General features: G+C 50.9%; 3 protein-coding genes and 1 long non-coding RNA gene across 8 annotated transcripts in view; 2 read left to right on the top strand and 2 right to left on the bottom strand.

Moving 5' to 3' along the window:
- Positions 1-19,801: 19,801 nt before the first annotated feature.
- Positions 19,802-46,978, bottom strand: RBPMS2 (RNA binding protein, mRNA processing factor 2). Of its 2 annotated transcripts, XM_070469135.1 has the most exons (9): positions 46,888-46,978; positions 46,594-46,786; positions 30,374-30,451; positions 29,774-29,812; positions 28,950-29,012; positions 28,490-28,640; positions 27,865-28,013; positions 21,220-21,289; positions 19,802-20,951 (listed from the first exon to the last, which is right to left on the bottom strand). In XM_070469135.1, the coding sequence occupies exons 2-8, from the start codon at positions 46,693-46,695 to the stop codon at positions 21,227-21,229; spliced, it is 645 nt and encodes a 214-aa protein (XP_070325236.1). In that variant the 5' UTR covers positions 46,696-46,786; positions 46,888-46,978; the 3' UTR covers positions 19,802-20,951; positions 21,220-21,226. The 2 variants fall into 2 exon arrangements, with proteins under 2 accessions (XP_070325236.1, XP_020738054.1); XM_020882395.2 differs by lacking the exons at positions 46,594-46,786; positions 46,888-46,978 and adding an exon at positions 45,906-46,285.
- LOC139035617 (uncharacterized) lies at positions 45,789-89,591 on the top strand. The gene is made up of 4 exons (XR_011488246.1): positions 45,789-45,977; positions 87,794-87,963; positions 88,061-88,149; positions 88,255-89,591. It is a non-coding gene; the product is annotated as an uncharacterized lncRNA (long non-coding RNA).
- On the bottom strand, positions 80,430-93,272 carry PIF1 (PIF1 5'-to-3' DNA helicase). 4 transcript variants are annotated; one of them, XM_020882396.2, is made up of 13 exons: positions 92,918-93,270; positions 87,012-87,588; positions 86,013-86,145; positions 85,802-85,927; positions 85,549-85,702; positions 85,343-85,457; positions 85,160-85,266; positions 83,879-84,018; positions 83,400-83,506; positions 82,399-82,486; positions 82,097-82,242; positions 81,293-81,484; positions 80,430-81,076 (listed from the first exon to the last, which is right to left on the bottom strand). In XM_020882396.2, exons 2-13 carry the CDS (start codon positions 87,567-87,569, stop codon positions 81,017-81,019), a joined length of 1,926 nt encoding a protein of 641 aa, XP_020738055.2. In that variant the 5' UTR covers positions 87,570-87,588; positions 92,918-93,270; the 3' UTR covers positions 80,430-81,016. The 4 variants fall into 4 exon arrangements, with proteins under 4 accessions (XP_020738055.2, XP_070325235.1, XP_070325233.1 ...); XM_070469134.1 differs by lacking the exon at positions 92,918-93,270 and adding an exon at positions 88,312-88,401; XM_070469132.1 differs by having other exon boundaries at positions 80,430-81,484; positions 92,918-93,272.
- Positions 93,273-101,314: 8,042 nt separating this feature from the next.
- PLEKHO2 (pleckstrin homology domain containing O2) overlaps positions 101,315-121,896 on the top strand; it is a 22,417-nt gene continuing 1,835 nt past the window's right edge. Inside the window, exons 1-6 of the mRNA XM_020882393.2 lie at positions 101,315-101,449; positions 107,601-107,750; positions 112,380-112,496; positions 116,971-117,075; positions 118,582-118,680; positions 120,721-121,896. The exon at positions 120,721-121,896 is cut by the window's right edge and continues 1,835 nt beyond it. Coding sequence (XP_020738052.2) covers positions 101,438-101,449; positions 107,601-107,750; positions 112,380-112,496; positions 116,971-117,075; positions 118,582-118,680; positions 120,721-121,737 — 1,500 coding nt within the window. The 5' untranslated portion in view covers positions 101,315-101,437 and the 3' untranslated portion in view covers positions 121,738-121,896. The remainder of the gene's footprint in view (positions 101,450-107,600; positions 107,751-112,379; positions 112,497-116,970; positions 117,076-118,581; positions 118,681-120,720) is intronic.

Here is a 121,896-nt window from a genome sequence, read left to right as displayed (position 1 = left end):
TGCATTCTTGTGATAAGGTTATATACATGATAAATACAAGTGATAAGGTAATTACATATATATAAATATAACAAAAAATGTATTTAACAACAACAACAAAAGCTATGAATTAGGTTACAGGGAGGCTAGAGGGGTAATCAGTGGACCTTAGTGTCTGTAGGATCTCATTCAAGAAGGCTATCTGGTTGATATCACTTATATGTGGAATTTAAAATATGACACAAATAAACATATCTGCAAAATAGACTCACAAACATAGAGAACAGACTCGTGGTACCAAGGGAGAGGGAATGATTAGGAGTTGGGGATTAGCAGATGCAAGCTATTTCATATAGGATGGATGAACAACAAGGTCCTATTGTGTAGCACAGGGAACTATATTCAGTATACTGTGAAAAATCACAATAGAAAAGAATATGAAAAAGAAACACTTTGCTGAAGAAATTAACACAAGATTGTAAATCAATTATACTTCAATAAAATTTTAAAAAATAAAAGAGAAAAAGCTATGTGCCATGTGGCTCAGACAAATCTGAGCTGGTCACTGCCTGGCCGTATGATTTTGGACAAGACAGGTGGCTACTGAGGGCCTGTCTCCTCCTCATTGAAAAAGAGGGGCCATGGCACTTCCCCTCCAAGACTGCCATGGGATTAAATAAAATAGCGTGTGGGAGGACTTATCTGGTGGTCCACTGGTTAAAACTCTGCACTTGCAATGCAGGGGACATGGGTTTAATCCCTAATTGGAGAACTTAGATCCCATATGCCAGGTGGCACAGCTGATAGATTAAAAATATAGTGTATGTGGAAACACCTAGCCCAGGGTCTAGAAGATGTTCCATAAATGTAAATTCAGTCCCACTTCTCTCCGTATAAAAATCTCTCCAGAAAAGATCTGATTAAAAACTAATTTATAATGATGAAATTCATGAATGCTCACTGATGCTCAAAAGGAAAGAGAGAAAGGAGAAAAAGGAAGTAAACCCATCACTGGACCACCTTTAGAGAGTGCAAAGGAACCAACCCATTTTCTGAAAACTGGTAAATAAAGGGAGAGAATAAAGTCAAGCATTGAACTTGCCTTTCTTATCAGAACTGTATTTCAGGTTAACAAATGATTGATGGGAGATGATTCTGAAAACTGGTAAGAAAGCATTCAACCTGATTTTCTTTACAAACATGCTTCAAGACAAACAATTAGGTGATAAAATGAAGAAGGAATAATAGAGTATCACCATTTTGTAAACCCTTAATGAGATCATGTGGAGAAGGAAATGGCAAACCACTCCAGTATTCTTGCCTGGAGAGTCCCATGGACAGAGAATCCTGGCAGGCTGCAGTCCTTGGGGTCGCAGTGTTGGAAACGACTGAGCGAAACGAGGAGGAGGAATGAGATCATGATCACCAATTGCTCTTAATATGACAAAGGAAGCATATGAATGAAGGTTATATGCCTCCTGATGAAAGGATACATCACCACCTATGAAGTATTAAAAAAAAAAAAAAAAACAACCTTGAACCTGAATCAGAGCAAGCTTTTATATCTAACTATGTGTGTGTGCTGAATCGCCTAGTCATGTCCAACTCTTTGCGACCCCATGGACTATACCCCACCAGGCTCCTCTGTCCAGGAGCCTGGGATTCTGCAGGCAAGAATACTGGATTATATCTAACTACAGTTTACAGTTCTGTAAAAGGAGACAAAGGAACTTGTCAAATGGCATCATGGGACTGTTAAATGCAATCAGCAAAATCCCAAATGTTGGAAATTTCTAAAGGACAGAAATCTCTATTTTTTCACCAGAAAATGAGAAATCTGTAGATTCAAATAGATTATCCACCAAACATAATCAATGACCCTTTTTAGATGGTGATTCAAATAATCCAACTGTTTAAAATACACACACACACACACACACACACACACACACACACACACACACCCCTGACAGTGCACCCTGCAGGGAATTCAGAAATAAGAAAAACAGGATACTGGCCCTAGACAGTTGAGATGCATATCTAAAAAATTATTTCAATGAGCCCAGACTCTTGCATCGTCTCATACATAGAAAAAGCACTAAAGTAATGAATTTGAGATACCTGATTTCTTTTATGATTAGCAGTAATCTTTTGACATTCAACTATATGGTTTGGTTTTGTTTTCCAGCAAAACTCCTATATATCCTAGCTCCTCTCTTATCCCTTTGGGAACGGTTGCTCAGAGCTGTCTCAAACATTGGCTCTGAGGCTATAGTCCTTAGTAAGGTTCCCAAATAAAACACAAATAGAAACTTTTTTTTTTTACTTAGAAACTTTTAGGTTGCACTTTTTCTTTAGTTAACAGCAATAGTGACTGTAATTAACAATACTGTGGTACATATATTTGAAAGTTGCTAAGAAAGAGTTTTCATCACAAGAAAATAAAATCTTAACTATGTGTGGTAATGGATGTTAATGTATTCTGGTAATCATTTCCCAGTATATGCATGTATCAAATCATTATGTTGTACTAAAACTAATACATGAAGTAAAATTGAAAGTGTTAGTCACTCAGTCATGTCCGATTCTCTGAGACCCCTGGACTGTAGCCTGCCAGGCTTCTCTGTCCATGGAATTCTCCAGGCAAGAATACTGGAGTGGGTAGCCATTCCCTTCTCCAGGGGATCTTCCTGATCCAGAAATTGAACCCGGGTCTCCTGCATTGCAAGTAGATTCTTTACCATCTGAGTCATATGTCAATTATGTCTCAATTTTAAAAAATTAGATTTTTTAGGTTTGATAATTTTTTTTTTAAAGAACCATGTATTTTTGTGAAGCACACTGAACTATATGGATAAAATGATATGCCTGAGATTAGCTTAAAAGAATAAAAGAGAGAAGAGGATATGGATGAAACCAGAAACTATGAGTTGATAATTGCTAAATCATGCTTTTAACGTGAAAGTGTGACAGTTTCTGTAATAAAAATTTTTTAATTTAAAAAACAAAACGAGGTGAGGGGGACTTCTCTGGCAGTCCAGTGTTTAGGTCTCCAAGCTTTCACTGCTTGGGCCCAGATTCGATCATTGGTTGGGGAACTAAGATAGCCATATGGTATGGCCCCCAAAATTTTTTTTTAGTTGAGAAAAACACAAAAATAAAAAACAAATCGTAATAATAGCAACAACAACAAATCTCAACCCCACCACTGATATCCACCCTACCACTCCACAAAGACTGCTCCTGTGTAGGGCTCCTCTAATCTCTAAGTCGCCAAATCCAGAGCTGACTTTCTGTCCTGTTGACTTCAGGAATGCTTTTCTCTTCTTTTTTTAAAAATTTGTTATTTTTGGCTGCACTGGGTCTTTGTTGCTGCGTTGTGGCACGTGGGTCATTATGGTGGTTTCTCTTGTTGTGGAGCATGGGCTTTAGCGTGTTCAGGCTCCAGTCGTTGCTGCACGTGGGCTCCAGAGCACAGCCTCTGGAGTTGTGGTGCACAGGCTTAGTTGTTCTGCAGCATGTGGGATCTTCCTGGATCAGGGATCAAACCTGTGTCCTTCGGCAGGTGGGTTCTTAACCACTGGACCATCAGGGAAGTCCTGACTTCAGGAATGCTTAAGAGTTGACCACTGCTTCCCTCTTGGGACACTCTCTTTTATTCCATGACACTCTCCCAAGTGGCTCTCTGGCCGATTCTTCTAAATGTCCTTTTCAGTTTCACCAACTCTACCTGCCCTTTAAAGGTTTAATCTCCCCAAGATCCAGTCCTGGGCCCTCTTCCTTATATCCCTAGGTAATCTCTTTCACTGCCATGGAGTTCAATATCATCCTAGTCTACTGGTTCTCAAGTCGATATCTCTAGCCTAGAATCCTCTTTTAAGTTACAGACATATAGGTCATCTGACATGACATCTGACGAGGCTAGCCTGACATGTCTATTAAACGGTTTTAACCTGACAAGCCCATATCCTTAATTCTACCTGCCATGTCAAACCTGATCCTTCCCAGGGCTTCCCCATCTTTTCCATCTCCTTAAATGACCCACTAACATTCTGATTGCTCAGGCAGGTACCAAGATGCTATTGCAATTCCTCTCTTTCCCTCATTTCCCCACCTCTTGTCATCCAACTCATCATAGCAAGTCCTGTCTGTCTCCAAAAAGAGTATGTGTATCCTCCATTTCTCCCACCCTGAATCCAATCCACCGCCATCTTTTGCTCAGATTATTTCAGCCTCCTAATGAGCTCTCTATCTCCTTTCTTGTCATCTTCCAAGTCCATTCCCCTCAAAACAGCCAGAGTAATATTTTAAGTATTAAAAATATAGATTGTGTTATTCTTGTACTCTAAACCCTCCAGTGGCTTCCTATCTCACTTGTTGTTGTTTTCAGTCACTAAGTCATGTCTGACTCTTTGTGATCACATGGACTGCAGCACACCAGACTTCCCTGTCCTTCACTGCCTCCCAGAGTTTGCTCAAACTCACATTCATTGAGTTGATGATGCCGTCCAACCATCCCATCCTATATCACCCCCTTCTCCACCTGCCTTCAATCTTTCCCAGCACCAAAGTCTTTTCCAATGAGTTGGTTCTTTGCATCAGGTGGCCAAAATTTTGGAGCTTCAGCATCAAAATCCAAATTCCTCACCTCACCTGCACATGAGACCATGCAGGATCTGAGCCCTCCCATCCTCCAACTGCATCCCAAGTCCTCTCCTTCCTGCAGTGCCTCTGGCTCTTTTTCAAGGTCTTAAACATGGCACACTGCTCTTTGGCTCAGCCATTTATTCCTACTACTCCCTTGGTCTGGCCCACACTTCCCCCAGATCTCTACCAGCCTGGCTCCCCATCCTTAAGACCGCTCCTAAAATGCCATCTCCTCAGTGAGCCCTGGGGAGCATTACTGTACCCTGGGCATTTCCTTCACAGCAACTATCACATCAGTAATCATTTAGTCAGTTGTCTCCTTATGTAAAGTGTCTTGTGCCCTTTCAACTGAAAACTCTACAAGGATGAGAAACAAAGAGCTTGGGCCATAAGAAGCAGTCAGTGAATTTTCTTTTATCATGGTAGAATTCCATGAAGCTTTTGTGAAGCACAAAAGCTTACAGTCTGGTTGGAGACATGGTTTATATGTATGAAACAATTAGGAAGCAAATGCAGATGGCATAATTAGTGCAGAAGTGGGTTGCTCAGCTTGTGAATGCAGGAGTGTAGAAGAATTCACATCAGTTTCTTTATTAAGAACAAAGACAATTCACATGCCACTTTTTCAAGGTGGAAATAGAGACTGGGGCACTGAAAAGTGCAATAAAAAAGAAAGGTTTGGAAAGGTCCAAGCAAGAAAATCAGGATACCAAGAGACTGGCATTTTTCTCCTGTTCCCTCCCAATGCATGCATGCATGTTCAGTCACTCGGTCATGTCTGACTTTTTATGACCCCATGGACTATAGCCTGCAAGGCTCCTCTGACCATGGGATTCTCCAGGCAAGAATACTGGAGTGGGTTGCCATGCCCTCCTCCAGGGGATCTTCCCGACCCAGGGATCAAACCAGCATCTCCCTACATCGGCAGTTGGATTCTTTACCACTGAGCCAACTAGGAAGCCTCCCCCATGTCCCCATTCCCTCCCAGGGTTATGCCAAAATCACCTTTGAAAGTCGCAGAAGGCTATAGACAGACATTGCTCTTTGTGGCTCCGTTTCTCACCTATCACACAAGGGAGCAGACTCTTGAAGGCTTTTGCCTGCACTCCAGACTTTTTAGGTTTCCAAGTGACCACGTGTAGCTGGGTGAGCAACAAAGGGGCAAGAGATCACTTACAGGATGAAACCAAAGGTCAAGGGAAAGCCGCTGGGACTCAGGGCTCATCTCAGCACGTTCTGGAACCACACTGGGTATGCTGGGAGATCAGCCTATTGTCACCTATTCAGTAACTGCTTCTATCCACTCCCAGAGTCAGGACCCAGGGAAGAGAGGGGAGACTGGCTTTCAGACACAGCCAGAGATTTGTGAGGAACCCTGCCCCTTGGCTCCCAGGCCAGGAAATGCCTGGCGGAAGGCAACGCAGTTGAAAGCTCTCGGACGAGAGCCAGCCAGCAAGGGGCAGGGCTGCCCAGGGTGTGGGGTTCCGGGCCCAGGCAGAACATTATTTTAGACCCACAGGAAAAATAAAAGTCGTGGTTCCCACCAACTGCCGAGCCCCTGGAATTGGGAATCACTAGCCACCCCCAGGCCTGTGAACACTTCCACCTCTCCCACCCCACAGAGATGGCTCTATCCAGAGAGGAAGATGAGCCCTCAGCATGCACTGTTCCAACACAGCCTCCATTCACAGGGCTTGCTTTTGTCTCTGGAGAAAAACTTTAGGGGGGAAAAAAATGTCTTTTCAGTAAGTTTCCTGGTGACCCAGTGGTTAAGAATCTGCCTTGCAATGCAGAGGACACAGGTTTGATCCCTGATAAAGGAACTAAGCCTGTGTGCCATATGCCAAAATGAAGATCCTGCGTGCCACAACTAAGACCCACTGCAGCCAAACAAATAAACATATTCCTTCAAACGACCTTTTCTTCCCACCCACCCCCACGGGCCACAATCTGTCTTCAAGCTCAGCTTCTAGGAATTATACCCCAGTGGGAGCATGGACACCAGCGGCCACCACGCAGTAGGAGAGAGGAAGGGGGGGAGAGTTGTCAGCTATCTGGAGTACCACAGGGATGGGGAGAAGGTGGGGAGAGATGTCTGTGGAAGGCCAGCCTTCAGGGAAACCAGCTGAGGGGTGGGGTGAGAAGTGGAGAAGTGCAGCCAGGGTGGGAGCCCGGGCCCGCCAAGGACCGGCCCTGGGTCCTGGGCCCGGTGCCCATTCTCTGATCCTCCACATTGTTCAGCTACTTCCTCCCTGGAAGTAGTAAGCAAGCAGAGGGGGCCCCAGGGGTTGTATGGTGGGGAGTGAATGAAGCAGGATGGAGCGTCCACTGGGGGAGGGGAACTCTGGTCCATTCCCACGACCAGCTGCCCTTCCGGCTGCCCTGGGGCTGTGTGGGAAAAGGTCTTGGAAGTATTGGGGACAGTGTGTGTGTGTGTTTTCATTTTTGTCTGACTGCCTTGCTTGGCTTCAGTCACAGGACAAAGCCCTTTGAGAAGCAGTCACCAGTCTACATTCCCACTGGGCTGTGTCCAGGGAGAGGTGTAGGAGCCTGCCTCAGCGCCTGAGAGAAGAACCCTGGACGCCTGAGGTCCAACTCCCTGGGGGAGTCTTGGCTTCTCATGAGTCTACATTGGCTGACTTCCTGGGTTTATGAGGCTGCTTCTGGAACCTTCTACTAAGCTCCCAGCATCCTGGTAGAGCTCTGTTACTAGCTGGATATTGGAAAGGGAGTGGGAGCTGGACATGGAGAGTGAAGTCAACCATTCCCACAGCATCTCCATAAGAAGGCCAGAATCCTTCACAACCATTTAGATCTTAGTGCCAAGTGGCTTGCCAAGAGATTATGTGACAGGCCAGTACTCTGCCTTCAGGCAAGACTCCTCAAAGCACAGACTAGCAGTCCACAGGCCAAGTCCAGCCTCCAGACACATGCCTTGTTTGGTAAACACAGCACTTAAAAAGATTTCAAGACAATGTTAGAAGATTTCACGCCAAAACCTCCATTTTTGAAAAGCCAGTAGGTGTGACTAACATTGTTAGTCACAATCCTCCCAAGATGGCCGTTCCTCCTGATCCCGTGACAAAACAGAAACCCCTTAGCCTAGGTGCTGTATCAGGAAGAGACCTGCAGCACGGGTGCACGAATCCATGGAAACACATCTGAGAGAGCCAGCCCCAAACCGAAAACCAAGGTTACCTCTGGAGAGGTAGGGAGGGGACCAGGAATGGAGGAGACGGAACCAAGTTTATCCGTAAAGTTTTACTCCTGTACAAGGAGATTAAAACTTTACAAGACTTGAGTGTAATTAAAATTAACAAGAAACCAAAATGCCTCAGCTATGAACTGTTAGTCTGACCTCAATTTACCTTCCCAGTTCATCTCGGATTACTCTCCTCCACTCAGCCTCCTGAACACACCCCCTTTCTGCTCGTATATCATTTCTCTCTTCTTCGTACCCACAATGCCTTTCTCCTCCCCTCCCCCTCCTCCACAAAGCCACCTCTAGTCCATCCTTCAAGGCGGTAGTCTTTCAATAATTTAACTCATGCACACTCTAAACAAAATTTTAAATTATATACTCCACAATAAAGCTGGTTTGGGGGACTTTCCTGGTAGTCCACTGGCTAAGATTCCACCCTCTCAATGCAGTGGGCCTGGGTTTGATCCCTGGTCACAGAACTAGATCCCACATGCTGCAACTAAAGATTCTGCATGCCGCAACCAAGACCTGGTGCCAAATAAATAACTAAATATTAAAATAAACAAAAATAAAGCTGGTTGGGACTTCCCTGGTGGCACAATGGATGAGAATCTGCCTGTCAATGCAGGGGACACGGGTTCGATTTCTGGTCCAGGAAGATCCCACATGCTGCAGAGCAACTAAGCCCATACGCCACAACTACTGAGGCCACGTGCTCAACAGTTCGTGTACCATAACTATTGAACCTGTGTTTTAAAGACTGGGAGCAGCAACTACTGAAGCCTGAGCGCCCTAGAACCCATGCTTCTCAACAAGAGACGCCCCAGCAATGAGAAGCCCGCACACTGCAACTAGAGAGTAATCCCCTGGCTTGCTGCAATTAGAGAAAGCCCAAGTGCAGCAACAAAGACCCAGCGCAGCCAAAAAGAAATAAAGACATACCCTCCTAAAAATAAATAAAGTTGTTTTTTAAAAATCATGTATTCTCTTAAAATTCTTAAATAAGAAAAAAAAATGTTTTCCAACCAGCTTTAAATAGTTGCAAAGGATGTATTTTCTGGTATGTTGGAAATATTGGCATTTAAAAATAAAATTTAAATGTATCCAGTAGAATCACAGTGATTTTCTATCTATCATCAATCATTTGCAAAATACATAAGCAAACTTTTCTTTAACAGAGGAAAATTTATATCACTGCTTTTTCTCTTTGAACCCATATTTTCTTTCCTCTTCCCCTTATATAATGCTGTTCTAATAGACTATATAGTTTATGCTTGAAAATCTCTTGTCATCAAACCATACTTCTCTACATAAATATATACATATATATATTAAAACAATAATGAATAAACAAATTGTAGTATATACATCCAATGGTATATTTTTTAGTCATAAAAAGAGTTCACTCCTTTTTTCACTCATGTACTGATACATGCTACAAACATTATGCTAACTGGATGAATCTCAAAAACATTAAGTGTAAGAAGCCAAGCACAAAGGGCCACATTATTATACAGTTCAATCCATAGGAAATGTTCAGGAGAGAAAGATGCATAGAGACAGAGCACAGATTATTGCCAGCAGCTGAGCAGAAGGAATGGGGTGACTGTTTAATGGCTATGAAGTTTTTCTTTGGAGTGAGGGAAACCTTTGGAACAAGACAGAGGTAGTGAATGCATAATATTGTGGATATACTAAATGCCATTGAATTGTTCTTTTTTTTTTTTTTTTTGAATTGTTCATTTAAAATGGTTACTTTCAAGGACTTCCCTGGCAGTCCAGTGGCGAAGATTTCACCTTCCAATGCAGGGGGCCTGGGCTCCATCCCTGCTCAAACTAGGGTCCTGCCTGTTGTGGGGTGCAGCCAAAAATTAAAAATAAATAAAATAAAATGGTTACTTTTAGTTATGTGAATTTTACCTCAAGAAAATTATGTTTTAGAAGCTTGAAAAATTAAATTTGTATCCTTTTCCTATTTTTGGTGTCCGTAAGTCTCTAGAGTCTAAAGTCTTCTTCTGGACTGACTTATCATTCACTGTCAAAACAAAAAATATATATGCAAATGCTGATGGGGAATTATTAAACATTAGAAGTAAAATTTTATAGGAAATACATCTCATATTGAGATAGATGTATACAAGAAGGAACTGGCAACCCACTCCAGTATTCTTGCCTGGAGAATCCCAGGGACGGAGGAGCCTGGTAGGCTGCCATCTATGGGGTCGTACAGAGTTGGACACGACTGAAGCGACTTAGCAGCAGCAGCAGCATACAAGCTGGAATGAGACAATGATCCACACCAATTTTATTTCCACATTTCATTTTTATAGATGCTAATGCCGAGAATCATATTCACAAAGATAAGGTCGCAAGAGTGGGAAGTTCTGCCAGAGCCCCTCAACACCACCTTATCATCCAGCAGGTGACAACTGAATTTGTTTCACTTCCTTCAACTGTTGAAAGCAAAATATTGCAAAATCTTTGATTTGCAACAGGATTTATTGCCCAGTCATTTGAATCATTCACTTTCTCAATACTGAAATTACTCTTTTGTTTGTTTTTATATTTTTACCCACACTGCGGCACATGAAACTTCCCTGATCAGGGATCAAACTTGCGCCCTTCTGCAGTAGAGGCACAGAGTCTTAACCACTGGACCACCAGGGAAGTCCTGAAATCATTCTTTTAAATTGTTTCTTTGTTCGGAACTTCAGAGAAATTTACACACCAAGGCAAAATAACAAAATAAGATTTAGGATGAGCGGAAGATAAGTCCTTTATATAGCCCAGGCTGAGTTATCCTGTAGGAACAAATAACCTCAAAATCTCAGTTCCTTAAACCAACAAAGGTTCTCTTCTCCTCCACCTCAACCCCCAACTCACGATACATGTCCATCGCAGGCCAGTTGGAGGTTCTGATCCATGCCATCCTCACCCAGGCATCCAGACTCCACCATCTGAAATGTCATCAGTCACCATGGCAGAGAGAAGGTAAGAAGAAGAATCACACACTGACTCTTAAATGCGTCCACCCAGAAAAGACGCACTTTTGCTCCTGTTTCACTGGCCGGAGCAAGTCACATGGCAATACCTAACTTCTAAAAGGTGGGGAAGGACCTGGAAGGAGAACAGGGAAAGCAGGTAAATGGCACCAGTGAACACCAGACCTTTCTTCTGTGAAGTGGGAGTCAAGCCATCATGAAAAGGAAGTGAGGAGAGGCATTCTCAGGTGTGGAACAGTTCTTCTTCACAGTGTTTTCTGGATATGGGTCCCCTTCAACACAACCCTGCCACCTACCCTTAGAAAAGGCTTTCTGTATCTCTAGGGGTACAGATGCCCAAGCGTGAAGACCACTGCTGCCCTGGCAAAGCTCCCCTAACTTTTAGGTGCAGGGACCTCTCCCTGAGCTCCTTCTGTTCTGGATTAGCCATTTGGAAGCTTCTAGGAATGAGCTACCTTTGATCCATGTGTATCATGTTTTCCTAACAAGCTGTAGTCTCTCAGGATGGTAACGATAAAGTCAAGTTTTTATATCCCTTAGGTTACCTAGCAAGGTTGCTCAGAAAACATGAGTTCTGCTTGTTGACTGAACTGGTCACTTTCTCTTTATGCTTCAGTCTCCTCATCTGTGAAACTGGAATTGCAAGGCTTGCCCTTATGATTACAATTAAGATGACAGGAAATATCTGTCCACTCTCCTTTATTTAACAAGGATCAGCATCTGCACATCTGAAAAGCTGTATGTGATGATGAGCGGCTGAGGGCTCTTGAGAAGCTCTGGGGAAAATGGGTTTGGGCAGATCAATTTGACATCAGTGATTGATGGGTGGTTGGGGTACATGGGAAACAGTTTGGGTCGGGGGCTAAGGACGGGAGGTCCAGGTAGAACGTTTCCCCAGTGATACAGAGGTGAGAAGATAGCACCCACTGGCAGGTGAGGCAGGGAATGGCGAGCTACACTGCATCCTCAGTAACGACCCCAGATGCCTTTCTGAACACCCACATCTGGATTCAAGACAGATCCGCAACCTTGGCAGAAATCCTCCCTGTGGCCAAAACCAGTTGTTTCCTGCACCCTGCCTCTGCCCCCTGGTGGCCTCGGGAGGCATTGCAGATACAGTGTCACAACAAGATGAAAGCTTCTAGTTACCCACAGGGAGATTCCAGATTGACGTGGTACAGGGAAACATGACCAAAGTTGCTTCTGTAGTAAAACAAAACAAAACAAATGGAACAAGGGATGGATAGGAAGGGGCCTCAGATACCTGGGTTACTGAGAACTTGGGGGGCAGTTCACAAAGTGAAAACCAGAAGCAACCTTCGACTTCCAAATGACAGCATATGGACCTTGGTTTAGCCTGCACAACAGTTTTAAATTTGGGGTAGTTGCCAACATCCAGAATCATGAATTTTCACATTAAAATCTTAATGTCCAGTTTCTCTTGAAAAATCAAAACATCAAGCCACATGGGGCTGACCAGCTGACCGGAGCTGAGGAGAAGCCCAGACCCCTTTCAATGCAGCATGAGTTCTCCTTCCACCCAGTCACCCAGGCTGCCTCCCCGAGTCCCATCACCCCTGGCTGAGAGCTTCCGACTCCTAAGGCGGGCACATCATGATGGAGAACAAGGTCAAAAACTATCAGGACAGAAACCAACCTGTCGTCCAGTGCTAGATTCGCCTCCTGAATATCCCCACTAAGCATCATCCAGCAAGCACATGTTTGAAGACCTTCGGGGACAAAAAAAGCCATTGCCCTCATGGCAGCTCACAGAACCTTCAGATGGCTCCGACTGCTTTCACGGCGTGGGGGCCTCTGTTGAGTGTGCATTCCCATGAGGACATGTCCAGAGAGAAGAGACTTGCCTGCTATGTGGCTCAGAAGTGAAGCAACCAGTTAGCAGGCTTGCAGGCTTGTGTTATGTACCACCAGGTGCCCTGGACTATGCTGGTGAGTGAGGATGGCACAACCTATGCCTTAAAGAAACAACCCGTCTGGGCAGGGATCAGCAAAGTCCACATAGATGAGATCAATGCTTGGTAATGCTGATAAGAGTGACATCTGGGTCAAGTGCACTGAAAGTGCTCAGTTGCAACTGACTCTTTGTGACTCCATGGATTGTAGCCTGTCAGGCTCTTCTGTCCATGGAAATTTCCAGGCAACAATACTGGAATGGGTTGGCATTTATTTCTCCAAATTTTGCTTATATGGCTAGTTGCTTATATGGGTCTTGCCAATGACAAAATAACAAAGCTTGATAAGTTCATCCATGCCCTGTGAACTTTGCGCCCTGAAGGGGAACCATCCAAATCAGAGCTCCCAAGGAGGTCTAGCCCGGCCACTCTAGAGGGTGAAAAGTCAAATATGTAAGCTCTGAAGATATCAACTGTACTTTTTAAACTCTATGCCATTCCTGGCTTATTACTATAGACATCCTGGGACTTCAATCAGTGAGATGGAAAAGGATGCAGGTAACTGACTGGATTGTCTATGAAACCGTGAGTCAGGACACCTGAGTTTTATGTCAGTTCTCCATAACTGAATGCACTTGGGCACATCTCTTTGCCTCTGGGGGCTGAGGCTTCTCCATTTGTGAACTAAATCAGGGTGAATCCAGTTTCTCAGGACCTCATATTCACTTTCTACCTCCAGTGCCAGAGCAGGGACTGGCTACCTATAACATAAACTAGGCACAAATAGAGTTAGGGGCTCCATACATGTCTGCAACTGACTACCAACTCTGCCTCTGAGAGCACTGGTCAGAAAAGCAGCTCCCAGGCAGCCCAGAGCAAATGGACCCTGAATTTTTTTCCCAGGCAGAGTTCCTCCTGGAAGACCAAAAGTAAAAAGTATCTGTGAGGCATGTGAGCATTTTTGACCACAAGAGGGCACCCCAGCCTCACTCCATGTACCCAGCACCTGGAAAGAGACAGGCCAACAGCGAGCATAAGTCTTACCTTGGGTACGGCCGGGGCCAAGACAAGATGCCTGATGTGTAGACACAGGTGGACACAGGACAAAGGAGCAATGAAGAGTGCAGGGGTGGCGGGACCCGCAAGGGGCCAAAGAGAGAGAAAGGGACTTGCTAGGGTCATAGAGTGCCTAGACCTGGAGTGAGGTCTCACCAAGGCCCCCCACCCCCTTGAGGATGAATGCAGTACTCAGTTTCATAGGGAAAAACCTCTCCCTGTGAGCATCTCAGAGTCTGCACATGTCTTGACTTGAGTGCACAGTGAGGAAGGGGCCAGAAGTCAGACTGGGATGAGTCTTGAATGCCTGACTCCAGCCATCTACCCATAGGCTCTAGAGGACCAGGAAAGAAAGCTCTTTGAAATCATGAAAGTGTATTTTGGCATGAATCATCTGGCGGCTTTAAAGAGAAAGAGCTTTATACCATGGAATGTATAAGCAAGACATATTTGGGAGTATGGTCTTTGGGGGAAATCCTAGTGATGACCATTGCTCTTTGTTCCCCTTTTATGGTGGTTCTGCCTCCATCTCTTCTGAGCTGGTTGCCAGGAGATATACTCTGTTGGTTCCAGGAAGAAGAACCCAGATCTAGAGAAGCAGGCACATTTGAGACACCTCTATGGTGAGAGCCCACCTTCACCAGAGGATAGAGTCTGAGTGTCTTGCTCTGGAAGCCAAGAGGGTCAACCTTGGGGTGAAAAATGGGGCATCTCCCTCCATGCCCACCTCATAAGCCTCCCATGTAGCTGTTCTGAGAAGCCAAGCACAGAACCACACCATTACAGGCTCACAGGAGGGTCTGTGCTCAGGCAGGGAGGAAGCAATGGGGCAGCTTCCCAGCAGAAGGGGGCAAGAGAGGGCACCAGCCACTTGGAACTGCTGACTCCTAAATCTTCCCCTTCCTGGCTACCACCCATTTCAGTCAGTCCACAGTCCAGGCCCTCAGACCCCAGGCTGGACCCTGAGAACAGTGACTGTACCTTATCTTCCACCTCAGCCCCAAACACAGGCTCCAGAGAGCAGATGCTCAGTATTCGCCCAAGGGAAGGATGAAGGGGTGGAGGCCTGATGCTTCCCCAGGGGTGATAAGAACCCAAGAGCTCAGTACCTCGCCGGGGCACTCACTGCCAAATGTGACTCTAACACCTCTGCAAACTTGAACTTCCTGTTCATGAAATGGAGACAGCTGTTCCCTAGATTACGTCCCAAAGACAGGAGGATGCGTGGCTGTGGGGATCAAAGACAGGAGGATTTGTGGCTAAGCCTGTGAACTTTGGTCCCCTTATCCCCATGTGGTTACATTATTGAAAACAACAAACTCAAAGCACTTCATCATTAGTAAGAACTCCTTCAGGCAGCACGGAGGATACAGTCAATCACAGACCCTAATGAGATACTCAGACTCAGATACAGGTGGTTGATATTGACACATGAATAATCCTGCTCTGGCCAAACTAAGAAACAAGTCCACCTTAAAAGCTTTCTGAGGATGAACTGGGAGGTTGGGATTGACATATACACACTAGCGTGGATAAAACAGATGAGGAGTGAGAAGTGACTGTGTAGCACAGGGAACTCAATGCTCTGCGGTGACCTAGATGGGAAGGAAATCCAAAAAAAAGGGGTACATATAAATACGTATATATATATACAGCTGATTCACTTTGCTGCATAGCAGAAACTAAAGCAACACAACATTGGAAAGCAACCACACTCCCATAAAAATTAATTTAAAAAGAGCTTTGCTCACCCGTATCCAGTCAACCTCTCTTCCCTCCCACACACCCTAATGGTTGTAGCCTTTTGTTTTTCTCTTGTTGGTTGATTTCTACGCCAGGTTACTAGAGAGGCTTGGGGAACGGCTGGCCCTTCTAACTGCTCAAGTAGGGCTTCTCTGGTCCCCATGACGCCCCTCCAGAGTCCCCCAGGAGTGCTGGCCTTCCTGGGATCCCTATGGCCCAGAAACCCCCAGAATCATTTAACTGTGAATGGTAATACCAGAAAACCAGGGTCTTGAGCCTTCTCCCTGCTGTTGGACCTTCTTAACTTTGGTTTCCCTAAGTGCAAAAAATAGATAATAGTGCCTTTCTTGCTTATCTCGTAGGGCTTCTGAGAATCACCAGAGATAGCGTATGTGAACGTTTTGTAAACTAAAAAGTTGTATATGTATGTATTACTATTACTTTCTGCTACTGCTGCTGCTGCTACTGTGGTCAGAGCTCTGAAATCCTACATGATTTGATCAAAAGGCTAAAGTCAGATCCAAAGGTGTCCAAGTGCCAACAGCTAGCTCTGGGCGCTTGTAGACGGCTTCCATGGCTCCTGGGTCCCTGCCCTCTCCTCCCAGCGGGGCAAGGGTTAAACACCTTTCAAGGATTTAATACACCATTAGAAAAATAACCAATGAGAGTATAAATTAGCATCAACTCACTTTCATTTCTGGTTAAGGATGAAAGAAAGAGGAACCTGTGTTCTTTAAAGATGACTGCAGTGAATATTTATGGACTACCTCCCCTGTATGAGGACCTTTCCTGCACTTTCATTAACTTCCACAGTAGCCCTGTGAGAAAAGGGCACTGATTTGCAAAGAAATAAGACATTCAGAGAGGAAAGATGGGCTCTCATGGAACTATACAGCCATTCTTTAGTTCTTAGACTCTTATTGGGTTGAGTTGCATTTTCTCTACCATGCACAGTGGTGCAGAGACAGTCTTGGTTCTTGCATGCCCAGATGGGTCTTGCAGACCCAATGACTCTGTCCTCCAGGTTAAAAAGCCAGAGAGACTGCACAGGGCTAGACTGAAGCTAGAGTGGTCACTGGGGCCCCCTCTTTGTCCCCTGATGGGGAGCAGCACACAGGAATCCAGGGAGAGGTCAGGCTGGAGTGTGGCAAGTAGGAGACACCAGCTCTAATCCTCACTAAAACTGCAGAGGAGGCTGCCAAGCCCACGGCCATCCTGCACCTGCTGCCTCTCTGCCCGGGTGTTAGACAGCATGTGTGTGGTTCTGGGACAGCCATGTGGGGCAATGGACTGGGAATCAGGAGACACAGGCGGAGCACACCTTGGCCACTCTCTTCCCAACCTTAGAGCAAATTTCGTCACCTCTCTGCTTCAACTTCCTCATCTGTAAAACGGGAGAGGGGACTGGATCAGAGTCTCCATGCTGAATTCTGATTCTGACGGGGCAGAGCCCTTCTGATGATCTGTTCTAAGGTCAAGAAGACAAAATGGTCCAAGGGCACCTGACCTCACTCACAGACCTCCTTCAGACCCCTGCTGGGGCTCCCACCCACTCACCCAGCCCAACCAGAAGCCAGAGGGTGAGGGGGCCCATGGATGTTGTCCACGCTGCCCAGAGGGTGTGGGTGGGCTGCATGACAAGCCAGGAGGTCCAGGACAAACAGGAGCTCAGGCCCCTTTCTGGTCAGCTCTGGGAACGCTGCCGGGGCAGCGCCCAGCCTCTCTCCTCACCAGGGCGCACTCTCAGCTCTATGGCCCCTCTTCTTTCCTGAGGGAGCACTTCAGGGAGGAGGGCCCGCTGTCCCAGAGGCAGCCCGCCCCAGTGGCGGCCCTGTGGATGGACAGAGGCGGGAGAGGATGCAGCCAGGTAGAGAGCTTTTTGCTCTCCTCCTGACACTATGAGGTAAAGTCTTTGCTCCCTTCCAGGGTCCCCTTCTGGCCACGCTCCCTAAATCCCGCCCTGAACGCTTTGCCCTGTTTCTCAGGGATATCTGTGTTCTGTCAGGGAGCTCCTGGAGATCAGAAAGCCTGGATTTCGGGCCTCTGCAAATGAGGCAACGCAGGTGTGATGGGTGGAGCAGAGGGAAGGGGTGAGGGTGAGAGCCTGAGCCCGCCCACATTCACCTGCATGGACGCCCCTGGAAACTCAGGGCTTGGGAACCTGCTCACCTGTGAAGGCCCCAAAAGAAGCCACATCCCTAAAAACACTGGCCCGGTAGCAGCACCCAATGACCCAGGTGGGGAGACGGGCCTTGCCCCCAGCCCAGGAAGTACAGAGCTGGCTTCAGGCCAGGGCCTCAACAAGCTTTCACTTGTCACCAGCCTCGTCCGTGAGAAGCAGTATGGGAGGCATGTGCACTTATGAAGCGGCCTCTTCCGCCATGTGGGAGATTTCAGTGCTGATGGGAAGGCGCCTCTGATTAAAAGAGGCCTGGTTATTCCAAGGCCTAAAATCCTTCCAGAAAGGAAAGAAGTATTTCAAGTAATCAGATCAGCTGGAAAGGAAGAAGGTGCTTTCTAAATGGGGAGTTAGGACCTGGCCGCTGCTGACCTCAGCTTACTGTGTCCTTGTCTGTAAGACCTGACACCGCCATGCTAGGTCCAAACGTGACTGTCCACTGAGGCCTGTCTGCAAAGGCCTCACCCTCAAAAAGGCCCCCGTCCAGCTGGAGAGCCCCTCCTGGGATGGCCTCAGGGCCTCCCTCCCCCTCCTGTCAGACGCGGGCCCTGCTCAGCAAAGCGTGAAGGAGGCCCCCCAGGGAAGCCGCAGGAACAGGGGCCTTTAAATTATGAAGCAGCTTTCTTAGCCCCTCTCAGAAAGGCCCAGGTGCCCCAGCTAAATAATTCACTACCTCAGGCAGACCCGGTGGCTCCTGCCACAGCTGAAGTGGGTCAGGCATCGGTCTGGCCCCGGGTGGGGGCTGTGGGCCTCTGCGCCGCTTCCCCAGCCAGCACTAGGAGGGGCACCAGGCTGGGAAGGCCTTGCTTGCTTGGCCAGTGCGGAGCCGGTCCAAACACTGCAGGAGGGGTCCAGGCAAGAGAAGCGTCAAGCCCCTTCCTCTTGCTGGCGTGAACACAGCCACCAACCTCCTCTCCTCCCAAAGCCTCCCTCTGGAGCCCAGATGACCCATCCACCCGCCACCCAGTTACCTAGAGGGCCAGGGCCTGGCCAGGCTCCTCCTCCCTCACAGCACCTGGGGGGCAGCCTCCCTTCACATGCAGGTACCAGCTGGGCCTGCACGTCACCCGAGAGCCTTTCCCAGCAGACAGACTCATCAGGACAGCTTAGATACGGGCTGCTCAGTGCAGGCCTTGGATTCGAGAGAGCGGGTGAGGCAGGAGTGGAGATGGGCACCTTGGTGACCAGGTGAGGAGGCGACCAGGGCCAGCTACAGCCACTGTGGCTTCGCTTGAGCAAGGCTGGAAGGAAGCCCAGCAGGCAGCGGGCTCTGGGGCCTCCTCTCCTGCCCTCCCCTTCTAGGCTCAGCTTTGAGTCAGGCTGGGAAGGGAGCGGGGGTGGACGGAAGAGGCAGGGGAAGGGGGCAGGGGGCGGAGACGTTAAAGACAAACAACCAGCAGGTCAATGCTCCCACCCTCCGGAAGGAAGGAATTTCAAACCACCACTTCACAGATGAGGAAACTGAGGCCCCAAACTGCAAAAGAGAAGAATCAGGGTCGGCTGCTGGCATCTTGACAGGATCCAGTGCAGCCCGGGCTCTAAGCACCTCATTTCCCTGACCTCTGTACCCACACCCAGCAAGAACCCAGCTCAGGAGTGGGAGCTGCAGCTGGGAGCCTGCAGGCTGAGAGGGCTTAACCCCTTCCAGGCCCAACTCCCGGGCTCTCTGCTTCTCTAGCACAGGGACATGACACACGCCGAGGACACTCCCGCAGGAGCCCAAGCTCTGAAACCACAGTCCTCCTCTATGCAAGGACTGAAAAGACACCATCGCAAACAACGAAGGTCCCATCTGGGTGCTTAACCTGGGTGCAGGGAGTCTCCGCCCCCATCCTCAGACCAGAAAGCAAAGAATGAATTAATCAAACACAGGCTGGGCTGACACATAGGCCCCTGCTGCATGACCCCTGGCCGGTCACTTCCTCTGCAGACTCACACACAAGAGGGCAGGAGGGAGTGGCCACGTGAACCGGGGCCCAGGCCTGCCTTGCCTCCTCCCCCTTGAGCCCCCAGCACCTGTCCTCTGGCTGCGCCCAGCGATGGCCATCTACAACCCAAGGAAGCACAGGTCAGAGAGCAGTTACTTTGGATGATTTCTTTTATTTTGCGTTTCATATATTATCCAGTTTCACATTCTCACAGGCTCAGCAATTACAACAGCCACCTCGTCTCCCAAGTCTGAAAACGGCAAGACGGCCACGGCTGCGGCCAAAGGCGAAGCACTGATGTGCTCATGAAACAAAAAATTGCACAATTTTTCCTTCATTTTTCTTAAACTAATGGCTGACGCTAAGGCTCACTGCTGGAGAATGGAAACCCTTTTCTTCTTCATGCCTCAAACGAAAACGTTAAACTTATCTGACAAGGCGGACAAGGTCTCTTCAATAATTAATTGCACACACACACGAAAAAATCCTTTATGTTGCATAAATATTTTGTTATACAGGGTACAAAAATACTTTCACTTTTTTGGTTGGTTTCAAAGTTTGGAAAGAATGAGGAGCCATGGCAGGGGTGGGGTGTGCCGGGGAGAGGTAAGCAAAACGGGTAGAGAAAGGATTTTCTTAATGGTTGTTGGCCCATCTGAGGAGGAGAAAACAGAGGACCCTGATTTGAAATGACCAGGAAAATGTTCTGTCTTGGCTGGGTGGTCCTTCCTGTTCAGCCTGGAAGTGAGTGGGGTGGTGGGGGGGCGCGGTGCCAGCCGCCGGGCGGAACTGGCTGCGGGGCTTGGTCCTCACTGAAGCCGTGGGGGTGCAGAGCAGGGGTGTCGGGAGAGGGACCAGGAATGATGAGCTGTTAGTGGCCAGGCCTTGTTACCATGGTGACCCAATGTGAGAACAAACTGTACACTCACATATACACAAGTTTAAGTGTCTTAATTCATGCCAGAAAACATGCAAAATTAAATGCCTCGTGCCTTTGAGGTGGGGCTACGGAAGCAGATTTGCACTGGAGACCGGGCCTTGCTTAGTCCCCAGGGAGGCCTCCCCGCTGGGCCTGGGGGTCCCAGCGAGAAGGCCCCTGAATCCAGCCGTGAGGCCTTGGAGTGGGGCTGGGGGACAGGACAGGGCTGAAGAGGAAGAGAGGAAGGAAAAGAGTCCACTGAGTCAGGCTTAGAATTCACAGTCTTTGGAGGGCAGCAGCAGCAACTCTGCAGGGCCACCTGGGGACAGGGGGCGCTAAGGGCGGCTTCCTCCCCCCGGGGCCTCGAGCTGTGGTGACAAGACCTGGAGGGAGGGGGGAGAGAGGGGAACGTGAGCAGAGGTGGGAGACTGGAGCAGGACCCAGGCCCACCCCCTTGCAAGGAGGCTGCCAGGTGGAGGGTAGGGGGTGGCAGGGTTGGGGGAATGGGGAGAACCAGCCAGAGTGCCCCCGGTGCAAGCTCAGGTCGGGTGAGCACCAGCAAGCCCCCAGGACTTGGGCAGAGGAGCCGTGGCCCTGCAGGAGGCCGGGCTCTGGGAGGCTCTCTGTCCTGGTCTCAGAGCCAGCACTTACTGAAGAACTAACAGAACTGCCGATATTTCCATCCTGGCTGGGTGGTATCAGAGGAAGGGTACCAGCGCACCTGTAAGAGAAGCCAAGGTTAGGAGCTGGCCGAGCAGTCCCTTCGCTCAACGGGGGAGCCCGAGAAACATGGCCTTCCGTGCCCCGGTCCGAGTCCTGGCGCTGTCTCTGATGGTGGAGTCAGGCCAGTTACTCACCGCTGGGTGTCAGTTTCCTCATCCCCAGAATGGGAGAGCGCCTTCTGACCTGCCTCTTCTACAGGATGGAGGTTCAAATGAGAGGACGGTTACAAAGGTGTTCACTCCTCCACTGAGTCTGGCAGCAGTGGGAGGAGTCCTGGCAGCCGGCAGGGGGTGGGGGGCGCGCCCATCCCCCTTAACCAGGAGAGTGTGCGACTCCTGACATCAAGGAAGGGACCGAACACGTTTTCTCTCAACTTCTTGAGTCTCAGTGTCCTCACAGCTCCAGAACAGACATGATTAAGCCCCAGGGTGTGACAACTTGAGTAAACTCCGGGAGACAGTGGAGGACAGGGAAGCCTGGTGTGTTGCAGTCCGTGCGGTTGCAACGAGTCGGATGCCACCAAGCGACTCAACAGCAACAAAGTCACAGGGTGTCCACAAGGATCAGATAGGACAGAACATAAAAACTCGTTAGAAACCAAAGTCTGTGTGGTCTCCAAGGGGTAGGACTCCCAGATGTGACTGCTGTCCTTGTAGGAGTCAAGGGAGGCAGCTGTGACCCAGCTGACGCTTCCACACCCATCCGCCACCCCTCCTGTCCCCTCCATCATTACTGTTGTTTAGCCCCTCTGTTGTGTCCAACTCCTGTGACCCAATGGACTACAGCCCACCAGGCCCCTCTGTCTATGGGATTTCCCAGGCAAGAATGCTGGAGTGGGTTGCCATTTCCTTCTCTAGCGGATCTTCCGCACCTGGGATTGAACCCACATCTGCTGCACCAGCAGGCGAGTTCTTTACCACTGCGCCACCAGGGAAGCCCATTCCGCTCCATTACAAGACTCCTAATTCTAGTGATCTGTAACCTACCAGCTGAGCCTGCCAGCAACCTCAACCCTGGACTTGCCAGAAGGCCCCACAGAGCAGTGGCCCCAAAGCGGGATTCCCAGAGACAGGCCAGGAAACGACACATACGCCCTTCTCCGAGGGCCAGGAGTCTGGATCGTGAGCTGTGCTGGGGGCCAAGCCAAGATCGCGAGGAGGCAGCCTGCCCCTCGCGACACAGACAGCCCCTGGCTGCCTAGGAGGGTGGGGGCAGGGCATCACAGGGCCCCGAGTCAGGGGTTGGGGGAGGAGAGCTCAGAGAAGGGAGCCAGGCTTCTCTTAGGAAAAAGAGGGATGGCTCAGGAGAGCCCTTGGGGAGGAAACCAAGTAGCAGCTGGGCACAGAGACGATCTTCATGAAACTGGACAGTCGGACCCAGCACCCACTTGGCTGCCGAAGTCCCTGCTGCCGTAAGCAGAGAAGACATCAAGCAACGCTAGGCTACCTGGCGGCTGAGAACTTGCTCCTGTGCCCCCTCAGAATCCCAGGTGCGGTGCTGTACAGCTCAGGACCACCCCGTGCTCTGTAGGAAGTTGGCGCTGGTTCCTCTGAGGTGCCAGGACACTCGGCACATGGCACAACTGGGTCCCAGGCCACCTGCCCAAGGCCAGAAGGACACTCTGGGCTCCAAGGATGGGGCACCGCTGCTACCAGCACACAGCTGACCCCGACCTGCCAGGACCACCTGGATTAGGACCCACATCACATGGACAGGGTCAAGAGCCTCGTGGAGGCATCCAGTCTCAGAGGCCACCTTATTTTCTCTCCTGTCTTTTAAACATCTGGAAGCACTTCCCTCCCTTCCTGGCTGACAGCTGAGTGGGAGGAAGCCTCTCCTCCCCTTGGCTAAGCTGTGGGCTGCCCTCCCAGCCGGAAGCCCAGCTGGCCGCCAGAGCTCATTCCCCAAGAGAGGGGCGACGAGGAAACCAGTACCGCTGCCACGGGAGGAGCCTGCAGCCAGTTCAGCTCGGGGAAGCCTGAGTGGGCCCAGACCACCACCCTTCACCCAGCCTGCTGCTGGAGCAGCCCCTCATCAAGGAAGCGCATGGCGGGCGAGTGCCCTGCAGGGCTGGAGCTGGGAGAGTATCAGATGAGAGTGGGAGGGACCCTGGAGGCCTCCAACCCAGCCTCCTCCCACAGCAGCTGCTGAGGGGCCCCAGAAGCAAGCCTGCCTCATCTGGCCCATCCCTCTTCACTAGGTGCTGCGCCCTGCACTCCAGAGCCTGAGATAGCCGCTGCCTCCTTGGGGAGGAAGTAGAGGAAAGCCCTCATTTCTGAGCTCAGGATGGCCGTGCCACTGAAGTGGACAGAATGTCCTTGAAGCACTGTGCTTCCACTTTTCTCAGATGCCTGGGAGAGGCTGGTGGTCCAGGTCCCTCAAGAAGCATGGTCCATTCCAGCCCCAGCTCAGGCTCAGGGGTCACGGCCAGCTCAGCAGGGAGCGAGCGGCCGGTCCCCTCTCATGGCCTCCAGTCATTCAGAGGGGGCTTGGGAGTCCTAAGTGGCCATCCCACAGGGACAGGCCATGGGCATCCAGAATGCCTAGAGCTCCAAGAGGAGCAGCAACCAAACAAAGGAATTGGGGGCGCACACTCAGTCCCCCCCCAAACCTGGGACTGACGGAGAAGATACACCAAAAGGTGGGCGAATGGATGAATCCACATGAGAAGAAACAGGAACAGCCAACAGATACAGGAGCCTCGCTCATCACAAAGTCAATTTTGGGACTTCCCTGGTGGTCCAGTGGTTAAGACTCCAAGCTCCCTCTGCAGGGGGCATGGGTTCGATCCCTGGTTGGGGAGCTAAGATCCCGCATGCCATGTGATGCAGTCAAATTCAACAGTACTCAGTCTTACTTAACCCAGACTGGCAGGTCTACACTTTGACCTTGTGATAGTTCTAGAAAATTTATGATAAGGAAAACAAGCAGGACAGGTGCCCAGAGAGGTGTGAACAAGGGCGTCCATGGCAGCACAGCCTATCAGCGCAAAGAGAAAAAGTGTAAACAGCCTCAGCCTCAGTTGCCTGCCATCTACAGTGAGCTAGACACACTTACATGATGGCAGGACAGCCAGAATGTAGATCTACTGACATGGAAGCATGTCCCGATATTTTAGTTCTAAAACGATTAAACACGTAATTTGTGTGAAAGGCTCATACCCATGGATTTACTTACACTATGTCCAACCACCTACCAAGTCTAAGGACTAAAAGTGCTGATATTTTGGGGAGCAGCAAACGGAAAAGAGAAAAAGCCCTATCTATTTCTCCTCATGAATGCAGACCTCTAACAGCTTAATGCTTAGGCACCTGGCACATGCCAGATGCTGTTCTTAGAGCTTTTCACACACTAAGTGCATTTAATCCTCAGAAAAGCCCTCTGAAGTTGATGCTATTATCATCTCCATTATACAGATAAGAAAAGAGAGGCAGGGGGGTTTGTGTAACTCATCAGTAAGTGGCTGAGCCAGTATAAGGGGGTTGGGGAGAAGGGCCACAGTGAAAGATCCATATCCTCAGGTTGAAATGGAAAAAGAAGTCCAGGTTGGGAGGGCCCTGGTATGCATGGGGACATGCAGAACCCTGCTTCTAGGCCAACATCTTCATGTGCCCGACGCTAGCATGCGCCTGCCACCCAAACCCTCTGAAAGGAGATGTTTCTATCAAGATGATCAGAAGGTCCAACAAGACAGCCTCACTCATGCCAATACAGATTCAGGCCTGAACCATCTAGCTCGTCCTCTTTCTTCCTGCAGGTCTTGTCCTCACAACTACACGAGGACCCCATTCAGTTTTGCTCAGGCTGAGCTGCTGGCAGAGGGCAGGAGGTCAGAATGTACATATTGGGGTAAGAATGGAGCGACCAGTGTTCATCCCCTTTTGTCTACTGGCTGCTGCCACCTCTCCAAATCACCTCCTTACCCTCAGGAAAGAAAAATGCAGGCTACTGATCCTCTGAGTTCAGAATAACCTCCTTAGTGTCCACTTCCTTCATGTAGGCATTTGCAACCTCCACCTCTGGGGCAGCACCATCGGGGGAGCGGGGGCAGGGATGGGGCTCTTGGAAGTTAAAGAGAAAGTGCTACTACTTAGAAAATGCTTTTAGGGACTTCCCTGGTGGTCCAGTGGTTAAGAATCCGCCTCCCAATGCACGGGACATGGGTTCGATCCCTGACTGGGGAACTAAGATCTGACATGCTGTGGGGCAACTAAGCCCACAAGCCACAAACCACGGGGCCAGCCCAAGGGCTCTAGAGACCCCGTGTCCTGCAATGCAGACCCAATGCAGCCAGGAAGGGAGCGGGGAAGGAAGGAAGAAAATGCTTTCAGGTCTTTTACTGCATTTGGTCCTGACAGTGTGTGTTACTGTCAAGGACACGGCTGTGCAGAGAACTCAGGTAGCGGGACCTGGGCTAGTCACCACCTGATCCAATCACTTCAGGCTGCCTCCTGAAAAAAGTCACCATCCTGCGAGGTGGCCTTCACCCCACTCCCAGGGAGGCCAAGGTGACAGGAACTCAGGCACAACGAGTCCTCTAGCCTCAGAGGTGACTGGGGGGAATCAGACATCAAATGTGTGCTGAGTTGCTCAGTCATGTCCAGCTCTTTGTCACCCCATGGACTGTGGCCCACCAGGTTCCTCTGTTCATGGAATTCTCTAGGCAAGAATACTGGAGTGGGTAGCCATTCCCTTCTCCAGGGAATCTTCCTGGCCCAGGGATGGAACCAAGGTCTCCTGCATTGCAGGCAGATTCTCTACCACCTGAGCCACCAGGAATGTTAAATAACCATCAGCACTCCCTCTATGCTTACAGGCTACCAACCATCCTATAAAGCAGCTAAGACTATCATTTCACAAAGAAATGAAGACACAGAGAGGTCAAGAAAATTGCACAAGGTCACAGAGGTGTTGAAAGAGAGACAGGGCTTAGATGGAGGCAGCCACGGGGTATGGGGAGGGAGGGAGCAGGCTGGAAAGGCAGACAGGAGGCGGGCACACAGTCCTGCTGCACAGAAGCTTAGGAACAGGGAATGGCACACCACTCCCAGCCAGCTGGGGGCACCACCCTGAAAAGCGTAGCAGTGTCGCTCCTGAATAATCCGACATTCTGACTGTCCTGGCTCCCAGACTCTGCCTCATGTGGTCATGGCCTAGCATCTCAGAGCGGATAGGGGTAGAAGCTCTCCACCCAATCTGGTCCTGCCCTCTCGTTTTACAGATTGAGGACCACATGGAAGCCCAGAGGTGAAGTCACCTGCCAAAGATCAGGTGGCCAACTAGTGGCAAAGCTGGGATCAGAGGTTTCCTGGGGCCCCTGCAGTTAACACCCCCCGACCCCACTGCTTGGTGGGGAGCACCATCCACCTTCTGCACTCCGCCAGGTCACAGAGGACTGTCTTCACTCACGGCTCTGTGCCCACCACAGTGCTGGTCTGTGGTCAATCCCCAAACAGTGCTCAGGAGAAGAGCCTTGCCACCTCCCTGCCTAGATCAATTTTCCAATGTCTGTGGTACACAGCTGGGGAGACTGCCAAGGGCAACCACATGTTTGCCCTCGTTCAACCCAAGCAGCCGTGGCCCAGGGACTCTTTGTGAGGGTAGCAGCCAGGGAATCTGAGCCCTCCACCTTGGGGCTTGGTGAGTCCTTCAAAGGCCTGGGATGGGACACACACTTGGCACTCCTGCAAGCAGACCCCCCAAATCCTCCCATCTCAGCTTCCAGTTTCTGCAAACCCTCCGTCCTGTATTCTCATATCCTTGAACTGCTCGTCTCCTTCCACTGCCCCGGTCAAGTGACCTGTGTTCCCCACCTCTCAACAGCCAAGCTGCTCTTCCCGAGCCTCAGCTCGCTCACCTTGCTGATAAGCAGCCCAAGTGCGCTCACCACACCCCAGCTCTCCTGTCTCTGCAGCACCGAGGCACGGCTGAGGGCTGACCACCTGGCGTGGTACCCCGGCGTGGCACTGGGCAAGCATAGAGCCCTCCCAGCCCAGCTGTACCCTCCACCCCCAGAAGTGCTGGCTGCATCTTCCGCCCAGCCTGGAGAGTGTCCAGGCTCTGTGAACACAAGAGCAAACGACCAACGGGCACCTTGGAGGTTCCAGGTGCAATTCTAGCCCCTCACATGTCTTAACATTTAATTTTCACAACAACCTGAGGCAGATAATACTAATCTTAATTTCCAGATGAGTAAGAAGAAACAAAAACATCCAGACAAATCTTTCAGAGCTTTTCAGAGTTCATGAAAACAGGAGGAGGCAGAGGCGAGTGTTCCAGGCCCAGGGACCACACTCCATCACCACAGGCACAATGGGCATAGCCTGCCCGCAGGTGTCTAGTGGACCCATGGCAGCTCTCTCACACTCCGTGTTAGCAGCATAGCTTGAACGTGGCCTCACAGCTTATCCCCTCCTCCCCCTGTCACATCTCAAACCCCAAAGGTACTGTCAAGCAAGCAGCAGTGCTGTGACAGCTCTGGGGAGCTGGGCGGTCCATGGCAAGGTAGGAATGGAGCCTGGCCAGCTCAGAGCCTTCCTTCTCCCCCATCCTGCTTGTCCCGTCCAGGCTTACCTGAGCATGCAGGGCGGCAGCAGCAGCGGTGGCGGCTGGGTAGGTGAACGCAGTATGTGAGATGGCTGGGGTCAGCTCCGTAGTGTACAGAGGGTAGGGGGCCCAGGCCTCTGGGGATGCGGGGATCAGAGCAGCCCCCATCAGGTCATCTGCAGTGGAGACAAGAGCCACCATCATCAGAATGCTGGCTCCCCCTTGCACCACCCCATTCCGAGCAGAGAATGGTACCCAACGCTATTGTTGAACATGAGGTCCCTTCTCAGCTCCCCCGAAGGACCCCTAGATTCTAGGAAAGAAACCATAGTAACTTGGCCAGGCTTCAAGAAGCCTGTCTGCTTCAAGAAGCCCTCAGATGGGCTCGTCTCACCCAAGAGGATCAGAGCGGGCTGCGAGGAAGCTGGGCAGAACCAACAGCTCAGGAGCTCAGGGTAACGTGCAGCAAAGGCTGTGGGGGTGGAAGGAAGCCTGGGACCCGCGGGCATGGGTAACGGTGGGTGCAAGAAGCTCCTGGAAAAGGGGGCGAGCATCCACTCCCTCAGGGGTGCCTTCTGCATGCAACTTCATCCACAAGGGCCCCCAGCTCTGCCAGGTAGAAGGCAGCAGACGGCCGCTGAGTGCCACTCACAGGGGTCCCGTGCGATGAAGTGTGCTCCAAGGGCGGGGTGAGCATTGGTGGGATTTGGTGTAGCCATTAGCTTGTTCTTGGCCATCTTGGTGTTGGCTTTGGCAAACTCTAGCCTCAGGGTCTGAGGGTTCTCAGGATCAAAGCGAATACCCTGTGAGAAGAGGAGGAAGGGAGAGGCTTTACTCTGTGGGACCCAGACTGTCCACTGCAGCCCCCATAATCTATCCTGAAAGACTCAGCCACACAGGCCAAGACAAAGGACACGCTGGTTGGGCCTTGTGAGGAGTGGCGTTTGGCACAGATGGTAAAGCCATTTTCTGCCCCAGGAAAGCTGGGGAAGATACATCTGCGGGCTCTTTCCTTAGGTGTGGAGTGAAAGAAGGTTTGCGAGAGACACAACAGAAATCCCGCTGTCTAGAAGTCTGTGGGTTGGAGAAAGGCCTGTTCTCCATCTACTCACGTTCAATGCGTTCTTGGCTGCTTCTGCTCCTGCCCGGCTGTCAAAGATCACAAAACCAACAGGCTAGTAGGAAAAAGAGAGAATACCCTTGCATCTCTCCCAACACTCCATCTCCCCCTCAAGCATACAAAACAAATATATATATATAAATCTTGTCCATATCCTCCTGATGTTGAATAGGAAGAACAGTGAAAGGTTCTTGGGCACCAAAACTCTCCCACCCAGGTACCACTTTCTGGGAAATGATGCCAATAGAGCGTTACCCCACTGCATGAAACGTCACCTGCTCTTTTGCTGTTGTTGTTTAACGCAGGCAGGTAATTAAGTGCTAGTGTTTCACCCAGCAAGGAAGGGAACACTGATGTATCAAGGGCATGGGAAGGATCCAGGTTCAATCAAGGGGCAACAGGTTCAAAACTTTCCCAACTTCATTCTGCCAAGGTTCAGTCCAGACCACAAATGGCCCCTAAAGACTCTGGGCCCCAGAACTCCTGGCACTAGAAGTCAGGGCACAGCCACCACCTCCATGGTCCTCAGCCTCCAGCCCCACTATAGTTTCTCAAGGGCCAGAGAGTGGGGACCAGGAGCTGACCGGTAAGGAGAGGGAACCTGTCTACTTTTTCATCCTTTTACAAAGGAGGCTACTTTTTTTTTTTTTTTTAAGGAGGCTACTTTTTTTTCATCAGCCCAGGACAGGACCAGGATGACAGGGAGTAGGTATCAGTTGCTAGATGCTTCAAGACTGAGGACAAGAGAACTGGCTTAGGTCCAAGCTCAGCAGCCGGTCGGGGCTGGGACGAAGAAAAATCTTGGAGAGAAATTACCTGTCTTGATGTGAGCTTGATCAGGGACCCTTCATACCCCTGCAGAGAGAGGTGATCATTAAAAGGGAAGGTCAGACACCTCAGTTGTGCTACCCCAGCCACCCTGCAGCCCCACCTTTCCCCAGCTCACTCTCTTCTCCCGCCCAAAGGTGACCCACCCAGACCTCCACCCCCTGCTGAGCGCCCTCAGCCCTCATCACACAGCCTAGCACAAGGGTGGGCATCATGTGGCTGCATTCATCCTTTCGTGCAGGAATTCCCCTTTGCTCCATTAGCCTGTCATCTGGAAGCTCAGACCTCCCCTCTTTAAGTTTTCTTATCCGCATATGGAAAATGCCACACTGAATCTCAAAGATTCCTTATATGGCAAAGTCTACTGAGGTTCTACTGTCTCCACTTTACAGATGAGAAAACAGAGGCTCAGAGGGGCTCAGCAAATGACAACAAGCCACATGTGAGTCAGCCGAACCAGGGCAGAGAGCCAGGTCTGCGATCACAGTTTCTAATGGTTCTCCTGCTGCCCAGCTCAGGTCTGGACTCATTCCTGATGCTTCTCCTCCATCCAAAGCTCTGCCCATGGGTGGCTGGGTCCAGACTCACTTTGAACGGCCTGAAGAGCAGGTAGAGTTCTCTGGGCTTAATATCCACAGGGAGCCCACTGACGAACAGTGTCCGGACCTGGGGAAGAGACCACGGTGGTGAGGACCAGGCTTACAGGAGAATAAGGATGACGCCTCCTCCTTCAGGAAACGAACTGGAATCCTTCCAGGGCTGAAGGAAGAATTCAGGATTTCCCGAGCCTCCTTTAGAGGCTGAGGCAAACGAGCACCCAGAGTTTGACAGCATTTAATCTTTCAGAATCCTTTCTGGACCGCCCCCTCTCTCTGGATTCATCCTGCAGGTATCACAACAAGCACGAGCCAAGCACGTCTGTGCAGACTGTCCACTGCCAAACAGCCCCAAGGAGAGCCCTGTTTAACAAGAGCACAGACCAAGGACCCCTCTGAGCCTTGAAGAAAGCTATGGTCTCTGACCTCCAAGAAAAGCACAGGTAGAAACATACATATTTTTCAGAAGATGCCACGGACCCCTGGGGGAGAGAGCCTCTGTCTGGTTTGATGGGGAGGCAAAGAAGTAAACTCCACCCTGGAGTTTACTCCAGCCCTGGAATGATTTCATCAGAGGGCCCAGCATTTTCACATCCATCTCTTCCTGCTTTCTAAGCCAGATGTAGGCTCTTCAGTGGCCGGGTATGTGTTGTGTTCTTGCTTCTCTGCCCAGCTCTCTGTAGGGTGCTGGTACTAAATGTTTACTGGATAAGGAACTTAGGGAAGGAGTCAGAGATGGAACAATGATGCTGGGCTTTGAAGAATGAGTAGGATCTTGCCAGCTTCTAGTGAGGCAGAGGATGGTATAAGTTTCAAGCCTTGACCTCAACAAAGTTACAAGCTGTAGGTGAAGCTGGGTCTCAACACCAGGTGCCCATCTCGTGACTCAGGTTTGGCAAACCTGATCTCCTGGACAGTGGGTGAAGTCCAGGAGAGGACTGGCGGGAAAACCTTCTTAATTCACGTCTGCTGGCTAAATGCAGCCAGCAAGATCAGATCAGCCAATAATTATTACAAGGGAAGGAGATTTTTCAGAGTGTAGATCCATTAAAAACATCTTAAAACTGTGCTTTCCTGAGTAATGAAAAATCCAAAAGAGGAGAGCTTCCCAATACTCTTGACTCCTGTTTTGTTTTTGGTTGCATAGCTTTCAGGACCTTAGTTTCCTGACCAGGGATCGAACCCTTGCCCTCAGTAGTAAAATCTCAGGAGTTCTAACTGTTGGACTGCCAGAGAATTCCCTCAACTCCTGTTGCAAGCCGCATCTCATACCATGAAGCCAAAAGTAAGTCTTCAACTCATCACTGACAACTAAAAACAAGTTCACATGCCTGATGGCTCAGATGGTAAAGAATCTGCCTGCAATGCAGGTCTGAGACCTGAGTTTGATCCCTGGGTCAGGAAGATCCTCTGGAGAAGGAAATGGCAACCTGCTCCAGTATTCTTGCCTGGGAAATCCCATGGACAGAGAAGCCTGTCAGGCTACAGTCCATGGGGTTGCAAAGAGTAGGACACAGCTGAGCGACTAACACTTTCACATGCCTCAGCCTACCCGTCACGTGGTTTATTCTTCAAAGCCTTTAATGTGCCACAGCCCCCTCCAAAGGCACCAAAGAACTTCCTTGCTCTGATGAAGGCCTGTGTAGCCTTTCTGGAGACAATGGCGTAAACCAGGAGCCCAGAGCAGTCAGGCAAAGTTACACCCAACACACACATTCTCTCTCTCCAATGACGCACATGTCAACAACAGACAGGAATGGCAAAGGAAACCAGCCCCACCGCTGCTCGTAACCAGTGACCCCACCCCACCCCACAGGAATGGCTCCAAGCCCGCAGCTCATAGAACGGGTTAAGGACAGCTTCTTCTCTCACATGAGTTTCCGCCAAGAAGCAGAACTCCACCAGAATCCCCTGCCAGTTTGGACACCCCCATCCCCTTCAGTGATGCCTTCCCTCGCCACACACACTTCTGCTCCTGGGCTGGGGAGTGAGGCTTCCCTATGCCTCACAGCCCTTGGCCTCTGTGTCCCTGCGCACACAGCTCCTGAGCACCGCCCTGTTCCAGAAACATCTGGGAGAGACCAGACAGCCCAGGCTCCAGGAGGGTTCGATCGAGCTCCTGGACTCCAGAGGGCAGCTGTCCTCGACACCCCTCTGCCCTGTGATGAAAGACCTCTCATTTACATGTAAACCCCCAAACAGAAATGTCTCTCTCAGGTCACACAGCTTGTTTTTTTAAAGGCAGAAGGACTCAAAACCCAGGTCTCCATCCCAGCTGCTCAGCCAGACTGGTAGAGACGATGCTTGCTCTGGGGTGCCAGACTGGAAGCCCAGCCTACCCCAGAGAATGGACTCAAAGTGCACAAGCCAGTCGGGGCCCCGGCCCCTCCTCCCGGGATGACGGGACGTACTTCGGGTCAAAGACACAGAACCAGAGCTGCCTCGCAGAGGAAGCCTCTGCCTCAGTCCTCCCCAGGGGCCACCCATCTCACCCCAGCTAATTTTAAATCCTTCCTCCAATGGCTCCTTTCTGGCCAGACTTCCCCAGAGGCCCCCTAAAATAGAAAGTTCTCAGCACAAAGTTTCCTGCTTGAGGAAGCAGGCGGGAGTGAGTAAGGGGGATCTTTCCCTCATTCCCCGCTCAGACCCTGGTCTCCAGCCGTCTCTGGGCTACATGACTCTCCTCTTCTGCTTCTCATCTTTTAGGTTCTAGAGGCTACAGTACAGGTCCCATCCTGTCCTGGGCCATCATCCCTTAGAAAGCAAGCCAAGGTCAAAGCCGTGATGGGTTAGGTGGTGGGCCCCCCCGTCTGCCAGATCACAGACCCTTTGCTGGGAGGCTAACCTGCACGCTCTCCTTGGTTCTTACTTGACCCTGGACACCCCAGCAAATAATGTGCCCTCTGTCTGTCCCCTTTTGCAGACATGGAAACTGAGGCCCCAGAAAGGGCTCATGAAAGTTTGGAGCAGAGCTGGGTAAGACCCAGGAAACCCTGATTCAGCCATCCGTGCCATTCATCTGGCTGTGGGGAAGGAGCCGCGGCTGGGCAGCCTCGTTAGCCCCAAGGATCAGTCAGGAGCTGCCATGCATCTTCCAGTAGCCAGACCCTTCCCTCAGTGCCTGTTTAGGATGACGGCAAAGTTTCAGTGACAGAAAGCATGAGCTTAGCAGACTGGCCAGTCACATGTCAAGACGACAGAGTTTCCAGCGCCCACCTACCCGCTGTGTGCTCCAATTGCATCAGGTCCTGCCCCAGCCCACTGACCCTAGGTCCCCAACAAAGACCCACAGAGACACGCTGCTTGGCAGCCGCTCGTGCTGCCCCACAGCCCGCCCCTTCCTCATTCCTTAACTAAAGGGCATCCATCCTTCAGATCCCTCTATTTCCTCACTCCACTTTCCTTCAAGTCTTACGAAGGCCCTTAAAGACCCCCTGGTCTTTTACTGGTCCTACCAGTCTGCACTCACCTGGACTCCAAAATCCATAGGCAGGAGACAAGTCTCAAAACTTTCCTATCCTCCAAGGTGTTTAGAGCCAGGCTCAACACCTCAGACCTCCCCCATCTCTACACCCTCGGTCCCTCCAAAGGGACTCAGAGCCACAGACGAATGTGGTCGAGCATAGCAGAGTGATGCCATAAATGGGAAAGGCTTTAGTTAGCGAGACCAGGTTTGCTTCCCAACTTTATGCTTGGCTTGGGGAAGCTGCTGAATCGCTCCGAATCTCAGTTCCTGTGCAACATGGATATCATCCACCTTCCAGGATGATGAGCACACTTTATTTACTCTATGCCCAGCATACAGGAGAGGCTCAACAACATGCTTGTTCACTTAGGGCTCAGATAATCTCGACATTTACCTGCATGAAAACCTCACCTGTCAGGTACCGCAGGCCATTTAGTTATAAGCCTAAGGAGGCTGGGGGGCTTCCCTGGTGGCTCAGTGATAAAGAATCCATTTATCAATGCAGGAGACGCGGATACGATCCCTAGGTCCGGAAAATCCCCTGCAGAAGGAAATGGCAACCCACTCCAGTCTTGCCTGGAGAATCCCATGGACAGAGAGGAGCCTGGCAAGCTACAGTCCACAGGGTCACAAAAGAGAAGGAAAAGACTGAGAAACCCAACAACAGTGAGGCTGGATCAGGTCCAGATCAGACTGGAGCTAGGAATGTACGGGAGATGACCTTAGGCAGTCGCTGGATTCTTTAGTGCTCCTCTTCCCCAGGGAGCTCATATCCAAGGTGGGAGACACTGGAGATCAGCTAGTTCAACAACTTCATTTTATAGATGACAAAACTGAGGCTCAGAATAGGAAGCTGACAAGGCAATCTAATGGCACCGTCAGGATCCTAAGGTTTGGCAGGGACAGACACATGCAGTTACTTCTGTAAGGTCAGGTCAACAGTCCTGGGTCTCAGGCCAGCATTGGTGACGACTGCTCCATGCAAATCACTAGTGCCAGCCTCACAACAATCAGACACAACATTCAGCAAAGAGTCAAGCACGGACAAGGAGTCAGGGACCAACTGCCATTGATACAAGATGGAAAGATTAACCAAAGAACCCATGGCCCATTCCACAAAGCTTGCCAGGTGGCTCAGATGGTACAAGAATCCGCCTGCAATGCAGGAGACCTGGGTTCAACTGGGAAGATCCCCTGGAGGAGGGTGAGGGAATCCACTCCAGTATTCCTGCCTGGAGAATCCCATGGACAGAGGAGTCTGGAGGGCTTACAGTCCATGGGGTCACAAAGAGTCCGACACGACTGAGTGACCAACACTTTCAACACAAAAATGTTTTAGGGTAATTGGAGGAAGTATAAGGGGTTGCTCACACAATCCCAGGCTGCTGGAAGGCACCAGCCTTGTTTAACCTGGGCCCTTCTCCTTCCATACACTCACTCTCTCCAAAAGCATTCACACAAGCCAAGAGAACACCTCTCGCCACGAAACATGGAAAGCAACCACGGTCCTGTTGAAATGGTCACTTTCATGGCATGTACCAGCAGATCATGCTGGACCACAGCCTCATTCTTGGCACAGTTAGAAGGTAAGTTTGGAACAGGGTGGAGAAGGTAGTGATTGGGGAGGGGTAGAGAAGAGATAGGGAATCCTTTGCAATCCCCTGGTGGCCTAGTGGTGAGGACTTGGCGCCTTTACTGCTGTGGGCCAGGATTTAGTTCTCTGTAGGGAACTAAAGATCCCACAACCTTCGTGGCTCAGCCAAAAAAAGAAACGATGAGCAATCTTTCGAGGCCAGTGAAAGAAGACACATGTTGAGGAACCTGCTGGAAGCATCAAATTCAACACAGACAAGGAATGTGGCCAGAGAGGTGTCCCCACACAGGACCATCACAGACACAGTGTACGGCCTTCATGATGGTCAGAAGCAGACTCACTGGAGGCCCCGGCCAGCACCAGGCCTGCCTAAGGCAACAGGCTGACCTTCAGCACAACGGTGTCCCCAGGCAGCATGGCATGGGGCTCCCGAGGCTGCTGATTCAAGCAAGCCCTGCTGCCCATCTTTCCCTCAGGCTGCCAGGAGCCGGGGCGTCCAGCCCACAGGCTATCGCTGGTGGGCAGACTTCCTGGGGCCGGCTCAGTCTTCCCTGTGTGGTCCTGGGCCCTTTTCCTCCAGCTAGAGTCAGACCTCGGGTGCACGGAGCTCCCAACGACCTCTGGCCTGCTCCTCCCTCCTCCCTTGCTCTGGGGAGGGGCGGAGGAAGGCACAGGAAGTGGGGGCCTCCACCCTCAGCCTTACTTCTTTTTTTTAGTATTTATTTCTTGTTATCTTGGCTGCACTGGGTCTTAGCTGGCGACGTGCAGGATCTTCGTTTCCTCACGCAGGATTTTCTTTGTGGGGGGCACAGACTCTCCAGTTGTGGTGCATGGCCTCCACAGTGCCCAGGCTCGGTAGCGGTGACACGCAGGCTTAGATCCTCTGAAGCCTGTGGGATCTTAGTCCCCCAGTCAGGGACTGAACCCACGTCCCCTACATTCCAAGGTGGATTCTTAACCACTGACCACCAGGGAATTCCCCCTCAGCCTTTTTCTTTTTAGACTGTGCTGGGTCACTGTTACATGCATGGGCTTTCTCTAGTTGCAGCAAGTGGGTCTATGCTCTAGTCGCAGTGCACAGGCTTCCCACTGAGGTGGCTTCTCCTGCTGTGGAGCGCCGGCTCTAGGGTGCACAGGCTTCAGTGGTTGTGGTACGTGACTTAGTTGCTCTGTGGCATGTGCAATCTTCCCGGACCAGGGATCGAACCTGTGTCCCCTGCCTAGGCAGGAGGATTCTTATCCCCTGGACTACCAGGGAGCCCTATCAGACTTATTTTGAGGCACACACAGGGCCCAGACCACATGGGTGGGGGGGGTGGACTTGCAGGAGGAAAGCCAGAGGAAAGCCCCCATGTGGGATAGGATGGGGGCGTGGGGTCCACAAGGCTACTCCCCAAAGTCATCCTGCCCTAGTTGGGGGGACCCCACACTCAGTCAGCCCAGGCTGGGGCCTGGCTGCTCCACCTTCATTCGCAGCATAAACACTCAGCTTCCTAGGTAAGCGCAGCAGACGGATGCTGTGGCTGACAGGATAGGCTCTATATGTACCAGTTTCTTTTGTTGAATCTCAGCTGTAGATGTGGGTTCCTCTCTAGTTTCAGTCTGCGGGCTTAGCTGCCTCACAGCATGTGGGATTTTAGTTCCCTGACTAGGGATTGAACTCGAATCCCCTGCTTTGGAAGGCAGATTCTTAACCACTGGACCACCAGGGAGGTCCCCACCAGCTTTTACAAGAGATGAAAGGGGTAAACACTGCTGTCAAAACAGTGGTTCATCCTTAGATATTAAACCCCCTTATCCTTTAACTCCAAAAGACAACACAGCCTCCTTTCAAACCCCAGCCCTGTACTGTCTGAGACAGCACCCTGAACTCTGGGGACCCCGTTTGGGGCCCAGATCTTTGTCCACAAAGGATGCCGAGGTAGAAAATACCAGGGCCACCCCCATCATTCCCCCACTCCCAAATAAACCCCAGTAGTCCACCAGGAACACTACTCACTGGAAGAGAACTCGTGAACCCAAGCCTTCCAGGCAAATCTCTGCCTCACAAGGCTAGGAAACTTGACCCTGGGCAATAGAAACATCACACCAAAGAGATAAAAAACACTTTGAAAACTGATTCCTTGTAGCAATCCTTTACCAACTCTGATAGTTAGAATCCAGTCCGGAAAAGGAACTGTTTCAACTGTCCACTCCATCAAAACATCTTGCTAGCTTTGAACCCTGCCTGCTTGCTGCTTAGCACAGGGAGCCCTCCTGGTGTCATCTGGATGGAAAACACCACATACAGAAGCGGGTGGGGGAGGAGGGAAATCCAAACAGGGGAAAAACAAGCCTCTCGTAAGCCCCTCCCACATCCTTCCCCAACTCCCAGCCCTCTCCAGCAACCAAAATGCAGAATATCTGAGCTGGAAGGAACCTTATTTTTAGCTGAGGTCCAGGGAGTTGCTCCAAGTCACCGAGCACGTCAGAAGTACCCCAGTGTCCCTGCGTGCCCAGCTCACAAGTCAAGGCTCTTTGGCAGACCTTGATCTCACACCACCAACCCACTCAGAGCCCAGTGGGGGTCAGCCTTAGGTGTCCAGAACAAGTGACCTTCAGCATCTGAGCTAGGAGGGCAGAGGGATGACTGGGGGAGCACAGAGGTTCCTCTGGAGGATCCATGGTTAGTCTTAAACAGCGAGTTATATAGGGAGATCAAAGGAAAGACTGCCAACTCTCAGAGGCTGAGTGGGAGCAGCCTTGTGCAGTGGGGAAGGAGCTTGGAGTAAAGCAGGGTCCCCCCACAGCCTCAGGAAGACCCGAGTCCAAACAGAAGCCCAGGACACCTCATTCCAGCATCTCACTACTGCCCCTACCAGCCAGATTATAGGAGTTTATGCGCTTCAGACTGCATTATATAAAGCTTGCAGTTTTCCTGCTGCAAACGTCCACTGCCCATCATCACGCCCAGGTCAGCTCTGGCTTCTCCAAGGGGAAAAGAACCATTGAGAACCAAGACACAGGACTCAGGCTCAGCTTCCTGCTCGGCCAACAGAGCTGACATGGAAACAAAAGAAAAAGTGCCTCCAGCCAACTATCAAAGAGCCTGATTGAAGTCCCAACCCTGCAGCCAGGCAAGTGGCTTCAAGGCCTTCACCACTGCCTCAGCAATAGAGAGGAAGGGTGGGCTAGACTCAGGGCCCTTCATACTCTGACCTTCTAAGAAACCAGGGAAGGGGGAGAATGTGATGGAGTCTCCGAGTGATTCTCGGGCACTGTCCTCCATGGGCTCAGGGCTCCTACGCCTTCCTTTTTGTCCACAAGATGGCAAGGAAAGCAGGAAAGAAGGGGACAGAGGTTGAGAGGGTGAGAAAGCAGGATGCCGGAAGCCAGGCCCCGGGGGCTTCAGAGGGGTCTCTCTGCTGGGGCAATGCTGCAGCTGCCAAATGGAAACCTCAGAGCAGGCACCGTACCCCCGCAGAGATCTCAGGGGCCTGGGCCTTCTCTGCTGTGTACGTGTGCAGGGGGTGGGGTGGGGCTTGGTTCTGCCTGCGTCCTGCGCTTAGCCTTGGCACTCGTAGGTCGCTCTTACCCCTCCCAGGGGAAATAAGTCCCTCTCAGTGGGGCCACTTGACGAGAGGTGGATGGAATGTGGTGACATGGCCCGCAGACCCAGGACTTATAAGGGCTGAACAAGGACATGGGGAAAAGAGCAAGCAGATACAGCCAGACAGAAGAACAAACAGATACAAACACACACGCTCCCAGAACCCTGGGGCCTCCTGTGTCCTGCAAGGAGCTCAGGGCTGCTCAGCTCCCAGCTAGGACGCTGCCCGGCTTCCCTCCAGCCGGCCCGACCGAGGACACCTCCAAGTCACCACAGTCCGACCCGGTGGGGAGAAGTCCAAGCTTGGGAGGCCTTCCACAGCACTGTGCCTTCCTCTGACAATTCCGGCCCCAAATCACACGAATCAGGGCCTGGCTCTAAGGCCCTACTTTGGGCAGCACTTTGTAATTTCCACTTCTTTCGCACCTACCATGGGAGTGAGAGCCTGAAGGGCCTCTGATGTAACAGGCAGAGTGATAGAGGCCCATTTTACAGATGAGGGAACCAGTTCAGGGATTAGGTGCCTTGCCAGCCACTGGCCGAACTGGGGGTCAACTCCAAGTTGCCTGGGAAGTTAGGGCGGGAGGAACTAAGACGGCCTAAATAAAGCTTTGGACCTTATAGTCCAAGCTATTTCTAGCCCCAAGAATGAAAGGCTCCTCATCGTGGGAGCACACCTGGTCACAGCTGCTGCGAGCCCTGCTCTGCACCTCATTAGGGAACCCAACCAAGCAGCATGAACTGTGCTATGCAGACTCTGTGCTCCCAGGCTGGCTGGAGGCAGGGGCCGGGCCTGCTTTCCATCTGGTTCCAGACAGAGCCAGAGGACCATGCTTTCAGAGGCAACTCAGAAAGACAGGCTCACAGGGCCTCCAGCACCAAGCTTTCAAGCATGGCTTCCTTCACCCCCTGTACCATCCACCCACCCTGTCCCTCTTACTGCTGCGTGCTCAGCCAATACCCGTCTACTACTGCCTGACCCTGGAGCTGGCAAAGGTTGCAGGTATCACCACCGCTACACACCACCCCACAGATTCAAGGAGTTGTCCTAGGGAAATCCCATGCCCTTCCCCTAGGTCCAAAATCAGTACCTCCAACCCTTAAACCATGTAACATTAATCCAGTGAACGCAGGGCACCATGCATCTGAACACAGAGCGCTGAGCCCTTCACATCGGTACCCCACCTGACTGAGGCAGACGAAGTCTGATGAGTTTCCTAAAGGGATGCTCCTGTCAGGAGAGGGTCTCTGTTCAGGGATGGAAACGCTTCTAGAACCTGTATTCTAGTTTGGAGCTGCCCTTTCTCCAACACAGTAGGACCCCTCTATCCTAAGTTGTGCCCATATATAGCTGCAGCTACACATCAGAACAGGGACCAGTCTGGGTGGAAGTTCTTCACAGCTGTGATAGAAACAAAAGTTCCCCAAAGTTCAGGTCCTATTCCAAAAACTTCTCCAGATCTTTCCCAATTAAAACGCCAAACTCCAAACACACAAACAAACAAACCACTCACTTGGGAAGAGGGAAGGTGGCCAACCACATAGAGGAGGTAGAGACGCCAGGACACTCAGCACGGCATGGTTCAGGTCAGGCCCTGTCCTTTTTCCTTGGTCAGAACTATACAGGTAGCCGTGATGACTTAACAGTCCACGGCCTGTCCTCAGTCAGCTCTAAATGGCTGTAAATGACCGATGGGCCAAGGCAGACCCTCCGACTACACCCAGCCCCTGCTGTACTCTGGAGGCACCCAACATGGATGGATCCACCAGCAGACTCCTCAGGAATGGAAGACTCAACGATCCTGCGACCCATCTAGCCTTGACACACCTCACGGGTAAACTTATTCTTCCCATCCAAGGATGGAATAGGGAAAGAAGCTGAAAGCATGGAGGCCATACTGGTCCCTGGGCAGGCAGTAGACAGGGTTCGGCACAGGAAGCTCTGTGGGTTGTCTGCAGTTCCCATCTCACAGAAGCGTGGTTTCTGAAGTATAGGAGATGGGCTCTGCCTCAGGTCTTCACACTGCCTGGGGTGTGAGGTCCCCTCTCAGGCAGCCAGGGTCAGGGGATGGCAGAGAACTGACATGTTACCGCTGCCCAAAATCAATGGCTGAGCAGAGGCTGGGGGCCACCAGATGCGGCCAGAACCCAACACTCTAGTTGAACTCTTGGTAACCCGAGATGGATGGCCTTGGACCAGGAGCTCAGACCTCAGGGCAGGTGGGAGGACTCCTCTTCTCTACCTCCAGGGCTCTCTGGAGAACCAGTGTGATAAATGGGTGGAGATAAAGCAAGCTGAGTGCTGAAAGTTGATACTTTCAAACTGTGGTGCTGGGAAGACTACCGAGAGTCCCTTGGACAGCAAGGAGATCAAACCAGTCAATCCTAAAGGAAATCAACCCTGAATATTCATTGGAAGGACTGATGCTGAAGCTGAAGTGCCAATACTTTGACCACCTGATGCAAAGAGCCAACTCACTGGAAAAAGACCCTGATGTCAGGAAAGATTGATGGCAGGAGGAGAAGGAGACGACAGAGGATGAGATGGTTGGATGGCATCACCAACTCAACAAACATGAGTTTGAGCAAAGTCCGGGAGATAGTGAAGGACAGGAAAGCCTGGTGTGCTGCAGTCCATGGGGTCGCAGAGTTGGACACAGCTTAGTGACTAAACAACAACAACAAACGGGTAGAGAGCATAAGAGCAGAACAAAATATTGCACGGTTCATATCCTGTCTCCAGTTACAGCACTGGCCAGCCTCCTCTGCCCTGCTCCACCCGAGAAATGGAGATGAGAAATCAGAATGTCCAAACATTGAATGATACTTAGAAGCTAGTTCTTACTGGGGCGAACCAGTCAGGCTGGCCACTTACAGGGAAAGAGGAGATAAGGAGACCCAAGAGAAAGGTAAGAGAAAGGCCTCCCAAATGAAAAGCAGTCACTTTAGAGTTAACTGAAGTAGCCCCCTCTTTTTTTTTAAGTTAAGATGCCCAAAGCAACAGGGAATCAAGGGGTTGGGAGGTGAAGGCGGTCAGCCCCAGCACAGGCTACAAGGGGGATGTACTGTCTGTAAAGAATTCACCTGATCTGGTTTTTATCACCACACAACAACAATTCTAAACATCATCTGTGATAAACTGCTGCTCCCGCAGGGACTGACAGCTCCCACCACCCAGTCTCAGGATGCGACCAACTCAAAGAGAACTAGTCTGGAGCCAGCCCTGGGCTTCTATTTGGGACCCTGTAATCACCTAAAGCTCAGCCCTAAAGAGCCTGAGATGCAGATCCTCTCCCCTCTCCACCCTCAAGCCTCATCCAAACCCCCGACATAAAACAGAAGAGCCAGCAGAGTGTGTTAAGAGCAAACTCTGGGTTCAAACCCCAACTCAACCATTTACGAGCTACATGAAAGCTATTTAACCTGTGTCTCAGCTTCCTCATTTATAACATGGTAATAAAATAAGTACGTCACAGTGCTGTTATGAGAGTGAAATGAGTTAAAATGGTCAAATGTTCAAAACAACACCTGTTATGAAGACTAAGATATGGGTTCACAGTACTGCAAATAGTTCAGTCTCTCCATTAGGTTATCTGAACAAAGGAGACACATCCCAGCAATCCCCAGGGCAGAGGGGAGTCTGATCTACCAGAACCTGTCTGGATTGACCTGCTTGGGTCCTGTTTCCAGGTAAAAGCCCAGAAGCATAGATGTTTCCCTCCCCTTATCCCCTAGAAAGTCTTCAGACAGAGCACCAAGATGTCCCAGATCCTGGCAAATACTTTTGATGGCAGAAAAAAGAAAGGGGGCAGTACCCAAACCACACACTGGACCCTAAAATTCCTTCACTCATTTGAGAGCTAACATTGACCTATCCTGCCAGAGGCTAGGGACCAAGCTGGTTCTTAAGAGACCATTAGAGGACACACGATGGACCCTGGGGTACCAGACCTGCAGGAAGCAATTTTGACCCAACTTTAGTGGATGCAAAGGACAAAAATGGGGATGGAGAACACGGAGGGGTCAAGCTGTAGCTCCCTTAGCCACCTTTAACCCTGCTTTTCTATAACCGTTAAGCTGGCTTAAAACTTTTTTAACTTTTAGAAAATTGAACCTCACCCCCATCCCAAGATTCCAAATACCCCCCTCCTCATAGGGGGCCCTCAATGAATAATTACTGTAACTTAATACTACCTTGTATTATGAAAGTGAAGTCTCTGTTTTCAAAATAGAATATACTTTCAAACCAAATATATCTTTCCCCCAAAACACTGTAACTATCCAGCCATCCCTCAAGAATCAGTAAGCCAAGACAATGCTTGGGTCTGGGTCTGGGCAGCATCAGAGGCAAGCCCAACCTGAGCTGGGTTCTTGTGTGGTGGTATATCCTCACCTGAAGCTCAGGCACCAGCCAAGACACACCCGGGGGAGAGTATAGCCTTGCAATTGAAAGGTACACTTGATTTTCTAACACTCCTTCCCAAGTGACAGAAAAAAATGCCGATTTCCTCCCAAGCCTGCATGATCTCAGGCTGTTCATATTGTGGCCCCCAGCATTTCCTCGTAGTCACCCAAACAAGTCATGTGGTTCCACAGTCCACTCCTATTTTTATATGCGCTATTCCCTCTTCTCGGAATGCCTCTACCATCCCTCCAGGTCTAACAACCACCTGCTCAGCCACATCGTCTTTGCTTTCCTAGGTTTGCTTTAGCTAATCTCCAATAGCCAACTGGGGAGAGCCAGCCTAGGTCAGCCATGAGAGGAACCACCTCTGCTAAGGTGGATTTCCCCAGTGGTGGCTCTTGGGGGTTGCAAAACTGCCTACCTACGGGGCATCTAAGCTGAAGAGAATGTGTCCAGTTCCTGCTCAAACCACCGATCTAAGATGGAACCCTGGCTGAACAGTTTTTGGCCGGAGAAAAGGGGCCGACTCTCATGCTTACATGACCAGAGCAGATGTGGGGCTCCAAGAGACCACTGTGGCCCTTGGTTTTAGACCTCTGTAGTAACAAGAATTCATGCTCCCTACCCTCCCCAGCACCAACTGCACTGATTCCCTGAAGCACTACAGGGCTGTAGCCCACCTCTGCCCACAAGGAGAGAAATTTTACTTCTTGAGGGTTCTGCCCTCTCTCTCAGAAAAGCTAGTTAGAAAAAAGTGACCGGTACCTCAAATGATTTCTCCAAGATTTTAGACTGGCCACATGGTTCACCCTTCTCACTTCAAAGGGGTGGGTCTGAGGGTCTCAGGCAGGGTAAAATCCTTGCTGAAGTCAACTCTCCAGCAGAAGTGGTTCTGGGTCCATGTCCAGCTTCACTGGAGATAGACAATTTCAGTAGAGACCACACACACACACAGCAACCCTGTCACCCTCCCCCAACTCTCAGGGAGACTCTGAACAACCAGGTAAGGTCAGGATGGGGTCCTCAAAGCCAAGAGACTGTCAGCATCAAAGTCCAAGACAGACAAGGCCTTCAGAAGCCAAAAGAACACCAGCTCACACCACACTCCTGGACAGATGTCAGACCCTCTGGTGTAGTGAAGGGTTGTATATTCCGCCTTTCCTTCCCCACAGAAAGCGAGATCTAGACCTAGATTCTCAAGATGTCATGCCATTGGTGGACTGGGGCTGGCACCAGGCCTCTGAATTGCTAAGAGTGGGAGCTAGCCCTGTGACCCTCCTCCACCCCTCCCACAGCGAGGAGCCCAGCCCAGCCCGGCCACCGCCGCCATTCTGCACCAAACCTATAGCACGGAGGCCGGCACCACTGGAGGGGAGGCAGGCAGCCTCGCCAACCCCCACCACAGGCTCTGCGGTTTCTCCCCCAGACCAAAGGGAAGGGAGCTCAGGGTGGATAACTGGCCCTTGGTTTCCTGGGCAAGAGCATGCCGGACATGGCAGGAAAGGTCTCCTGGCCCTAGAGTGACACAGCAGAGGCCCCTCTAGAGAGAGAAAAAGCAACGAAGCCTGCCTCCTATCCACACCAGTTTTGTCTCCGCCGGCCAAGCTTCTGGTCTCCATTCAATGATAGCCTTAAGGCTATATTCACACACCCACCCCTCCACCCCGTATAGACACACCCTCCCGAGTTTTGCCACATCCAATTAACCACCCTGCTGCTGGTGATTCCATGAAGTCTTCAGACACCCTCCTCCTAGCACATGGCCGGTGAGCATTCCTTGTAGAATCCCAAGGGGGCCAGCTTTAGGGTCCTGGCTTGGCTGCCAGGGCAAAATCCGACAGAGGAGAACCGGGGGCTGAGAGTCTTTAGGCATCTCCTTCTCAAATCGGTCAGTTGACATCTTTGCCAAAGCCCAGGCTCTGGGGCCGTGAAGAAAGCCCGTCTATCCCGCCGTGAGTACAACTCTAGTGAACCAAGGTGCCACGCAGCCGGCCCAGGCCTCCAAGGTCACGAGGAGGGGTCAGGGGGGAAAGTGCAAGCGAGTGAGCGTGCCGCCCGCCCGCCGTGCTAATCCCGCCGTTTCTCTCAGCCGAGGCGGGAGTCCCGGCCACGCGGGAGCAGCGCCTCGGAAGAGGACTGCGAGCCGGGCGGAGTGTGGAGAACGAGGGACGCTCCGGCAGCGGGCGCGGGGCGGACGCGGCGCAGCTCGCCCACCGCGGGACGCACGGACGGCGGCCGGCGCGCTACCCGCCCCTAGCCCGGGAGGGCGGGGAGACAATGCCCGCCCGGCGGGGTAGTCCAGGCCGCACGCCCCCGCCCGCCGGACACGGGCTGCTCCTCCCCGGCCGAAGGGCAGCGGCGGGAAGGCGCCGGGAGCCGCTGCCAGACCGCGCGGGGGGCCGCGCGCGCCCCGTCCCCCGCCCCCCTCCGCGTGCGCTTCACAGGACCGGTCCCGGGGGCGCAGACCCACCTCCTCCTCCAGGGCGCCGCCGGAGCCCGCGCCGGTGCCCGCGCCGGTGCTGTGCTCGCCGTCCGGCTTCAGGTTGCTCATGGTGCGGGGGGTGGGGTGGGGCGGGGGTGGCGAGGGGAAGGGAGCGCTGAGGGCTAGCGCGGCGCCCGGCCCCGGCGAGGAGGTGGGGAGGGGCGCGGTGAGCAGTGCGCTCCGGGGGTGCGGGGCGGGGTGGCGGTGAGGGGCAGCCGCCGCGTCGGGTTGGGGGGTCACATCAAGTTTGGCGGGTGCGGGAGGCGGGGAGGGGGTGCGGCGTGGGGAGGCACTGGGAACCGGAGCGGAGCCGGAGCGGCCGCCGCCTCCGCCTTTTCAATGCGACCGGCGAGTGCGCCCGCGGCGGCGGCGGCGGCGGCGGGGCGGGGGGCGGGCGCCGGGGGAGGGGGCGGGCGCCGGGAGGCGGCGGGGGGCGGGGGCCGGGGGCCGGAACCGGCCTCAGCTGGGGCCCGGCCAGCCCCCTCCCCCGCCCTCGCCGCGGTCTCCGAGGGAACGCACAGCCAATCCCCGCCGCGCGCTGCGGGCTCGCCCCGGCCGGGGCTGCGGCGCGCCAGTCTCCGGCAGGGCTTTTCCCCTCTCTCCCGCGTCCTTTCTCTCCCTCTCCCTTTCCCCTTTCCAGTCTCTACCACGAGTTTTTAAACTTGGATGAACTCACCCAGCGAACTTTCTTAAAGGGACCGCGCGCACCGCGCCGTCCCAGCCCGCCGGAGGTGGGACTGGGTGCCAAGCGCCCCGCGCTCCCTTGTTCCCTCGTCATCTTCACCCCGGCGGCCCCACGCGAGGGGGCGCCCGAGGCGGGACTCCAGGGTCGTCGGCTTCAGGAAGGAGTCTCCGCATTGAACTCTGACCTGGGGTTATGGGTGTCCGGCGCGCTTTCACCCCCTCCCGACCCCCCATCTATCCATCCAGCCCCCGTCCGCCCTCTCCTTCCTCCCTCCCAGCGTCGGACCTGTGGAGGGCCAGGTTCTGGGGCTCAGCGCCAAGGCGGGGCTGATACCTGGGCTTCGGCCCGGGCTAGGCGCAGTCTGCTGCGTGACCTTGAGGAAATCACTTCCCCTCTCTGCCCTCAGGCTTCCAGCCCAGAGGGTGGGACTTAGATCTCAAACTCCCCTCCCGCCGGCAGTCACAGACTAAGACTGGACTGGGAGACAAGTCTCGGGGATCCAAACGGTTATTAGCCGCTGGAGACGGCGGGGGGTCGGTACCTCGAACGACCGAAAAGGTTTCATTCATGCACCCCACCCCCATCTTTAGGGTCCTCGCCTCCCTCGGCTTAAATACCACTCAACACACACACACAAACACACGCGCGCACATCTTTTCCCCCTCCTCCTCTTCAGAGCCCGAGGCTTGGGCACGGCTGCGGTGACTCCCCCCTCCGCGAGTCTCAAGGGCGCAGCCCCGAGTTGGGTTTTCCTTCAGACTCTTGGAAACCCGCGCCGACCGCTGCCGGCCCCCGAAGCCACCTTGTGAAAACCCGACCCCAAGTCGGGTCGCGCTTGAAGCGCAGCAGCCTGGAGCCCCTCGGAGCTGCTCCAGGACTGGGCTTCTCCCCAGCGCCCCCGCCCCCACCTCGAGCTCCGGGGCATCCCGGCCAGAGGCTCGGTCGAGACTGGCAAAGGCTCTGCCAGGAGAGGAGGGAAGTCCTGCGGGACCCCGCCCAGAATCAGGTGTCTTCGGGAGTGATCTGTCACCTTGCGCCTGGTGCCTGTTCAGACTTTCCTTGCCAAACCTTGTAGTGGCACCTGTATTTTAAGGCTGGAAGCGACACACCGCGTCGGTGGAGTGGGAAAAGCTACTTTTGCAGTCATGAACCAGTTAGGATCCCAGACCTGGGACAAGTGACTCAGCCCTTCAGAACCTCAATGTGTCTACTTTTAAACAGAGGCGGCGGTATTCTATGGGAAGATGGAGTGTGGAAGTATGCAGTATCTCCCCAACAAATTATAATCTTTCCTAACCTGCCATTTCCCAGATGAGTACTATAAATTGAGGTCTATAGATAAGCAATATCTTTCCCAATGATATTCATTTAGTAGATAATTGTTGAGCAACCACTGCCTGCTGTGGCAAGGCCAGGGGTACCCACCCTAGTTTCCCACCACCTCCACTGCCAACACATTGTTAAGGTCCTAGTGTGAGGGAAACTGGGGCTTCCCAGGTGACACTAGGGGCAAAGAGTCCAGCCACCAATGCAGACTTTCTTCGATCCCTGGGTTGGAAATGACAACCCACTCCAGTATTATTGCCTGGAAATTTTCATAGGCAGAGAAGTCTGGCTGGCTACAGTCCATGGGGCTGCAAAGAGTTGGACACAACCAAAGGGAATTAGCACATAGGCATGAGGGAAGCTGCTTCCTATAGGAATCAGGCATTGCCAAGAGTGATGGAGCTCCACTTTACCCAGAGTTTTTTAGGTACATCCAGCCTCTGGCACCTCCAGACAGAACCAACCCGTGAACCCCCAGATATTCTGACCATCCTTCATAGGCCTGTCTCCAGTTTGGCTCCTTTCCCTAGTGTAGATCTTCCCAGTAGGTATCTCTTCAACTTTGGCCCAGCAATGTTCTTCCTCCTTTACCGTCCCCTCCCGGCCCTCTCTCCACATCAATCCAAGTCCTCCCTCCCCTTAAAATGTGGGGTCAGCCCTCCTTGTTCCAGGAGAGGGAGGCTGGCCCATTTTCAAAACTCTGGCATCCTCTAGAAGTTAGTTTGAATTTTTCAAAGAGGAAAGATTTCTCAACTTGTCCTTCAGGTCTGCCTTTTATAGGCAAGGAAGCTGAAACCCAAAGAGGTGACAAATAATGCAGGATCCACAGATGACCCCCATCACCGTATTTTTCCTAACATGAAGCTGATATTTATTGCTATTCTGATGATATAGCAATCCATGCTTATTGTTGAATAGCTGGAAGATTATAAAATAGTTTAGAGAATACCGTGTAGAGAGCAAGATTATTAATATTTCCTCTTAGTCTTTTTGTCTGTGCATATTTTAAAAAACAAAATTGCCAAATGATTTAAATACTCCTTTTTTCTTAAATCTGTCATGAGCATTTCTTTTTAAGTTCTTGAGTCATAAATTTTAATGATTGCTTAACCCCCATTATATGTGCTGTAATTCAGCTTATCTCTTGTTGTTAGGCATTTGCATTATTTTTTCTTTTTTGCCTTCATAAGAAACATCTTACATAAGGATGCTAAATGCCTCAGAAAGCTTCCTATATGTGACCAGCCCTAAGCACTTTGAAGGCATCAATTGTCTTATCCCTCCCTGTCCTCCCTGCACCTCCCCCCCCCCCCCCCCCCCCCCCAGCCCCTGCCACCCCACTGCCACTTGTGGAATTTTAGTTCCTCAGCCAGGGATGGAACCCACACCCTCAGCAGTGAAACTGCAGAGTCCTAACCACTGAACTGCCAAGGAATTTCCCTCTCTCTACCCTTCACTACCCCAGGAATGGGAGAATCTCTGACCCCAAAGGGAACTGGATATCAGATAAACGCAAAGGTCCCACCCAGGACAGCACAGCTACCCATCCATGCTGACCTGGGTTTGATACAAGTAGGGCTGGAGAGAGAAGAGTTCAGGGCGTAGAAATGGCAGATTGCCTGCCTGCCTGTCTTCCCAGACTGTAACCTAGTAACCCAACCTCTAGCTGCCTCTACAGGTTCTTCCCACCACCCCCAGTGCCAGGCTCCATGTCACCTCTGAGCTTCTCACATTTCTGTTCCCTTTGCCTGGAACTACCTCCTTCCCAGACACCAACTCCCCTTCTAGAATGCTCTCAGAGTGCCTTCTCTATGTTCTCTTGAGCTGGGGAATGCCTTGTCTTGCAGTTCACCTACCAGATGGGAAAATCTGACTCTGAACTGTGTCCACAAACCCTGCTGGTGAATACAGCCTTAGCCCTCTATCTCTGCAGCCCCCTAGCCTCCAGTAAAGAGCTTGGTGAGTGGTGGGCATTTGCAGGTGTTCAGTGAGCCAATCCTGGGGCTTCTGGGTTATCTGGTGCCTGTTTCCTTTTCTCTTTGATTTCCTGCACGTACATTATCCTTTGATGCTTTGTTCTTAGGGTAAGGAAAAGAGTCAAATGGTTTCACTCCTAAGAAATCCTGCCCTGGGACCCAGCATCCTAAGGGTGTGCCTGAGTACCTCAGGGCAGGTCCACTTTCTAACCCCAGTTCCCCTACCGTCAAGAAAGTCTGAGCAACAAGAAGGCAGGTAGAGAGAGTGACATTGAGGCCCAAAGGCTGGTGTGTATCTGAGGTGTATTTTCTTGCCACATGAAAGTTAAGCTGCACTTAAGCGCAAGAGGTTTCAGGAAGGGAAGGGGGGCAGGCTGCTGGCATTTATAAAGTACCTACTCCTTCCTGCCCCAAGCAGGTAAATGTGTTCTCTTGAATAATTCTTGGTATCCTGGTAATAAATTAGAAAACAGGCTCAGGAAAACTAGGGGAACTTGCCGAGCTCCCAGTGGATGGCATGGATGGTGGGGAAAGCATGAAACAGCCCTGTTGTGAGCTTACCAGTTCATCTCTAAAATGGGGATACTAGTGCACAACTTCAGAGATGTGTTATATAAGAGTTCATGATAAGCTCTTGATGGTTGTGATTATTGCCTGTGGCCCTACTTCTCACTCAAAGGTCAAGGTCAGAGGGGGTAACAGGTCAAGATTAGAGATTGGGTCATTTTAGCCCAAAGTTCCTGAGCTGTCTCCTCTCCTCGTCCTCCTTACTCCAGGCCACATAGTTACCAAATTCCCAGGTTCAAGTCCAAAGCAAACAGTATTTCCAAAACAGCTGTGCCAGACTCAAATCTGGGTTTGAGTCTAGGTGATTCTGGCAACCTGTGTGACCACGGGCAGGTAGTTTAATCTCTCTCAAGGTTTGTTTTCTCATAAAACTAGAGATGCCCTTCAGGTTCTCATAAGTTACCCAGGTTTTTGTAAGTATTTACTGAGATCCTGGCTCTCAGAGTTCTTAGATGTCCTCAAAGCTCTAGGGCAGTGACTTCCCTGATGGTCCAGTGGCTAAGACTCCATGCTCCCAAAGCAGGGGGCCTGGGTTCAATGCCTGCTCCGGGAACTAGATCCCATATGTGGCAACCAAGAGTTTGCATGCCACAGCTAGAGATCCTGCATGCCACAAATAAGACCTGGCACAGCCAAATAAATATAAATACATAAGTATTTTTAAAAAGAAGATCTAGGGCAACAGAAGGGTTGATTATAAAATCAGCAAAGGAATAGAACCGTGAACTTCACTTCAATCTTCCCAAAAGGCAGTGTCTCCCCATCAATGCCCCTTCCCCAAAGATATTATTTCTTCTATCTCCACATGGCTGAACATTAGGGGAAGACCCTCTGGTCAGAGATGGTGTCTTTCTGCATGTTTGAAGCCTCTGTGCCTGGCTCAGGTGCAGTAAATAATACTGAATGAATGAAAGGCTTGGGTTTCCTTGGGAAGAGCTCTGAGAGAAGTATTTTTATACTCACACATCAATGACTGCGTTTCCCCTCTCCCAATGTGGGAGAAAGAATGGGATATAAGGAACCTGAAACAGAAGCAGAAGATTTAAAACCAATGATCAGAAACCCAGAAAAGGGTGTCTGGCAGGCCAGAGGTTTCTGGCCTGGACTCTGGGGGCTCCCAACTCATACCACCCTCTCAGCATTCAAAACACCTGCCCCACTGCCATTTCCTACCCCAACACTGGGCCAGTGGCCTTTGCAGATGGGGAAATTGAAGTTCAGCAGCTGAAATCAACTCACTTGAGGTCACAGACAAAGTCCTGAGTTCATTTCACATTTTCTATTGAATTTTACAAACAGGTGGCTTGGAAATTTTCTAAGAAAAAATAAAACTAATCAAAGATCTTTTTGAACCGAGTCCTCAAATGATCTTTTATTCCCCCAAAAGTCTATGTGTTGTTTTTTTTCTTTAATGAATTTTAAGTTCTGGCAACGATTAAATGGCACTTGCTAAACTTTTACTGGTTTTGAGTCCTTCCCAGGGAGCCAAAGGTCATCAAGAATGGCTCTCTGGCCTGTTTCCCTGCCTGAGTTGTTGGCCTCCCAGAGCCTGGGAGAGGAGATGGCCCCCCAGACCAGAGAGACTGCACAATTGCCAGGCATGCCCGGTAAGCTAGCCCCACTGGGCAGAGTTTCCAAGAAAGATCCAGGGCCTGAAAGTAGGAATGGTTGCACTTAACCCGGGTCCAGTGGGGCAAATGGCAATGTTTTGGTGATCAGGGCTCTGCATGGAGTGGGGTAGAGCACGACAACGAGAGAAAATGGACTGATGGTACCCTCACCACTGAAGGTAGCAGACAGGCTCCTGTGGTCTCCGTCTTGGCAGTCTCCTTTGCCTTCCAAAAAGCTTATTGCTCTAAAGAAGGCAGGGTGCAGGTGCAGTCACTCTGTTTAAGGCCTTAGGGGTTTAAGGAGGCAGCTTGGGGTGAGGGCAAGGCCTAACCCACAAGAGTGCTTCCTCCGAGGTGGGCATTAGAGCACGTAGATCACAGACTTGGTGTTAGAAGGGGCCCTAGAGGTCAATCCAAGCCAGTGGACCTCACACTTGGCTGCAGACCAGAATCACCTTTTGAAAAAGACAGATTCCTAGGGCCCATCTGGAAACAACTACACCCACATCTCTGGAGGCATACCTTGGGAATCTCCTTGGGCCTCAACAGCTAGAACCCCAGCACCAGAATCCAACCCCCTGCATCAGACACAGAAGCTAATCCAGCCTCTGCTTGAATTTAGGGAGAGGCAACGCCACCCCTACCTCCAGCTGCTCATTCCACTGCTGCAACTCCAGCTCTACTTGTAGCTGTATTTGTATCAGATAATGATTAGTGATAATTAACATTTGTTTAATACTTGGCCAATGACATCTTAGCACAGAGGCTAAGTTTCTACATTCTAGGCTGAGACAGGCCTGGATTTAAACTTGTTTCATCTTGTTTTTGTAAATTTGGGTAAAGTGACTAAGGACTCTGAGCCTCAATTTCCTCATCTGTGAAATGCGGATAGCTTGTGTGGAATCACACAACAGTGCTTAACACAGTGCTTGGCATATGTCCTGTCAGTTAAACGTTTAAGTTGTTGGGGGCTTCTCTGGTGGCTCAGTGGTGAAGAATCCGCCCGCCAGTGCAGGAGACAGAGGTTCGGTCCCTGGTCTGGGCAGATCCCACATGCTGCAACTCCTGAAGCCTGCTCACTCTGGAACCTGTGCTCCACAACAAGAGAAGCCACTGCAGTGAGAAGCCCGAGCCCCACAACTAGAATGTATCCCCTGCTTGTCGCAACTAGAGATAAAGTCCTGGGAGCAACAAAGACCCAGCACAGCCATAAATAAATACAGTTTAAGTTGTTGGAATTTCCTGGTGATCCAGTGGTTAGGACTCCATGCTACCAGTTCAAGGGGTCCAGGTTTGATCCCTGGTGAGGGAACTAAGATCCCACATGCCATGTGGTATGACCAAAAAAAAAAAGTTTAAGTTGTTCCTCCATTTAAACCCAAATCAGTTCCCCTGTGTCTCCACCCAACTCCTCCTAGCATTTGGCCCTGGGCTCCAAAGCTCCATAGAGCAAGCCATGCTCCCTGCCCTGTCTTTACAGACAGCAGGCCCCTTTCCCAGCATCTGATTCTGGTTCCTGTACCCTCACACCCTGGCTGGCCCCTTTTGTGGACTGTGTGGCATTGGGGCTGGTGAAATATTATGGGAAGAGGACTCTCCTCAGTGAGTCCAGGCCTCCAGGAGTACCTTGAGCATGTGGGGAACCAGAGAAATTTATGTGAAAAAGACCGCAGAGAACACACCCTACTGGTATAAAGCCTCCGACCTAGGCTGCCAACCACGTGCCAGGCACAGGGCTGAGCTTAATACTCCTGAGTTCATTCACCTCTCATAGCTGGCTGAGGAGACGACTTTTCCTTCTTTTACCTTTGAGATGCAGAGAGGTTAACTAACCTGAACAACGATGCACAGCTGTAACAGACAGGACTGGGGTTTGAACCCAGGACTCCCTACATTCAACTCCTAGAACTAGAACGGAACAAAGGAGCTGAACCTGAATTGAGGGCCAAGTCCAAAATGCAGTGTTCTTCCAGGAGTTATCTAGATGGATATTTGCTAATTTCTTATCTAACCATAAGCCCTTACATTTATTGTATACTTTTTTACTTTTCCATGAATGTCCACCTTCATTTTTTTTTCTTTTTATTGGGAAGAGATGATATTTACACATGATGTTCCTAGTTTAAAATTAACAAGGTGCAAAATAATTTTTTATACTCAAAATAACTCCTTTTTTATTATAGTTGATTTACAATGTTGTGTTAGTTTCTGATGTACAGCAAAGTGAGTCAGCTATACATACCATATACCACTCTCTTTATTCTTTTCTTTTTTTGACCATGCTGAATGGCATGCAGGATCTCAGTTTCCCAAACAGGGATCAAACCTGTGCCCCTTGCAGTGGAAGCACCAAGTCCTTACCACTGAACCACCAGGAAGGACCCCAAGCCACTCTTTTCAGATTCTATTCCCGGATAGGTCATTACAGAGTACTGAATAGAATTCCCTGTGCTGTTAAGTATGCTCTTATTAGTTATCTATTCTATATATAGGCTCCCCTGGTGGCTCAGCAGTAAAGAATCTGCCTGCAATGCAGGAGACAGGAGTTCGATCCTTGAGTTGGGAAGATCCCCTGGAGCAGGAAATGGCAACCCACTCTGGTGTTATTGCCTGGGAAATCCCATGGACGAAGAAGCCTGGCAGGCTACAGTCCATGGGGTAGCAAAAGAATCGGACATGGCTTAGTGACCAAACAACAACTATACATAGTAGTATGTTTATGTCAATCCCAATCTACCTGTTTATCCCTCCCTCCAGTGCAAAAGAACAATGAAAACAATTTGCAGTTCTTAGAAAAGTTAAGCTTGGGACTTCCCTGGTGGTCCAGTGGTTAAGAATCCACCAGCCAATGCAGGGGACACAGGTGGTTCAGGAAAACCTGTGTGCAGCAATAAAGACCCAGTGCCACCAAAAATAAGTAAAAATTAAATATTAAAAAAAATTAAGCATGGAACTACCATATGACCTAGCAATTCCACACCTGGATATGTACCCCAAAAGAGCTGAAAACAAGAATTCACACAAAAACCTATATATGACTGTTCATAACAACACTATTCGCATGAGCCAAAAATGGGAACCTGAATGTCCATCCACAGATCAACGGATAAAGAAAAAGTGCTACAGCCATACAATGAAATATAAAAATCCACAGATAGTAGGGACATGGATAAACCGCAAAAAACATGCAAAGTGAAAAAAGCCAGACATAAACATTCACATATTATTTGATTCCATCTTTATGAAATACCCAGAATAGGCAAATCCTTGGAGACAGAAAGCAGGCTTGTGGTTGCCAGGAAAGGGGAGATGGAAAGTGACTGTTTCTGGGTACAAGGGTTTCTTTCTGGGGTGATGAAAATGTTGCGGAACTAGATTCTATTGGTGGTTTAACAACACTGTGAATATACTGAATTGTATACTTTTAAATGCTTAAAATGATTCATGTTATGTGAATTTTACCTCAATTTTATAAAAAGAATATTGAACATTAACCCCAACCCCATCCCTTAGCAACTGGTACAAGTTCCAGAGATGTTCTGAGCATTTTTATAAACATTTGTGTGTTTAGTTTTTCATATAAATGGTAGCACCCTGTATATATTGTCCTGTGCCTTGTTTCTTTCACTGGGCAGAGATCTTGGAGATTACTCAGCGTCAGCACTTAGCAGACTTTCTATGTTGTATTTAATGTCCCTGTACTGTTCCATGTTGTAGATGTACCCTGATATGTCAAGCCTGTCCACTTCTGTGGACATTGATTAATTTTTAAATTTATTTTCGGCTGTGCTGGGTCTTCATTGCTGCGTGCAGGCTTTCTCTAGTTGTGGCAAGCGGGGGCTACTCTCTAGTTGCGGTGCGCAGGTTTCTCATCGTGGCGGCGTCTCTTGTTGCAGAGCACAGGCTCTAGAGCATATGGGCTTCATTAGTTGTGGCTTGCAGGCTCTAGAGTGCAGGTTCAGTAGTTGTGGCGCATGGGCTTAGTTGCTGCAAAGCGTATGAGGTCTTAGTTCCCCGACCAGGGATCAGACCTGTACCCACTGCGTTGGCAGGTGGATTCTTAACCACTGGACCACCAAGGAAATCCTGATGGACATTTAGATTGTTTCCAGTCTTTTGCTGTTATAAACAAGGTGGCTGTGAATTGTCTTGTACATGGGTCCTTTCACACATGCCTGTATCTGTGGAGAAATTCCTACAAGTGGAATTGCTGGGTCAAAGACTATGTACATTTTAATTTTTCCTTGCATACTTGTTACACAAATTTCTGACAACTCTGAAGCTTATTGGTTAAAAAATGGAAGAAGCCCTCCCCTTAACTCCAAACCCATGCCTCTGGTGGAGCTGCTCCTTCTTTGTCTTCCTCCCTTTTGCAGGCACTTCCCTCCTGGCCCTGGGGTGCAGCTCTCAGAGCCACCCCTGCTTGCCTGATCCTGGGTCTCCCCTCCTCCCCCTGCCCCGCCTCTTTCTTCTCTCATCCCTTAGGAGAGACTTCCCCACCTGTGCCCAGAGCCTAGGCTGGGATTGAGGTTCATAGTCATATATAACCTGTGAAAGTGAAAAGTGTTAGTCTCTCAGTTGTGTCTGACTCTTTGTGACCCCGTGGACTGTAGCCCGCCAGGCTCCTCTGTCCATGGGATTCTCCAGACAAGAATGCTAGAGTGGGTTGCCATTTTCTTTTCCAGGGAATCTGCCTGATCCAGGGATCAAACCCAGGTCTCCTGAGTGGCAGGCAGATTCTTTACCATCTGAGCCACCAGGGAAGCCCCAAATATAACCTATTCCCCACCAAACCTACCAATGGCAGGCCCCTGGCAAATGCTTTCAAATCATAGAATGTTCAAACCAAAAGGTTAGGACCTTCTCATCCAACCCTCACATTCTACCTTACATAGTTTTACACAGGAGGCAGCTGAGAGAAGTATTTCACATGGTGGTAAGAGCCCTGTAAGGATAAACAGTTACTTGGGTCCAAGAGTCTTTTTTTTTTTTTTTCCTCCAATATTTATTTACTTGGCTGCCTCAGGTCTTGGAAACTACACACATGATCTTCATTGCAACCCGTGGACTCTATAGTTGTGATTCTCAGGCTTCAGAGCATGTGGGCTCAGTAGTTGTGGGCCAGGGGCTTAGTTGTTCTTCTGCATGTGGGATCTTCCCAGACCAGGGATCGAACCCTTGTCCCCTGCATTGCAAGGCAGACTTCTAACCACTGGACCACCAGGGAAGCCCAGGGTCCAGGAGTCTTGATGGGGTGGTAATATCTGAGTTGGGACCTGAATGATAGGAAAGAGCTAGGTAAACCATCTCATGCAAAGGTCCTAAGTTAGAAAGAAGATTTGTGTATTTGACAGACAAGAAGAAGGCGAGTGTGACTGGAGCAAATGAGGTGGCAAAGGTGCCCAGGGCTAATCACTTAGGGCCCTGGAGACAGTGACGTCATTCTGCAATGCCATAAGGTCAGCTTATGTGGTAAAGAGTGGTAAAGAATCTGCCTGCGATGCAGGAAACCCAGGTTCGATTCCTGGGTCAGGAAGACCCACTGGAGAAGGAAATGGCAACCCACTTCACTATTCTTGCCTGGAGAACCCCACGGACAGAGGAGCCTGGTGGGCTACAGTCCATGGGGTCCCAAAGAGTTGGGCACAATTGAGCAACTGAGCACACAGTTGTTAAGAGCCTTAAGTATATTAACACTTTGATAATGAGAGGCTCAACAAGTCATTGTTTTGTATCTCATTTGTGTCTTGGATGCCCTTTAAGTCTCAGCTGGTATCTCTGGATGCTTGCTCCGGAAATTTACACATACTTAGACACAGAGTTGTACACACAGTTAGTGGGTGATTGAGGACCTCTGAGGCCTTCTGGGGCCTCTGGATGGATAATTCCTAAGGCCTCTTCTGCCTCAGATAGTGACCAGTTGGGGGAAGGTCAGGGGGAGGGCTCTGAGAGGTAGAGTGGGGACCAGGGACTTCTGGGGGTGGACAGCACAGTCTGGGAGTGTGGTCAAGGGGCTGGCTGAAGAGAGGCCACACAGTCTCTCGCTGATGTCTGTAGTGTGAGTTCTAGATGGTTGTCTGCTTGCCACCCCCACCCAGATGTGGCCCATGTGGCCCCTGGATGAGTTCCTTCTCAAAGTCAATGGCAGGAAAAGCCTAGCTTGGGGCAGGACCTTGGAGGAGACCCCCTAAGTCCTGACTCCTGGTGGCAATGGTGGGTCAAGCATAACTCTGTGTCTCCAGTGTAAAATAAAGACATTGGATTAGTCTCATTCTTTCCAACTGTAGACATTTATGAGCACCTACTGCATACCAAAGACCACATTGGAAATTTGTGAACCACTGTGTTGTACACCTGAAAATTATGTAATATTATACATCAACTAAACCTCAAAAAAAAAAAAAAAAAAGGTGCATTGGACTCCACCAGTAATGGAGCAGCCTCAAGTACAAAGAACTATTTTTGCTCCCATAAAGGGGAGCAAGAGGCCACTTGCAACCTTCAGCCAGGTCAGCTGGGAAGGCCCCTGAACTTCCTGGACGCCCAGCACTGCAGCTGGACCCTGACGATGGGTAGTTGTGGGCATCCCTGGCAAAGCGCTAGGCTTCTCTGTCCATGGGATTCTCCAGGCAAGAAGAGTGAAGTGGGTTGCCATTTCCTTCTCCAGTGGGTCTTCCCGACCAATAACCTGGGTTTCCTGCATTGCAGGCAGATTCTTTACCACTCTTTACCACATAAGCTGACTTTATGGCATTGTAGAATGACATCACTGTCTCCAGGGCCCTAAGTGATTAGCCCTGGGCAACTTTGCCACCTCATTTGCTCCAGTCACACTGGCCTTCACTGGCAGATTCTTTACCATCTGAGCCAACAGGGAATCCTAGAGGGAAGGACACAGATGTGGAAAACTCAGCATGTGCAGGGCCTGGAGCATCAGGTGAACAGAGAAGACCTCTCAGGAGCAAAGACAGGCAAATTGGGTCCACAAGTGGTTGAGGCCCTGCCTGGTGGAGCTAGACCAAGGGCCATCAGCAGGCAATGACAGCAGGGCTTTAGGGGTGGAGAAAGGACCAAGTCCTGGGCCTCCCTCAGCTTTGTGGGAGGGAGATGGTGGGGGACAATGACACAGGGGGCCTGGGCAGAGAACACTGGTGGCGGGACACAGAAGAAAGTCGGATTTGCTAGGATATTTGTCTCTCAGGCAGTTGGAAATGGGAGGCTGGAGCAGGGAAGAGATTAGGGAAAAGACTGCCCACAGTGAATGGCAGGCAGTGGCCACCTTCTCGGAGGGGAGATGACGGTAGGTGATTTAAAAAATGAGTGTGGGGGTCTCCATTGCTCCCCTCCCACCCCAGACAGTCTCTAGGAGCTTCAGAAAGTGCATTAGCATGTGAAAGACTCAGAAAGCTGGAGGTTTAGCTCCCTTCTACCCTCTTCCCCTGTCACTAAAGAATCTGCCTGCATTGTAGGAGACCGGCGTATGATCCCTGGGCTGGGAAGATCCCCTGGAGAAGAAAACAGCAACCCACTCCAGCTCTCGCCTGGGAAATCCCATGCACATAGGAGGCTGGTGGGCTACAGTCCATAGGGTCACCAAGAGTCAGACACGCCTGAAGTGACTTAACAGCACACACACCCACTGGGTGAGGGTCTGGGGGCTCACTGAGGCTCACACATGTACTTCCTGGAAGAACATTCCAGACAAATACATAAACTTAAGCAGGCATCAAAAAGATTTAACCATCTGTCAAAGTTAAGTAATTATGTATTTATGTGTCTGTTTGTTTATGAGTGTTTTGAAGCAAATTAGCTTCAGTTCAGGGCTAGATGAAATAAATGCGGTTGGGCCTGAGCCTGTCCATCTCTACCAGAACCATCTCCCCTTACAACATTTTAGCTCATGGGGTTGGAATGAGTGTCTATCTTCCAAATGGGGAAGCTACAGTTCAGAGAGGCTCAGAAGCTGTCCCAAGACCATGGAGCAAGAAAGCAGGGAAGCCAGGGCTGGGCTGGAACCCAAGTGTCTCTCACCTCAGATTCCTTGCTCTTCGCCTTCAGGCCTTATAAACCTGGCAGTTAAACTTAACTCTTGAAAACTTGATAAGGGACTTCTCTTGTAGTTCAGTGGCTAAGAATCCGCCTTGTGATGCAGGGGTGAAAACGTGAGTGTTAGTTGTTCAGTTGTGTTGGACTTTTTGCAGCCCCATGGATTGGAGCCTGGAGTTAAAAAGAACTGGACAGGCCTGAGCACTCATGTTTGTAACATGTACAATTTGATAAGCTTTGTCATAGGTATACATTTGTGAAAAACCATTATCACATTCAAGATAATGAACATATATCACCCACAGAGGTTTCCTCCCCCCACCTTCTTAAGCCTTTCAGCTCCTCCCAGACTCACACCCTAGGAAACCACTGAACTGCTTTCAGTCACTATAGATTAGTTTGCATTTTTCAGAATCTTATGTAAATGGAGTCATACAATGTATACACTTTTGTCTTCTTTCAGTCGGCATGATTACTTTGAGATTCATCCATATTGTTGCATAACTTAACAGATTCATTTTTGTTGCTGAGTAGTAATCAATTTCATGGCTGTACAACAATCTGTTTACCATTCACCTCTTGCTGAACATTTGGGTTGTTTGCATGTTTTGGCTGTTAACCAATAAAGCTGCTGTGGGGGCTTCCATAGTGGCTCAGTGGTAAAGAATCTGCCTGCCAATGCAGGAGACATGGGTTCAGCCCATGATCCAGGAAGATCCCACATGCCATCCGTGTACCACAACTATTGAGTGTGTGCTCTCGAGCCTGGGAGCCCCAACTAGTAAGCCCATGTGCCCTAGAGCTCATGCTCCGCAACAAGAGAAGCCCAAGTACTGCAAGTAGAGAGTAGCCCCTGCTCGCCGCAGCTAGAGAAAAGCCCGGGTGGCAACGAAGACCCAGCAGAACCAAAAATAAATAAATAAGAGAGTTATAAAAAATATTTTTTAAAAAGCTGCTGTGAACTTTCAGATATGTCTCTATATGACTATGTGCTTTGACGTCTTTTACAGAAATACCTAGGAGTGGAATGGCTTGGTCATAGGATAGGTGATCATATGGAAGTTATGTTATGGTTAACTTGTTGCAAAACTGCTAAACTGTTTTCTAAAGTGGTTACACTGTTTCACATTCTCATCAGTAATGTATGGGAGGTTCAGTTACTTCACATCTTCAGCATACACTTGATTTCAGTCTTTATAATTTTAGAAATTCTAGTCAGTGTCCATAGTTTTAAGTTTTTACCTTTAGATCTGTCATCTATTTTGAGTTGATTTTGGTATACACATGAGATATCAATCAAATTTCATTTTGTGTGTGTGTGAGTATCAATACGGAGAAGGCAATGGCACCCCACTCCAGTGTTCTTGCCTGGAAAATCCCAGGGATGGGGGAGCCTCATGGGCTGCCGTCTATGGGGTCACACAGAGTTGGACACGACTGAAGTGACTTAGCAGCAGCAGCAGAATATCAATAACCTCAGATATGCAGATGACACTACCCTTATGGCAGACAGTGAAGAGAAATTAAAGAGCCTCTAGATGAAGGTGAAAGAGGAGAGTGAAAAAGCTGGCTTAAAACTAAGCATTAAAAATCGAAGATCATGGCATCTGGTCCCATCACTTCATGGCAAATAGATGGCAAAACAATGGAAACAGTGACAGATTTTATTTTCTTGGGCTCCAAAATCTCTGTGGACAGTGTCTCCAGCCATGACAATGACAAACCTAGACAGCATATTAAAATGTAGAGACATTATTTTGTCTACAAAGATCTGTATAGTCAAAGCTATGGTTTTTCCAGTAGTCATGTACAGATGTGAGAGTTGGACCACAGCTGAGTGCTAAAGAGCTGATGCTTTTGAACTGTGGTGCTAGAGAAGACTCTTGAGAGTCCCTTGGACTGCAAGGAGATCAAACCTGTCAATCCTAAAGGAAATCAACCCTAAATGTTCACTTGAAGGACTGATGCTGCTGCTGAAGCTCCAGTACCTGATATGAGGAACTGACTCATTAGAAAAGACCCTGATGCTAGGAAAGATTGAAGGCAGGAGAAGGGGACAACAGAGGATGAGATGGTTGGATGGCATCACCAACTCAATGGACATGAGTTTGAGCAAACTCTGGGAAATGGTGAAGGACAGGGAGGCCTGGCATGCTGCCGTCCATAGGGTCGCAGAGAGTTGGACATGATGGAGCAATTGAACAACAACAACGGGTATCCAATTGTTCAAGCATCATTTGTTGAAAAGATTTTCTTCTTTACAATGAATTCACTTCTTTAATAGATAAAGGGCTATTTAAATTATTTCTTTCTTTCTGAGTTAGCTTTCACACTTTGTATCTTTTATTAAGGAGTTTTTCCATTTCACCTGACTTGTCAAATTTATTGGCATAACACTTTTATGAATGATATCAAGCATCTTTTCAGGTGCTTGTGCACATGGCATCTACAGTCACTTCAGTTGTGTCCAACTGTTTGCAACCCCATGGACTGTAGTAGCCCACCAGGCTCCTCTGTCCATGGGATTTTCCAGGCAAGAATACTTGAGTGGGTTGCCATTCCTTTCTCCAGGGGATCTTCCCGACCCAGGGATTGAACTCATGTCTCCTGGGTCTCCTGCATTGCAGGTGGATTCTTTACTACTGAGCCACTGGCAAGTCCTTTTCATGTGCTTATTGGCCATTTATATATCTGATTTGGAGTAATGTCTGTTCAGAATCTTTGCCCAAGTTTTTATTAGTTTATTTTTCTTTTTATTGTCTACTTACTTGAACCCTTGTAAAGATTATGGGTTCTATATACAAGCCCCTTATCAGATTTATAATTTGCAAATATTTTCTCCATTCTGTGAGTTTTTCCCTTTCTTGAAAGTGTCCTCTGAAGCACAAGAAATTTTAATTTGATAAAGTTTATTTTATCTAATTATTCTTTTGTTGCTTATGCATTTGCTGTCATATCTAAGAATCCATTGGCTGATTCAGGATTCACTACTGTGTTTTCTTCTAAGAATTTTATAAGTTTATCTCTTACAATTAGGCTTTTTATCTATTTTGAGTTACCTTTTGTATATGATATGAGCTAAGGGTTTCAACTTAATTTTTTTGTATGTGAATATTCAAGTGTCTCAGCACTATTTGTGGAAAAGACTCTTCTCTAATAATGGAATGATCTTTGCACCCTTGTTGAACTGACTATAGACACATAGTGTCTATTTTTGAACTCTCAATTCTATTCCATTGATCTGTTTGTGAGTCCTTATGCTAATACCACACTGTCTTCGTTACTGTTGGTTGCTTTATAGTAAGTTTTGAAGTGAGGAAATAATGATCCCCCAACTTTGTTCTTTTTCAAGATTGTTTTGGCTATTCCGGGTCTCTTGCAATTCTGTATGAATTATAGGATCAGCTTGTCAATTTCTACAAAGGTGTTAACTAGGATTCTGATACAGATTGTGTTGAATCTGTAGATCAAATGGAGTATATTGGTATCCTAACAATATTAAGTCTTCTGATGCATGAACATGGGGATGTTTTTCCATTTATTTAGGCCTTGTTTAATTTCTTTCAACAGTGCTTCCTAAAGTTTCTCATTTCTTTTGTTAAATTTATTCTTAAGTATTTTATTCTTTTTGATACTGTTGTAAGTAGAATTACTGTAATTTTATTTTCAAGTTACTGATTTGCATATACAAATACAATTGATTTTTATATATTGATCTTTTAAATGTCTTGTTTATTTATTTATTTATTTTTATGTTTGGCTCTGCTGGGTCTTTGTCACTGTATGCAGGCTTTCTCTAGATGCGGTGAGCAGGGGCTACTTTCTAGTTGCCATACATGGGCTTCTCATTGTAGTGGCTTCTCTTGTTGCAGAGCATGGGCTCTAAAGCTCCGGGTCAGTGGTTGTTCACACTGGTTCAGTTGCCCTTCAGCACATGGAATCTTTCTAGAGCAGAGATTGAACCCATGTCCTCTGCATTGGCAGGCAGATTCTCAACCACTGGACCACCAGGGAAGTCCTGTATATTGACCTTTTATCCTGTAGCCTTCTTGAACTTGCTTGTTAGTTCTAATGGTTATTTTTTCTAGATTCCTTAGAATCTTCTATATACAAAAAAAAAAAAAAATCTTCTATATATAAGATGATGTCATCAGCAAATAGAGGTAGTTTTAATTTTTCCTTTCTAATCTTCATGCTTTTTATTTCTATTTCTAATTACCCCTACTATTATTTTATTGCTCTCAGTTTCAACTTTCAGATCTGCTAATATTTGATTTACATACTTAGGTGATTTGATGCTCAGTTCAGTTCAGTTCAGTCACTCAGTTGTGTCCAACTCTTTGCGACCCCATGAATCGCAGCACGCCAGGCCTCCTTGTCCATCACCAACTCCCGGAGTTTACTCAAACTCATGTCCATTGAGTCAGTGGTGCCATCCAGCCATCCCATCTTCTGTCGTCCCCTTCTCCTCCTGCCTCCAAGCCCTCCCAGCATCAGGGTCTTTTCCAATGAGTCAACTCTTTGCATGAGGTGGCCAAAGTACTGGAGTTTCAGCTTCAGCATCAGTCCTTCCAATGAACACCCAGGACTGATCTCCTTTAGGAGGGACTGGTTGGATCTCCTTGCAGTCCAAGGGACTCTCAAGAGTCTTCTCCAACACCACAGTTCAAAAGCATCAATTTTTCGGCACTCAGCTTTCTTCACAGTCCAACTCTCACATCCATACATGACTACTGGAAAAACCATAGCCTTGACTAGACAGACCTTTGTTGGCAAAGTAATGTCTATGCTTTTTAATATGCTATCTAGATTGGTCATAACTTTCCTTCCAAGGAGTAAGTGTTTTTTAATTTCATGGCTGCAATCACCATCTGCAGTGATTTTGGAGCCCTCCAAAATAAAGTCTGACACTGTTTCCACTGTTTCCCCATCTATTTGCCATGAAGTGATGGGACCAGATGCCATGATCTTAGTTTTCTGTATATTGAGCTTTAAGCCAACTTTTTCACTCTCCTCTTTCACTTTCATCAAGAGGCTCCTTAGTTCTTCACTTTCTGCCTTATGGGTGGTGTCATCTGCATATCTGAGGTTATTGATATTTCTCCCGGCAATCTTGATTCCAGCTTGTGCTTCTTCCAGCCCAGAGTTTCTCATGATGTACTCTGCATATAAGTTAAATAAGCAGGATGACAATATACAGCCTTGACATCCTCCTTTTCCTATTTGGAACCAGTCTGTTGGTCCATGTCCAGTTCTAACTGTTGCTTCCTGACCTGCATATACGTTTCTCAATGTATTTACAATTGCTATATCTTCCTATTGAATGAGGCTTTATCATTATGTAATGATCTTTGTCTCTAGTACCATTTTTCGGCTAAAAGTAAACTTTTTGTGGTATAAATGTAGCCATTTCTGCTTTGTTTTGGTTACCATTTGCATGAAATATTTTTTTCCATCACTTCACTTTCAGAAGGTCTAATTGTCTCTAATGGGGCTTCCCCCATGGCTCAAGTGATAAATAATCCGCCTTCCTGGGTTGGAAAGATCCCCTGGAGGAGAAAATGGCAATCCACTCCAATATTCCTGGCTGGAGAATCCCATGGCAAGAGGGGCCTGGCAGGCTGCAGTCCATGGGGTGGCAAAGAATAGGACACAACTGAAACATGGACTGGGACCCACCAGGCTCCTCTGTCCATGGGATTCTTCAGGCAAGAACACTGGAGTGGGTTGCCATTTCTTCTTCCAGGGGTTCTTCCAGACCCAGGGATCGAACCCATGTCTCTTGGGTTTCCTCCATTGCCAGCAGATTCTTTACCATGTGAGCCAACAAGGAAGCCCCTGGTCAGGGTTGAGAACACAAGCAATTATCTCTAAAGGGTGATTCAAGACTCTGGTAGCATCCCTTCCAGCAACTAGGAGGCCCAGAGGGGAAGGCTTTTATAGGCAGAAGGAGGGTGGGGCAAGGAGGTTATTAGCAAAAGAAGAGAAGGAATTGTTTCAGGCCAGGGCTCTTCTTTTCGGGGGGGAAGGGAAGGGCCAGGTCTTATTATGCAGATTGTCTCACTGATTACTGCTGTTAGGACATTTAAGCTATCTCTTTAAAGACTACATTCCTGGGAGAGGTTGAAAGCAGCAGTTAAGTCTTGGTTTGCTGTCCTGGGGCAAATAACTTCATTTTGGACTTGTTACTTCTTTATAACAATTCTCCCCTTTTTTGATAAGCTCTCACCCTAACAGAGAGATGTGATCAAAATTTAAGGCATTAGTGCCACTCTCAGCTATATGCATGATGTTTTGTTAGTAAGTAAAAAAAAAAAGATCCCCAATGGAAATGTCTTTTTTTTTTTTTTTTAATTCATTTTTGGCTGTGCTAGATCTTCATTGCTGCCCTCGGGATTTCTCTAATTGAGGTGACGGGGGCTACTCTTTGTTGTAGTGCGTGGTATTCTCATTGCAGCGACTTCTATTGCAGAGCCCAGGCTGTCTGTGCACAGACTTCAGTAGCTGGGGCTCACGGGCTTAGTTGCTCCACGATGTGTGGAATCTCCACAGAGCAGGGATTGAACCTGTGTTCCTTGCACTGGGAGGTGGACTCGCAACCACTAGACCACCGGGGAGGCCCCCAAGAGTCACCTTAAGTCAAGTTTACTCAATAATCTTATGTAACTGAGTTTCAACTTTCCCAGAAGTGTTAGCTCAGGTACATCTACTTCACTTGTTTTGTTTCTAAACAAACAAACAAAAAAATCTGCTGTCCTTATTGGTATATAATGTGTCTTTTTTTCTCAGGCTGCTTTTAAGTCTAAATCACTTTTTTTTTTTTTAAGTATTATTTTATGAAGGAATCCACTTTCATGACTCATGAAACCCAGGCTGAGTTAAGAGAGATGAGTTCCAGAGGTAATGACACCCAGCTCTAGACTTTCTGGTTGTAATCGCTGTCTTCTGTCTCGACTTCAGCTGAAAACCCAGGCTCTGTGAGGTGTCAATCCCTACCCTCCTATTCCTGTAAGTTACCAAAGCCAACTATGAAAGAGGCTTTTTCTGAGAAGATGAATCTGTCTTCCCAGAAGACAAACCCTCTACTTTGCTTTATGAGACAGATAGGAATCCCAAACCACAGACAGGTTGGGAATTCTCTTTTTTTATTATTTTTTTTTTCTTTCTTTTCTCTCTCTCTGTTTTTTTCTTTGGCTTGAGCTGCCACATGCAGGATCTTAGTTGCCATTTTGGTTCGGTCACTCAGTCATGTCCAGCTCTTTGCAACCCCAAGGACTGCAGAATGCTAGGCCTCCCTGTCCATCACCAGCTCCCAGAGTTTACTCAAACTCACATCTGTTGAGTCGGTGATGCCATCCAACCACCTCATTCTCTGTCGTCCCGTTCTCCTCCTGCCCTCAATCTTTCCCAGCATCAGGGTCTTTTCCAATGAGTCAGCTCTTTGCATCAGGTAGCCAAAGTATTGGAGTTTCAGCTTCAACATCAGCCCTTCCAATGAACATTCAGGACTGATTTCTTTTGGGATGAACTGGTTGGATCTCCTTGCAGTCCAAGGGACTCTCAAGAGTCTTCTCCAACACCACAGTTCAAAAGCATCAATTCTTCAGCGCTCAGCTTTCTTTATGGTCCAACTTTCACATCCATGTATGACTACCGGAAAAACCATAGCCTTGACTAGATGGACCTTTGTTGACAGAGTAATGTCTCTGCTCTTTAATATGCTGTCTAGGTTGGTCATAACTTTCCTTCCAAGGAGTAAGTGTTTTTTAATTTCATGGCTGCAGTCACCATCTGCAGTGATTTTGGAGCCCCCCAAAAATAAAGTCTGACACTGTTTCCACTGTTTCCCCATCTATTTCCCATGAACTGATGGGACCAGATGCCATGATCTTAGTTTTCTGAATGTTGAGCTTTAAGCCAACTTTTTCACTCTCCTCTTTCACTTTCATCAAGAGGCTCTTTAAGTCTTCTTCACTTTCTGTCATAAGGGTGGTGTCATCTGTATCTGAGGTTATTGATATTTCTCCTGGCAATCTAGCTTGTGCTTCATCCAGCCCAGCGTTTCTTATGATGTACTCTGCATACAAGTTAAGTAAGCAGGGTGACAATATACAGCCTTGACATACTCCTTTTCCTATTTGGAACCAATCTGTTGTTCCATGTCCAGTTCTAATAACTGTTGCTTCCTGACCTGCATACAGATTTCTCAAGAGGCAGGTCAGGTGGTCTGGTATTCCCATCTCTTTCAGAATTTTCCACAGTTTATTGTGATCCACACAAAGGCTTTGGCATAGTCAATAAAGCAGAAGTAGATGTTTTTCTAGAACTCTCTGGGATCAAACCTGAACCCCCTGCAGTTGGAAGTGCAGAGTCTTAACCAGTGGACCACCAGAGAAGCCCCTCTTTATCATTTTTTAAAAGCAATTTGTGATATACTCTGGTATAGTTATTTTTTTTTTCTTCTTCTGAGTAGAATGTACTTTATTGATGACAAAATAGCATTCCCCAAGTCCCTCCCCCTCTTCAGGGGAAAGTGTGTCAAGAAGGAGAGATTCTCAGAGTGTTGGAAGATTGAGTTGAGGCAGGGAGTCCCCAGCAGCTGAGCACCTCTCTCTTCTTCTTGTGCTCTTGGTGGGGCTGGTGGTCCAGGGACTGTTACTCCTCAGAGCCACGTAGATCATAAGATCCATCACCCAGTTACAATAGTCAGATTCATTGTCATGCCAGAAAACACGCTTGATACGGTGATTGTTGAGGGCAATGGACTCTGTGATACCTGCTTTACCATCTTCTTTTAAAATTTTCTTTAATTCTATTTTTGGCGGTGCTGGATTTTCGTTGCTGCCCACGGGCTTTCTCTAGCTGCGGTGAGCAGGGGCTGCTGTCCAGTTGCAGTGCACAGGCTTCTCATGGTGGTGGCTTCTCTTGTTGCAGAGCCACAGGCGCTAGAGCCCTCGGTCTGCAGTAGTCGTGGTGCACCGACATAGCTGCCCTGCAGCATGTGGAATCTTCCCGGACCAGGAGTTGAATCTGTGTCCCCTGCATTGGTAGGCAGCTTCTTAACTATTGGACCGCCAGGGAAGTTCTCTAACACCTTCTTTCTCCAAATGGAGGTAAGACCCAGAACCAACAGATTGTTGATGTATATATACATAAATATATATATGTGTGTGTGTGTGTGTGTTATAATGTATTAACATTTAGATTTTTAACTTTTTTGTTGTTTAGTCACTAAGTTGTGTCTAACTCTTTTGTGACCCCATGGATTGTAGCCCACCAGGCTCCTCTATCCTCTATGCCATAGGATTTTCCAGGCAAAATACTAGAGTGGGCTGCCATTTCCTCCTCCAGGGTATCTTCTGGACCCAGGGATCAAGCAGTGTTTAGTTTTTTCTCACTTCTGAGCCAAAATCTCTTCTGACGCTGGCCCGTCCTCCTCAACGTCCCATTAGTTGTGCAGTGTCCACTCTGGCTGTGGGAAGCAGCACTACTTGCAGCTTCAAGGAGGATCCTCCAAGATGTGAGCTCCAAGGATGATCCTCTCTCATCCTCCTGAGTGGTGCTTCTGTGCTTCCTGGTGGTTTCCTCACATGCAGGGCCTGAGCAGAACTCCTGCTGAAGCACCCTTATAGAGCTTGGAGTTCTGTCTGTGCAGCTCTTGCCTTTTCAGTTCTCTGCAGTGGGTTCGGTCCTCCCAGCTTTTCAGGCTTCTCAGTGCCAGTGCAGGGAGGCTGTCCGAATTCACCTGTCTTCCTCTCTTTGTGGTCTAACCTGGAAACTTTCTTCAGGCAGTGAGGTGGGAACTTAGAGGGCTTACCTCATTTGTTTCTTTACTTACAGAAGTCACTATTTTTCCCTGTCTGCTTCCAATGTCTTGAGAACCACTGCTTCATATATTTTGTGGGGTATTTTGGTTGTCTAATCTGCCTGCAATGCAGGAGACCTGGGTTTGATCCCTGGGTTGGGATGGTCCCCTGGAGAAGGGAATAGCAACCCACTCCAGTATTCCTGCCTGGAGAATTCCATGGACTGTATAGTCCATGGGGTCACAAAGAGCTGGACACGACTGAGCGAGTAACACTTTCACTTTAGTTGTCTTAGGTGAGGATGTAAAGCCTGTCCCTGTTACTCCATCTCAGGTGGACGCAGAAATCCTTATGATTAGATTTCCCTGATGGTCCAGGAGCTAAGACTCTGAGCTCGATCCCTGGTTGGGGAACTAGATCCCATGTGCTGCAACTAAAGATCCTGCAGGCCTGCAGTGAAGATCAACAATCCCTCATGCCACTGCTGAGACCTGGCACAGCCAACAATAAATAAACAAATAAAATCCTGGGCCTCCCTGGTGGCTCAGTGTTGAAAAGTCCATCAGCCAAAGCAGGAGCCTCGGGTTCGATCCCTGGTCCGGGAAGATCCCGTGTGTCGTGCAGCATCAAAGCCATGTGCCACAACTGTTGACCCTGGGAGCCAACCAGCTGAAACTACTGAAGCCCATATGCCCTAGAGCCTGTGCTCCGCAAGGAGAGCAGTCACTGCAGTGAGAAGCCCGCACACCACAACAAAGAGTAGGCCCTGCTTGCTACAACTCGAGAAAAGCCCACACAGCAAGGACGATACACCACAGCCAAAAAAAACCTGTAAACTTATTTTTTCAAATTCCTTATGGTCGTTTGTTGATTTGTTCAGCTGGCATTGACTGAGGGCAAGCTCATGTGTGCCCACCTCCCACTGGTCTTACTGATCTCCAAGCACTCCGAATTTTCCTACCTCAGGGCCTTTGCATGGCCCCTGTCCTCTGACCAGAATGTTCTTCTTAGTTGCACTTATTCTCTCAGCTCAGAGGCCTTCTAGGACTAATCTGTGCAAAGTGAACTGCTCTCTTTTGTTTGCATCACACGTATGCTTTCCTTTACAACTTCTCTTACTATAATACAGGCAGGAATTTTTGTCTGATTCCTCACAGCCAGCTCAGGGCCAGGCACACTGTCAGTGTTCAATAAATATTTATTGAATGAGTGCAGTCTTTGTGTATTTCACGGTGCCTGTCACATAACAGCTCAGTCAACTGGAGGTGCTTGACCGACGGGAACATAGCTCCATGACTGAAGATGCCCAAGAGGGAAGGGATCCCAGGCCCCTGGACCGAGGCCACCCTCAGCTCACTCTCAGCTCACTCTCAGCTGCGCTCTCCTTAGTGATAACCGGAGGCCCGGCGCGCTGGCCAGGAGGGCTGACAGGTGGGGCTGACGAGTTGCAGACCCAGGCCTCCACCAGGCACAGAACCAGATGCTGGGCAGGAGCCAGAGCCAAACTTCCGTGATGCCGCTGTCATCCAGGGCCCTGTCCCTCATCCACCCGCTCAGAGAGTCTGCCATCAGCCTCTGGGGAAAGATGGAGCCATCCCCTTGGTTCTAGTCCCAGATCTGGTTGTGTGACCATTAACAACTATTAGAATGCTCACAGGAGGAGTGTGTGCTTGCTAAGTCACTTTAGTTGTGTCCAACTCTTTGCAACTCCATGGACTGTAGCCAACCAGGCTCCTCTGTCCATGGGATTTTTCCAGGCAAGAATACTGGAGTGGGTAGCCATTTCCTTCTCCAGGGCATCTTCCTGACCCAGGAACCCACATCTCTTACATCTCCTGCATTAGCAGGAGTGTTCTTTACCACTAGTGCCACCTAGGAAGTGCCTTCACAGGAGGAGAGGATGGCTCTATAAAATGAATGGTACTTTGTAAACTGCAGACCTTCTACGAGCACTTACACCACCTTACAAGGTTTCTGTTCCAAACACCTACTTTTAACAGAGGAAGGGGCTGGGGTTTAAGTGAGGTGATGTAAGGAGACTGCTTAGCACAAGGCTGGGCACTTTGTGTTTCTATTCTAGCTGCTAACCAGCTGCCTACCTCTGGCTAAGCAACCAACAGCCTGCAACCCCTCAGCTGGGGGGCCTTGATCCATCTGTCCTCAATAAAGATGATAGCTACCATTTTTTGAGCATTTACGAGGTGCCAGGCCATGAGCTCAGCACTTTGCATGAATCATCTAATTCTCTCATCAGAGGATTAGATAGTTGTCATTATTCCGTGCGGAAACTGAGGCTCAAAAACATTAGGTAACCTACCCAAACCCTCGCAACTAGTAAGTGGCTTAAGCTGTGTTCAGACCCCCGGGTGTGAGGTCCCCAAGCTTCTAGGTACTGGCCTCTCTTCCCTTAGTGATCTCTGCTAATAACTGGTATTTCTTGCCAGCTACTCCTTCCTGGGCCTTGGGGAGAGGTTTCTGAGAGTCCTTTTGGCTAGTCACCAGATCAGGGCAAGACAGGGTCTAAAACCTCCAGCTGAGCTTCTGCCCCAAGGCCCAACTATGAGCTTGTGGAGTTGGCAGTCAGGACATCTCTGAGCGTCAAAGGAAATCCCACGTTAAAAACACAGCCCTGGGGAAGGAGGGGGGGTGGCGGGCGGAGCCCACAGACCCAGCCGTTCCCTCAGCAAGTATCCTGCCAGCTGGTTCCCTGCAGGAAGGCAGGAGCTGCAGATGCAGGCAGGGGAGTGCATCCAGCCCCATGGGAGCCACATGGGTGAGGTTACTCTGATGGGGCCTCCAGGGGGCCTGGCCACTCCAGGAAGGGAGGGAGCTGAGCCAGCCTCAGAGCACCTAGCCAGTTTGGATGAAGGAGTGGGAGTGGGATGGTCAGCCTCTGAGCACAGAGAAACCTGGGGGGCTACTCAGACCAGCCAGCCTTTCCCAGGCTGCTCGCCTGTGCCCCACTGTGTGTCCACACCACGGGCCCTGAGTGAGGGGCCGTCAGTGCTTGGTACGTGAAGACTCTGACCTCAGTGTCCAAGGCTGTGCGTGGGGTGGGCTGGATGCCAAGTGATAAGTTGGATTACCCTGAGGGAGGCCATGGTGGGGCATGGGAGGTTTCTAAGCATCAGGAGGTTGGAAAAGGTCTGGGGTGATTTACTGCACGGGAAGAGTGGAGCCAGAGGCAGTGTGGAGGCTGTTGGAGCAATCTTTTTTTTTTTGGCCACACAGCATGGTGTATGGGATCTTAGTTCTCCAAGAAGGGCCCCAAACCCATGCCCTCTGCAGTCGAAGCATGAAGTCTTAACCACTGGATCGCCAGGGAATTCCCTGTTGGAACAATCTTGAGAGGCTATGAGGCTGCCCTGGGCCAGGTCAAGAGCTGAAAACAGGCCTGGGGTTGGGGCTGTGCTGATGGGAGGCGCAGGGGATCTGAACAGGAAGACATCTGGAACTTCCCTGGTGGTCCAGTGACTGACTCCCCACTCCCAATGCAGGGGGGCCGGGTTCAATCCCTGGTCAGGGAACTAGATCCCACATGCCACAACTAAGAGATCCCGCATGCTGCAACCAAGGCCTGGCACAGCTAAACAAATATTAAAAGTAAATAACAAAAATAAACAGGAAGTGGTCTTAAAGACCATCTACTCAACCCATTTGTTTTACACAAGGAAACTGAGGCCCAAAGAGGGAAAGGGGATTGCCTAAGGGCCCAAAAGAGGTGAGTGGTAGAGTAAAGCTGGAAAGACCTGGAAAAGCTCAAGGGAGGAGCAGAGTTTCCTCCTATGATAGACCCTCCTTCCCCTAGGATCAAGCCTCACCTGAGGTTACCAGGGGTCCCAATAAAACCAAGGTTGGCTTCTGTCTCACTGTGGGCCCTGGGGGCTCCCCTACTGTTTCCTGGGCCACAGTTGCTCATCCCTGAAATGAGGCCACGGGATGAGCTGACTGCTTTGGGCCCCGTCCTCTCTAAGCAGCCAAAGGAAGAGGAGGCCAGAGCTTCTTCCTCCCTCCGGTCCCGCACCCCCTAGTCCAGCCTGACACCCATGTGCAGGTAGGGCTGGCCCACTGGCTTGCATGCCTGAGGAGTGAGCGCCTGGTCCCCAGGAGGCAACATGATCCGTAAAGGATCCCTGAATGTCTCCTTCTGAACCCTGGAGAGGGCGCCTCCATCATGTGAGGACCACAGGGGGGGATTAGCCACACTGGATGGAGGCTGGGGAAGCGGCCAGGGCACCTGGGGAAAGAGGGAGAGGGAGGGCCTCTGCGCCCGAAGGGGGAAGAACTGAGTGGAGGGAGGGCCCTGCGGGGGTCCTGCCGCGGGGAGGAGACTCGCTCCTTTAGAGGCAGGTGGGACATACCACTTGCTGGCTGTGAGTTTCTCAGTGTATGAACCAAGTGAAAGTGAGCTGTTCCGGAGGCCACGCCAGAAGCAGGGGGATGATTGGGCCAGAAAGCCAGGAGGAGAAGCAGGAGAGGGCGGTGGGCCTGGGGAAAAGAGGAGGGAGTTGGGGTCCCTGCGGGGGAGCTCCGCAGGCAGAGGAAGGGTGTGTGTAGGGGCCTGTGAATGGTGGCTGGTCCCTGAGGAATCATTGTCAGATGTCACATACAGCCCCGGCCCCGAGGATACTTGGCATGGAGGGGCAGAAAGCATGACATTTGGAGTGGCCTGGCCTGGATTTCAGACCTTCCCACTCACGCACTGTGTGGCCCTGGACAGGTCTCTTGCCTCTCTGAGCCTCTGATTGTAGAACCCATATAGCAGCTGTTTCATCCTTCCTGGGCAGCTTGGGATTAGATGTCAGTTTTACCCCAGACCCTCCCACTCCCCTTGCTGGTCAGATGCCACCTCTACACCCAAGCACACCACCCCCAGGTCCTGGAAGTATTCCTCAGCCTCCATGCCCCATCTCAGTCCCTGGGGCTGCAGGAAGTCTTCTTGGAGGGCCCCAGCCCCTCTAAAGGGGTTGGAGTCAATCCAGGGTCTGTGCCGTGAGTGGACCAAATGGGTGGCTGGGGAAGGAGGTACAAGGACCGTCCCATCCCCCTTCACCCCTGTATCTCCCATTCTCCCTGCTCTCTGATGGGATATTTGTGACTCCCTCCCCTTTCTGTAAGCTCAGGCCCTGCTCCTTTGCTCCACAACAAGGAGCAAATGTTACTTAACAGGAGATCAGGAGATTTGCCTTAAATAGGCATGGAGTGCAGTGCCAGGGCCCAGGGTGGGGGGTGGGGGAGGAGGCCATCCTGGGTGGTGGAGAGAAGGACTGGAGCTGAAAGAGAGGAGAACACCCTCCCCAAGGATGTGCACAGCCCTTCACAGTTTACCCAGATTAGTCCCAGCTGCGGTGATCGCTCACACAGGGTTTATGGTACCCTACCCCCATTCTGAGAATGGGGAAACTGAGGTCAGCTCAGGGAACTGACAGGTGTGCTAGCTGCCAAGTGGCATCTGAGGAGGGTGACACGGTCTTTCTGCTTCAGCCCCCAGGAGCTGGGGCCTCCTGCATCAGGGATGGGGCTCCTGCAGGGTGTGGGGTTTGGGGTTTCCCCCCATACCTACCCCCACCCCAACCAGGGCCCAGGCCTTTAGTTCCTGCCCCTGGGTTGCCCTGGTCTGCCCTCCCAGCCCCAGCCTGTAACTGGACGCCCTCGTCACTCAGCACCTTCCCAGGTGAGCTGGGCTCTGCTTACTGAACCCAACACCAGCTGGGGGAGCCAGGATGAAGGAGGGATCTGAGGGGGTGGGAGTCCGTGGAGTGGAAGGTGGGCTGACTCTCGGTCTCCTCCCCACAGGGCTTATCAAGCATCCGGCTCACTGCCCTATTCAGGGTCTCCTTCCAAGCCCATCCTCTTCCACCTCGGCCCCTCCCATCCATTTACGTCTCAGCAGGTGGTGCTCTTGGAATCTGAAAGAAATGGAGTCTTGCATGTGGGGTTTCTGGGACAAAGCTAGAGGCCAGGAAGCACCTCCTACTTCCTCCTTGTTGCAAAGGCCCTGAACTCCAGGGTGTGGCTGTCCCAGCTTTGCCATTCACAGCCCTGTGACCTTGAGCTGCCCACCTGCTGTGAACCTCCTCTAAACTAGGCCTAAAGATTCCCCTCCTGGAGTCGTCACAGACATTCAGTCGAGGTGGATAGAGACCAGAAGAGGGGCCGCCATGACTCAGGGTCATCCACCAGGGCTAGGGTTCAGGATTGTGGCGGGAAGGAGAGGGGACCATCTTCATTCTCCCCTTCCCCAGAGGCTAGGCACAGCCCGGGTCTTCCAGGAGGGAAGACTGGGCTCTGCTAATCAATTCTCTTTGTTATTCCCTGGTCACTCTAGAGGTTGGGGGGCAGGGGAAAGAGAGAAGAGGGGGGTTGCAGGGTGGCCTCTTCAGGTAAGTGTAATAAAGGCCAGTGGGAACTAACCAGGAAGGTTTACCACATGCCTGTCCTGCCTCAGCTCTTTACCTGTCCACGGCTGATGAAATTTGGGCTCGGGGGCAGCACATCCAAGCTTACACAGCACGTGGTGGAACCGTACCTGGCTTCAGAGCCCTTTGCTGACCTTGCAAATATCCCAGGACCCTGGGGTTTGGGTTCCAGATCCAGCTCACCGTGTGGCCTTGGCCAAGACGCCTAACCTTACAAGAGATAAGTTTTCTTTCCCCGTGCGCTGGTGATGCCCCACTCTCCTCTCAGGGTTATTGTGAAGAACAAGGGGCTAATGAACTCAAACTATGAGACACCCAACAGATACCTGGTACAAACTTCTCAACAAAGAAGCTTCCCTACGTCTACCGGCTGCCCAGCTCCTGAGGTAACCCCCACCCCCATCCAGGCTGAGACTGGAAGACACAGGACCTGCCGGGTCTCTGGGAAGGCACTGAACGACCGCTTGGCGCCACCTAGTGGTCCATTGTGTGTGGTGCTTGGGGAGCCGGAAGCCTGCTTGGGGATGGAGGTCTTGAGCACCACCATAGGCTTTGGAGGGGTGGGCAAACTCTGCCCAGACCTCAAAAGGGAGGAGGTTATGCCAAGCTAGGACTTCCCTTGTGGCTCAGACTGCAAAGAATCTTCCAGTAATGTAAGAGACCCAGGTTTCTTGGGTCGTGAAGATTCCCTGGAGAAGGGAATGGCTACCCATTCTTAAACCTGGAGATTTCCATGAATAAAGGAGCCTGGCGGTCTACAGTCCATGGGGTCGTAAAAAGTCGGACATGATGAGCGACTAACACTTTATTCCTAGCTAAGCCCTCCCTTGGTCTCCCAGCTAGGGGTAGGGTGAAGGTGGGCAGTCCTGCCATCTCATGAACAACAAGGGGAGGGCACAGGATTCCAGTTCCAGCTCTGCTGCTGCCTAGCTCCCTGGGCCTCAGCTACATTCTCTGCAAAATGGGAGTGAAAATCCCCACCTCTCAGGGAATGGCACTGTCCCTGAATTCTTTAAATATCAAACATTTTATGAAGTGTCTCCGAGCGCTTTGGCACATGAAGATGTCTAAGCCTAGTTTCTTGCTACCAAGAGACCCACCTTATTCCCAGGGGAAATCGACATGTAAATTACTCATCACCTGCAGCAGCAGATCTCAGATGACACTGAGGGAGCATTGAGGCAGGGGAGATACATGGGGGCTGGCAGGAAGTGGGAGGCATAGGAACCACCCCCTGCCGAGGTGGGCTCTCATCCCATGCCGAGCCCCCTCAAGGTTAGGCCTGCTTCCCCCCAACTCCCAGCTTCTCTTGCTGGACCACTGAGCTCCATCTTTCACACCTCTGTGCTTTGATCCTACACAGTTCTCCTTTCCTAAATGCCTTTCTCCAACTTGTCCACCTGACAACTCCTCTCCAGCCTTCCTTTTGGGATGGAGTGGGGAGTGGGAAATACTCATGGCCAGGCAAGTAGGGAGGACATGGAGATCAAGGTGCTGTTTTGGTGTCTTCCCACTGTCCCCTGCTCCCCCAACAAGCAGTGACACAGACACTCATCATCAGGGCAAGCAGGCTCAGGTGGGTGTCAGGCCTTTCTGATCCCCTAACTGCAGGCTTTCTGAATCCTTTCAGTCCCATATTTACTCATTCTGCCTGCTCCATTTCAGGGGTTGGGTGGGCCCTGGGCCTGCAAGAGTCAGGAGATTCAATCATGTTCTGAGGAACTTTCTGGTGCAGGAGACAGACCCACAGCAAAGAACAGCACAATGCATGTTCTCAGAGACCCGAAGTGACCATTCTGCCTAGAAAGGGGCAGGGCTATATCCTGGGAAACAGAGGGGGTGAAGTCTGAGGCAAGTCATGAAAGGTTAATCTGGGTATTTCAGATTTGCTAGAAACATGTAGTCAAGTCAGGGAGGTGTGAGGTGGGAAGGCATCTATATCAGAGGCCCTTTCTTTGACCATCCTAAAAGTGAGCGCTCCCCAACTGGTAGGTTCTATTATTTGATTATTTGCCACTTCTCGCAGTGTGAGGTTATTTGCCTGCTTGTTTGTAATCAGTCTCTCGCCTGTAACTGTATGCATCCAAAGGCAGGGCCATGTCACTCTGGCGTACTGTGGGGTCTCCAATGTCTAGCCAGCACCTGAATAAATATTTGTGGAATGAATGAATGAATAAACGAACACCCAAGATGGATGGGAAGTCTCCTTTATCCCAGTGACAGGATATTACCAAGATTTTCTTCCTAATGTCTGTCCTTATCCCTCTACCCCTGCTCCCAAATTCTGAGTGGGGTCACCAGACTTCTCTGTCTCCAATCTGGAAGCTATCTGAGGGCACACCGTTTCCTGGCTTTTGCATCCTGTGTCCACTTCTTTGAGGGGATTATGTTAGGGGTAAGGCGCATCAAGAGGCTTCCCTGGTGGGTCAGTCAGTAAAGAAACCACCTGCAATGCAGGAGACCTGGGTTTGATCCTTGGGTTGGAAAGATGCCCTGGAGAAGGGAATGGCAACCCACTCAAGTATTCTTGCCTGGAGAATTCCATGGACAGAGGGGCCTGGCAGGCTACAGTCCATGGGGTTGCAGAGTTGGACATGACTGAACAACTAACACTTTTACTTTTTTTTTTTCCACAAGGAGTCAGAGAAGAAGGTCTCCAAGACTGGACAGGGGTGGGTGATCAGTGTCCCCTGGGAGCACCACAGGGAGCTGCAGGGTTCCAGAGGGCATGGTATGAGGCCCCAAGAGAGGTTATGACTCTGGAAAAGCTTTCCCTCACCCAGCCCCTGGGCCTGGGCAGAGTTATGGCCTGTGGATGCTGGTAACTGTGGGTGTCAGCAGCTACCATGACACCCTGAAGGTAACAGGCCTGCTCCTAGAAGGCCCACTCCCTGCCTGTACGACCTTCAGGGTGGGGAGCCCCCAATCCTACTGAGCTAGGGTTTCCATACACTCCCAGGGGTACAGGTTCAGAGTTAGATTAAATGAGGGGACTTTCCTGTGGTCTAGTGGCTAAGACTCTGCACTCCCAGTGTGGGGGACCTGGGTTCAATCCCCGGTCAGGGAACTAGATCCCATATGCTACAACTAAGAGTTACCACAACTAAGACCTGCATAGCCAAATAAATAAATAAATTTTTTTTTAAAGTTAGATTAAATGAGATGCCAAGAAAATAAAGAACTGGGAGGTTCCTTGCATACCTCCCTCACGAGGCCGTCTACTCTCATGATCTGGCCTGAGAGACAGGGGTGTCTGGAGATCCCCCTTCTAGGGAATCAGTTTGCCCTCCTCCCGGGGCTTCCAGGGGAGCATCTTCACCATGAGAGAGGATTGCTAAGGACAGGACTTTCTGGTGTTCAGGCGGTCTTGTGAGGAAGACATCTTTATGCAGGGTGAGTTCACTGGAGGCTAGGGAAAGCTGAAATCAGTCCCTGGTGAAGGAAAAGGGATTGGGGGTGGTGGGGGTGCCTCAGCAGTGTGAGTTGAGGGTGGGGTCAGACAGGAGAGTCCCAGGAGAGGGTACAAAAGAAATAACTATATCTCTAAGACATCTTCAATAGCCTGACTCTGGAGGATGGGAAATTCATCTCTGGGCAGAAGCCTTGGTCCTTCTTGCACCTTGAGAGCATATTCAGCTTCTTGCCAATGGCTGCAGGCCCTGCATGGGAGACCAAGCTCAACAAGCAACATGCCCTCCTGCTGTGTAATGGTGATTCCCCTTGTCATTTCACTGTGAGTCAACAACTCAGCTACCTCAGTTTTGCGAAGTAACAAGTGATACTAACAAAACCTCCCATAAGGGTGCTGTCAGCTCAGCCATCAGGACATAATAGACACCTCTGCATAAACAGGCAGGGCAGGGGTAAGCCTCCCTGGAAAGGGTTAGCCAGTGTCTCAGGCAGGGGTTCTTTATGTATTTATTTTTTGGCTACACCAGTAGGCATGCAGGATCCTAGTTTCCCGGTCAGGAATCAAATCTACACCCCCTGCAGTGGAAGCACAGTCTTAACACTGGACCACCAGGGAATTCGCTAGGGGTTCTCAAAGGGAACAGAAGACTCAACAAACAGCCTTCACACAGTTTACCAGTTTATTTGTCCTAAATAAATAAAGTCGGAGAATATCCATACTCCCACGATGTCTTTCCCAAAAGAGCAGCTTAAGATATAGATGCATATTTTTGCAGCGCGTGTTCTCAAGTTAGGCTCAGGAGAGTGTTTGTTCTGGCTTGTGCAGGACTGGATCTGGCTATGAAGACTCTCCCCAGGTTCCCTTCTCTGCTTCGGACCTGAGTCCCCTGCTAGGACCCCTACGTCCTGTTCCTCCTCTTGGAGCACCTGCCGCCTCTCCTCTCTGTAGCTCACAGGGAGCAGCGCCCACAGCTGTGTGGCCCTGTGGCCGGCTGCTCGAAGAGAGCTCTGTCCTGTATCACCTGCTACCACTGCAGGCCCCTTGCAAACTCCTCACCCTGGAAGTGGCTCACCCAGGGCAAAGGGAGAAACTGAGGCACAGCTGGCAAATGGATGGAAAGGTGGCCGGAGACTGAGAGCCCCCGACAAAGGAGGAAAGGGACACTGACCACCCTCCCCCTGGGATCCCCCAGGGCCTGGCTCCCTAGGGAGCAAGAGGAGGGGGAGACCACCCTTTGTCTTCTCTTCGCTGATCACAGGTTCGGGTCCACGTTCTCCTGGTCTGAGGTTCCCTCCTCATCATCTGCGGACTCCTATATCAGAGCCAGAGTAACCCACTCATGGGCTCTTACCATTTCCCCTAGAGTCACAGCTGGAGGGCCAGCATCTCCTTCCTCCTGCTCTCGCCTCCAATGGAGCCAGAGGAGGCTCTGCCAGCCCCACCCCAGCGTTCTCTGGCCTTCCCTTCCTCCTAGCTCCCAGGCTACCCACGGCCACATTCCGCCCACCATTGGGTGACTCCCTCTTACCAGGCTGAGGGCCCCATTCCGCCGCAGGGTAGCATAGAAGCTCAGCACGCGGGGGTCACAGCGAACCACCATGGGGTCAAAGTCCAACACGCGGAGGCCCTGCAGGCTGCGGGCCCGGGAAAGGGCCACGTAGGCCTGGCCGCTGGCAAACACACGGCCCAGAGACATCTCCACACAATCCAGGGACATGCCCTGGGGAGGGAGACACAGAGCTGGAGCCACCTCAGCCTGTATTTCCCTTGTGCCCAAGAAGCTGACTCTACTTCCACCAGCCCAGCTATGGCCCCTGATCTCCTTGCCCTGTTCATAAAGTCTGAGCCAGAGAGACAGGATGATGGGTGTCTGAGTAAGGGGGTGTCCAGGAAATATGGATCCAAGATAAGAGCAGAGGGATAAGGGTGAAAGGTAAGACCTGAGGTCTGGGTCAGACAGGCATGGAAATGAGTCTTGCTCTGCCTGGCACTACATGTATGACCTTGGATGAGTTACTTAATTTCTCTGACTTTGGTTTCCTCTTCTGTAAAACAGAAGTGATTATTATAACTATACCTCACAGAGTGGTCAAAACACATTAAAATTAACATATCCAATAGTGGCTCAGAAAATGGCAGGAGAGAAAAGAAGGGAAATATATGTGTCTGGGAAAGAGACGAGGCAGGATGGGAAATATACTAAAGAAAGGTTTATTCTACAGCTGGTCTGGAACTTTTCATCACTCCCAAGGCTTTTAAGACCCCTACCCTTCAACGTGCCAGGCCTATCCTGCCCCCTCCACCGTGCCCTGCTGCCAACCCCTGCACTCACCTGGCTCTTGTGAATGGAAATGGCCCAGGCCAGCTGCAGGGGTAGCTGCTGCCGGCTGAGGAGATGGCCCCCTGTGGTCTGCACCGTCCAGCGGTCAGCACGGATGACCTCGGTGACTCCACACAGGAACCGGACCTGGGGCAGCCCTGCGGGAGGTGTGGTGAAGGCTCACCTTTCATTCCCACATCAGGACTCCAAGGTGAGGCCTGTCCTCACCTTCCCACACTAGCCTTTTCCTCCATATGCTACCCCTAGGGCCCTGCTGGGAATCCGAGCAGTAGGACTGCTTCCCCACCACTTACCTCTCCCCTCGGCCTCGAACCCAACTACCACCCCTCGGGCACCATTCACCAGGCCCCGAGACACTGCCAAGTTCTTCACCAGCATCACCTGCGAGGGAAGGAAAACTGGAAGCATAGAGAGCCGTGCATCCCTACGCCTGGTCTCAGCTCCAGGCGTTGCTGCGGCGGTTCTCTGAGGCTGGGGGCTGTCACAGAGGGGCACTGAGTCGAGGGATCCCTGGAACAAGCTGCTTTATTTCCCTAGGTTTCCCCTTGTGTCAAAGGAGAATGACGTTTGCTCAGTTTGCCTTAGAAGGAGGGGATAAGGAATAATAAGGTGACAGGGCTTTGACAATGACCATGTCATATGAACCTCAGTCTTGAGTGATTGCCTTCTTCCAACCACTGTGTCTGCAGTTCCCCATGAGGGCCCTTTGAAACCTAAGGAAAGGCCCCCATTTGGCTACCCTCACTCTTCATGGAAGGAAGGAGAGACACAATACAAGGTGCACTACAGAAGACAATTGTGTGTGGTAGTTATTTTACTCTGAATTTATTTATTAATATTTTTGGCTGCGCTGGGTCTTTGTTGCAGTGCATGGTGTGGAGCATGAGCTCTAGAGCAGGTGGGCTCAGTAGTTGTGGCTGTGTGCTCTCTAGTTGGAGTGCTCAGGCTTAGTTGCCCCATTGCATGTGCAATCTTAGTTTCCCGACCAGAGATTGAACCCTCATCCCCTGCATTGAAAGGCAAATTCTTAACTATTGGACCACCGAGGAAGTCCCCTCCTCTGAATTTAGAGATGAGGAAGCCCAGCTTCAGCAAAGGAGAGTGATCTGTCTAAAGCAACACTGCTTGGAGCTCCAAGTGGAAGAAGAGGAGAGCAGTGGACAATAGAAGACAGAAAGGTGGGAATGAGTTTGTGTGGTCACAGGTGGGTCCTCTGGCCATGGAACAGCCTGTACAGAAGGGCAGTGATCCAGGAGGCCCAGCTCTCAGGGTCTACGTCCCGCTTCCCACTCACCTGGGCCCCCAGCTTTAGCTGAAGGAGCTGGCTAACAGGACACTGAGCATCCAGGGTCCGGGCTTGCTCAGGGTCACTGTCCATGGCCTCAAAGCTGTGTACTTCACCTGGGGAGAGTCAGGCAGACAGACTACCAGTCACTCACTTGTGACTCAATTTCCAAAAAACCACATATTAGCCCAGGGCATGGGGGAGGCAGTGAGGACAGCTCAGGCCTAGCTGGGGCTCTGAAATCAGAGGCCTGTTCAAGTCTCATTTTTAGTGTTTACTGGCTGAGTGACTTTGACCCAGAAAAGGCCACATCTCTCAAAGGCACAATTACATTTGCAGATGTAGGGGACTTTATGGCTGTAAGGCTAGGGACCAAGATATTCAAATGACACCAGGAGTCCAGGCTGCCTGGAGTAGGGGGTAGGGGGGAGATGTCTGCCTGATGGCCTTTTCTAGCTGGTCTGGCCTAGCTCCAGCTCCCTGCTCACCTGGCAGTTCCTGCAGCTGCCTCTCATTGGTAAGGGCCACATCATCCTGGTGGGTGCAGAGCCTTGTGGCCACAATCCCATCTCGCCCCACCTTGTGGGCAGCTGTGGCCCGGAGCTGGCGGGTGACTTCATCTGAGCACCTGTGGAGGCCGGGTTATCAGAGCAGAGCCGAGCTGAACACCAGGGAAAGTGGGGCACATGGCCTACATGTGGCCCACGTGTCAGGCCATGGACCAGGCCTGCGGCCTGGATGTGGTACCAGATCAAGATTTGCTGGTTCACAGGCTGGCAAACTTGTTTCTTCCTCACTTGGACCCCAGACATGGAGTAATGGTGCATGACTGTGATCAGGGGTGGGCACCCTACCCTGTGTCTGTCCTCAGATTGGAGCTAGCTGCCCTCCTGAGGAAGTTGGATCTGATGAGTGAGCATGGGCCAGAGATTTAGAGATGCAGATGAGGCTCTGAGGTTGAGGCTGATACCCTATAATACTGGCACCCTATCATCAGATCACCCTCCAGGCTACAATTTTCTAGTCTTTTGCCTGCTGCCTTACAGGGAAAAAAAAAAAGAAAGAAATCTAGCCTGTGTTTCTATTTTCCCCATTTCAAGTCTTCCTCCTGGGGAAGACTGGGTGCTGCAGCAACTCAAGTGGGAGGACGGGGCAAAAGTTGGGACCATCTCTGACTGCTCTGCCATTCAGGCTTCCTCCTGTCCCCTACACCGCTGGTGTGTGCTGCGCACTTCCTACCCGCCTCCTGGAAAGCCCCTCCCCACCACCACCACCCCTCCCCAGTTTGACTTGGGTCTCAAGGCCCAGCTCTGGCTCACTTCTTCTGCCCTCTTGGCCTCCCTTTCACTCCCGTGTTAGAGCAGCTGTAGCATCTCAACCTTTTGTCCTTGCTGGGGTGGGATCACGTCTGCAACCTCTCCTTCCGCACCAGCTGACCCCACGGACTCTAAGAGTAGAAGGAACTTGGGTTTCGGCGTCAGATCCGAGTGCAAATTCCAGCTCGGCCACTTATTAGCCATGACTCTGGGCAAGTCACTTCACCTCTTTGAACCCTAGTTTCTGCATCTATAAAATGGGAGTGTCTCTATCTGCCCATAATTCCCTGAAATGTACTCTGTGCCAGGCCCTGTGCTGGCTGATGCTCACAGAGTGACCGTCTCGTATGGGGTCATGAAGCACTTCTCCCCCTTCTCTGGGTTCTTGTGCTCCTCTCTGATCCATGCTTGGATCCTCATCCAGTGGCCCCTTCTCTCTTCACCAGGCCCCACCTGCCCAGCCGCACAGCTTGCAGCAGAGAGATGAAGGTCTTGTCCGTTTGCCTCCACACCTCAGTCAGTTCCAGGGTCACTGGGACACACCTCCTCCAGCTCTTGGCCTGGTGGGGGTAAGGTGGGGGAGTGAGGGAGCAGAGCAGACCCCCATGGGGGTTAGGGCTGGAGGGCAAGCAGTACCTGGAAGCAGAACTGTGGGAGCTGGGATCCCTTGGTTACAGGTGGCAGCTGCAGGAAGTCCCCACAGATGATGAGCTGGATCCCTCCGAATGGCTTATTCTGCTGCCGGACAGCTCTGCAGAGGATTGCGGGGTGCTCTAGGGTCTGGGGTGGTTGGGTTCCATCCGGAAGACCACCAGAACCCGGTCCTCACTGCACATACTGACCTGGCCACGGCCTCCAGCTTGTCAAACAGGTCCGCTTCCACCATGGAGATCTCATCAATGACTAGCCGCTGGCAGTTCAGCCAACCCTGCCGCACACCGGGCCGCTGGGCCAGGGCCACACACTGGGCCAGGGGAGCCTGGCCCGAGCCAATGCCTGTGAGGGACACTATTCAGCCTGGGCTGAGATCCCAGCACTGTCTCAACCCACCAGCCTGGCTTGCTCCCAGTTTAAACCCCAGGAGCTCTCATTTACCTGCAAAGGCATGGAGGGTAGTACCCCCGATGTGGCAGGCTGCCACCCCAGTGCTGGCAGTGGCCACAGTGCCTGTGGGAGGCAGTGAGCCCAGGATACGCTTCAGCAGATAAGACTTCCCCGTCCCTGGGCAGAGGGCAAAGTCAGGGCCGCTTCTTCTCCATCCCAGCGCACCCCTATTCTCCCCACACCCACTCTGCCCCACCACTACCTGCACTCCCAGTGAAGAAAATGCTCTGGCCTTTCAGGACAGCCCTCAGGACAGCAGCCTGTTCCTTGGAAAGCTCTGGTTTGGTGGGGGGCAATCTCAGCCTCTTCACAGGCAGGGGCCACCTTGGGACTTCCTGGGGTGGGGGAGGGCTGTTTTAGGACCTCCTCACATCTCCTCGGCATCACCCCCTCCCTTCTCGGTCTGGTAGCCCTTTGTGTCTCTGCTGGCTTCTCTCTTTGGGGCCCTTGGGCAGCCTTGGCTCACCTGGAGATCTTGCCAGTAACCACAGGGTTCCAGGTCTCTCCCTGAGGAAGGGACCAAAGCTGGATCTCCACTGACTCTGGGTTCACCCCTAACATCCCCTGTCTGCAGGTCTAGATTCTCCTCAGTGTCCTCTCCTGGGTTTCCTAACTCTCCTGGTCCTCTCACCCATCCTTCCTTCTCACAACTCTTCCTGTCACAATCTGTCTCTCTGACCTAAAATCTCCCCAGCTAAACCCTGCTTAGCCGGGGCCCCTTTCCCCCCATTTCCATCTCCTCTCCAGATTAGTCTCAAACCGCTGTGGTTTGTGATCCTTCACTTCCAGTTTGTGAACACTGTCACATCCACCAGACTTAGTCCCCCAACACCTCTCCCCCATCTGATTGGACCTGTGGGCTGCCCCTAACACAGCTGATCACTGTATTCTCTCCAAAACCTCCTCTCCTCCTCCAGGAGGACTTCATTCCTACTTTCTTCTGAAGCACCTTCTCTGCTTTCTCTTTTAACGTGACCTAAGCCCATTTTCCTATTCTCATTGCTCAGTCTCAAGGATTGCACAATGAGAAACGCACGCACAATTCCCATATCTTCGTTAGTCTCAGAAGCCTGATGAACATCTCCTCTGAAGTAATCAGCAGCCATCTCAAATACCACCATCATCTTCCCCCTAAACTTGGGCTTCCTCGGTCTCTTCCATCTCCCACTCCCCAAGGCGACCCCCGTTTTCCTGTCCTCACTGTGTTGGGCTTGGCTCCCGCCCGAGGTTCCGTGGGCCGCTTCACCGGCGTGGTATCTGTGACCCGGGTGGCTGCCACACGCCGCAACTCCTCGGGCTGCACGGGGCTGATGCCGACGAAGTCGCGGGGCCGCGGGCCAAGCAGCTGTGTGCGGGCGGAGGCCGGCCCGGGACCCGGGGCCGCCGCCAGCTTGAGGCGCAGCGTACTCAGGAAGCGGCGCAGGCGGTCTGGGGGGCAATCCGAGAGCAGCAGCTGGACCGCGCTGGCCCGGAGAGTGCTGTCAGCGGGGAACCGCAGAGTGCTGCGCCCGGCTGCAGCGAAGCGGGTGAAGAGGCGCGCGGCGCGCACGGGGAAGCAGCACAGCTGCCCAGCGGGCCCAGGCGCCTGCAGCCTCAGCATCAACTCGCGGCGCTCGTTACGACCCAGTCTCAGCTCCGCGGTGCGTAGGGACTGGCGCCTTCGCGCCTGCCCACCGGGGCTCAGCTCCTCCAGAGTCACACGGCACCGCAGTTCTCCATCCTCGCATTCTGCGGCCGCTGCCTGGGTGCCCGAAAGCATCGCCGCCGCCTCTGCAGGTCTGCAAAAAGACCGGAGCACAGGCGTCACTGGGACTCAGGGGACATCATAGGTGGTACAGGAGTCTGGACAGGGAGCCCAGTCAAAGCTACAAAGGGTCCCAGGGCTGTCACTGGTAACATAAAGAGATCATGGAGACTGTAAAAGCACCCTGGGGCAAACCGGAAATTCTCCTAGACATTTTTCTCCCACACAATAATTTCCAGAGCTGCGGATGGGCAACGTCAAGCGCACCCAGGATTGGGAATCTCTGCTGTCCGACAAGAGCCACAGATGGGAGCCCCTGAACAGAAAAGAAGCTTGCGTCTAAAAGACCCAGGGGGGCACGGGAATCTTGAGTCCTCTCCGCAAGGAAGCAGGAGACTCACTTGTGGAGGTAAGTAGGATGGACATGTTATCAGCGCCTTCCCTCTCCCAGCTACTTTCGCTGGTTTATATGTAGTCAAGCTAGTGTCACTATTTCCCATGTACAGAAGTGGAAAACAGGCTGAAAGAGACCACAACGGCTGGTGGGAGTCAGAGATCGTGTGATTCGGAAGCTCTCGTGCTTTCCATCTCTAAGGTGGGGTAGTAGAAAATATTTGGCTACGGAAATAGCGGAGGGACCCTGGCTTCCGGGAACCGGTCCATGCGCCGTCTGATTCATTCGTATGCACCCTCCCGGCAGGGACCCCTTGAAGAAGAACGTTCTGACTCCCACGTCTGGGATCAGGTGGACACTCACTTGTACCAGCACTCGGACGAACCAGTTGAGAAATGTCGGCCTGCAGGCAAAAGAAGCACACTGGAAACTTTCAAATTCTGGGAGTAGAGAATTATCCTATCACCTGCAGGAGCTTTAAATTTTCTAGCCAATCAGAGAAAGCGGGCGTGACAAGGGGCGTGTCTTTCTGTTTCAACCCTCAGAGCTTGGGCTGTACCAATAGCACGCCAGAGGAAGGAGGCTTATTGTGGTGGCGGAGCATACCAAGCCGCGCAGACAGTGGATGTTGGGGGAGGGGACGGAGACTGCAGCTGGGCCGCGCGTGGATTAGTGTCACCAATCGCGTCTCTGAAGATTTATATTCAAGACCTTGCCTCCAACGCAGACTCCGTCCTCTCTAGCCCTCACACAGCGGCTGAACTTGGCTTTGGGGAAGAGCTGCCTCTGAACCCTCCCATCTCTGTTTACACTCACGGGACCTTTGCCCATTTCTGGGCAGACCGCCCCCCTCCAGCCCTCGCCCCCTGACCGAGACCTGCTGCTCCCGCTGCCCCCACCCCCAGCTCCTTCCATGCTTATCGGTCTTTCTGTCATTTTACTCATGTCTTTCCCATCCGTCTGAGACACATCAGTGAAGAACTGAGACCTGTGACCAAGTGCTCAGAGAGTAGAAGGGAAGTGAGCGAGCCTCTGTCTTCAGGGAATGTGTATCCCTCTCATTGTACTGAATGCATAGGAAATTTGTTTTTCATTTTCTTTTCCCTCATTAAATCTTGGAATGACAGAGCTAGAAGGCATCTTACAGGTGAGTCAGCTCGCTCATTTATTGAATTGCCCACATTTTTCAAATGAGGAAACCAAGGCTCCAAGAAGTTTTACCAGATGTCACATAGCTTATAGATAGCAAAACAAAGCCTGGAAGCCAAATCTAAGCCTGTTAGTTTATCTACTACACCACGTTGCTCCCAGAGAGAGAGAGAGACAGAGAGAGAGAGACAAAGAGACCGAGGCTGGTCTAACCTGGTGAAGGGAGTCCAGGCCTGGACTGGAATCTCAGCTCCTGAAAGGCACTGTGTTACACCAGACCTGCAGGTTTGATGTTACTCTAAGCAAGTTTCCTTAATGTCTCAAGCCTTTGTTTCCTTATATTTAAAAATGAAGGAAGATGAAAATGTGATGATTGCATAACTATGACTATACTAAAGACCATCTAATTATTTGCTTTAAATTGTATGGTATGTGAATTGTATCTCAATAAAACTGTTAGAAAAAATAAAATGAAAAATATTTTTCCTCTTAAATGTTGTTTTGACATATGACTACTAGTGGCACAGAATAAATTTTAATATCACTGTTGTAAGCAGAATAATGATACGCCCGCAAATATGTCTACATCCTAATCCGCAGATTCCTTTTGTATGTTACTTTACATAGCAAAAGGGACTTTGCAGATGTGATAAATTAAGGATCTCGACATGGGGAGACTACCCTGGGTTGTCTGGGTAGGCTCAATTAGGATTCTTATAAGGGAGGCTAGAGAATCAGATGGAGAAGGAAATGGTACCCCACTCCAGTATTCTTGCCTGGAAAATCCCATGGACGGAGGAGCCTGGTAGGCTGCAGTTCATGGGGTTGCTAAGAGTCGGACACGGCTGAAGTGACTTAGCAGCAGCAGCAGAGAGTCAGAGGAGATATGATGGATAAGTGGACATGTATGTGTTTGTGAAAGATAGAGAGAAAGGCTAATTTGAAGATGTTACTGCTAGCCTAGAAAATGGAAGGAAGGGCCATGAACCAAGCTGTACAGGATACAGGTTTCTTGAAGCTGGAAAAGGCTAGAGGAAGTGGGTTCCCCTCTAGATTTGCCAGAAGGAACACAGCTCTTGATTTTAGTCCAATGAGACACATTTTAGGCCTCCAGAACTGCAAGATAATAAGTTTGTCTTGTTTTAAGCCACCAAATTTGTGGTAATTTGTTACAGTAACTATAACAATAAGAAACAAATACAATCATGAGCTAGGAAATGAAAGCTGGGATTATGAAAGTATGTCTGTGTCTATTTCCAAAGCCTATGTTCTCTCTTCCCACTACCCTGTGCTCAAGAGTAGCCCCAGCACACTCACACAGCCTGCTCCCTTCTCCCTTCTCTCTGTGTAGTACCCCAGACTGGTTCTAGAGAAAGCGTGGAGACTTCCATATGAATTTTCCCCCAGTATTTTTTTCTTTTGGACTCACCATGCAGCTTGTGGGATTTTAGTTCACCAACCAGGGATCTAAACCAGTCCCTTGCAGTGAAAGCCCCAAGTTATAACCACTGGACTGCAGGGGAATTCCCTCAATTATTTTTTTAATTGTAAAATATATGTAACATAAAATTCACCATACTGTTTTTCAGTATACAATTCATTACCATTAACTGCATTCAAATACTGTATAACCATCAACACTATTTCCAGAAAAGTTTCATTATTCTGAAACAGAAACTTTGTATCCATAGACCAGACATCCTGGAATGTGAAGTTAAGTGGGCCTTAGGAAGCATCACTAGGAACAAAGCTAGTGGAGGTGATGGAATTCTAGTTGGGCTATTCCAAATCCTGAAAGATGATGCTGTCAAAGTGCTGCACTCAATATGCCAGCAAATTTGTAAGACTCAGCAGTGGCCACAGGACTGGAAAAGGTCAGTTTTCATTCCAATCCCAAAGAAAGGCAATGCCAAAGAATGCTCAAACTACCACACAATTGCACTCATCTCACACGCTAGTAAAGTGATGCTTAAAATTCTTCAAGCCAGGCTTCAGCAATACATGAACCGTGAACTTCCAGATGTTCAAGCTGGTTTTAGAAAAGGCAGAGGAACCAGAGGTCAAATTGCTAACATCTGTTGGATCATTGAAAAAGCAAGAGACATCTAGAAAAATATCTATTTCTGCTTTATTGACTATGCCAAAGCCTTTGACTGTGTGGATCACAATAAAATGTGGAAAATTCTGAAAGAGATGGGAATACCAGACCACCTGACCTGCCTCTTGAGAAACCTGTATGCAGGTCAGGAAGCAACAGTTAGACTCAGGAAAAAAAAAAAAAAAAAAAAGGAAGCAACAGTTAGAACTGGACATGGACCAACAGACTGGTTCCAAATAGGAAAAGGAATACGTCAAGGCTGAATATTGTCATCCTGCTTACTTACCTTATATGCAGAGTACATCATGAGAAACGCTGGGCTGGAGGAAGCACAAGCTGGAATCAAGATTGCTGGGAGAAATATCAATAACCTCAGATATGCAGATGACACCACCATTATGGCAGAAAGTGAAGAAGAACTAAGAGCCTCTTGATGAAAGTGAAAGAGGAGAGTGAAAAAGTTGGCTTAAAGCTCAACATTCAGAAAACTAAGATCATGGCATCTGGTCCCATCACTTCATGGCAAATAGATGGGGAAACAGTGGAAACAGTGGCTGACTTTATTTTTCTGGGCTCCAAAATCACTGTAGATTTTTGCAGCCATGAAATTAAAAGACGCTTACTCCTTGGAAGGAAAGTTATGAGCAACCTAGATAGCATATTAAAAATCAGAGACATTACTCTGTCAACAAAGGTCCGTCTAGTCAAGGCTATGGTTTTTCCAGTAGTCATGCATGGATGTGACAGTTGGACTATGAAGAAAGCTGAGCACTGAAAAATTGATGCTTTTGAACTATGGTGTTGGAGAAGACTCTTGAGAGTCCCTTGGACTGCAAGGAGATCCAACCAGTCCATCCTAAAGGAGATCAGTCCTGGGTGTTCATTGGAAGGACTGATGTTGAAGCTGAAACTCCAATACTTTGGCCACCTGATGCAAAGAGCTGACTCATTGGAAAAGACCCTGATGCTGGGAAAGATTGAGGGCAGGAGGAGAAGGGGACGACAGAGGATGAGATGGTTGGATGGCATCATCAACTTGATGGACATGAGTTTGGGTGGACTCCGGGAGTTGGTGATGGACAGGGAGGCCTGGCGTGCTGCGGTTCACGGGGTCGCAAAGAGTCGGACACGACTGAGCAACTGAACTGAACTGAACTGAGACAGTAACTCCCATTCCTCTGTTCTCAGCCCCTGGTACCCCAAATATTTTATTCTGAAAACATATTACAACATGTACAGAAAGATTGAAAGACTTTTACAGTGAACACCATATACCTACCATCAAGATTCTGCAATTAATATTTTGCTGTATTTGTTTTGTGTATTAGTCGCTCAGTCGTGCCTGACTCTGCAACCCCATGGACTATAGCCTGCCAGGCTCCTCTGTCCATGGAATTGTCCAGGTAAGAATACTGGAATGGGTTGCCATTCCCTTTTCCAGGCGATCTTTGCAACCCAGGGACAGAACCAAGGTCTCTTGCATTGCGGGCAGATTCCTTACAGGGAAGTATTTAACACATCTATCCATCCCCGCATTCATCAATCCATCTTTTGTGATGCAGTTCAAAGTTGCAGACAACAGTATATTTCACGTCTAAACACTACAACATGCATAGAATTAGCTAGAGTTTATGCTTACCTTTTTAATGTAAACTTTACATATAATGCAATGCACAGAATATACAATATGTGTTCTTGTGTGTACTGGCTTCTTTCACTCACCATCATTTTGAGGTTCATCCATGTTGCTGAGTGTATCAGTAGTTGGATCCTTTTTAATGCTGAGTTGTGTTGCACTGTATGGATATACTACAGTTTATCCATTTTCCTGTTGATGAATATCTGGATTTTGTGGTATTTATGCTTTATTTTCCCTTGGAAAAATACCTAGATGAAAAATTGCTGAGTCTTGGAGTTTACATTTAGTCTTATATGAAACCGCAAGAGCTTTTCCCAAAGTGGTTGTCTGCCCACCAGGTTAACAGTGAGTCCTTGGGCAGAGGAAAGCTGGACAGGCTTGGCGGTGGATTAACGGTCCTCAGGCTCCGCCCTCCTCCCCGCCCCAGCGCCTCGGGTCTTCAGCTGGATGTTGATTGGCTGATGAAGGAGGGGGGCGGAGGCAGAGGAACTGCTCACATCTGTGACCGGACTTCCTCCCTCTCGGCTTTGTGCAGCTTTTGCATCCGCAGGTCTTCTGCTCACTGCTGCCGCCGCGGGGTCAGTTCCAAGAGAAGCGCAACACTGCTCCCTGGTCTCCCCGCCTAACCCAAGGCCTGGTTTTAACGCAAGCTGTCTGGAGGAATGGATTTTCTTTATCATGACATTTCCTCCTCCAGAACTCTCTGTTCATCTTATCTGCTTTCTCCCACTTGGCGGTCTCAGTCCAGTCTCCGACTCACTAATAATGACGACCTCAGCCCAGAACGGGGTGGTTTGCTAATTGCACTGTTAGGCGTTTTCTCTTTTGATACATAAAAGAGCCAGCCCTTCCCCTTTATGATCCTTTCTCGCCGTGCTCTCTCCACCTTTACAGTCCTAGGCTTACACAGTCTTGCAGAGGAGCTTGAAAGGGTGTTTCGTGGTCTTCCAGCTTACGGAGCACTTCACCTCGCACTGCTTCTTTGGGCCAGCTGACACTGATTTTATTGAACCTCCGGTACAGGTGATTCTGATTCTCCCTCATTAAAATACTCTCAACTTCCACAACATACATTCCCTCATTTTTCCTACATACTGGCGGCTTCATGTCATTCTCCTATGCTGATCCCTTTTCCTCAGCCAGCCCTCTCAGTGTGGGAGGACTTTTTTTTCCCTCCCGTTTTATACAATCCCACAGATTATTAGCTACAGGTTGATTCTCAATATTATGACCCCCGCCTGCCCTTCTCTGATCTCCAGATCATATTCATTTATCCTCCTGATGCTATCTCCACACAGATGCCTAAATGGCATGTTAAACTCACTCTCTCCAAAACAGATTTTAATCTCCTCCATGATAGCTCAGCTGGTAAAGAATTCCCCTGCAATGAAGGAGACTTGGGTTCAATGCCTGGGTTGGGAAGATCCCCTGGAGAAGGGAAAGGCTACTCACTCCAGTATTTTGGCTTGGAGAATTGCATGGACTATATAGTCCATGGGGTCACAAAGAGTCGGACACGACTGAGCGACTTTCATTTTCCAATACCATATAAACTTGTTTTTGTTTTGTCTTCATCATCTCCATCAATGGCACCTCCATTTTTAGCTCGAGTTGAAAATCACACCATATTCTTGATCCCTTCATCACCTACAACATCCAGTTCACCATTGAAAAATATTGTTTCCATCTCCAAACTGTTTGTTTTGTTTTTTAAAATTGAGGTATAGTTGATATAAACAAAATGGAAATGAAATCTACGTACTGGGAGAAAATATTTGCAAATGATGCTACTGACAAAGGCTTACTTTCCAAATATACAAATAGCTCTTACAACTTAATGACAAAAAACCCTAAACAACCCTATCAAAAACTGGAAGACCTAAATACTCATTTCTCCAAAGATTACATACAGCTGGCCAATTGGCATATGAAAAGATGTTTAACATCACTAATTATCAGATAATGCAAATCAAAACTACAATGAGGTATCACACCAGTCAGGGCCATCATTAAAAAGTCCACAAACAACAAATGCTGGACAGGGTGTGGAGAATGTACACTGTTGGTGGGAATGTAAATTGTTACAGCTGAAACTATTTGGGGTCGTTTGTGGGGGCGGGGGTGGGCTCCAAGGAGCTCCTAGTACCATAGCCCTTTATGTCTCAGTGCAGAAAAGATTTCATCTAGAGGCAGAGTGATAGATAAGAAGTGATTTATTATAATAGGATGCTTGCCAGTAGGATGCTTGCCAGGGTTACAAGCAGGCAGACGAGGGCGTGCTGCTGAGAACTTACTGGGCTAGTTTTACAATCAAAGGAAAAGTAGAGAGGGGGAGAAGAACTTCTTTGTCACTCTTGAGTAGATGTCACGATTCCATCATTAGTTTCTCCTCTAGGGTGGGCAGGGGAATTTTCTTGTCAATACATGGTCTTGCTTTATGTGTCCAGAGAACATGTCCTAGGGATCATTAACTTACTGAGTTCACTGGGCAGTATGTGTGTCTCATGCCACCATTGTTTTATTATTTGGGGCATGTCTTGTGCTTTTGTTGCATGATTTTGTTGCTAAGCAAGGCTGCTTGGTTTCATGGCTAAGCAAACCTGCCCTCTTTAGTAATCATTAACTTCCAGGGGTCTCCTATATTTTTTCTACCTACAATCCCCTGGTGGAATTAACTATTTAATCACCCACTTTATCCTTTTACTCTGTCCTTATCAAAGTCACTATGGAAAATGGAAGCTGTACAGAGGTTCTCTATACAGTGGTTAGGAATCCATTGTGCAACATAGGGGACACGGGTTCCATCCCTGGTCTGGAGGATCCCACATGCTGTGGGGCAACTAGGCCCATGAACCACAACTACTGAGCCCGTGCTCTAGAGCCCATAAGCCACAGTTACTGAAGCCCACATGCACTAGAGCCCATGCCCTGCAAAAAGAGAGGCCACCTCAATGAGAAGCCCATACACTGCAACTAGAAAAAAACACTAAAAATAGAGTTACTGTATAATCCAAACAAGCCCACTCCTGGACATATATCAGAAGAAAATTCTGATTCAAAAAGATACATGAAACAACAACAACAAATCCCCAGAAGATATATGCACCCCAGTGTTCATAGCAGTACTTTTTACAATAGCCGAGACATACAAGCAACCTAAATGTCCTTCAATAGTTGAATGAATAAAGAAAAATTTGAAGTATAGTTGATTGAAAATGTTGTTTCAAGCATAGCAAAGTGATACATATATATATATGATGTCCTTTTTGAGATTTTTTTCTATTACAGGTTATCAAGATGTATTTTGAATCTATTCATTTTCCTTCATCCCCACACCACAACCTAGAGTTAGCAGCCTGTCAGATCTCCCCTGGATTACAGGATGCGTGCATGCTAAATTGCTTCAGTTGTGTCTGACGCTGCAACCTCATGGACTGTAGCTCACCAGGCTCCTCTGTCCATGGGATTCTCCAGGCAAGGATACTGGAGTGGGTTTCCAGGCCCTTCTCCAGGGGATCTTCCCAACCCAGGAGTCAAACCCAAGTCTCATGCATTGGCAGGCAGGTTCTTTACCACTAGTGCCACCTGGGAAGTTCCCTGGATTAGAGCAGTCGACTCATAATCTCACTGGATTCCTGGATTCTGCTCTGTCCCCCCTGTAATCCTTTCTTTCTCCAAACAGCAGCAGGTGGGATCTTTTCAAACATGTAAATCAGATGTTGCTACAGCTCTAATTAAAGGCTTTCAATGTCTTCCTAGGCTATTCCTCTTTACCATAGCCTGAGGCCGACTCTCTCCCTTTCTTCCACTGTGACCTCAAATCTTCCACTTTCTTCTTCTGTTTTATGTAAAGGTTTATTGATTTAACTTATTGACTGTGCTGGGTCTTCATAGCGGCTCACGGGCTTTTCTCTAGTTGCCACGGGCAGGAGCTACTCTCTAGTTGCAGTGCATGGGCTTCTCATGGCAGGGCTTTTCTTGTGCAGCAAGGGCTCTAGGCGCACAGGCTTCAGTTGGTTATGGTGAGTGCACTCAGTAGTTGTGACTCGCAGGCTCTAAAGAACAGGCTCAATAGCTGCAGCGCACGAGTTTAGCTGTTCCTTGGCATGTGCGATCTTTCCAGACCAGGGATCAAACCTGTGTCCCCTGCTTTGGCAGGCGGATTCTCAACCACTGGGCCACCAGGGAAGTCCTACCACTTCCTTCTTTACTCACTGTGCTTCTTTCACACTTGTTCCCTTTGTGTTCCTTGAAGACCCCATGCCAGAGTCTTTGTGTTTGCTGTTTCTTTTGCATGAAATACCTTTCCCCTCTCCCCTTTGCCTCTTTTTGGGACTTTCTCTTTCTCATCGTTCATGTCTCAGCTGAAATTTCCACTCTGTGGAAAGGTTTCCCCCCCCGACCACTCACACCATATCTAAAATTACTGTTTTATTACCTCTTTATTTCCCTTAGAAAACTTACCACATTGTGTCCTTATCGTGGTCATTTGTTTATTTGCCTATCATCACTCTCTTCCGGCTTCAAGAGGGCAGAGATCACCATTGTCATGTTATGACTTTGTGCCCTGTGTTTAGAACAGTGCCCGAGACATGATAACCTCTCAACAGATATTTACTGAATGGATATTTATCAATGGATAATGAAGCCATTCTCTCCAAGTCCTGACCCTCTATCTCTACTATCTCTTGAATCTGCTTCTACCATCCATATAAACCACTGGCCTGGTTCCGGCTCCATCAACTCCAACCTGGATTTCCGTGACAATTTCTGACCCAATGGGTCTCCATGTCTCTCTTTTCCTGTCACCATTCTTCACATACTAGTTCTTTTTTTTTAATTTATTTTTAATTGAAGGATAATTGCTTTCAATATTGTGTTGGTCTCTGACATACATCAACATGAATCAGCCATAGGTATATATATGTCCTCTCCCTCTTAAACCTCCCTCCTAACACCCACCCCTTCCCACTGCTTCGGGGTCGTCACAGAGCCCTGTTTGAGCTCCCTGAGTGATACAGCAGATTCCCACTGGCTATCTGTCTCACATATGGCAGTGTATATATTTCCATGCTACTCTCTCCATTCATCCCACCCACACACAACAGTTCCAAAGATAAGGTATTAATATGAAAATCCTTGTCAGATCCTGCCTCAGTACTTCAGCAGCCCCAAGCTACTTGCCAGAAAAATTTCTAGTCTCTCAGGTCACTATTCAAGGCACTCAGTACTCTAGCTCCTGCTGCTGGCATCTTTCTGAACTCCCCACCACCATCACACGCATATGACCACAGACACCTGCCTACAGTCCCCTAACAAGTCAGGGTGTTTTACAAGTTCTCTTTGTGAGACATTCCCACTTCCTAAATTCCTCCTCCTCTGCCCCCATCCACCTAACCCTGCTAGAATACAGCTTAGTCACTCCAGCCCTCTGGAAACCAGCTCTTAGCAGTGTACCCCTTCTCAGGACTTGTCTACCCTCCTACTGATCCATACCTCTCCAAGGCAGGGCCGAGGCTTTTGAGTAGCCTGGTCACACAATGTTGCCAAAAGACATAATTTAGTAGAGAGCACAGACTCTGAAGTCAGGTGAGGTTTGAATCCTTGGGCCACCACTTATCTGTCAAGTGACCTTAAACAGGTCCAAGCTTTGGATTCTTTTTTTTTTTTTGGTCTGTGATGAATCTTTGTTGCTATGTTGCTTGTCTCTAGTTGCAGTGGGTGGGGGCTACTCTCTACTTGCAGTGTGAAGGCTTCTCATTGTGGTGGCTTCTTTTGTTGCAGAGCACGGGCTCTAGGGTGCAAGGCTTCAATAGTTGCCACATGGGCTCAGTAGTTGCTGCTCCCAGGCTCTAGAGCACAGGCTCAATAGTTGTGGTGCACTGGCTTAGTTGCTCCTTGGCATGAGGGATCTTCTTGGATCAGAGATCAAACCTGTGTCTCCTGCATTGGCAGGCAAATTGTTTACCACTGAGCCACCAGGGAGAAGACTCTTGAGAGTCCCTTGGACTGCACAGAGATCAAACCAGTCTAAAGGAAATCAGTCCTGAATATTCATTGGAAGGACTGATGCTGAAGCTGAAACTCCAATACTTTGACCACCTGATACGAGGAGCTGATTCACTGGAAAAGACCGTGATGCTGGGAAAGATTGAAGGCAGGAGGAGAAGGGGACGACAGAGGATGAGATGGTTGGGTGGCATCACCAACACAGTGGACATGAGTTTGAGCAAGCTCTGGGAGTTGATGATGGACAGGGAAGCCTGGAGTGCTGCAGTCCATGGGGTGGCAAAGAGCTGGACATGACTGAGCTGAACTGAACTGAGTCACCAGGGAAGCCCCTAAGCTTTGAATTCTTGATCTGTAAAATGAGGATAAAAATTCTATTTCATGGATGGGTACCTACTTTTGTGAGGATTAAATGAAATATATGTGAAGAGTTTAGTACAGTGAGCAGATATTAGAGGTGTCCTAAGTTCTTTTGAGTGAATGGACAAATGCCAGGATGATGTATTGGAAAACATACCACTTCAGAGGCACTCAATAAACTTTGTTGATCAAATGGCACACATGCAAAGCAGACTCCATTCCTTCCAAGGCCCTAGATTTTCAATGACATCCCACTGCCCTGAGGTTAAAATATAGTCTTTCTGACACCTTCAAGGTCCTCATTGTATGGAGCTCTGTCTTCTTCTCCAGCCTGGTCTCCCTACGCACACACACACACAGTTCTCCCTACGCACACACACACACAGTTTCCTGCCTCCATACCATTGCTCACATTGTTCCCTCTGCCTGGAATGCCTGTTCTGTCTCAGTTTTGGTGCCCTTCCTCTATGCATTTACCCTCACATTTAACACATAGTTTCCTCTCTTTACATGCCTTTCTCTTCTGATAAAGGACAAGGACACTTGGTCCTTCTGTTTTCTTCCAGCCATTAGTGTGGGGCCTGACAAATAAAATATTCGTGTTGAAAGAATATGTGTAGTGTGGAGGCAACAACTAGAGGGACAGCATAGGCTGGATGGGGAAAAACTGAGACCAAAGTGGTGATCAGTGGCTCACTCTCAGTAGCAACAGAGATGACTGAATTTCAGAACTGACTTCACTCCCACTCCACCCCCACCATGAGTTGCTTCTATGCAACCACATGAATTCCCCAGGGTCTCTGATCTCAGGCAGGTGGAACCTGAGTTTATAGATACAGAATCTTCTGAGTCCTCAGGCATTGGGTACACCAGCTGCACAGTTCTGCAGGTTGAGGGACTTATACCACGTGGTGGCTTTAAGAGGTTGTTGCCAAGAACACTGACTTTCTCAGTTTTCCCAAGCTGGATTTTCTTTATCCCTTTAGATAAAGGAACCCAGGCACAGGTATGAAGAAAAAGTATGACCCCTATCTTCTTTCCCCTTGGTCCTGGAGCTCCAGGCTGCCCTTTTCCATGCTGGCTGGAAGTGACTTGGAAGTGTGAGGGCCAGCAGAAGGCAGTGAAACGGGAGCTGGGTCAACTGGTACAGCTGCTGCTGTGGCAGCCAGAGCCAAAGGAGGTCACCATTGATTCCACCCGCACTTAACTCTTCCTGCAGAGGCATAAGGTACTGGAGGTTGGGATATATAGCCAGTCACCTTTTCTCTGTAGACCTCTGTTTCTCTAAGTGTCAAGTGAGGGCATAAGGTCTAACTAACACCATTATCCTTACATTTCACTTCCCAGCAAGGTTGTCAAGGCTGCAAGATTCACTGCTGGATGGGGGTGGGGGGACCCCTCAGATACAGGAATTAGAGATGGACAGTTCTGAGCAATGCCCAGCGAGGGCAGAACACTGAGACCTCCACCCCCAAAAGAACGCGGGAGTCCAGACTCCCAGCCCCAGGTTTGGGATCCGAGCTCCAGGCGCCGCCCTGCCAGGAGATGCCGGGGAGGAGGACCAGGTCGTTGCCACTACCCCAGGGTCAGGGAGGAAAGAAGGAATCTCTTGACTGCCCCCATTTCTGGGCCGTCCAGGCCGGTTAGCCCAGTCTGGCAACCGCAGCCCACTCGGTCAGGAGATCTCGAAGGCAGGAGCAGTCAGCACCTCGGGGGCTCGCTCGGTCTTGCCCCACCCCGGCCCCGCCCTCGGACCCCGCCCGTTCCCCTCGCCTCCGCCTCTGGCCGGAAGCCCCCTCCCCCTCTCCCTCCCCCAGCCGGTCCCCCGCACCCCTTATTCCTTTCCAGTCCCTGTCCTGAGAGAGAGGTAAGGAAAACCTCTCTCCGCCCGGTCCCCTCAGTCTTCCTCCAGCTCGGGTTCCTCCATCCAAGTCCCAAGCCCCCACCGGGCCCCGCCCAGGCTCCTCCCTCGGCCCGGCCCCGGTCCCAGTTTCCCGCCCAGACCGGGGCCTTCAGGCGCCTTTAGTCCCCTCCCCGGACCCCGCCCCCGGCCCCCGGAAGCCTCTCCCCGCCCTCGGCCCCGCCCCCCCGAAGTTTCTTGGGCCCCCGGCAGCCAGCGGGACAGAACGCGCAGAGCCGCCGCCCGGCCGGCGGTTGATGGAGGTATCGGAGACCGCGCGGCGCCGGGAGTGAGCGGCCGAGCGGTCGAGCAGCCGGACCTCAGCGGACGCGTCATGGAAGAGGAGGTGAGGGCCGGGCCAGTCGGGGGGCCTGGTCTGGGGTCTTTGAGACTCTTGTGGCGGTTGGGGTCCCTGGCTCAGGCCCTTGTTCCAGCCAGCCCCTCTCCTGCGGCGGGTCTCCGGACACCCCCACCCACCCTGTCCACCCCAATCCCCCAGGCAGAGCCTAGGCCCGATGAGATGAGGCAGGAGCGGGAGTAAGGGATCGCAGACCCATTCTCCTTCATTATTTCTGTCTTCTCCCACCAACTGTGGTCCTGGTGGTGGTGGTTGTTCCCATTGGACAGATGGGGAGACTGAGGCTCCGGTGAGTTTGATGACTTGCTGAAAGTAGCCTGAGTCGCTGGGCTCGAACCTTTGTTATCACCGACTCCCTGTGCTGTCCACGTCGGATCCTAAAAGGGCACAGTGTGCGTGTGTGTGTGTGTGTTGTGGTGGGTCTGTGGGTTCTGGAGTCCTTGTCTCAAGGAATCTTGAGGCTGTGGCCCTGTCTGGTGGCTGGAGGACAGGAGAAGTTGCGTTTTCTCCCCTAAATCCCTGTAGGTCCTTTATCCCTGGTGGGTCCAGCTTCTTCCCTGACTAGGTGTCAGGCCCTGATCAGGGCTGATCCCTGCCCCTGCCATCCTCACATCCCTGGAGGGCTGATTCCCTGGAGGAGCTGGGCAGCTGGACCAGCAGTGGTCCTTGAGCCTCCCTCATTCCCCTCAGGACCTTCACGTCTGGAGTGTGGTCAAGCACTCTGTGACCCCCGCCCTTTACTTGCAAACTCACTTCTCTCAGTAGCCCCCTCTTCCAGGCACACTGCCAGCACTTAACGTGTGACTGTGGAATGAATAAACTAGGGAGGAGCCTGCTGAGACTAGAGGATTTTGCTTCTGGTCCCCCAAGGGGGTCTCAGCTTCTGCCCCTCCCAGACTGAGGGGAGGGGCTGTGTCTTTGCCTGAATAGGTGGGGAGGAAAGATGAAACTTCACTCTTGGGGCAACCCTGGCCAGCTGGGGACCAGACTGCCTGTGTCCCCATCCGTGCTCATTTCCTTGCTTCCTGGGACCACTGTTCAGGAGCAGCTGGGGTATCTGTCTGAGTTCCCTTAGGCCAGGCCCTGCACTTCTGTGGGATGGTAGATAAGTCACTTCCCCTCTAAGCCTGCATTTCCTCTTCTATAAAATATTGGGCTGGTCTCCTCCCCAGGTCTTGATTGTAGCCCCTTCTCTCAGAGTGGGTGGAAATAGGGGCACAGTCAGGTCACTATGATTTGCTGTGGTTTCTTGTGGACAGGGGTGGGGCTCTCTTACCCTTGTGAGGGCTGGGCTTCTTCTCTTCCTCTCCTCTTCTCCCAGAGGATGTGGGACAGGACTACTCGATCTCCGATCTGCTCTGGCCACCGCACTCCCCTCAATTAAGGGAAGTTCTCCTGGGGCCTCCTCGTCCAATGGCTTGTCTGGTGGTCAACCCAGCCCTCTACTCCTCTGGTCTTGAATCTCTAACATTGCCATTTCCTAACTCCCAGATGCCAAAAACTCCCTGCATACCTAGGGTATCTAAGGCCTTGCCCACTACCTCCCTACATGGCCAGGGGCTCCCTGTTCTCTACCCTTCCTTTGGCATCCCTCTTTTCCTCTCATTTCTTCTCCCCACCACTTCCTCTTCTTTCTCCAGGCCTCAGTACCCATCCTGCTTTTTCTTAAACCCTGCATAGATTGTAGTCACCTTCTCTGCCCCATGACCCCCGGCTGGCCTCCTCACCTCACTCCCAAATGACTGCCTTTAGTTCTCCCCCTAGCTTTGAACTTCCTTCCCAGGCACACTGGTGCCAAGCCCCCTCAGTGACCTCCTCCATATAATAGGTTGGTAGTTTCATCAGGCTAAGGTTTGGTGCGGAAGTGCAGGTCTGGGCACCGGGCATCTGTCCATCTGTGTTCTCAGGGCCACAGTTTCCCCATCTGTAAAATGAAGGAGGTGGGCAGTCCAGAGATGTGATGGTTTATGTGCAAAAGCTTTGAAAGCTGCAGTAATCAGTGTGAGGTTATTGTTGCAACTGGACTCAGGCTTTCCTGTCTCCGCCCTGGGGTTCTGCCCCCTCCTCTCAGTCATGCCTTTCCCTGGCTTGGCCTCCAGTGGCACCAGGCTGCTCCTTTGCCCTACCCATCTAGAGAGAGGCAGAGCAGTGGCCTGTCCCAGTACGGGTTTTGGGACCTTAAGCTAATCTTCGACTCTTTCTGGCTTGCACTTTCTCATCCTGTAGTGAAGGGGTTGAGAATGTAGAGTCTTTAATGCCCTTCTCTGGGCCAAGATATGTGTCTCCTTTCTCACAATCCTACCAAAACCCTTCCTTCTGCAAGGGCTTCCCAAACTAACCCCAAGCCCTTACCCTACCAGAGAGCCAAGACTGGGTACCCGTCTGGGTAGGTTCTAGAGCCCTCCCAACGGACTGGGGTCCTCTCAAGCAGAGGATGCCCACCCAGCCCCCAGACTGGGGATTTCCCTTGTGCGGGGTCTGTGTTGCACCCATCCGACTGGAAGTTCCCCACGCAGAGCCTGTGCTTCCTCTCTCTGATTGCCCCATCACAGGGCTCTGACATGGTGGGTTCTTAGCAGAGTTTGGTCAGAGCATCATGGGGTTTAGTCCAGTCCAAGAGCAAAGGTCATTATCCTAAGCTTTCTGTGATGTGAGGTGCCAGCAAGTTCTTTTCTGCTGGTCTGTCTCTCCCTGTAATGGAGCCCTTTCTGTGCCCAGGGCTGGGTTGACCTGGTATCTTTTTCTTTTTCTTTCTTTTTTTTTAAACAAATGACCCAGAGACCCTCCCCTTTCAGGCAAAGCAGAGCCAGGCTGGTGCCCAGGGGTTCCTCAGAAGCTGCTCACGGTGGGCCTGGGGAGGGGCTTGAGTGAGGGTGGGTGGGAGAGGAGAGGGCGAAACAGGAAGAAGAGTGGTCAGCTGGTCAATGAGAGGGGAGGAGGCCGAGAAACTGGGGTGAGCAGGACAAAACCTCCCCTCTGAGCCCTACCAAAGGGAGGGGCCGCTTATTAAAACTTACTGGGGCATACATAGCCAGCCTCCTGGTGAGAGAGTGTCTGAGGGGCAGGGAGAGGGACTGGGTGAAGGGTGGCAGGACTCTGACCTCCAGCCAGGCCTGTCTGCTGGCGGCTGCTGTGACTGATTCCTGGCCAGGAGACCCTCCCATGGGTTTGGGTTTGTGCCACCTCCAGTCCCTCAGTTGTCACCCCCATCCCCAAGTGCCTTGTCTCAGCCCCAGGCTGATATCCACATCCCCAAAGGCTCCGGACTTGCTTCTGGCTCAATCATGGCAGTCACTGGGTACTGCTCTGCTACTCGCAGAGAGGATGCATCGGGACACAAGCTTCCAGCCTTGCGCCCGGGAGCTTCCAGCTGGCAGGAAGTTTTCACATCTCGGGCTGTGGGTGAGGCAGGCAGGAGAGGTCACAAGTAGAGGGGCTGTGAGATCCCATGGGGTCGTGGGTGGGCCTCTGGAAGCAGGAGGCGAGCTTGGAGCTCAGAGGTGGGAGATCTGGGCCACTGTTCTGCAGTCTTCTGTAAGAGAAGCCTAAGTCTGCAGGTGGGGTGGGGGTGAGGGGGGTGGCCAGCTGCTGTAGTTTCTAATGGAGCGGTGTGATGTGTCAAATGTGGGGGTGGGATTTCCCTTGTCCCACTTTTTCCCCTCCAGCCCTGGGCCTAGGCCAGGTTGCAGGGGTCCCTGAGTGGAGGAGGCCCCAGTGGGTCACACAGCCCATAGGGCTGAACACAAGTGATGACAGTGTGGGGCTTTGGGTGCATAGTAGGATGCTAGAGCCCCCCCTTCTTGTCAGAGGGCCCCGAAGTCCCTTCTTCTGATCAGGGTGGCTCATAACTAGCCTGTCAGCAGGCCTCTCACTTCCTCATTCTCTATCCGGGAACACCATTTGGGACCATTCCACTTCTCCATTTCTCTTGCCATCTCTAAGTTAGGGAGAGATCTTTAGGGGGGCACCTCATATTCCTGGAGCTCCTGGGGGCATTGAAGCCCAGCAGCTGAGCCCAGATAGGTCTTGTCTTGAATTCTGAACCAGGCCCATGGACAGGGTCCCTGAGAGGCAGAGGGAAAGGCAGTGACGACAGTAACAATGATAGCTGTCATTGACTAAGTTTAGGGGGTCCTAGGCATTGCTTTATATGTTGTATCTTTTTATTTAGCAACAAACATTTATTGAGCACCTACTGTGTGCAAGACACTGTCTAACCACTGGGGATACAACAGTAAACAAAACAAAAATCCCCGGCCTTACAGAGTTATAGTCCTTGCAACTTCTGTCAGTATCATCACATCACTGATGAAGAAACTGAGGCTCAGAGAGATCATGTGACTTGCCTCTGGTCTGCGTGACTTGGGCTTCAAAGCTCAGACTCCTGACCATTGGAGTGTGCAGTGCAGTGGGGGAGGGGGCCACAGTAAGGACCAGACTGGGGGTTCCGTGCTGTGATGGAGCTCAGGGAGGCCATGCCCTGCCCCTGACTCTTCTGTCTGGACTTGTCCTTCTAAAAGCATCTGTGGCCAGAGGATATCTCTGGGGAGAGATGTGCTCCTTTTAACTGGAGTCCCCTTTTTTAAGCTTTATGTAAATTATAAAGTAGTCAAAATTAGTCAGTGCTGATTTCCTTCTAGCATCCTGTAGATTCTGTCATGCTCTTAGCCCCTTCTTCTCCACCCTCCCCTTCACACTCAGCACTGTGGGTACCAGTCATTGAAGCAAAGTGGTTAGCAAACTGGGTGTATTTTTATTTTCATTTCACAGGTCTTTCTCAAGCACCCATTATGTGTAAAGAAACAGTACTGGGTGCTGGGTACTAAATGTGAATTTGACCCCACCTGGTAGGCATATTGGAGAAGGCAGTGGCACCCCACTCCAGTACTCTTGCCTGGAAAATCCCATGGACGGAGGAGCCTGGTGGGCTGCAGTCCATGGGGTCTCGAAGAGCTGGACACGACTGAGTGACTTCACTTTTACTTTTCACTCTCATGCATTGGAGAAGGAAATGGCAACCCACTCCAGTGTTCTTGCCTGGAGAATCCCAGGGACGGCGGAGCCTGGTGGGCTGCTGTCTATGGGGTTGCACAGAGTCGGACGTGACTGAAGCAACTTAGCAGTAGCAGCAGATAGACATATATCTGGCACTCAGCTACCCAGCTGAGTATCCAAGAGACACGAGATGTCAGTGACTGGCCTGAAGGCTTCAGGGTGGCTGCCGTGTCCTCGAGAAGGGTTTGAGTTTACCTCCTGTACCTGCCTGTGGTTGAAGGCAGCCCTCGTCAGGTAGGGTGGCTGCACTAAAGTCCTGACCTGGGGCACGGATGAGGGCAGTGGAACCTCCTGCTTTGGGGCCGGATGCAGGGGCTGCCGAGAAGGCTCTCTGGAAAGGCAGGGGTGAGGAGGAAGATTACCACTCTGCCTGCCTGCCTCCTGCCCCTTCTGATCCTGCTTGGACATCCTTTCCTCTGAGAGGCCGTCCTATGCCACCCTGACCTGAACCAGGTCCTCCACTATCCTGTCTCGCTCCCTCCTCTTCACTTCACTTTCACTGATTGCTTCATAGCATTTCACACTTGTTCGTGTGTTTATCTCTGGTGTTTATTTGCTCATCTTCTCCTTCCCCGCATTGCCAGCTCTGAGAGGGCAGAGATGTGTTATTTTTATTCTTCCCTGCCTACTCCAGCACCCGTGACATTGTGGGTGCTCAATACCACGTGTGTTGATGTGGTTGCATGAATACACAGGAAGCAGAATAGTGGAGGGGAGTGCGAGGTCAGAGGCCCAGTGTAAATTCTGATTTTGTCCTTCCACTGGTGTGACTTCGGTAAGTCACCTTCTCTGTTGGAGCTTCAGTCTGCAGTGACATGTGGATGAGGATGCTACCACCTAGGAGCGTAGTTGCCTGGGTTAAATGAGGTGGTCTGTGTAAAACATAATACAGTGACTCAATATAAGGTGCCTGCGGATATTATTGTGGCTGCTGTTATTATTGCCATTTCTGATACTGGATTGAGAATAACTGCCTCAGGGGTTGGGGGGGAAATTCGCGCTGGGTGATATCCAGCAGAGGGATATGTCTCTGTGTGGCCTCAGGGCAGCAGCCCTCATGGTGTGTCCGAATGCTCCATTACAGGGTGTGAAGGAGGGGGGCCAGAAGCCTCGGAGCGCGCAGACAGCAGACAAGGCTGGCTGGATCAAGAAGAGCAGTGGGGGCTTCCTAGGGCTCTGGAAGGACCGCTACCTGCTTCTCTGCCAGGCCCAGCTGCTGGTCTACGAGAATGAGGTAAGGACCGGCCTTCTCCTCAGTTTGAGTGTTTTGCGTTGGGGAGTCAAGTGGGGGCAGCCCAGGCCAGAAAGGGATCCTGGACCCGGGACTGGAAGGCCTGTTTCACTTTGGACCTGCTGTGCCACCTTGGGCAAGTACCTGGTTTTCTCTGGGTCTGTGCAGTACAAGGCGGTACCTCTAGGTGTGAGTGTAGGGCTCCCAGGTGAGGGCTATTTGAGGTGTATGTGGGTAGGGATGTGTGCTTCTCCTCAGCTGGCCACCTACTCTGCAGCTTGCTATCCTGGGGCTAGGTTCCACTTACGTGCAGTTTCCAGAAACCCAAAGCTTGCTCCACTCAGTAATGAGAGTAGAAATAATACTTACTTCTCATGCTTGTTTGGCGACCTTGCCTACCGCTCTTGGACGATGCTCACGACAGTCCGTGAAGAGCAGCCATCATGTCACATTCTACAGAGGAGGATCCTGAGGCCCAGGGTGGCCAGATCCTCTTCAGCGTCTCAGTGAAATAAGGTCAGGTCTAGCCCCAAAGTCAGGGAGCTCTCCATCCAGCTATGCCAGCAAGTAAACTCTAAAACTTGTTTTTTATGGAAATCCTCTAAAACAGGGGTCCGCAACCTCCAGGTCAAGGACCGGTACCTCTATCGGATCAGCGGCAGCATTAGATTAGAAATAAAGTGTACAATAAATGAAATGTGCTTGAATCACCCCAAAACCATCCTCCCACCCTTGCTCCATGGAAACATTATCTTCCACAAAATAGTTCCCTGGTGACCAAAAGGTTGGGGACTGCTGCTCTAAAGCATGTTGGATATTCTTGTCTGCCTGCTTCAGCAGAGGATGCTGGCCTAAACAGTCTTCCTTAGTAACTCAGTCACTGGTGAGCCGGCCGTTCCTACTGCCAGCCTGTACTTTTCAGCTTTTCTTTCTCCTTTAACATCAAGCTTCCGGTTGCCTCTTTTGCTGTCCTTGTGCTTCTCATAGTCTCCGCATCTTTCTGCTTCAGACTCGTGCCCCTTTTCATTTTGACAGGCTTGGAATTTAGACAGCACAGCACGTGGAAGTTGTGTGTCGAGTAAGTGTTGATAAAGTTCTGGGTGAAGACCTGAGGCGAAAAGGTGGTCTTTACTTGGGAATGCTCTCTGTGTTCTGGGGTTGAGGCTGTAAGAGGGCTGTCGCTGTGTGCCTCTGACCAATGGGTGCGGGAAAGAACGGCTGGGGACAGGGGAAGGGGGATCCTGCCTGTTCCCCATCAGCCCTGTTAGCATGCCTCAGGCTGACCTGGTCAATTCGTCCTTGTCCCAGGCCAAGAGAGATCTAGGCATTTAAAGGAGCTGCCTTTGCGATGCACCTCACCTTTCCTGACTGAGTCTCCAGGCTCAAGGATCTGGGGTGTCAGAGAAACAGCCAGAGAAGGCCAAGGGGGTGAATCGTGCAGACAGTCCCCAGGCGTTCTGTACTGCCACCAAATTAGGATATGCTGTGGTGGCAGCAGGGGGCTATTTTTATAAGTAAAGGGGGCTGTCACAGCCTCCTCCAGTCCCAGCTACCATAAGAATTGAGTGACAGGCCCCCAGCTGTCAGCTCGTCAGGTGCTGCCAGCCTTGTCCTGGGCTACCTCTACATCTGGCCACGTCTGGGAAGCAGGAAGGATTTCACATCCCCTAAACACGAAAAGTCTAAATCACGCTTTAAAAAAAAATCACTATTAAAAACCTCAAGGCGGTTTCAAGAACTTAGCACTCGGGGGTGGGGGAGCTTGGCACAGCAGAGGGAATTGAGAAATGTTCAATTCCCCTTTCTGATGTAAGGAACTAGGCGAGTGCGAATGACTCTTGGCTGTTTCTTTGCTGTCAGTGAGGCTGACATTCCAAAAGCGCTGCCCCCGCCCAGTGCCTGCTGGGTTATCCGATTTTTCTGAGCTGCAGAAGGGCCAGATGATTCAGCGATTCAGGTTGAGAGGAGACCCAGGTCAGGCAGCCGTGGGGAACTGGGTGGTGGAGATGGACTGACCTTTTGTTTCCAGACAGAGGAGGGTGTGTTTGGGCCAGTTATCTTCCCAGTGGGGGCAGGCCTGTGCACATGGGGTAGGTGAGGATCTCTCTCTGGGATCGGAGGGCGGGGTGGGTTTCTTCCTGGAGTCTTTCTCTGAGTCAGGCATTCAGTTTAGCAAACTTTTCCTCTGGAGACCTGTTCCTTAGGAGAAGGCAATGGCAACCCACTCCAGTACTCTTGCCTGGAAAATCCCATGGACGGAGGAGTCTGGTAGGCTGCAGTCCATGGGGTCGCAGAGTCGGACACGACTGAAGCAACTTAGCAGCAGCAGCAGGAGCTGTTCCTTATAGGGCACTGGCAGGGGAACAGAAAGGAGACACAGGCAACAGAGGTGGAGAGAGGTGTCTCCAGGGAGTTAGGACGTCCTTCCCCGTCACAGCGTGTCCCTAGCGCCTAGTAAGACGCCTGCAGATGGGGAATGTCAGAGGGGAGAGAACACTGAGGCTCAGGCTTGTGTGGGAGAGCAGGGCAGCTTCCTGAGCAGGTGGATTTTACCAGCCTTGTGTTGAGTGCAGACACCTGCAATGGATTGAAGACTAAGGCTTGGAAAGAGGTGCAGGGAGGCAGGAATGGGAAAAGATACTTGTTTGAATCTAGATGGGAGAGACAGGTCACCCTAGCTACCTGTTGCCCTTTCTCCAAGGGGCTGAAGAGAGAGTAGGTCAGTGGTTACAGACCTTAGCTGTACAGTCATCTGCTTTGGAAAATACTAATGTGTGGGCTCTGTCCTCCAGGGATCCTGATGTAATTTGTCTGGGATATTGCCTGGGCATGGGGATTTTTAAAGCTACCAGGTGCCACCAAGGTTGAGAATCTCTGGTGTAGGGCAGAGGTTTGCAAGCTTTTGCAAACATCACAGTCACCTCGAGGGCTTGTTAAAACTCAGATTGCTGGCCCATTCCCCCAAGATTATGATTCAGTAGGGTGGGGGCTTGAGGATGAGCATTCTGAGAAGTCCCCAGGCGATGTGACTGCTGCTGGCCCAGGTACCACACCTGGAGGACCACTGGTGCAGAGCAACCTGCTGCTCGGGCCCCTGTCCAGCCTGTGGCTCTGGCTGGAAGGAGTGTGGTGTGCTGAAAGGGCTCTGGCTTGGAAGTCAGAGGATGTGTCTTTCCATTTGGCACTGCTCCTATGTTTGGGTCTATGTGTGTTCAGTTGCCAGTCATGTCTGACTCTTTTGTGATCCTGTGAATTGTCACCTGCCAGGCTCCTCAGTCCATGGGATTTTCCTGACAAGAATACTGGAGTAGGTTGCCATGTCCTTTTCCAGAGAATTTTCCCGACCCAAGGTCAAACCCGCATTTCCTGTGTCTCCTGCATTACAGGTGGATTCTTTACTGCTGAGCCACTGAGGAAGCCCGTATTTGGGTCTGTGCCCAGGGCAGATCTCTTTGCCTCCAGGTCTCATTCTTTTTCTCTATAAAATGAGGCAGATCCTGGGATTCTAGGGTTTCAGGGTGCTTGAGGGACTCTGAAGATTCAGGGGGGCAAAAGGGCTTGCTAAGTGTCAGGGTTTCTGAATAGATGAGAATTATCATGGAGGGAAATTGGGGTATTTCCTCTGCAAAGAATTGAGTCAACTGCCTCCCTCCCAGATATTCCACCCAAAACTGTGGAGCCCCAAGGTGGTCCCTGGTTGGATGCTCTGGCTGGCTCTGCGTGGTGTCAACAGCAAGAGTTGACTTCACTTGCTGGCCAGTCTCCCAGGGCGTGCAGCTACTTCCCTGGAGTCTCCAGGGCTGTGACACACCAAGGAAGCTATTTCGGCCTGGTCTTCCCCAGAAGAGGAAGCAGCTGACCACCATGGAGGGAGGAGCATGTCCTCGGCTGCTTGCTGGAAAGGCACCTGGGCGGTGGAGCCCAGGAGGAGAATACACTCAAGAGCCAGGGCTGGTGTGTGGGAAGGTGGCCCAGGCAGTGTCCAGAGGTGGCTGAGAAGAGACTGGTCACTGTCCTGGCCACCAGCCCTACTAGAGATGAATCCTCACGGTGGCAGGCTTGGGATGCTCTTGAAGGAACTCTTGCCCTGTCTATTGTGCTGGCCATGGAGAGTGGCCTCTCACCCTAGGTGAAGGGTCAGAGGAAGAAGATGCCCAGTGGGGAAGTCAGCTCCAGATCACTGTGGTGAAGTCAGGTCATATAGCCCCAAACAGCTTCTCTCTAAGTGGCTCTACTTGGAAAGCCTTTTCTTCCTTTCAGCGTGCTCCTCCTGCCAGGCCACCTCTTGCACTGATCTCTGCTTGGCTTCTGGGCCTGCACAGACTCCCAGGCACACTTGCCTAAGCTCTTACAGCTTCCCCTGTTTCCTCCTTTGGCCTTAGGCACATCTGAGTCAATCCTGCTACCTACCTTTGTGCTGAGAGCCCATTTCTTATATGGATGGAGAGCTTTGAGGACATCCCTCCAACCAGTGTAGACTGAACTTCGTCTACTTGCCGGGTCTGAATGCCACTTCTTGGTGGTTGATTGGCAGCCCAAGGGCCCCCTCTGACCAAGTGATGCTGTCACTGAGTGGGATCAGGATCTAGGGGCATCTGGTGCTTACTGTGTTCCCTCTGTCTCCCTTCCCAGGATGAGCAGAAGTGTGTGGAGACAGTGGAGCTGGGCAGCTATGAGAAGTGCCAGGACCTTCGTGCCCTCCTCAAGCGGAAGCATCGCTTTATCCTGCTGCGGTCCCCGGGGAACAAGGTAGGGTTAAGCCCGCTGCTGGCTGACCTCCCTCCAGGCCAGGGTCTGCTGGGGAAGGTCACCCTGGAAGGGTCTCGAAACAGTCTGGGCCCGTGGATACAAGCCTGCCGGGTCTCTGTTCAATGTGGTGGAGGCTCAGACCCAGGTTCTGCTGTGGGTGGGACCTTTGGCTTGTTTTGGTCTTGGAGCCCCCAGCCCCTGGTTGACAGAGGTGCGTTTAGGGCTCTGCTGAGAGCTCCACTCCCATCTCCCCTTCTAGGCCCTGGGGTCCACGTTCCCAGGCTGTAGTTGGAAAGTAGTGTTTGGGAGGTGGGCCCTTGGCATTCTCCCACTGCCTGGACACGGGAGACCAGGGGCTGAGGCAGGAAGGCTAGGGATGATGTCTTCACCCCACCAGGCCTCGGCACCCTGCCATAGTTAGGCAACCACACCCTTCCTTCATCCCAGGCCTTCCTGGGTGGGCCACCCCTCCTACCTTCCATCCTAGCTTCAATGCTTGGACCCACAGCTGCAGCTTTCCTCCGTTCGCATTGTCCTTGCTTGGCTGAAGCTGGAGGAAGTCTCTTGCCCGAGAGGTTCATTCCCTGGGACAGGCTGTGTATGTGGACAGAGTTCGCTGTTTGCACCCCTCATCTCTGGCAGGGAATCCGGGTGGGTGTTGCCACGTGGCGGAGTTTCACAGATGTCAGGAGGGAGATCAGCTTGGAGGCTGGTGTACACAGTGCTGCTTGCCAGCTCGCGCCCATCTGCAGCTGGGCCGTGCTCACCCCAGCTTCTGCTCATCATGTGGAGCCTCACAGAGAGGGGCTGAGTCACAGAAGCTGGGGGCTGGGGAGCGGGCCTGGTCTGGGCTTGCCCCAGGTCATTATGATTCTCTCGTAGCTTTAAGGGCCAGGAGCCTAGTCCTCTATGGTCCCCAGGGGGAAGACCATGATGGCTTGATTCAATAACCTTCTGTCCCACTCAGTGGTAGGTGGACGCAAGGAAGCATGGAGCTCTGATCCTGGGGATGGGGTTGTTCCAAGGTCAGGAGCAGGTTTCACTTGACTTCTGCTGCTTACGGAAGATGGGGAGAGCAACCATATTTTGGTCTTTCAGGCCCTAGAACCCCCACCCTGTTCTGGAGGCATGCCTTTCCCTCTGAGTGGTGCTGTATTTGTGTGTGTGTGTGTTTGGGAGACATGTAGAGTGCGCTGTGTGTGAAGGTTGGCCTGTGTGCCTGAGGCCCGTGTGTGTGCTTCTGTGTGCAGGAGAGTGTTCACCTGACCCAGGGGTTGTCTGCATCTGTGTGTCCCTCGCTGAGCACCTGTGGATGTGGGCGGAGAGGTCTTGCTTCTCTGTCCTCTGCCAGTGCCATTCTGTGGACCACCTCGTTTCTCTGAGAACCAGCTGATGGTGGGCTAGATGGTTAGGGCCCCACTCAGAGTGGGACATCACCTTCCAAGTAAGCGGCCTGTTTGTGCAGCTGCATTGTCAGCTGCTTCGCCCAACACCTTCCCTTTCGTCCTCCAGTCAAGCCGGGAGTTCAGGTTGGCTCTGGGTGACTCTGGGAACAGGACAGTGAGTTGGGGAGATGGGGCTGTGGAGTGATTGGTGGGGACTGCTGGGTAGCGGGAACACAGCCTACCCTGGTTTCAGCTCAAGGGCCCCTGACCCTCGGTACCCCAGGAGCTCACACAGAGAGTGGGGGCTCTCCAGAGATCAGATGGTGGACTGCACAGAGCACCGCTTCCCCGCCCCCAGCTCCCCCGCATCCTCTCACCCTCCTTTCCTATCGCCTTGGGTGTTCCCATCCTCAGTGAGGCCACAGGCTGGCCAGGAGGTCACATGACCCCGGCTGTCTGGTCCTGAGGCCGCCTTTTTTTCCCTCTAATCAAATAAACAAAGACTCCAGTGTCTTGCATGCCCCTCTCCCTCCTGCCTCCTCGTCCCCACACCCCTGCCATGAGGTCACAGGCAAACGCTGCCAGGAAGCAGGGTGGCCTCTGCTGGGCCTTGCTGCCCTGCTGGTTTCAGCCAGCTTGGCCCTTTCCTCTTTCCTGCCTCCTCTCTCCCCCTCCCACCTCTTTCCTCTCTGCCATTTTGTCCTCCCCCCTTTCCCAGCCAAGTGGGCCTTCTCTATGTCCAGTTCTGTTAGCGTCTAAATTCCTGGCGGGGCCTGTGCACTGGAGCTTCTTGGGAAGGCTTGGGGAGGGACCATCGGTGCAGCCTGTGGCTCTTCAGGATGGGGGGTGGGGGTGGGGCAAGAGGAGCAACTTCTTGGTTTTCTGTCTGTCCCTATTCTGATCACCCTTCTAACTGTCCCTATTCTGATGCCTAGTTCATTCAGGCAGGTGGGGCTGGATCCTGTATAACTTTGTATTCCCTCTCCTGGGGAACCCCTGGGCCGGCACACTCCCCCCAGCCTGCTTAGGTGGGCTAGCCAATGGGAAAGAGTTACAGTTTGGGTTGGGTGCAGTGGTTGGATTTTTTTGTCCCATTGAGGCCCCGATTAGTAAAGAGACCCTTGCAGTTCTCATTGCAGGTTAGTGGGACTAGAACTCTGATGTTGACTCCTTGGTCAGTGTTCATTCTCTGCTCCACTCTTGCTGCATCTTTTTCTTAGTTCAGGTGTATGCCTCTCAAGCTGTCAGGTATGCTAAGTCCTGCACCAGGCAGGGGCCCCAGCCCACTGACTCTGGGCCTGCAAGCAGAGGCAGTAGCTGGGCTGATGGGCTGCCTGGGGCCAGCGTACTTGCAAACCCCATCAAAGGGTGGAGTGGGCCCTTTCAGAGCTCAGATGCAGTGCTGTCCCTTCCTGAGCCACGAGCAGCCCTGATGGCTGGGCTGAGGCAGTTGCCAAGGTGCCCTGGGGTTTCCGACTTAGCTGCCGATCTCCTGCCAGGATCGAATTTACCCTGGTCATGCAAATGAGCATTTGGCTGTGCCTGGTGTGGGGAGGTGGGTGGGACCAGGGCCCTGTATGAGGAGAACTCAGAGGCAGCCAGGAGGAAGTTATATAACGAGGATGCTGAGGGGGCCAGGCGGGCCGTGTGTTACATAACCAGGAGAGCAGCAGGAGGGAAGGCACAATCTAACACCCGGGTGGGGATGGGCAGCTGGTGACCTGCCCGACAAAGAACTAGGGCATCTCGAGGTCAGAGAGTAGGCAGAGGCCCCAAAACGGGAACCAAGGGCCAGCTCATTCATTGATGAGCTGTTCATTCAGTAACTACTTACTGAGTACCCAGTATGTGCCAGGCCCTGGCTTTGTTGTTATTTAGTTGCTAAGTCTTGTCCATCTCTTGTGTGACTCCATGGACTGTAGTGAACCAGGCTCCTCTGTCCGTGGGATTTCCCAGTGAGTTGCCATTTCCTCCTCCAGGGGTCCTCCTGACCCAGGGATCGAACCCGAGTTACCTGCATTGGCAGGCGGATTCTTTACCACTGAGTCACCAGGGTGTTCAGTTCCCTCCGCATTGCTTTGTAGTAGGCAGTGGCATCCCTTTTTCCAGATACGGAAACTAGGACTGTTTTGTGCAGGAAAGAAATGGTGACAATTCCTATGACTGAGCACCCTGTCTGTGCCCACTTCCACATTTAACACTTTGCTACATTATTGATCTTCACAGCTCCCTGAAGTTCAGGGTCAGCCAGCTGTGAGTGCTGGTCTGTCCAGCTCAGGGGCCCTACTGCTGTGTCCGCCATGGGGGGCAGCTCCTCAGTTTGTGTGGCTTCACTCCTTCCACTCTTTCCTGTCTGACCTTGGGGTCTGGCCAGGAGGGGCCTCTCTGAGCTGCCTTCTGATTCTAATGTAGGAGCTTGGAGCTCCTGCCTGAGGTGGGAAGAGATTTGTGGCGTGGGGTGGGGTGAGGGGGGATGTGAAGTTGAGTCATGGGATTACTTCAGGCCGCCTTGACCAAGTCCCGTCCCTCTGACAAGCCTCATCTACATGATGAGGGGGCTGAAATGGACCCCCTAATGCCCTTTCTCTCTTTCAGTCCATGACTCAAGGCCAGAAAGGAGACCCTGGGACTTTTTCACTTGGCCAGGACTAGGTGTGGGGTCCCTGGGCAGCTGTAGGTGGCCCTTGTTCTAGTAGGCCTTCCCTGGTGGCCACCCTCACGTCTGTCACCTGTGCCGTGTACTCAGTCTGGCAGATGTAGACTGGGACTATATTCCTACTTCACAGAGAAATCTCAGAGGTCAGGCTGCAGTCTAGGGGAGTCACAGAGGGTGAGACCAGATCTGGGCAAGGCCGATTTGAATCCAGATCCCTGGCAGCTGTATCCATGGAGAAGGCCCCTTCTCTGATGGGTCTGTCTCTTCCCTTGCTCTGGAGCCCCTGTGTGAGACCTGATATGGGGGTCATTTTGATTTGCTTCTGACCAGCTGTGGGAAGGCAGACTTCAGGCTATGGTGGGAAGTTTCCCTAAGACCCCAAGTGTGAACCCTTATAAACGTCTGCCATTCATCACACCCATGCCTGTTGCAGGTCAGTGACATCAAGTTCCAGGCACCCAGTGGGGAGGAGAAGGAATCCTGGATCAAAGCCCTCAACGAAGGAATCAACCGAGGCAAGAACAAGGCTTTCGATGAGGTGCGATGCAGCCCCCCGGACTGCTCTGGGTCTCTTTTCCCTCCACATGTGATCTCAGAGTGAACCCTGCCCCCCGCCCCAGACAACCCCTTGATTATGTCACTGCTACAAACACTGGGGTACCTGCTATTGTTACCTCATTTAATCCTCACAACACACTTCAAAGTAAGTGTCTGTATTCCCATATTACAGATGAGGAAACTGAGGTGTAAGGAAATTTAAGTATGTGTTTTTAAATTAAAACATGGGTAGAATTTAACTGGTTGCAACTGTGCTTCCTTTCCAACCCAGATCCAGCCATAGCAGCAGGTGAGCCCAGGGCTGAGAGGTCTGGGGTGAGCTGAGAGCCTGACGGCTCACTCTTCAGTTGGGCCGTGAAGTCCGAGTTTGGCTGGCTATAGGCCAGGCCCTCCTTACCTGTCTTTAGTGGCCATCCAGTCCCCTGTCCGTAGTGGTGATGCCAGCAGGGCTGTGATTGGGCTCTGGGCAGGAAGGGTGTCCCACGGGACCAGATCTCCTAGGGAGGGTTTATCTTTGACTAAATTCATAGCTATTTGGGCTAAAATGGACCTGGGGCCACCTAGAGTGACCCTTTGGCAGAAGACTGAGGTTGATGGGGGACGAATTCTCCCAGGCAAGTTCCCTCTTAACACCCAGGTTCCCTTACTGGCAGCCATGGCTCCCAGGTCACGTCTTATGTGACTGTGTCATATTCAGCCCTTCACTAGTTTGGTAAAGTGTCCCTGTTTCATGGGAGAGGATGTTGGAGGCCACAGGAGCATGGCCTGGGCCTCAGCCGACAGCCTTGATGGAGCAGGACCAGCTGCTCCACTGCAAAGACCCCCAGGTGGGCCTGAGTCTCACCTCTGGGGAGAAGAGTCTTAGAATACCCCCATCACAGGGACCAGCTGCGCTGGGATTCAGTCTGGATTTCCCACATGACTCTCACTGTGGCTTCCCCGCTACTCCTTTCCCACATTCCTCACCTTCAGAGAGGGTGCCCTCCAGGCTTCCTGACCCAGGGGGAGTAGAGTCCCTGGTCTTTCTTGAGCTTCCTTTCAGGATCCTCAGGGGCCCTGGGAGAGTGACTGGGGCCAGGGAAGGCCTTTTCTGGAAGCCAGGTACTAGGGGATCTTGGGCTGACTCCTCCCCACTCCCCCCAGCTAAGCTCGAAAACAGCCACAGGGCTGCTTATATATTTGCAGTGGACTGAGAGATGAGGGCTGATAGCCTGTGTTGGGGCAGGAAGACTGAGGCACAGAGGGCAGCTGCAGAAGAGGGAGAGCCTTAGATTGCAGAGAGATGACAAAGGCCGTGTAGAGACAGGGTTAGAAAAGCAGAGGCCTGGACGCAGGGAGAGGCCTCAAAGAGAGAGACAGCGTGGGGCACTTGACCCTGTCAAGCAAGGAGGAGGTGCTGACCCCACCTCTGAGTCAGATCATCACCTGGGCATTTCTTCCCCTCCCCAAGGCTGGGTGGGGACTGACACGGTTTCCTCGTTCCCAGGTCAAGGTGGACAAGAGCTGTGCCCTGGAGCATGTGACGCGGGACCGCGTACGCAGGGACCAGCGGCGCCGGCCCCCTACGAGAGTCCACCTCAAGGAGGTAAGGCCTGCCCCCAGCTTGGAAGGGTTGGGGGTCAGCTGAGCCTGGGACTGCAGCTGCTTAGGTGGCAGAGGGCTGGGGGCCAGCTTGTCCCTAAGTGCTCTTGGCGTCGGGCTGAGCTGACCCTTGCGGCACAGGAAAGGTTTCAGTGGGGAGACTTCGGAGTGAGCGAGGTCCTGGGTGTAGGGAATGGTGTGAGTTTGAGGCCCCAGCAGGGGAGAAGATGTGCTCCGTCCCTTTGATTGGGAGATGGTATGGGAGGGTGGGGTTGCGGGAGGAAATTGTGGAGGTCTTGAAAGCAGGATTTGGGGGCAGGTTGGATGGAAGGGTGCATTCTAGATGTCAGTTGGAGGCCCTGGTAGTATGGGGTAGGTTGATGTAGAGAAAGGCAGGGGGCCAGGAAATAGAGGCAGAGGTAGGGCCTCCAGGCTCCAGGAGGGGTGAAAAGGGAGGGACCAGTGGGAGAGACACTGGGCAGCAAGGGCCACCTGGGCTTGCGTCTGAATTCAGGGCTCAGGGAGGCAGATGGACACAGAGGGAGGGTTGTCAGAGCGCCCCCATTCCTGGAGACCCGGGCGTGGGAGGGGGAAGGACTCAGGAGGCCCTGGACACAAGGAATTGGGAAGAAGTTATGGCCAGGGGAGGGGGAAGGGAGGAGTCCTTCCTCAGACCATTGTTACTGATGGGGGTGGATGGTGGGGGGAGAGATCTTGGAGGACAGGAAAGAACCTCAGCAGATGTTACCTTTGAGGAATGAGGGGCACAGGGAGCCGAGGAAGAGGAAGCCTGAGAGGGGTGCATTCCAGAGAAGGGCACTGGACCGTGGGTCATCAGCCAGGTTGGCAGCCACAAGTCATGGGGCAGGACTGGGGGAAAGGCAGATGGTGATGATTCAGCCCATTTTCTCAGAGAAGGAGTCGGCTTTGGACTGTCATGGCGTGCAGAGCTGGGGGTGCTGGTGCGAAGGAGACCATGGCGGGGAAGGAGGGAGACAGAAGGGGGTCTAGGCCATTGGATGGTTTGCTTTTGAGGTGAGACAGCCTGTTCATGTCTGTCAGCTGAGGAAAACGTCCTGCAGAGGGAGTGACTGAAGCAGTCAGAGAGGAAAGGCATGTCTGAGGGAGGAAGCCTGGGAGCTATGGGGAGGGCCAGCCTTGGAGAGGGGGACCCTCTGAGAAGAATTTAGGGAGGGACTCGTGTCTAATGACTGAGTACATGTATAGGCCTGGTCACCCTTTGCGTGTGAAAGGGAGTGAAGACCTTGAGGGACTTCGGGCAAGGGGCCTCCTGCACAGTCCCACTCCAGGCCCTCTGAGGAGGTGTCCCCATGACCTTGGGGCTGCTGGGTGTCCCTGTGGGCCCCTGGGGCCAGGTGGGGACAGCTGCCTGCTGGGTGCAGCTGTTCTCCTCTGGCGGTCAGCTGTGGTCTTGGGCTGCCCATGTCTGGGGCCACGTGTGATGACATGAGGAGAATGGGCACTGGCTGCTGAGCAGCTGGGCAGGGGAAGGCTGGAGAGTTCTGACCCCGAGGGCTGGCCGGCTGGACAGAAGTCTCCACGGCGAATGAGCGCAGGGTGATGCAGGAGACTCGTGTGTGAGATCTGATCCTGTCGCCTGCTGGGTGGGTGGTTGCAGAGAAGGGACCCTCCCAAGGCCTACAGCCAACTAGGGGGCTAAAATAGGGCTGGAAAGCATGTTCCCTGCCACCCAGGCCAGCACAGTTGCCTTTCAAAAGAGCAGCCTATTATATAGGCTGGAAGAAGCCAGGCTGAGGCCTGAGAGGACTCCTTGGTTCTGGCTTCCTGGCCTGTGATTCTAAAACCATGAATTTTATGGAAGTGAGGGAGATGAGAGGATTCATCAGAGAATCACTTTAGCTCCTAATCAGGGTGGCTTTGGAAGCCAGAGCAGAGGGCATGGATGGTGTGAGAGGCCAGGGGCATGGGAAGCCTGGATGAGAGGACTTGAGTACTCTTGTAGGTGGGCACAGCTGACCCAGTGGCCGGTCATCCAAGTTGATGCCATGTCCTGCCCCTGTAGGTAGCCAATGCTGCATCTGATGGACTTTCGCGTCTGGACCTCGATGTTCTGAACAGCGGGCCACCAGTGTTAGCCCCTAGCAATGATGTCGATGCAGCCCAGCCCCGGGAGACACCCCGGCCGCCCATGCCTCCTGCCAAGTCTTCCCCAGCGCCTGAGACCAGCAGTGCTGGTGACAGAATGGAGACTCCTGTGGGGCAGAGCACCCCTACCCCTGTCCCAGCAAGCACTGAGGCCCACCCTGAAAGCCGAGAAGACTCGGAGACTCCAGTGGTGGAGGACAGTGACTCTGAGCAGCCCCCCAACAGGATGCTGCCTGACAAGCTGAAGGTGAGCTGGGAGAACCCCAGCCCTGAGGAGGCCCCTGACTCTGAGAGTGCAGAACCACCCCAGGAGTCGGGTGCTGAGACTTCTGAGGCTGGGCCCAGGGAGGGTGGGAAGCCCCCTACCCCCCCGCCCAAGATCTTATCGGAGAAACTGAAAGCGTCCATGAGTGGCGTGGAGGCTTCTGGGCCAGCTCAGAGTCCTGGGGCCTCTGAGGCGTCTGCCCCAGGCCCAGCAGAGGTCTCAGTGAATGGTGTGGATGACAGTCCTGAGCCCCTCCAGTCATCCCAGGCTGCAGGCCCCCCAGGAACTCCCCCAAAGGCTGCAACGACACCCACCGCCCTGCCCCCCTGGGACCCGCAACCTCAATTCCATCCCCGCTGCTCCTCCCTGGGGGACCTGCTGGGGGAAGGCCCCCGACGTCGGCGGCAGCCTGGGGAGCAGCTGCATCGGGCTCAGCTGGAGGTGAAGGAGGCCTCGGAAAAGACAGAGAAACTGTTGAACAAGGTTCTGGGCGGTGAGTCGGCCTCCGTGAATGCTGAGACGTTGCTCAGCCAGGCTGTGGAGCAGCTGAGACAGGCCACCCAGGTCCTGCAGGAGATCAGGGACCTGGAAGAGATGAGCCAGGAAGCACCCGGGCTCCGGGAGAAGAGGAGGGAGCTGGTGACCCTCTACAGGAGAAGTGCACCCTAGGGCCTGCCGGGCCAGGGACGTTCCCTGCTGGCCGGCTTAGTCCCTCAGAGCCCAGCCCTGCCGAGAAATGTGCTTCTTCAGGCTGTAGAAGGGCCATCAGGCATGTCGGGGTTCGGCCAGGACCTGTAGAGACTCCTGGGATCCTTCCCTCCCTGCTCT

The sequence above is a fragment of the Odocoileus virginianus genome, chromosome 6, assembly GCF_023699985.2.
Source record: "Odocoileus virginianus isolate 20LAN1187 ecotype Illinois chromosome 6, Ovbor_1.2, whole genome shotgun sequence".
In the NCBI taxonomy this organism is placed as follows: Eukaryota; Metazoa; Chordata; class Mammalia; order Artiodactyla; family Cervidae; genus Odocoileus; species Odocoileus virginianus.
The sequence above is the reverse complement of the archived record's forward strand: the minus strand, read 5'-3'. Positions and strand labels throughout refer to the sequence as shown.

What these genes read in the sequence shown, in the direction of transcription:
- PIF1 (XM_070469132.1), bottom strand. Translation starts at nt 87,569, where the DNA reads ATGCTTTCGGGCACCCAGGCAGCGGCCGCAGAATGCGAGGATGGAGAA. An exon ending in CAAGCTGTGCGGCTGGGCAG is followed by an intron (nt 84,019 to 85,159) that starts GTGGGGCCTGGT and finishes CGGCCTCCACAG; the next exon opens with GTGCTCAGATGAAGTCACCC. An exon ending in GTTCGAGGCCGAGGGGAGAG is followed by an intron (nt 82,243 to 82,398) that starts GTAAGTGGTGGG and finishes CACCTCCCGCAG; the next exon opens with GGCTGCCCCAGGTCCGGTTC.
- RBPMS2 (XM_070469135.1), bottom strand. Translation starts at nt 46,695, where the DNA reads ATGACGAGGGAACAAGGGAGCGCGGGGCGCTTGGCACCCAGTCCCACC. An exon ending in TGCTCTTCAGGCCGTTCAAA is followed by an intron (nt 29,813 to 30,373) that starts GTGAGTCTGGAC and finishes CTCTCTCTGCAG; the next exon opens with GGGTATGAAGGGTCCCTGAT. An exon ending in CAGCCAAGAACGCATTGAAC is followed by an intron (nt 28,641 to 28,949) that starts GTGAGTAGATGG and finishes CTCTTCTCACAG; the next exon opens with GGTATTCGCTTTGATCCTGA.